This window comes from Lactuca sativa, chromosome 4 (assembly GCF_002870075.4).
Source record: "Lactuca sativa cultivar Salinas chromosome 4, Lsat_Salinas_v11, whole genome shotgun sequence".
In the NCBI taxonomy this organism is placed as follows: Eukaryota; Viridiplantae; Streptophyta; class Magnoliopsida; order Asterales; family Asteraceae; genus Lactuca; species Lactuca sativa.
The window spans coordinates 347,956,713-348,100,891 of NC_056626.2; the positions used below are offsets into that span (position 1 = coordinate 347,956,713).

At 38.7% G+C, this 144,179-nt stretch overlaps 1 protein-coding gene across 1 annotated transcript; it reads right to left on the reverse strand.

The window, feature by feature from the left end:
• Window positions 1-80,698: 80,698 nt before the first annotated feature.
• LOC111910683 (RING-H2 finger protein ATL8) lies at window positions 80,699-81,547 on the reverse strand. The gene has a single exon (XM_023906515.3). The coding sequence runs from the start codon at window positions 81,450-81,452 to the stop codon at window positions 80,883-80,885; it is 570 nt and encodes a 189-aa protein (XP_023762283.1). The 5' UTR covers window positions 81,453-81,547; the 3' UTR covers window positions 80,699-80,882.
• Window positions 81,548-144,179: the final 62,632 nt, after the last annotated feature.

Here is a 144,179-nt window from a genome sequence, read left to right on the forward strand (position 1 = left end):
CGATGTGGCACCGGTTCGGTTCTCGGGCCTCGGACGTGTCAAACCTGCATGATATGTGTCCTTCGTCCGTAGTACGATGGGCGTATGTACGAAGTACGCTGGCCGTACTTCTCCGGTCCAGCCTCGTAATTGTGCCATAAACTTCAAAATCTCATAAATTTCGCATACGAACTCTGGTTTTGACATTATTTATATCCACGCATAGGTGAAATTATGTTCTACAACTTTTGATTAGACTCCGTCAACTAATTTTCACTTTATTTTTAACAAGCCGGGACAGGAAAAGTCCGTTAAAAATTAATAACATCTTCATCTAACGTCCGTTTTCGTTTGTCTTTGTACCGTTGTACTACTATTGATGTGATCTTTGATTCTCGTTTAGGTTGTGTCGGCTAAAAATCAGTCGATCTTTATTTTGAGTTTCGGGCTGTGTACTGCTATGCCGAATCTTAGAAAAATCATAACTTCCTCATACGAAGTTAGATTTAAACGTTCTTTTTATGAAAGTTCTCAGTTTAATGAATACCACCACTTTCATTTAGATCAAAAAGGCTAAAAAGTAGTTTATCGTAAACTCACTTTTTACGTCATATGGCGTCGTGTCGGTTCTGTCGCGAAACTTCAATAAGTCATAACTTCTTCGTTATAACTCGGATTTCAGTGAGGTTTTCGCCTAAACTTTTCTAATGAGATAATTTAGAACTTTCAACAACATTATTTTTTTACTTATTTCCAACTTAAATTTTACATTTTCGTTAATTTCAATATTTGACTGACTTTTGATTGGAATCTCATAAGACTTCCAATACTTCCTGAATGACTCTAAACATAGTTTTACTTCATTCTCATAAAACTATCTTGTTAGAACTCAACGCTCAAATTCACATATTATTTAATACTCTCTCCGTCTCATATTAATAGTCCATGTTTCGTTTTTGATTTATCCCAAAATAATTGCATACTTCTAAAAATAAATATGTTTTTTTTTACCATAATACCCCTCATTATTAGTTAAATTACCATAAAATTAAATGCAACTACCATAGAATTAAATGCAACAGAAGGGTAAGACTGTCATTTCATTTAATAAAGTTAATGGTAATTAATGTTTTCTTAAACGATGTGTTTTTTGTTTGTGGACTATTATTTTAGGACGGAGGGAGTAATATTTACTTTTAAGATATCAAGCTTACAAAACACGATAATTATACAAAGTTATTAACGTGTATGTTACACGACTATTTATCAAAGTCTCGTTGGGGCTTTACAATACTTGACCTACACGCGTCCTGATATCGTTTATGCAGTTCAACATGTTTGCCTGTTTATGCATGATCACGTGAACCCCACTTACTCACTCTCAAACGTGTTCCCTGTTATTTAAAGGGTACTGTTAACCATGGTATTCATATTCGTCCGTCTTCTGTCGATCGTTTGGTCTCTTACATTGCTGCCGATTGGGTTGGCTGTCTTGATACTCGATGGTCCACATATGGGTTTTGTATTTATCCTGGTGATAATCTTGTCTCATGGTTATCAAAACGTCAACTTGTTGTGTCTAGATCTAGTACCGAAGCCGAGTATCGGGGGGTTCTTAATGTCGTAGCCGAAGCTGCTTGGCTTCGTAATCTTCTTCTTGAACTATCCTGTCCGTTAACTTGTATTACTGTTGTGTTATATGACAATATGAGTGTCATGTATTTAGCTTTTAACCTAGTTCAACATCAACAAACCAAACATGTGGAAATAGACTTATACTTTATTAGGGAACGCATTACCATTGGTCAGGTTCGCGTGTTGCATTCCATCAGTCATCAGTTTGCAAATATTTTCACAAAATGACTACCTGCATAGTTATTTCTTGATTTTTAAAACAATTTATGCATTCATGAACCTCCCACTCAAACTGATGGGGTGTATTGATCGATTTTGGTGATATAGTGTAGGTTATTATTTACATATTGTATAGTATATGGTTCTTTGTATAATTAACTGTATTATTTATAATATTGGAATACAACACAAACCCTAATGAGTATTTTCACAAAGGAACAAAAAGCATGTTCCTTAGTCTATATAAGCACATCGAGGTCATCATAAAACATGCCAACATGTAGAATAAAAAACCCATAATAGTCGCTTCAATTGATACAACTCCAAACTCAACTTATTTACCATAGATGTTAGTGACAATTCGCCGATTCTCCACTGGAATGAATATCGTATGGACAAAGAATTTTTTTTTTTTTTTTTTTGTCATATTTATAATTATTGAAATTTTGTATGCGTTTGTTATTATTTGCATACACAGTTTGCAAATTTCTAATAATTAATATAAATAATATATTTTTGGACAGTTTATAGTTTTTAATTAAAGGAAACTGTTGGCTTAAAATTTATAATTTAAATACTCAACTCTTTTTTACAATATTTTTTATAATTTTATCTAATTTTGTAACTATAGTATTTTGATATATATTGTAACAATTAATAAATATGAACTTTACTTATAAACTTTTTTACTATTTTCATTTTTGTTATTCCACTTGTTTTTAATTTATAATCTTAATCCTTTAACTGATTTGTTTGTTACTTTTTTTGTATGATACATTATAGCATATTGACATGGTTTATCTAAAAAATAATAACAAAACTACCGATCATGTCCCCTTTTTTTGTCTTTTCAGGACTTTGGCCTTATTATGTAACCTCGTCTCCATGACTGACTACATGCTATTGGATGTGCTCATGTGCTACTTGCTCACTGATGGGCCGGGCCTTTTCCGAGTTTTATGAAAGCATTTCTAGAGTTGTGTTGAAGTCCAACATGGGAACAATTATATTTGCACTTTACACACTTAATAAAAATATATTTGAGAGATCTCGTAATATGTTTTGTGGCTTTGAGTGCCGACTACAATTTGTATGATATTTGTAACTTGGTATACGCTTGGTTTAAGGTAGATGCACACTACTTGTCAAATTGGCTAGAGCTAAGGCTGGAGGGTGTGGTGACACCGAAACCGCATTCCCTCCCCCGCCACATCAGTAGGGCCGGTCCTCAAAAATGAAATATTTTTAAAGACCCATGACGAACAAGAATAAAAAGAGCCCTTATCTTTATTATAATTTTGTACTTTTAAATAAAAATATATAATGAAAAAAATTGGGCCCTGTGCAGCTGCCCACTTTGCCCACCCTTTAAGCCCCCCGTGCACATTAACGCCATGTCATTTTTTACCACACAAGTGTGGTTTCTTGCCACACCAAGGGAGTGGTGCCACACTTTCAAAAGGCAAAAAAGAATAAAAATAAAAATAAATAAATCAATTCATTTATGCCCCCAACGGTCACACCCACCAACAACCAATCACAAACCACGGTCTTCAAGGACCGCACTGTGGTCTTGGCCGCACCTAACCGCACCCTGGGACGGTGTTCCCTGACCACGTGTCACCATTATGGTTCCAAACCGCATCCCACTCCGTGAAAATACATAAGAATATTATAATAAAACAAAAAACATAGAACCCTATAATCCCATTCAAATGGGATAAAGGAGGTAAATGTCAACAGTCTTATTGAAAAATAACTACTTTACATATATGAACTTTAACATATAAACTACATCAAACACTAAACATCAAAAAGTTAGGTTTTTCTCTTAAGTTTTGGTCTTTCTTATTTCAATTTAATATTTAGATTTAATAACACAAAATATAAACTTTTTCAAGTAGCTGAAGTATTTATACCTAATAATCTATAAGATTAGTGTCAAGTTATGATTTAAAATTGGACTTAAAAAGAAATACGATTTTTGTATATTTTTCAATTTATTCTTAAAAATAAAATTTTAGCAAGTTCTTATCCGCTTCTTGAAATTGGTTATTTTAGTGTTAAAAATGAGTATATTATGTTTCTTCATACCTTATAAAATGGATTATTACCCTATAGCAAAAATACCTTGTAGTATTTAGAAGCAATAAAGCAATATACATATTAAAAATATATATATAATTTTTTAGCAAGCTCTTAGTTGGAAGCAAACAAATTAACAAACATTTATCGCAAAGCCCAACATAGACCCTCAGTATAAATATTTTAATTATACAGTGCTATTTTATGGAGACATGTGTCCAAAGTATCATTGTGTAATGTGTGGTATGTGGGAACGACGAACAAGAATTTTGACGAGTGCACTAAAACCACTACAGCTTACCTATAAGTGGCTATATATTATTAATTCACGTTTTTAAACGTTATTTATTCTTATGTTAAAAATTGCAACACTCAAATTAATATATCTAGTAACATGCTATTTGATTTTTTATCTTAGTTATATGTTTTATAGTTTTAAATAAATAAATATTATTATCTATGGATTATTTTTAATTTAGTTATCATTTTTAAACATAATTAAAATTATATTATTTAATTATTTTTATATTTTTAACATATTAATTATTTCTATATATACTGTTAAAAAATAAAGTAGCTTTTATGAATTGTAGAGTTTTATCACTTTAGAATTTGGCCACAACATTTTCTGGAGCTAACCAATTTTGGTCCATACTTTTCCTTCGCATGCTTTCATCGACCCCTGCTTCCATTCAGATGTTTACAAAGAGGTTCTCCACTGCCTTCTACATTGTCACTTTTAAACAAGAGAATATGAATTCTGAAAAAGCTGAAAACATTTTATGTTTTCTATTTTACTTCCGAAGTAAGATCTCTGAACCAATCCTTTCAGATGCAAATTCGAGATACATTTTAGCCACATTATGTTATATGTTTTGTATATCATAAAGTTCAATATTGTTACAAACACTTGAATGAATCAAAAATTTGCATAAAATGGTGAAGCTGATGTTTGACCCAGGGCCGGTCCAGACGGTGGGCAACCCGGACGACTGTCCAGAGCCTACGACTCCAGGGGGCCCAAAATTTATGGGATATATATATATATATATATATATATATATATATATATATATATATATATATATATATATATATATATATATATATATATATATATATATATATATATATATATATATATATATATATATGAGTTTTAGGGCCTAAAGTTGGTTGAAACTCAAATTAACTCAAAATATAAACAATTTAGTTTGCTTGTTATTGCTAATTGAACATGTCTATATTGAAGAGTAAATGATATTTTTTGAATCTTTTTTACATTTGTCTTTGAGGGACATTTTTTCTTTTCGTCCCGGGACCCATATATGTTTGGACCGGCTTTGGTTTGACCTCTAAGATTGGATTTCAACTTAGCTAAAAGTATAGGAAAAGAAAAAGGAAACTCAAGATTTTATTTTAAGATGTGAATATGTGGCATTTTGTGTTATTGATCAATAGGATCATAAGTTCAATTTCCGACCTCAATGTAAATACTAAATTTTGGCAAAAAGACTTTTCCCTCATGCAGACATGTTCAAATGGATGTCATACATAAATGCTATTCTATGAAAAGAAGTTTTAGTAGATAGCAATTGTTATATGTTTTTTATTTTTGTTCATTGTTTTTCAATTGAGCATGTTTTTTAGACCCATATATATATATATATATATATATATATATATATATATATATATATATATATATATATATATATATATATATATATATATATATATATATATATATATATATATATATATATATATATATATATATATATATATAATAGTTGTGGTATTTCATGAAGTTAATTATGCTTATTCAGGATCTTAATTAATCGATACTAATATTTTGTGTTGGGAGGAAAACATAATGAACAAGCAACATGTATGTTCTATTCACCTAAATGATCTACAAACAATATTCAACAACATATTTTCTGTAAATGATGTTTTGCATTGCCTTAGTTCCTTCCAGATTATGAAACAACAAGATGTTCCCCATAGAAATAAAGATCCTAAATCAACACCCTAGCTGGACAGAGTGAGGTACGCATCAACTACTATCAATGTTATAAATTTCCATTATAATGTTTATTTTTATTTCTACGTTATAGAAAAAAGGAACTTTGAATAACTTTGTTTATTCTAATATTCTTCTAAACCTTACCTCCAAATAAGCAGTTTTTAGCATTTTAATCATTTAATGACTATTTACATGAGTAGTTGCGCATTTTTGGGTATTTCTTCATTTACTAAGATATCATATGTAACATACTCTTCATTTTTTTCTTCTTGAGTAGTCAAGCAATGGGAATACTATTTTATTTGATATGAAATGGATTAATGGAGCATGTTCATAGTTCCCAACTTGGTAAGTATATGGTATAATACCTTTTTGATGCATGGTTTTTGGTGCTACTATTTCACGTCAATATTGCTAGGAAGATAATCTCCTCATTGTTTGTTTTTTAAGGTTTTCTACTATATTATATTCTTTGTTGTTGTAGTGTTTCTTTGGAATACAAGGCTATTTAAATCTACAGTGCTACCTCAAGTTTGTCCCATGCCTTCATAGCATTCCTGCTTCTTTTTTTTTCCATTGCTTTCCATTGAAAGAAGGAAATATATAGGTATATATCCATTAATTACATAATGCATAAGTTCAGTTGCAATTAATGGATCCATATGTATATCTATATCATTGCCATGTAGTGCATATTCAAAATAGCAATATAATTTCTTTGAAAGATCTATCAAATTTTACAATATCATCCAAACACAACAATGTCTTCAATATTTTCTGATTTTTTTCAAGTATAATGCCCTATAAGAAAAATATCAAAAATACCATGTTATAATTAGGTATATCATTAAAATGTTGTAGTAGAAAAAAATGTAAGCATGATGCTATACCACACAAATAAACTAAAGTGAGTTGCTATTTCTAGCATACACTTTTTTTTGATGTACTAATTTTTACCCATTTCAGTTTTACAACATCATCAGCCTGGGTCTCGGCCAGCTGGAAACGTCAAGAAACTGACATTCGGTAAGAAATACCATCTACTTCCATACGTTAACCCTGTACTTCAAAAAATCCAAACACTTATAGCATTATACTTTGAATATATATATATATATATATATATATATATATATATATATATATATATATATATATATATATATATATATATATATATATATATATAACACTGAGAATTATCAATAGGTGGATTTTTAAAAGTACAGTTCTATAATAGAAGGAATTAAATGTATGCCACTATATAAAATAAATAAATGAAAGTTAAAATGTATGTTGCTATAATAAAAAAATAAATGAAGTTATGTTGAGCCATTTCCTTCTTCTACTTTGTTAATCATTTCTAAATTAATATTTGGTTCCTTTTATCCATCATGAAGCGCAGGAACCCTCTAGTTTTTAATTAAAATATGAAATCATTTTTTAGAGAAAAAAAATGCATTAGATAGACAGAATATAAATAAATAAAAAATTTAGCTCTATTGTTTTTTGTTAATAATAAATCGATGGACAAAACTCATTTCTAGAACAAATATTTAATTTTAATTTTATAAGGTTTTATATGCTTATAGACAGTCTTATAGAATATATAATAGTGTTGTATTTTTATGATTTATTATTAGAAGTTACATATGTTTCGATTTGTTTTATTATGTAAAAATGATTAAATTGATGTCTTGTTGTAAGTGATAATAAGATGGTGGATGATTGTTTGAGAGTGACAGAACAAGGTTTTTTTTGGCACAGTTGTAACATCCAACTTCAGAATGTTTCTAATTTAGAGATATCTGTAATTTGATCTATTAAAGGTTTGGGCTTCAAGTGGAAATATGTTTAGACCTTATTAGATGTTGATAATGTTGGTCGAGTGATTTAAGCCTTTGAATTGTGCTTTGGAGCCGAAAAGGGTAAAATGAGGAAAAGTGATATTTTGGGCTCTTTACATGAATTAATGATAGTTTGGTATGTTTTAAGTCGAAAACAATTGGATGGGATTGTGATGTTTGTTAATAGCTTCGCGTATATATAAAGATCATTGAAAACAAATTTGAACCGAAGAAGTTATGATTGTTTAAAGCTGGAATGAAATTTGGGAAAGCCCATAACTATGATGTGGTAAGACTGATACCACGGTGTGGTGAGCTACACAACCCAAGCCCATAAAATTAGGGCTTCCCCCGTATTTAAAGACTCTAACCCATGTTTTAGGTAATTTTGCAGCCCGAATCACATCAAGAGCTCCTTGGGAGCAAACCCTAGCCTCCATTTTCATAATTGAGCTCCTCCTCTCTTCTTTCATCCATTATGATGCTCATTTGGTGACCTTTTGTGCTTTAAATTGATGGTATCAAGAAAGTTTGATGTTTGAAGTGTTGCAACTGAAGTATTCATCTCTTAAACTATTTTTGGACCCTTGTGAGTATTAAAGTTCCATGCTTTATTTTGTTTCTTCATTAGATCTATGAGTATTTAGTGTTATGGACCATTTTAGTGAGTTTTGGTCCTTTTGAGGCTTGTTTCATAGAGTTTAGAGAACTCTTGAGCTTTTAATTAATGTTTGAGTTCATATATGGTCATTTGTTGGAGTAGAGAGTACATGCAAGAGCTCTCTTTACTCCATGCATGAAGAAAAGTGAGTTTTAGGACATCTTATGATCTAGGGCTTTAGATTGTGCTTGTTTGGAGATTTTAATGGATAATGTTGGAAACTTTATCCATTTAGACATTATAAGAAATTAGATCTGAAAGTTGGAAGCTTGGACATAATGTATTAAGTTTTCTTAGAGCTATTGGAACAGAGCAACCGCAACATGGTTGTTTAGGGGGCACAATGTGGTTTTTGAATTTCTGATGTGAGTTTGTTTGGAGTTGATTCTCGACTTATTTGTCCTTTATTGACCACAAAGTAGTCAAAAGGTTTGGCTGAGACGTGGTGCTTAGTGTTGTTTGACCGTCGACTTAGATCATTGACCGTTAACTTCTGACCAATTTGAGTTTTGGTCAAATTTTAGTAGAATTGAGTATTTAACTAAGGACTGATATCAGTTTCACATTAAGTAGATTGTGTTATGTGTTTCGTTGAGGTTTTTCTTGGTTATCTTAGGTGAGTATTCTCACTATATTACTTATATCATGTATCATACTTGAGTTGTTAATAACTTGGGGCTGTTGATAGCCTACAGGGTTGCAAATGACCAACATAGTTGTTGATAACCCATAAATATTAGAGTTAATGATAGCTTAGGGAAAAGAATATGTGACATGTATATTCATCCGAAGCTCAAGTAAGTGATTGTCAAAGTATCCGTACATGTTTGATATGTTATTGATGTTATAGTATGAACTGCATGCTAGAAGTAGGCTAAGGATCTTCTCAGGTTTTCTTGCTTGAATGCATGCTTAGGAGAGATGTCTCTTGTGCTGTAACACCCATAGATCAGGGCTAGTCAATTTAGAGACGATAGGCGTCAAAAATGAATTTTTGATGAAATATTATTTAGAATGAATAATCTTAACTAATTTGTAGTATATGTTACAAGGATTCTGTACATATAAAGAACGCCGAAATCCGAGTTATAACGAAGAAGTTATGACCTGTCGAAGTTTCGCGACAAAATCGGCACGACACAGCGCGACGTAAAAAGTGAATTTATGTTAGAGTGATATTTAGCCTTAGCAATCTAAATGAAAGTCGTATAATACGTTAAACCATGAGCGTGCATAAAAAGAACGCCCAAATCTGACTTTGTATGAGGAAGTTATGATTTTTCTAAGTTTCGACTTAGCGGTATGCAGCCCGAAATACTCGATTTGAGATCGAGCGGTTTTTAGCCGAAACAATCTAAACGAGAATCGAAGATCTCGTTGTTGGTATTGAAGCGATGAAAAGTTAGGCGAGAACGTACGTCAAACGAAGAAGTTATGAATTTATAACGAAGTTTTCCTGTCCAGGCCTACTAAAAATAAATAATAAAAATAAAGTCAAAATTAGCCGACGTTGTCTAAACGAAAGTTGTAGAGCGTAGTCTCACCTACGTGTGGATATAAAGAACGTCGAAAACGGAGTTCGTATGAAGAAGATATGAATTTCCGAAGTTTATTAAATAATTAATATTTAAATTTAATTATAAAACCCGGTATTATCCGAAGGGGGAGTCACCGGGCATATCCGAAGTACGCCCAGCGTACTGCTGTACGCCCCGCGTATAGCGAAACATGACGACCTTCGCACTCGAGTTCTTCGGATGACGAACGCAATGACGATTTCGGACCAGTACGCCCCGCGTACAGGCGTACGCCCCGCGTACTCCGAGGCTCCAGCCTCCTATAAATAGGATGTGAGGGTTCCGGGCTTATTTGCTCATTTCTCCTCGTTTTTGTGCCGAAGCTTTGCGTGTAAACCCCCGAAGCCATCCCGACACCCCGGATCTCATATCCAAGTTAACAAGGAAGTTTTACGCTCCCGAGATCCCGTGAAGTGCGATTCCCGAGCCGAAGCTCTGCCCGCGAGAAGTCCGGTTTTTGTGGAGATCTTCCAGATCTACCGAAGAATACTACTTCTGAAAGTCGTAGTGCTGTCCGATCATCTTCTGATCAAGTGAGTGTATACTACCTTTCATAAACACAATAATAATACAAGTATGGTTTGAGTGTATTAAGTATATTGTGGTTTATACGTGTGAGTATGTAGTTATTTTCTTCTAACACATAAATATGAAGTATTTGTTATAAAATACGTGCTATGTGTTTATATATTGTTGTTTATTTGAGATGAGTATGGAATGAATGTTTTATATAGTTTTTAAATGAGTTAAACTGTATATGTATTTTATATCTACAAATATGTTGGGTAGAACATGGGTAGATGAGATAGTTGGTAGGTGATAAAATGATGAGGTATGAAAGATGATTAAGAATGATATTGGTAGATGCACCAATTAAAGAATGTCATAAAACTAGCAGATGCGCTTGAGAATAATATCGGTAGATGCACCTAGTAGTGAATGTCGTGATCTTGGCAGATGCGCCAAATAGAGATTGTCATAACAATAGTAGACGCGCTTATAAGATAATGTCGGCAGATGCGCCTAAAAGAGAACGTCATAAACCTGGCAGTCGCGCCTCATAGTGTATGACGTAATCCTGGCAGAGGCGCTTAAAGGATAATGTTGGCAGATGCGCCTTATGTAGCAATGGAAGTTTGTGTAAATTCCTTAGGTCAATCCTTAGGAATGAATGAATGACAAGTAGTTGAATTCCTAGGGTAAAATCCTAAGAAAGATAATAGGGATGAGTAATTGAGTTGATTGTTTAATGGTTGAATATAATAATTATATTATTGTGGGTTGAAAACCCTATATGCTCACCAGGCTCCCAAGCCTGACCCACTCAGTTTTCTTTGCATTACAGGTAATGGCACAAGAGTATAAGTTGGTGGACTTGACGAGAGATTTTGGATTATAGGCCAGTAGTTATGAATAACTGTTGTAAGGTCTATTTTATATTGTTTATGCTTTTGGTCTGTATCGGAACATGACATCCCGAGGTTTTATTATTTAATGAAAATACATTCTCTTTGAGAAATGTTTTGATAAATGGTTATCATATTTTATTTTGGGAACAAATTCCGCAATCGTTTTCTTTAAACGATCACTCTGATTTATAAAACAAAGCATAAACAAATCGGTCTTTTCTGGCCGTGAAAATGGGGATGTCACAGTTGGTATCAGAGCATTAGTTTAAGCGAACTAGGAATTTGTAGGATTTCTAGACTTAAACTTAGAATGCTAAGTGGAATTTTGAGATGAGTGTCTGTTATGTTTTAGACACGAGTACTAGTTTATTTTTAGGAAAGTTGCCTAAAATGCTTTATGTGCTAAATGTTATATGTTGCCATATATGATATTATTTGTTCGGATCTATGGTCTGTTGCCGACCGGATCTAGAAACCTTATGTGTGTAGGATTCTAAGCGTACGTCTACGATATTAGAACTAGCATGTAAACGTTTCGGAGTGATAAGGATGATTTGAATATCTATCGTGAATGAGGATCTAATTTCACCTTATTCGGTGTGTAGATCAAAAATGGTGAGAACAAGAAGTGGAGTTGGAAATGCTGATGAAAACAGGAATCAACCACCAGTGATTGAGCAAATACCTGTCGTAGCAGCAGCACCTGAGCCAATAACCATGGCTGGTGTGCAAATGATGATTCAAACAATGTTGGATCGTCAAATGGAGGAGACTAGGTCGTTGCTTCAACTGAATCGTGAAGAACTGTCAATTCGTGTGGAAGAGCCCGAATTAAATGAAGGGCACTCGGAAGGTGGAAACTTCAGTGGGTCTATTGGTCAAGCCAACCCACCGATAGTTAGGCAAAACAACCAGAATGGAAGGAATGATGGAATGGGATGCAAGTATAAGGATTTTCTGACTTGCAAACCATCTACCTTCACTGGAAAGGAGGATCCGATCGGAGTTATGGATTGGATATCGGAAATGGAGCTAGCCTTCATGACGTGTGGTTGCAGAGGCAAGTTGCAGACCACTTTCGCAGTACGTCAGTTCAGGGGTGGGGCTGTTCGTTGGTGGAACACTTTGGGGAAGATCCTAAGTCCTAATGAGCCACTGCAACTGACCTGGGCAGAGTTCTTGGTGCAATTCAAGCGTAAGTTCTGCTCGGCCCAAAACCTGCTAGAGTTGGAGAACAAATTTCTGATATTGAAGAAAGGCAGCATGTCGGTGGATGAATACACTAATGCCTTCACAGACAAGATGGAGTTTGCTTTGCGCATCGTCCCAGACGAATTGACAAAAGTCGACCGGTACGCAAAGGGACTCCCTTGGGAGTATGCGGTGCCAGTGCGTCAGGCACCTACTCTAGAGGCAGCTATTTGGACTGCCAAGTTTGTTGAAAATATGATCAAGGGGAGGACTGACAGTAAGGTTGAAGTTGGCGAGAAGAGAAAGTTAGAAGGAACTTCAGGTTCTAATGAGAAAAGAAAATTCTCGAAGTCTAGAGGAGGAGGAAGGGATGAGGCAAGGTGGTGCGATAAGTGCAAGAAGAAGCACTCAGGAAAATGTGGTGTGGAGGTGACATGTTTCAAGTGTGGAAAGCATGGGCATTACGCCGATGAGTGTATTTTCAACAAAAAGGTGTGTTACGCATGTAAAGAAGAGGGGCACTTCAAGCAAGATTGCCCAAGGAAAAATCAAGCAGCAAGGCTAGAGGCGCCGCCAAAGCTAAAGGCAAGAGCATTTCAAATGATCCTTGATGAAGCAGATGGCAATGCAAGGAATCAGGAATAAGGATCTTATATCTAAAGATCAAGTTATAAAGTAGCGATATGAAAAGTAACATGTGGTGTAGCCTATTAGAGGCATAGTATAGGGTGAACTTGAACTTTTGTGTAATCGTTTCAAGGAATTAATATAAACCCTAGTTTTGCTAACTGATGTGTTGAATGATTGTCTGATTTTCTTGTATGGTGACTTGGTCGACTACGGGACAATACTTAGGACGAGTATGAGTAGGTGTGAAAGGTAGTAGATGCATATACTACCGGAAGCACATGACTCACACTTGGATCAGGGAAAGTCACAAGGTTACCAAGAAGCTAGTGATTGATTCCATTTTGTTTAAGTGTGTCATTACCTTTGTTTCGTTAGTGACTAGTAAGATGTTTCTTGTTCCGACCCTAGTGGTCATATTTAAATTTGAGTTCGACTACGAGGAGTATGTTACGTGGTCTAGAGGACCAAGTTAGATGTAACATCTGACTTAAGTCAGAAGGTTGAAGTTAATGTGATTGATAGTGTCGCGCTCGTTGTTAAATGAAGTTTGTAGGTAGAAATGCTACATGCTGAAATGTGATTATATCACATTAGAATATGAAGGAAGGTATATTCCATTTTGGAATTTAACTCTAAGAGGCCTGAGTCTAAGCATTGCATCATTCGATGAGAGGTCAGTAGAGCACGACCCATCGGTTTGTTACAATAGATAAAGGAAAGTATTTATCCTGAGAAGAAGAAGGAGTCCATAATAACGACTTATTTGGTAACTCGAGGGTTACGATTGAAAGTACAACATAGTACGATAAGCAGATGCAAGATTGGGCATCGTCTACGGTCAAGAAAGCCATAGAGTTAAATACTCTTTCGAGGAAACATAGAACTTACGGTTATTACCTAGGATGCAGAGATAGCGTATCGAATCATTTAACAAGTTTTATTTTCGTTGATGATTCTGGGACGTAATCATCCTAAGGGGGAGATAATTGTAACGCCCGTAGATCAGGGCTAGTCAATTTAGAGACGATAGGCGTCAAAAATGAATTTTTGATGAAAGATTATTTAGAATGAATAATCTTAACTAAGTTGTAGTATATGTTACAAGGATTCCGTACATATAAAGAACGCCGAAATCCGAGTTATAACGAAGAAGTTATGACCTGTCGAAGTTTCGCGACAGAATCGGCACGACACAGCGCGACGTAAAAAGTGAATTTACGTTAGACTGATATTTAGCCTTAGCAATCTAAATGAAAGCCGTATAATACGTTAAACCATGAGCGTGCATAAAAAGAACGCCCAAATCTGACTTCGTATGAGGAAGTTATGATTTTTTTAAGTTTCGACTTAGCGGTATGCAACCCGAAATACTTGATTTGAGATCGAGCGGTTTTTAGCCAAAACAATCTAAACGAGAATCGAAGATCTCGTTGTTGGTATCGAAGCAATGAAAAGTTAGGCGAGAACGGACGTCAAACGAAGAAGTTATGAATTTATAACGAAGTTTTCCTGTCCGGGCCTACTAAAAATAAATAATAAAAATAAAGTCAAAATTAGCCGACGATGTCTAAACGAAAGTTGTAGAGCGTACTCTCACCTACGCATGGATATAAAGAACGTCAAAAACGGAGTTCGTATGAAGAAGATATGAATTTCCGAAGTTTATTAAATAATTAATATTTAAATTTAATTATAAAACCCGGTATTATCCGAAGGGGGAGTCACCGGGCATATCCGAAGTACGCCCAGCGTACTGTTATACACTCCGCGTACAGCGAAGCATGACTACCTTTGCACTCGAGTTCTTCGGATGACGAACGCAATGACGATTTCGGATCAGTACGCTTCGCATACAGGCGTACACCTCGCGTACTCCGAGACTCCAGCCTCCTATAAATAGGATGCGAGGGTTTCGGGCTTATTTGCTCATTTCTCCTCGTTTTTGTGCCGAAGCTTTGCGTGTAAACCCCCGAAGCCATCCCGACACCCCGGATCTCATATCCAAGTTAACAAGGAAGTTTTACGCTCCCGAGATCCCGTGAAGTGCGATTCCCGAGCCGAAGCTCTGCCCGCGAGAAGTCCGGTTTTTGTGGAGATCTTCCAGATCTACCGAAGAATACTACTTCTACAAGTCATAGTGCTGTCCGATCATCTTCTGATCAAGTGAGTGTATACTACCTTTCATAAACACGATAATAATACAAGTATGGTTTGAGTGTATTAAGTATATTGTGGTTTATACGTATGAGTGTGTAGTTATTTTCTTCTAACACATAAATATGAAGTATTTGTTATAAAATACGTGCTATGTGTTTATATATTGTTGTTTATTTGAGATGAGTATGGAATGAATGTTTTATATAGTTTTTAAATGAGTTAAACTGTATATGTATTTTATATCTACAAATATGTTGGGTAGAACATGGGTAGATGAGATAGTTGGTAGGTGATAAAACGATGAGGTATGAAAGATGATTAAGAATGATATTGGTAGATGCACCAATTAAAGAATGTCATAAAACTACCAGATGCGCTTGAGAATAATATCGGTAGATGCACCAAGTAGTGAATGTCGTGATCTTGGCAGATGCGCCAAATAGAGATTGTCATAACAATAGTAGATGCGCTTATAAGATAATGTCGGCAGATGCGCCTAAAAGAGAATGTCATAAACCTGGCAGTCGCGCCTCATAGTGTATGACGTAATCCTGGCAGAGGCGCTTAAAGGATAATGTTGGCAGATGCGCCTTATGTTGCAATGGAAGTTTGTGTAAATTACTTAGGTCAATCCTTAGGAATGAATGAATGACGAGTAGTTGAATTCCTAGGGTAAAATCCTAAGAAAGATAATAGGGATGAGTAATTGAGTTGATTGTTTGATGGTTGAATATAATAATTATATTATTGTGGGATGAAAACCCTATATGCTCACCAGGCTCCCAAGCCTGACCCACTCAGTTTTCTTTGTATTACAGGTAATGGCATAAGAGTATAAGTTGGTGGACTTGACGAGAGATTTTGGATTATAGGCCAGTAGGTATGAATAACTGTTGTAAGGTCTATTTTATATTGTTTATGCTTTTGGTCTGTATCGGAACATGACATCCCGAGGCTTTATTATTTAATGAAAATACATTCTCTTTGAGAAACGTTTTGATAAATGGTTATCATATTTTATTTTGGGAACAAATTCCGCAACCGTCTTCTTTAAACGATCACTCTGATTTATAAAACAAAGGATAAACAAATCGGTCATTTCTGGCCGTGAAAATGGGGATGTCACATGTGCCTGTAATGTGAACTGTGGAAAAGTATGCTAGTGTATATCCTAAGGATCTTACAGGAATTGCATGTTAGAATGGCCTGATCTTTTGGATGCCTTATTGCCTGATAGATTTATTGCTCGAATGCTGCTTGTTTGTATTATGTGAAACCTATATTAATATTAATTAAGTATTAAGTGATTGTGGTTTGATGAACTGCATAAGGTTGAACTTGGGGAATATGAACTTGAGAATTTGGATGAGTGGTAAAGCTTGAGAAAGCGGTGTTGTTGTTTTGAATTCCAAGATTAGCTGTAGAGTACGAGTTAACATGGTTAATTTCTCTTTGTTTAACATCAAGATCGCAAGCTTTGATGATTGCCATTGATTCAGATAAGCTCAAACGGTTCAGGTCTTTTGTATTTTTAATCACTAAGACATTCATGTCCCATGATTTTGGAAGAGAATTTAGCAGCTTCTTGTTAATTTCGGACCTAGTAACCATCACGCCTACAGAGCTCATTTCAGTTGTTAGTCTGATGAATCTTTGCAGTTGATTTTCCAGTGTTTCTCCCAATACGTAATTGAACATGTTGAATTTTTTTCAAAGCATGTCTTGTTGGCTTTGCTTCATGTCTTCATTTCCTTCATAAACTTCTATGAGTGGTTCCCACAATGCTTTTGCTGACGTGTATTCATGAAATCCCTGTGCTATCTCAGGAGACAATGCCATGGTAAGTGTAGCGAGTGCCTTTTCTTGTTCTTCAACTCTTTCAAAGTCATCATCAGTGTAGTTTTAAATTTGTTTGTCAATTACTGTGCCATCATCTAGAGTGGATGTAATCCGAATTGGTCCTCTTAAAATACTTCTCCAAATTTTGAAATCTTTCATTTTGATGTATTTTTCAATTCGATATTTCCATTCAGGAAATCCTTCAGCTGATAGCAATCTGGGAATACGAGTAGTGGTTCCCATAATTGAATCCAAATCTTGATGAGTAGTCATACTTTGAGATTCCATTTTGACACACACAGGTTAATCACACACTTGACTTCAACCGTACACCCAACAACAGAATAGTACTTAACCGCACACACTAACAACAAACAAGTCTCAAGCGCACACACTAACAACAAATAAATCTCAACCGCACACACTAACAGCAAACAAATGTCAACCGCACACACTAACAGCAAACAAATCTCAACCGCACACACTAGTAGCAAACAAATCTCAACCGCACACACTAAATCTCAACCGCACACCAAATCCAGCCGTACACAATGTAACCGCACACTCAGCCTTACACTTTTCAATCAGTAAAAACCAACCGCACATACTTTAAGCATACACTCCACCACACACACTTCAAGAATACGCTCCACCGCACACACTATGGCAGCAAACCTTCAACAGTTGACAGCAAACCCGATTTTCTCAGATTTTTGATGAAACTTGATTTCGAGCTTTTTCAAACTATTAAAGACAATAATCAAACAACAGTTCTTCGATCAAAAATACTTCAAAAACAGTGAAATTTTTGCACCCTCACACTAAAAAAAACTTCAATTGATACCAAATTGGCTCTGATACCAATTATAAGTCCCAAAAATTGCTTGTGTATCAATCAGATCCAATTGATGGTGCAGAATCCCAATCAATTGGATGATGTCAGATCAAATATAGAAGAGAAGGAGAAGAAGAATAACTTGAATCTGATGTATTGATGATATGATTGATGCTCCTTACAATAGATTCTCTCTCACACACACTTCTTCTCTCCAACTTTCTCTCTCTTCTCTAGCTTTCTCTCTTCTTAACCGTACACTCCCACATGCACTCCTCTATTTATATGGACCTCCATTCATACACATGTGTACAGCCGCACACCCTGTGTACGGCCGTACACAGGGTGTGCGGCCGTACACACGTGTACGACCGTACACACAAACCGCAAACACATACAATATTACATAAAAATATATTTTCCTAGAAAATCAAAGTATAAACCATATTTTTGACCCAACACAGATCCAGGGTCCTTAAGAGACTACAAGGCAGAAAGAGACTAATTTTATGGACAAAGAGAACCCCATGCATCTTAAGAGCCTCTTTTTGGCAATTTGAGCTTATTCTCCCATGCTTGCACGTAAAGTTTGTAACTTTACCTGCTAGATCGATCTTAGAAGCCTAGATCTATCTTTTGGCTAAGTGTTGTACATCAGAAATCGAGAAATGAGACTTGGACAATCTCGACTCAACGATTTGTTCTTGGGACTCGACGAGTCCGAGGCTTGACACCCCTTTTCTGTTAGGGTTCAAAGGAACACAGTGAGTGTTAGAATGGTTTTAGATAGGTCCGGGGAAGTGACCCAACGCATTGGACTTAGCCATAGATCTGGAAATCATAGGACTCGGCGAGTCCAAGGCAATCTCAAAACATTTGAAGATGAACTCGACGAGTTGTTCATACAACTCGGCGAGTCAAGGACAGGACTTGTTTGTAGGACGAGGATGAACCCGATGAGTTGTTCATACAACTCGGTGAGTCGGATGAAGGTTCATTCGGGGTTGTTTTAGAAGTAGAACTCGTCAAGTCGTTGCTAAACTCGACGAGTAGAGGTGTGAAGAAGGACAGATGAAAGGATAGGGACTCGACGAGTTGGCGGCCCAACTCGGAGAGTCAGGTCAACTGGAAGTTGACTTTGACTTTGACTTGGTAAGGGGGAACATAGTCATTTTACCCTAAGAGTAGTTATCAGTGTCTGACTATGTGTTTTATGGGAATTATAGCTGGAGGATCATCGAAGCAGTAGTTAGACATTTGTTGATCAGCTTTTCAGCAGTTAACCTTACGAGGTGAGTTACCTTCCAGTAGGGGTGGGTCTAAGGCACCAATGCCGGCCCACCAGTAGGTGATTATGGTTGAGATGGTTATCTTTGTGATAATTTTTTGGTTATATTTGTGCTGAGTTATGTACTAGTAGTAGTAGGACGCACTAGCCCCTGGTTACCAGTTGAAAGATATCGAAGACGGTTACCAGTTGAAAGATACCGAAGGGGTGGACAAAACCCACGTATGCATAGTAGTATGATTGTGATATTTCATTATGTGACTCAGTATGCTTATGTTATGTTATCATGAAACCAATATGTTTATGACATGTAATATGTGATAGAGATAGGGGTGAAATAGTCCCCAGATACCGGGTGAAAGATATCGAAGGTGAGGTTAGTTCTCGGATACTGGTTGAAAGATACCGAAGGGGAGAGTAGCTCCTGGTTACCTGTTGAAAGATACCGAAGGGGAGGATAGTTCATGGTTACCGGTTGAAAGATACTGAAGGGGAGGATAGTTCCCAATTACCGGTTGAAGGATACTGAAGGGGAGAGTAGCTCCCGGTTACGGGTTGAAAGATACCGCTAATTATGTGCTATGGGTATGATGGGGGAACTCACTAAGCTTTGTGCTTACAGTTTCAATTTTGGTTTCAGGTACCTCTTCGTCTAAGGGGATGGAGTCGGTGGTGTAGCAGCGCATCACACACACAAATGTTTCCGCATGGAGTTTCCTGGGAATATACTATGATTTATTTTACTTTTGACAATATGGTTAACAGACATTGTTATGTTCTTTTACAAATGATATGACATGGGAAATGTTTAATTAAACTTTGATGTGATTTACTTAATTAAAAATGAAATTTGTGGCCTCAAAAATTGGGATGTTACAAATCCTAGAAGGAGAGTCTAAGAAATTAGTGATATGTGCTCCATGGAGCACACACATATGTCATTAGAACGTTCAATAGTGGTTGTATCCAACGACTAGCGAACTTTGAGATAATTCTTGGTCGAGTATGAATAGGTGTGGAAGATTGTATGGGCCCATACTACTGGAAGCACATTGTGACATCCCCAATTTTCATGTTAAATAAAACTTTTTCGTTATGCATATTTAAAACAAATTATTCTTTAAAAGAATATATTAGCACAGAATTATCCCAAAATAGTTTTTTTTTTTGTAAGATGAAATCAAAAACATTTTCAAAGAAACATTTTTCTATTAATATTAAAAACTTCGAATGTCAAAACTGATACAAAAATATAAGCATAAGCTAGTCATTACAGGCCTTACAACTCTTTATTATATTAATAACCACAATCTCCTTAAATCTCTTGTCATATAACAATCACTGTCCACTTGCCTTCATATCGCTTCTTGTGATAGAAATAAACTAAGTGCGTCCGGCTTGAGAGCCTGGTGAGAACATAGGGTTTTTTCAACCCACAATATAATTAAGTCTTTTTAAATATATTTCACACCAAGAATTAACCAGATTACCCATTCTCATTATTCTCACTCCTCGATCCTAAAATGATGCTCTCAAGGGACCTATCCTAATGGATCCGTAACGTCCCAAAAATATGACCCAAAAATTTCATTTTAAAATTAATAAAACGGGAATCCAAAACATTGTCATACAACCAAGAAACACCAAAGTGTATCACTACCTGACAAAATATCAGAGTAATTCTCAAAATGAGAAATAAAGTGGTGTGTGCTCTGTAGTCATCCCGAGCTCTTCCCTTTTGAACCAGAAGTACCTGAAACATAAACTGAAAATTGTAGGCACAAAGCTTAGTGAGTTCCCCAAAAATACCACATAACATACATAATATACACACATACCGGCCCCCCGCCCGGCATTGAGTCTCACATGGGCTCGGGCCCCACCCAACATTGAGTCCCACTCAGTTTAAAAATCTGTCAATCACTAGGCCCCTCCTGACATTGGGCCCCACCCGATACACATCTAAGCATATAAACATATAATCATACTAACAAATGAGATAATCACAAAGATAACAACACATAGTGCAGTCATCGGGCCTTGCCCGAAATCGATCCTCGCTCAACATACAAACCAATGCATACTAATGCAAGAGTCACGCATACATCTAGCATCCTACATAATAAACCATGGGCCAACATTGGTGCCTTCAACCCACTAAACATAGTGAGGAAACTCACCTCACACTGTTGAATCTCACAGATAAATCTCTAGTTGTTGGTCCGATAAAATCCCTACGTTATCAACATAAATAACTTCCAATTAATAATTAGATCCCAAATCACACTAAGAGTCCAAAATAGGGTAAAAGACCTTTTTACCCTTTAACTAACTTGGCCCAAGGCCAAGGCCCAAGCCAACTATCCTAAAGGCCCAAATTCCAAAATGATCACCCAAATATGGCCCAATCTTCCAAATTGGGCCCAAATCCCTTTGTGGGCTTTAAACCAAAAGAATACAACAAAATAGGATCATCCCAAAAATAGAATTCTGATGGGCCAACAAGGCCCTAGACATGTAAGTTTCAACATGGGATCGAGATTGAAAATCCTAAAATTCTGAAACCCACTGTTGAGTACGTGGGGCGTACTCAGCTTGTACACTTAGTGTACACGCATTGGGGCTAGTACGTGCAGTGTACCAGCTTGTACACCCAACATACTCCCCAGTTGGCCATCCCACATCATTAAGCACTTAATCCGCTCAGCCCTTACTCCATACTCTCATATCTGACTTCCTTAAGGTGACTAATCACGTAAAGTTGGCAATTTTACATGCATGCATGGCTTAATGGGGCTCTAGAGCTCAGAAGAGCTTAACAAAGCGTCTTAACACATGCATTATGTCATAAATACCACAAAGCGTGCATTTTAATGGACAAAGGGACCAAAAGAAACTTATATCTACGATCAATTACTTATAGAGTGAATCAAGAAGCTCATCAATCACTCCAAGGTCTCAAAAAGCATAAAATAGCAACATAACTAGATCTAGCTTCAAATATAAGGCAAAAAGTGAATTTTAGATAGATTGCTTATTAGCATAAGTAGTCTAAATAAAATTCATAGTAATCATAAAAATGAGAGTGTGAATATAGAGAACGTCCAAATTTGACTTTAGGAGAGGAAGTTATGATTTTTCAAAGTTTTAGCTTAGCAATATATGGCTTATAAACCGAAATTGAAATCGGTCGAATGTTAGGAAAAAGAATCAAAATGAGAATTGGAGATCTCATTAACAGGAGTCCGTCAAAATAAAAAATAAGAAAAACAGTCAAGAATAGACATCGAACGAGAGAGTTATGAATTTTTAATGAGCTTTAACAGTCTAAGCCTGTTAAAAATATAACTTTAAATAAATTCAAAATTAGATGATGAAGTCTAAATGAAAGTTGTAGATCTCGTCGATAGCTACGTGTACATATAAAATGCGGTAAAGTGGAACTTGTATGAAAAAGATACAAAATTTTGAAGCTTTATAAAAAATTCTCGTGCATGCAAGTGTGCCGACAAGGTGTGTGGCGCACCTCTAACACACCACAAGATTGCGACACATGTTGCCACCCAGTGGATGCCACGTCACCACCCCTGATCAAGTGTGCGGTGCACAGCCGACCAGGTGCGCGTCACGCATCCCAAATTTACCTATAAAATGTTGTGTATTCTCATCATTTCTTCACACCATTCTTCCAGATTCTCTCTAAAACACTTTCCAACCTTAATCCCTTTTACTCTCTAGTTTCTAACCAATTTTTTGAAGCCCAAAAATGTCAATTTTCCAGTGAATAGAAGCTACCAGATCTAAGTTATGCCTGCATGATTCCCGGTTTTCATCGGTATACTCGATAAGTTGATCTACACTTATTTTGATTTAAGTGTAACTTTATAGTCATAGTCGTTATTATGAACCTATAAATAAGATTTACCAATCATTCCAAGTAATTATATTGATTGATCTACTTACGGGGATGATGTCTATGTTGGATTTAGTGAGGTGTTTAAAGTGGGATTTCCAAACAATATATTGTGTATTCCAAACAAACCCAACCTCCGATATGATCTTACCATGTTGTTCCTTACTTGATAGATCTTCATGTAGATATTGGGATTAGTGAGGAATCTAGGCTATCATTAGTCGCCAGGAATATAAGACTAAGACTTAGTAATATAAATCTAGGTCATGTCAGAGTAAAAGATAAAGTACCAAGGCGAAGTTCTGTCTAAATTCCGAATCATCCACTTTTAACAAGTGAGTGCATAATTACTTTCATCTTACACATAGACATGATATATTTATATAATTGAATGTTATATGTGCTTATGTTCAAAGATGTTATGTGTTAGATGAAATGTTATAAAGATAATTTTATATGATTTATACTTTATATGTATGTTTATGAATATAATACATTGGGTAATGAAGGGTAACAAAAGGTAGAAATGATAAGATACCATAGTACGATGAAAAAGGAAAAGAAAATAGGATGTCACGACTTTAATAATACTAATGTACTAACGATGTATGAAGTAGTACTATTGTACTAACGATGTAAGAACTAGTACTATTATATTAACTATGTAGGAACTAGTATTATTGTACTAACGATGTAAGAATTAGTACTATTGTACTAACGATGTAAGAACTAGTACTACTATAGTAACGATGTTGGAACTAGTACTATTGTATTAACGATGTAGTCATCTAATAGAATATAGATGGCAACCACGATAATTACAATGATGATCCTTAAGATAGGAGATAATAGAAATGGGTAACCAATGAAAGGTCTTATATTTGTGGTTTGGGCTAGGCAATCATATGTATAGGTCTTAGTAAGCTCATGGTCATGTTTTTCGTATCTTGTATCTATTTACGGTTGTGTTTGTGTGTACGGCCGTAAACGGGTTTACGGCCGTAAACCCGTTTACGGTCAATTACCCTATATATAAGGATTGTCAGAGTCTGTCAGAGGTTGTTGACGAATCTCAGTGTCTCATAGTTTACGGCCCAAGTGTAACCAAGGTGTTTTAGACGTTTATCTGATATAAAATGTGTGCATGCTTGGATTAATCTTTCTTCTACTCCATTCTCTATTTGTTCGATTGATATCTGTTTGATCACTGTTCGGATTCTCAGTCTTAGGGACCTTACAATTGGTATCAAAGCAGTCCGGTGCCGAAACAAATTTTTATTCGTATTCACGGTTAAAAGAGTTTCAGGTTTGTCATCGTTCAAGGCTTGATTCTACAAATTCACAGCTAAAGGGATCAAAACTGCTAGAAAGATTCGTATTTTCATCACATATGGACATTTACGGTTGAGATTGTTGAAGAGAGTACCACCGTAAACTCCTCTTCACGGCCATAAACCTTGACCGTGTACTACACATCTTCAAAAGCCGTAAACCTTGACCGTAAAGTTGTATACGGCCGTAAACGAGCTTTCGGCCGTAAACACCTTAAATTGTAAATTGATTACGGCTGTAAACCTTGGCCGTAAACAGTCTCTTTGATATAATTTCTTTCAAGTTAATAAAATTTAATAAAAAATGGATTCACAAAACTCTCATCATGAAATGGACTCAGTTATGGGCACTACCACTCGCATACCCCGTTTGTTATCAGCTGAGGGGCTTCCAAAATGGAAGTATCGTATGAAAAAAATACATCAAACTGAAAGATTTCAAAATTTGGAGATGTATTTTGAAAGGACCCATCAGAATCACCATGACACTTCCAGATAAAACAATTGTTGATAAAGCTATTGAGGAATACACTAATGAAGAATTCGATAAGATTGAACGGTAGGAAAGAGCACTTGCTACCCTTATTATGGCTCTTTCTCCTAAAATTGCCCACGGTTTTCGTGAATACAAATCTGCAAAAGCTCTGTGGGAAGCCATGATAGAGGTTTATGAAGGAAATGAGGACATGAAATAGAGCCGTCAAGACACGCTGAGACAAAAATTAAACATGTTAAATCATGTTCTTGGAGAAACTTTGGAAGTCCAACTTCAACGCTTCATCACACTCACCACTGAGATGAGTTCAGCTAGTGTCTCAGTGCCAAGGTCAAATGTGAACAAGAAATTACTCAACTATCTTCCAAAAACTTGGGATATGAATGTTGCTGTCATCAAGAAAACAAAAGATCTTAATTGACTTAGTTTGGCTAAAATTATTGCCATAATTAAAGCCTGTGATCTGGATGACAAACAGAGAGAGAGATCAATCACATTAATTCCTATTCTTCTTCCAACCTTGGAATTCGGTCAAACAATGCCTTCTCATCATTTACCATTACTCAAGTTCCACTTGTTGCTGCTCCTCAGCCATCCTTTGCTGCTCAATCTTCTTTTGTTGCCCCCAACCTTATCCCCTAGTTGCTTCTTCTTTAAAGAAAAATGTTCCAGTTCCTGCTCAAATTCCTGTTTCTAAAGAGAATGAAGAGAACTTGGCTCTTACAACTGGTCTGGTTAATTGCTATAATGCTTTTATGGTCGGTGAACTGCCTCCCCGGTTGTCATTTGTTGATTTGGATCAAATCCATCTTGAATATGTGGAGGAAATGGATATAACTTGGCAAATTGATATGGCTATATTCCGTGCAAAACAATTCTCCAAGAAGACTGGCAGGAATAACTAGGGAATGAATGCAGAGAAGAAAGTGGGATTCAGCAAAACTAAGCTCCGTTGCTTTAACTGTCATGAACCTGGCCATTTTGCCAGAGAATGTCCAAAGCATGATAGAAGAGAAAATCATGAGAGAACGATGGTGTCAGCTGGCAACAACATGGGAGCTACAACAATCAAACTGCGAATCTTGTTGTGGTGGCACAGTCATTTGATTGGGATGACCAAATTCAAGCCCTGAACATCTCAGGCCCTGAAAATGTGCATCTTGCTCAAATCAATATAGTGCCCAAGGAGAAGCTGAGATAGATCCAGAAGAGGAGATGATGAATCTTCAGTTTGCATTCATGGTTCAGAATTCAGCAGAGTCTGAAAATTCTGAGGTCAGTGACGTCTCTTGTTCTCCTTCTTGCATTAAAACTATAAATTTTTTGTGTGAACAGGTTGATTTAATGCGAAGAGAAATTGAGGAACTTAAGTATGAGGGATATCAACTAAGAAAAGTCCAAAAACCATTAAAAGACCAATTAGAGGCCAAAACAAATGACTATAAGAAATTACAATCCGATTATAGTGACAAATGTGCTCATTATAGATATCTCAAAATAGACTGTGATGTTGTAACTGCTGAACTTGACACATTGAAGACTCGTTTTGCAAACGCTGAATTTAACTTCAAAAAATTCGATGTGTCGAGTGAAAGAGTTGCAACTATAATTGAACATCAAATGATATGGAAGGACCATAAAAAGTACGAATAGGTTATGTGACAACCCAAAATTTTTTGCCTTGTAAGACCAACCAATCAAACGAGAGTCAGACTTGTTTCTACTATATTTTAGCTTTGTTAAGGATCCATTCTAGCGTTCTAAGCCTAATACATTCAAGGAAGGAGTATTAGGATGTATTTGCTAAAGTTCGTGGAGTTGTTGTTGGGTTTTGAGCATTCTAACACTTCCTAAGTGTACATGCAACCCTAATAAACCTTGGATCTATGTTTGTCTAAATACATGCAAAATTTGTTTTCCAAGGTTTATAACTTATCTAGCATGGCATGGGGAACTTTTAAACATAAAAGGAACTAGATGAATTACATACCTTTGATGAGTGTTGATTCCTTGGAGTTTGAGAGCCAAGAACCAATAATGTGAATGCCTCAAATGGAAATCACAAATCACCACAAACTTGGAAAACTTTATGAGAGAGTATACACACTCTTAGAAATCGGCCACACCTTACACACACACGCTAGGGTGCTATTTCATGCAACATAAGCTTATTTATATAGTGTGCATGGTTAGGGTGAAACCTTAATAACCCATGTCTTTTCCTTTCCAAGGATCCATGGTTGAAAAGCTCCATGGATCATCGATGGACTTCCATATAAGCTTAGCCCATTAACAAATGAGTATTAGCCCACACCATATAAATATAATAGCCCAGGATTTAATTATTCTTCCTTTTAATCACTAAATTAATTCAAGATTAAAACTAATTAAATAACATGACTTTATATTAATATATTATAACTTATAATATATTAATAAATCGTAAGTATACAATTCTTATAAAATTATCCATAAATAGTTTGGGTGAAGTACAACCCAAATGGACCATGCCGGGTCGGGTCAAGTATATACCAGATAAGTTATGGACTTAGACACCTTATCCAACAGTTGTATTCAAGCCGGAAACTCCATCACAAGGAGTTCACGACCACAAAATAGAGTTTACGGCCGTAAACTCTATGTGGGCCGTAAACTCCTTCCCATAAGTATCATTACCCTCCATTTTTCTTCATTTCTCCCACTTTCAAGACAAGAACTTATATTATCTCTCAAGTATCATCAAGCCTTTCACCTTGATCTTCATATATGTAAGTAATTTGTTCCATTGTTTAGTTGATTCACTCATTTATCTAGTATCACTCTATGATTTCATCCATGAAATCATCTCTTTTGGTTAGATCTTCAAATCTTCAACTTTCACCAAGAACACACACTTGTTCTTAGTGGCTGAGAACACCTTTTAAGGCTTTTAAATCATGAGTATTGCTTCCATACACTTGCTATCTAGTAGAATTATTAGCCTAAATACCTGGAACAAACAATTTGTGGATGATCACCAGGAGTTTACGACCGTAAACTCCCTTGGCCGTAAACCCCTTGGCAGTAAACTTACTAGGCTATAAACATCATGGCCATAAACACCCTTGTGTGGCCGTAAACTCCCTTTAGTCAATCACATGTGATTGTAACACTTCCTAGCAAGTGTTTCCTAGTCCCTTAGGGTGTTTCCTTGCATGTTAGTTGTTTAAAACACTAATTACATGACTATATATGCCATTATATGTCATTTAGGACTTGTTGTGTCTCGGGAATTCGCTCGTGGAACTTCTCATCCTTACACGAATCTGCAGTTGAATCACCCACATAAGGTGAGTTCATACCCCTACAATCAATCTTTTAACTATTTTTTAAATGCTTTTAAGAGGGAATAAGTTGAGCACAATTAAGTTGGACACAATGTTAATTGTGTAAATATTACTTGTGATAACTATCATTTCAAAGGATTGCTTATGCTTTTAATAAGTGATCAAATCATTTCAAAAACACTTTTAAAGTTACGTTACTTTATTGTTTATAAAACACCGTTTTTAAGGTACAATCATAATTAAGTAGATAAATGAGTCTTTCATTTAAGTCGGTAACAGTTCAAACAAACATACTAGTAAACTATAATATGTATAGTTTAGGGGTTCAGAACATACTATAAAGAGAAACAACGAGGAACATACAATAACAAGAGCAAAAGGAAAACACGATAACAAGAACACAATAACATTTATGTGAGACTACTTCACGGCTTAGCAATATAATTGTTAGGTCGCGTTTTGTAACCAGAGTCTCCTGGAGGGAGAGCATATTTTGTGTATAGATTTATACGGGATTGACACCCCGCACCTTGTCGCTAGCTACAGTGGGACTCCACGTCCAAGGGTGACAAATATCACATTCGCGTTGACGCCTTTAGGTCGTCAAGTTGATCACGTGTTATATTAGTATGGTTACAATCACATCACATCTATACCTTAATTAACTAGTTATTAAGGTCATTAGTGAACAGTTGTTGCTCCTTTCAACATTATTGTACATTTTCATCTTTCCCATTACATTCATTTAGAAAAGGGGCCTATAATTCTAACTTTATGATTCCTTAGTTTATACATCAGGGATATATATATTAACCTAATCTGGTAGATAGTAGAATGTGTGCTTTCCGCTTCATTTTCTGTTCCTTGTTTGGTTGTGGGCTTAGAGCAGATGCACCCAGTCTACTATCTATTCGATCTTAGTTATATATATATATATATATATATATATATATATATATATATATATATGTGTGTGTATATATATTCCGTATACACCAAGTAATCATAAGGAGTACCAGGTATGGGTCAGGTCATAGTATAGTAATTCAATCTACCGTCTCCAAGTATCAGAATACACCTTTCAGATAGAACATTTAGTAGGTTAAACTAGAAACTTGTCAACCAAAGGGTTTAATCCATTTTATTAAACCAGTATAACTTAAAGGGCCTTTAGTGGTTAATTCTATAATAACTTAGTTTATACATAAGAGTTATATGTAATTAATGTTCGATAGGCAGTTAGATGCGTGCTTTCCGCCTTACTTCCTGTTCCTTGTTTGGTTGTGGGCTTAGGACAGATTCACACAATTAACTATCCATTCGATATTAGATTATATATAGCTTTTATAAACTAAGTGATTATAGAAGGAACTATTGTGGTTACTATTTTTACTATAAGAAATAAGGGTTTTCTTAAAGAATGTTTTCATCAAATATAAAGGAATGTTTTCATCACATATAAAGGAACTATTACAGTTAATTCCGTGAGTACTAAATGAATACACCATAGTTATATACAATGAAGATTTAACAAACAATGGGATGTGTAATTTCTGCCTCATTTCCCGTTCCTTGTTTGGTTGTGGGCTTAAGGTAGATTTACATAATCAATTATTTGTTTGATGTGGATTCTATATAACTTGTATCCATTTAGCATTCATAGTATGGATTGTAGAGTCATTTTCGCTTTCTTTCATCATATTAGAAGATATAGGATCTTCTGGAGGAACTGGAAAACTTTTAAAAAAAGAACTTTTAACTTAACTAACATCACTGAATCTTATGAACTCACCAGCTTAAATGTTGATCAACTCTTTCAAAATAACTTGTATTCTCAGGAAACTAGTAGATAGGTACGCGCTCTAGGATTCAGAAGATGGAGCATATTAGCTTCATATCTTGATTTGTTATTTACTTTTGGAGTCTAACTTTTGTGAATCACCTACTTTGTAAACACTTTCACATTAATGCAATGGTTCTTTTACTACTTTGATTACTATGAGGCATGTGTTGTGATACTAAACATAACGTCCTCCGCTCCCGAACGTTTCTGCCATTCCGGTTTGGGGGTGTGACAGGTTATGAGAATGTCCCTCCCCCATTCAATCATAATTATACTGCTTCTCCATTAACTCAAGCTAAGATTGATCGTGAACCATTTATGGTTTATGGTAAATCAGCTTCTGAACAGGAAACAGACTGTAGTGCTAGGAATTTACATACTAACGTTTCTACTTCCGATGCATATTCATCAGTAAGCCAGGAAAAGCAGGAGAATGGAGAAATTGTATCTGATAATAATTTTGTGTCAAAATTCGGTGTTCCTATCTCAAAAGATGTTGAACTTGTTTTTGATGTTAAAACTGATGTTTTGTTTTGTGATGATGTGGTGTCAAATATTAAAACTTCTAATAATTGTGGTGTTATTTTTGTGAATTATACTAAATCTGAATCTATCACTAGCACTTCCACCTCATCCACGCCTGTCACACAACCTGAATCATGCACCTGCACTTGTGAAAATAGTATGAAGGTCAATAAGAGCGTAAAAATTGTTAAAGATAGTACCAAGTCTTCTGAGAAGAAACAAATTTGTTTTAACTGTGGTACTGTCGGTCATATTGCTCGAAATTGTTCCAACCGAATGTTTGTGCATTTTTCAACCATCGAGGAAAGAAAATGAGTCTCGAGGTAGGTCTTTAACTAGAGAGTCCTCGAGATCTCGTCTTCGTGAAGATGATTGGAAAATTCATAATAATGAGAAACGGGCAAATCCTAAACCGAACAAAAAGGTTTTATATAAATCTGCTACAGGTGCTTTTCCGAAATCGACTATGGCTGCGCCAAGGTCAATTTCGTCAAAGGGTGTGTCTGGATCTTCAACTATTCATAGCCGAAGATCTAAGCGCTCAAAGAAGAAGAAAATTGTTCCTAATTCACCTATAAATATTTCAAAACCTAACTACAAATGGGTGCCCAAATCTATAATTGTGCAATCATCGTCGTCCTCTGAAAGTGTATCTAATGTAAATTTAGAATGTCAAAAAGAAAATTATGTCAACATCAAGGATAGACCCAGGACTATAATGGCCTGGGTTCCCAAAACTAAATAATCTCGTTGATTGTGTAGGAACAACTGTGGAGGAATGTCGCCAGACCTTGGTATGTCGACAACGGTTGTTCCAGGCACTTGACAGAAGACATCTCCCAACTGCACAACATTCAAAATTTTAATGGGGGGTTTGTTTCCTTTGAGGGAGGAGATGGTGGAAAAATCACTTAGAAAGGAACCGTTTCAAAGGGAGTGCTGAGTTTCGAGAATGTCAATTATGCGCCCGGGTTAAAGCATAGTTTGCTAAGCGTCTCTCAGATCTGTGCCAAGGGATACTCAACACATTTCACTGATAAGGAATGTCATGTTTTGAAGCCAGGCTTTGTCATCCCAGATGAATGGATTCTAGTTAAATCAAAACAAGATGGAAATGCATATATAATTGACATGAACAACAATCTTCCTGAAAAAGTCACGTGCCTCTTCTCAAAAGTTTCTGAGCACAATGCTATGTTGTGGCATCGAAGACTCGGACATGCTAATGCAAAGAACTTGAATCGACTTGCTAAAAATGATATAGTGCGTGGGCTTCCTGTCAAAGATTTCATCACATTTGAAAAGTGTGTGGCATGCGCTCAAGGAAAATATCACAGAAAGCCACACCTTCCCAAACAGGTCAATTCAATCAGCCAAGTGCTCCAATTGTTACATATGGACTTATTTGGTCCTATCAACGTCCTCAACATCAGCAAAAATTCATATTGTCTGTTTGTGATCGACGAATTCTCGCAATTCACGTGGGTTTTCTTTCTATCCAACAAAGTAAGGGTTGCTGATATGATTAAGAAGTTTATTGTGATGATAGAGAACGAAACCAACTAACGGGTGAAGGCGCTCAGAACAGACAACATAATGGAATTCAAGAATGCTTTCCTTGATCATTTTTGTGCGAAAAAAGGGACCATGCGTCAATTTAGTGTTGCTCACACACCGCAGCAAAATGGCGTTGCTGAGCGATGAAATAGAATGTTAAAAGATGTTGCAAGGACAATGTTATGTGACTCCAAACTTTCGTTTTTCTTTTGGGCCGAGGCGATTAATACGGTGTGTTATGTCTAAAATCATGTATTGATCAACAAATCTCAGATGAAGACCCCGTATGAAATTCTCTATGGCTACAAACCATCTGTTAGTCATTTCCGTATCTTTGGCTGACCTTAAACCCTCCTTCATCTGGATTCCAACCCAAAATTTAATGCCAAAGCCAATGACTGTTACTTTGTTGGGTATGCTGCTCCCACGACGTATAGGGTCTATAATAAGAAGACAAAGCAAATTGTGGAATCATACAACGTGCGCTGGTTGGAGGAGAATGAGGCGGATGCTAGAGTCAGTCTAGATTGGTTGTTTGACTATACATATTTGTTCAAATCACTCAATGTGTGTTCAGATGATCTATATGGTTCCTGTTCCAGCTCAAAAACTATAATTGAAGATGAGGACGAAGAAGTTATTTGCAGACCACCGGTGGTGTCTTTTAAGACTCCTTCAGTCAATACATCGGTGCCAAGAAATTTGTCTGATTCTCAAAGTAAAGAAAACAATCCAGATGTTGATGCCACTCCTCTTACTCCTGATGAAAGAGAGTTTATGTCCACAGATGTTTCCGCTGCTACTCAAATGTTTATTAAACTTCTCTTTCCAGATCCAATTACTAATGAGTTCATGGCAGGCCCCTCTCACGATTCTAGAACGCCTAAGGTGGATTAATCGGCATATGATGGATTTGTCAATATTCACAATCTTCCTGTATCCCTTAATGACATCAGCCAGGAGCTACCATCTAGAATTCAACGCGATCACACAATTGAAAATGTCATTGGCCAGCTGGGCAATGGGGTTCGAACGCGAAGTTGGAGTGGGGATATTAATACATGTCTCTATTATTGCTTCATATCTCAAATAGAGCCAAAGAATATTCAAATAGCTTTCAATGAGCCCAGCTGAGTAGATGCTATGCATGACGAATTAAATCAATTTGAGAAGCTTGGGGTTTGGAAGTTGGTTGAATTACCAAAGGGCAAGAAGTCACTCGACACGCGTTGGGTATATCGTAACAAGCAAGATGATTCAGGGGTTATTGTGCGGAATAAGGCTCGACTGGTTGTATGTGGATTTCGTCAGATTGAGGGTTTTGATTACACCGAAGTTTTTGCTGTGGTAGCTCGCTTGGAGGCTTTTCGCATCTTCCTTGCGTGTGCTTCTTACATGAACTTCACAGTTTACCAGATAGATGTCAAGACTGCCTTCTTGTACGACGCTTTGAAGGAAGAGATCTATGTTGATCAACCTCTTGGTTTTGTCAATTCAAAATTTCCGAATCACATCTACAAGTTGGACAAAGCTTTATATTAGGGATGGCAAAAAAACTCGAACCCGACGGGGAAACCCGGAACCCGATCATTTCGGGTCGGGTAACGGGTCGTTATCGGGTTTTTTATCGGGTTCGGGGCAGGGAGTGGGTTATCCTCGCCCCGACCCGCCCCGCCCCGATTTTATATATATATGTTCAAAAAATTTTGCTGTTAATTGTACACGTTCAAATATAAAATACTTATCGTGGACAATTTTTTTAGTTATTAACAATCTGGTGTTAATGATCATTTTTATGTGTTTTGACGTATTAAACAAAACTTAAATCAAATAATTTTTTATATAACGTCCAGTTTATTTTATTAAAGTGATGCATCATGTTTTTAATTTAAAAGAGTTGCTAGAACATGTATATTTTATAAGACATCAGGGTACCCTAAAAGAGAATAAAGATTTCGTTATCAGTTGTTGTAAACCCGATAAGATACCCGAAACCCGACGGGGAAACCCGAAACCCAATGGGGCGCCCCGATAAGATACCCGAAAGTTATCGGGGCGGGTTTGGGAATCCATGCCCCGCCCCGAACCCGCCCCATTGCCATTCCTACTTTATATGGGTTAGACCAAGCTCCAAGGGCATGGTATGCTACTCTTACGAAGCATTTTCTCAAGCATGGCTATTCGCAGGGGACAATTGATCAAACCTTATTCATTAAGCATGTTGGTTCCAATCAAATTCTAGTTCAAATCTATGTCGATGAAATCATTTTTGGGTCGACGAGTTCAAAATTGTGCAAAGAGTTAGAAAACGTTATGAACAAGAGGTTCGAGATGAGCTCCTTGGGGGAGATGACCATGTTTTTGGGGCTTCAGGTCAAACTAGAATCAACCGAAATCCTGCTACATAAAGCCAAGTATGTTGAAGATATGCTAGAGAAGTTCAGGTTTCGAGATGCAAAATGTAACGACCATAAAATTCCAACCAATTTTAACTTTTCAAAAACAACCCGATTTCATAAAATTATTACAAAAAGGTTTTCAATACAATTATTTCAGAGTCTTCCCAGAATCACATCACAAAACATAATCATGAGGAGCGGTACGATCACGCCTTTGCCTTGCCACGGTCTCCTGAAGAACCTGAAACATTAAACCACAACTGTAAGCCCGAAATCTTAGTGAGATATCCCCAAAATACCAACCACATATACCATACACGCATAACATGCCATATCATAACATAACACAGAACAGCCATGCACTTCGGGTCTACTGTGTGACTGGTCCGCCGCACCGGCCTTCAGTCCACCTGGTCCACCCTCCGAGTCTAACCACATACATCGAGTCTACAGTGCGATTGGTCCGCCCGCACTGGGCCTTCAATCCACCTGGTCCACTCTCTGAGTCTACAATATGACTGGTCTGCCGCACTAGGCCTTCAGTCGGCCTGGTCCACTCTCCGAGCCTCGACACGTCTGGTCCGCCCTCTTGGGGCCTACAGCCCATCCGGAGCGCTCGTTGGGCCTTCGGGTAACCGGTCCGCCCTGGGTATGTTGGCCTACAGCACAAAGCAGGTCCCGCCTCAACCCAACCCCAGTCCAACAACCATATGCACATAAACATTCAATCATATAACATATCACATCCAATCAAACCGATCTAACAGATCACATAGCATAACATCATCCTAACCAGGATACCGACCTAACCGGTCACTAGCATAGCATCATCCTATATACCAGGATTCTAACCTTAACCAGGTCTCTAACATATACCATCCTAACTACGAGGATGCAACATAGCAAAGCAATAACATAACAACGATACCCAGATCATAATCCGATAAAGGGCCGACCTTGGTGCCGTAGACCCTGTTGATATAATGAGGATAACTCACCTCGCAACTACCAACTAAACAGATAAGCCCAAACTGCTCTGACCACTGACACGATCTCCGCCACTAGCCAACACAAACACTGAACTCAAAACAATATCCAACAATTACCAAAATGCCCCTGGAAGTCAACTGGTCAACCCTTGGTCAAAGTCAAAGTCAAAGTCAACCCTTGACTGACTCTACTCGCCGAGTCATCCCGATGACTCGTCGAGTCCCCATGCTCAGAACTTTCCCCAATTTGCGACTCAACTCGCCGAGTCACCCCGAGACTCGCCGAGTCCAACAACTCTGAGTCCTTTCACACTCGACTCACCGAGTCATCCCTTGACTCACTGATTCACAGTTCAACCAGAAGAAAGGTTAGGACCTCACGACCAGACTCGCCGAGTCCAAGGCTATCTGCAACCAACTCGCCGAGTTGTTCTTCCAACTCGCCGAGTTCCTGCCCATCTTCAACCAACTCGCCGAGTTGTTCTTCCAACTCGTCGAGTTTCAGCCCTTCAACTCTACTCTTGATATTCCGGGATGTTACAATTCTCCCCCACTTAAATTAGGCTTCGTCCTCGAAGTCTGCGGCAACACAACTCCAGAACTACTCTCGCAATGCACCACCTGGCATTGACCAGATCAGGTTCCTCAAAGCACAACCGACGAAACCCAAACCCAATTTTCCTTCCCACGGTGTTCTGACCACCGCTTCAAGCCGGCCATCGGCCTCATCCTCTGATAACCACACTTATAAACTGAGTACCACCCCATGATGCATCACTCGCTCCAAATCACAACAATCACTCGACTCATACGAGCAAGAAATAACCATGAACCACCGGAATTCCCGGTCTGAGCCCAACTTTATCCATTCCATGCTGACAAGATGACACATCCTTCAGCCTCAGAGCAACTCCCATGAGTTTCTCCAACGCAATCTCATACCCATGCTGAACTGGCTCTAGCATCTTCGGGTTGGGAAAACCCGATACACTGACGACACCTCCAAAGATCCCCCAGGATGAATTTCCACCACATACATAAATCCTTGATCAAAATCAAACTGGAAATCCAAGATTCCATCCCTGCATTCCTTCCGAGCATTTTGGCTCTACCCTCGGAAATTCCTTCCGTGACCTCAACAAACATCCAACCCGGATGTGATCCCATACCACAGTCGCAAACACACTGTTCATCAACCATGATTGGGACACCCCAATCATAACTTTGCACTACTGCTTTCACTTCCATGAACTTACACTCCATCTCGGAGCTACATTCCTTTCCCTTTCCTTACCAAGGAAATCCACTTGGCCGTCTTGTCACTACAACAAGTGCCATGGTGCTCACCCAATACTACACCATTCTCTTATAGCATAACCGTTATCCCATGCACCACACATGCTCTGGATCCGCTCGCAAGGACTCTCAAGTCCATGCTCTACCTTCCACTCACCATGATCAATACCTGGGGCCAGACCTTCTGACGCTAACACATCGCGACATACTCAATTCATTTCCTCTTACCGATCTATCAACACATGCAGAGTCTTCAGCATGACTGGACCGCCTTTCCAGGCCTTCAACCCATCTGGACCACTCTCGGAACCTTCAGCAGGTCTGGACCGCCCTCCAGGGCCTTCAGCCTGTCTGGACCGTTCTCCGAGCCTTCGGCCTGACTGGTACGTCCACCGGCCTTCAGTCTATCCGGACCGCTCAACCAGCATCCAACATCCCGAATTATCCCTCCAGGAAAACTCTCCCATGCATATTATTCTAGCCCTCTAGGGGTTCCGAACTCTATCTCCACCCTTCATACTCAATTCCCGGCCCGATCCCAGTGGTCTGTATCCCGCCCCGCATGCCTGCCACTTACTCATACCTGCCTACACTCTTGGCTGACAGAACCACTGCTAAACCTCAAGCAGCTAAACAACCTCTCATGCCCATTGATCTTCCGAAGAATTTTCCAATTCTCCCCCACTTAAAGCACTGACTATAAAGCACCGGTCGCCATCACCGACCTCCCTTATCAAACCTACACAACACAATCCCTTACACACGAACTAGTTCCCATTAGAACGAGCAACCTTCACAAAATCACATATTATCACGGATCATCACGGCTCGAAAGAAACCCGACCTTCAGCCAACCACTCCTCAGACTGCAGATGTTGCCCAACATTCAGACCAAACGCCAGATTCCCACTAATACCCCTCATGAAAGATAACCAACAAAATTCCCAACACCAAACCCTTAACCATACCATCACCCTCAAGGAACAACGAATACAATACCAGAAACCACACAATGAGACTAGCAATTATACAATATTCCAAAATTATCACAAGATAACAAGACATCAAGAAAGAAACATACCCGCAGCTACATCCGGCATCACCCTGACCTCCTCTGCTGTAAGTTGAAAAGCACGACCCTGAGCCCTTGGGGGCTCCGCTCCACCCTGACCTCCACCCGTAATCCTCAAAGTGGCCGGTGTTGGAGCCTGCACCGGTCCTGCAGCAAGTTGTGGACAGTTGACGCTCAAGTGTCCAACCTGATGACAATGATAACAAATCCTCAAATCCCGACCCGGGGCTGCTTGCCGACAATCCCTTGCATAGTGCCCCTCATTTCCGTACTTGCGGCATGCACCACCAGACCTACAAACTACGGTGTAACCCTTCCCACAATTCCCACAAGCATGGCTGCTTTGATCTCATAATCTAGAATCAACGGCCTTGGACCGTTTCAGCGCCGGCTGCGACTGCACCGGAGCCTGCCTCTGCTCTCGCAACTGCAACTCAATCTCCAACTCATGCCGCCTGGCGGCCTCCTGCAACTCCAACAAGGTCTCGCACCTCTACGTAGACACAAACTGCCTGATATCCCTCTTGAGCATACTCAGAGATCGGGACATCTGAGCCTGCTCTGAAGCGAACTCCGGGCAAAAAATTGCCCTCTCAGTGAACATCCTGGTGATCTCCGTCACCGAATCTGAATCCTGCTTCAGCTCCAGGAACTCCTGAGCCAGTTCTCCCTCTCGGCCCGCGGAACATAACGAGTGTTGAACATCTCCCGGAACTGATCCCATGAAATCGCAGCCCTCTGCGCATCCGAATATAACCCCGTGGTCAATCTCCACCAATCCTTCGCCCCGAGCCTCAACAGGTTCAGAGCACACCTCACCCTTTGATCAACAGGGCACGAACACATGAAGAAACACCCCTCCACGTCCAACAACCATCTCATAGCAACAATCGAGTCCTGAACTCCATCGAAGGTAGGAGGCTTCGTATTATCGAAGTTCCGATACTGAAAACCCCGACCAGCTCCTCCCCCTGCTGCTGCTACAGCCGATGTAGCCGCCGCGGCAGCCGTCTCTGTGAGAGCTACATAGCGCTCATCAAAATACTCAACCATGGCGGTCTTGATCGACCCAAACAGTTCCGGTAACTCAGCCCGAAACAACGCAGCAACCTCATCATGCAGGATCTCACGAATCTTAGCATCCAACTCACATGTGCTAATCTGACCAATAACCTCGGGCGGTACTGACCCGTCCTGACCTCCCTCTCCTGCTCCTGATCCTGACCCGGATCTGCTCCCAGCATGCCTCGTAACCACCATATTGAAAAACACCACAAGATCTCAGATACTTCCCACAAACCCGGGAACCAACTCCCAACCCAACCCTAGAGGTCATGGTTTCTTTTATACGCATATGGGTCCTGTGCTTTCAGTAGTACGGGACCATACTACCTTCCACACCTACCCATATTTGTATCAATTATACCACAACACCCTAGTGAAGAACATACATAACAAGCACTCAACCCTCACTCCTAGAGGAACACTGGAAATCTTCCACAAAGGAAATCCTAGGCTAACAGGCATCATAAATCAGGCAACATTATCATGAAATCCTAAAGATCCCTAGCCTAGTACTAGCATGCTGTTCTATCAAAGCTCAAAACAAATATCATGTATGGTATTTTGGGGTTACTTACTGGCTCCGGCTGATCGTACCTCCGCGTCCTCCTTTACGCATTTTGAAAACCATTTTAAATTCTCTTTTGAAAACCCTCCTTGATTTGAGACTGGATTCACACGAATGTTCCTCCAATTCACTCAAACCAAGGCCCTGATACCAACTTGTAACGACCATAAAATTCCAACCAATTTTAACTTTTCAAAAACAACCCAATTTCATAAAATTATTACAAAAAGCTTTTTAATACAATTATTTCAGAGTCTTCCCAGAAGCACATCACAAAACATAATCATGAGGAGCGGTACGATCACGCCTTTGCCTTGCCACGGTCTCCTGAAGAACCTGAAACATTAAACCACAACTGTAAGCCCGAAAGGTTAGTGAGATATCCCCAAAATACCAACCACATATACCATACACGCATAACATGCCATATCATAACAGAACACAGAACAGCCATGCACTTCGGGTCTACTATGTGACTGGTCTGCCGCACCGGCCTTCAGTCCACCTGGTCCACCCTCTGAGTCTAACCACATACATCGAGTCTACAGTGTGATTGGTCCGCCCGCACCGGGCCTTCAATCCACCTGGTCCACTCTCTGATTCTACAGTATGACTGGTCCGCCGCACTGGGCCTTCAGTCGGCCTGGTCCACTCTCCGAGCCTCGGCACGTCTGGTCCGCCCTCTTGGGGCCTACAGCCTATCCGGACCGCTCGTTGGGCCTTCGGGATAACCGGTCCGCCCTGGGTATGTTGGCCTACAACACAAAGCAGGTCCCGCCTCAACCCAACCCCAGTCCAACAACCATATGCACATAAACATTCAATCATATAACATATCACATCCAATCAAACCGATCTAACAGATCACATAGCATAACATAATCCTAACCAGGATACCGACCTAACCGGTCACTAGCATAGCATCATCCTATATACCAGGATTTCGACCTTAACCAAAATGCCCCTGGAAGTCAACCGGTCAACCCTTGGTCAAAGTCAAAGTCAAAGTCAACCCCTGACTGACTCTACTCGCCGAGTCAACCCGATGACTCGCCGAGTCCCCATGCTCATAACTTTCCCCAATTCGCGACTCAACTCGCCGAGTCACCCCGAGACTCGTCGAGTCCAACAACTCTGAGTCCTTTCACACTCGACTCACCGAGTCATCCCTTGACTCACTGATTCACAGTTCAACTAGAAGAAAGGTTATGACCTCACGACTAGACTTGCCGAGTCCAAGAACAGACTCGCCGAGTCCAAGGCTATATGCAACCAACTCGCCGAGTTCCTACCCATCTTCAATCAACTCGTCGAGTTTCAGCCTATCTTCAAGCAACTCGTCGAGTACACCCTTGTGACTCGCCGAGTACCCCTAGATCTGAAACCATACAGAGGCTTTCCAAGCCATGCTGAAGCTCTAAACCACAGATCTACCCTTCTACAAGCCATCCATCACGTAAAGTGGAAAACTTTACGTGAATCCAAAGAGATCTAGACATTTTACACTCTAGGTCTAGGGTTTAGGACAAAAGGACTTCACCAACAACTCTTGAGCATAGACTTTATGGCTTTCTAGATCATTAACAACCTAGATCTGAGGTAGCAACCTCATATCTTACACCAAACTTGAGATGGACCTCATTTATGCCCCAAAACCCCCACAAATGATATATCTAGATGCACAAAATCTCAAACAGAAGATTATTACCTCAAATGAAGGCTCCCACTGATGAATGAACCAATTCTCTGCAAAGCCCCTTGCTCCACTCAGCACCAACTCGCCGAGTCCATCTATGCTACTCGCCGAGTCGGTCACTTAACACGCGACTAGAGTCGCGACCCTACTCGCCGAGTCCACTCGTGGACTCGCCGAGTTGCGCTCTCACACTTACACTTTTAGCTCTTCAACTCTACTCTTGATATTCCGGGATGTTACACAAAACCTGCACTGACGCCAATGACTGAGAGACCACTGCTGACTCCAGATATTGAAGGTGAATCTGTAGACCAGACTGACTACATATCAATGATCGGATCATTGATGTATTTAACCGCAAGAAGGCCAGACATCATGTTCGCGGTCTGTGAATGCACACAATATCAGGCCAATCCTATTGTTGTCAAAAGAATTTTTCGGCATCTCAAAGGCACCCCAAAATTGGGTCTTTGGTATCCGAAAAATTCTGAATTTGATTTGTATGCTTTTGCTGGCAGTAATTATGGAGGTTGTGAGCTTAACAGAAAATAAACGTCTGGAGGATGTCAATTTCTTGGTGATTGGCTGGTGTCATGGCAGTGCAAAAACCAGCATACCGTCTCTACCTTAACAGAAGAGGTAGAATATGTAGCCACTTCTGCTTGTTGTTCTCAAGTTATTTGGATACAACATCAGCTCATGGATTACGGTTTAAATTTTCTAGAAACCCCTGTTTTTTGTGATAATGAGGTTGCAATTCAAATTGCCAAAAATCCTGTCCAACACCCGAAAACCAAGCACATCGATATCAAGATGCATTTTATTAGAGATTGTTATGAGCGTTCGCTCATTCGGTTGGAACAAGTTCCCACCGCTGATAATGTGGTGGATTTATTCACAAACCGTTTAAGAAAGCACGATTCGATGTGCTTGTTGGATTTTTGAAAATGATACGCTTTGAGGACAAATTTTTAGTTTTTAGGTTATTTTAAATTTGCGCATTTACTTTTCATTCTCTCCCATGCATAAATTTAGGGGGAGAAATAAACATAAAACCAAAACAAAAATAGAAAATTAAAAAAAATACAAAAATATTCTTTTCTGTGTTGTTTTATTTTTGTTTTTAGAAAATTTGAACAACTCAAAAATATTGTGTTATCTCTGTCCTATAGATCTTGTGTTGGGAAGTGATATAAACTTGGTGATAACATGTAATTTGAATTTGTATAAAGTATCAAAGTTAAATTGTCTAGGCTCTGTGTTCAATGCCCTGGTAGGCACGAAAGGTATAAATTGGACTTGACTAGGCATAGATGAACTTATGGATTTTAATGACTTGACAAATCCTGACCTAGACAGATCCATTTATCTTGACAATATGACGTTTGGGTAGGTTGAGCAGGGAGATATACATGGGAATCAACGGAATACACTAAATAATCTGTATCTAGAACCGTGGCTTAACTTTTCCTTGATGTATGGACTCCGTCCTTAATTCCGATATTGATGGGACGGTCGGGAAATTCCGATAAAATAGGTCTGCAGAAGGTTATTTTCTTGCTTTCTTTTTGTTAGTCATATGTTGCCTCCTTTGCGTGATCAGAAGATCCGACATGGACTGCAACATATGCAACTCTGACTCTCTGCATATCTTTCTATGCTATTCTTTCTACCTGTTAGCCATATGTTGTCTCCTCTGCGTGACTGATAATCCGGCCTGGTACACAGCATATGTACCATTCTATTTCTTAATCCCTCTGAATCTGGTTAGACATATGTTTCACCCTCTGTGTAATCGAAAGATCCGACCTGGGTGTGCAGCATATGCACTCTAAATCTGTCTTCTTCCATAATAATTGTCTACTCACCTAAAATAAGGAGTATCTATTGTCGGGGTATATCAGGAAACGGGAAACATGTTCTAGTACATCTTAAATCAATCAATAAATAGGTTGTCTGTAGATCTAGCTGCTTAATTTAAGTGGACAACAATATCCTTGGTCGTCATCAGATGAATGGTCATTAGAAATTTTGTTGAAATTGCATTGTCACAATTCTTGTCACTTGCAGTATATCCTAATCTTGTCATAATTTTCGTATTTAAGTGGACCACAAGACCAGCAATCGACCAGCTCTTTTCATGAAATAGAAGGTACTGATAAACAGATTCAGACTGTCTAAGAACTTTGATCCTAAACTCAATATACTATCGGCTATGGTGAAAGAAAATTAGTGTTAATTCATTGTTATTTTTTATTTTTATTTTATTTTATTCTGCTAAAAATTAAAAAAAAAATTAAAATTAAATTTTTTTTTGGATTTTATTTTAGTTTAAAATTTTTTAGATTTTATTTTATTTTATTTTTAAAATTCCTCAAAATGTATTTTTTTTAAAATAGTTTGTGGTATTGGACTTGAAATAAAAGTGGTGCAGCCCATGGGTCCGGTATATATAACATAGTTTCCGGCTGTAAACACTTTTATGCCTTCTTTTGAATTTACGGTCGTAAAGTACACTTTCTCTCTCAATTCACTGTTCACCGACACACCAAAATTCGTGCTTAATCTCAAAATTAACAGTTCGAACTTGTATGTATGTGCATTCCGACCATCACAAAGGTGTTCTAACAAAAAAACCGACGTTGGATTGAAGCTAAAATCAAAAAAAATAGGATTATCGGTGTTTACGGCCAATGAAGGGCTTATGGCCGTAAACCCATTTACGGTCGTAAACCCTCTTCCAGCCAAAAACTCATTTTTTTAATTAAAAAAAATTAATTAAATCCTTTTACACAAAACATATGTCTTATTGTTCAAATACTATGTCTCCTCCAAGGCCTTCACATGATGTTGCCTCTGAGAGGCTTGTAATGCACTTGGCACAAGAACAAAGTTCAGTGCCTTCCTCTAGAGCCAAAGGAATCTCTATTGAGGAAGGCCATTCAAAGGATGATGATTCTTTAGTATCCATGCTTAGAAAAGAAATTAGTGTTCTTAATTAGCAAAACATAGAGAATGACATCTTAATCAGTAAGCATGATGATCGAATCGCTGAGTTAGAAGCAGATAAAGTTTCAATGCTTACGTAGATTTCAGACCTACAGACACATTTTGGATTTCTAACGGCCTACTACTATGATTTGAAAAACAAATTGGCAGAGGAACTTGGAGACAAGTTCAAATCATCTGTTGAAGAATTTAGAACTGGCTAGTCCTCTCAAAAACCCCCTGTTGTCCCACTGACTGTGAGAACATCTCGAATCGTTAATCGATTTGAAAAGGAACCAGTTCAAGCTCCTCATGTTGCTTCATTAAAACGTGCCAAATTGGCAGCATCTTCTAAGAAACCGCAGTTGCTATTCAAGAAGAGTTCAGATCAAAATGTTCCAGGAGATTGAAAAGAAACGATTTGGTAACAAATATGGTGATAGATCAGGAATTGTGTCATGGGGTTTTCATGATAAATTAAATATGTGGCTCGTGAGACGCAAGAGTGGAAATGTGGAGTATTACGAAGACTTTCACGATTTCAGCTCATGGACAACAGTTGATCTTTCTGAACTTTCTAATGCTCCATTTGATAATCCATCCAATGATCCTCGAGCAACTCACTTCAAGCTTTACCTGGAGAATCAAGTAAGAAAAGGATTTCCCGAGATGAAGACTGATGAATCGATCATCAAAACATTCCCTAACATACTGGATCCAAAGACTAACGAGCCTTTCCAGATGGTGACGTGGCCACCTACTAAGCAAGTGAGACAGATTTCCATTGTGCAGAATTTTTGTGATGGCTCTCTCAGAAATATGCTCTACTGGGTTTATGATGAATCCACAACTTCTACTGTCATCAAATTCTAGATGGTTGCTTTCGCTTACTTGACAAGAGAGATCTCTTTCAGTTTGGAAGGTGGGATATACACCAGCTGGCTCAACATCAAATCAACATAACTGAAGAAATTTTTGAGGATGCAGCTAAAGAGTACACTGCTATGGTCGCGGAGATCATCAAGAAGGAGATGTGGCTTGGTGCCATGGGGGGTTCAGATGTCCTCATCATTGAAAAGGACTGATTCAATGCTAGCCTCAAACCAAGGGGGAGATTGAAAGGTCTTATATTTGTGGTTTGGGCTAGGAAATCATATGTATAGGTCTTAATAAGCTCATGGTCATGTTTTGTGTATCTTATATCTGTTTACGGTTGTGTTTGTGTGTACGGCCGTAAACGGGTTTACGGTCGTAAACCCGTTTACGGTCAATTACCCTATATATAGGGATTGTCAGAGTCTGTTAGAGCTTGTTGACGAATCTCAGTGTCTTATAGTTTACGGCCCAAGTGTAACCAAGGTGTATTAGACGTTTATCTGATATAAAACGTGTGCATGCTTGGATTAATCTGTCTTCTACTCCATTCTCTAATTGTTCGATTGATATTTGTTTGATCACTGTTCGGATTCTCAGTCTTAGGGACCTTACAGTCAGGTTAATTGTTTGATATGAAATAAATAAATTAAACAAATTAACTATATTACTGTGGGTTGAAAACCCTACGTACTCACTAGGTTTCCCAACCTGACCCACTCAGCTTCCTTGTATCGCAGGTAGTGGTACAAAGGTACATGAATGATGAGAGATTCAAGGAGATATAGATTGTTAGTCTAAGATATTGTAAGGCCTGTTCATGCTTATGTTTTGTATCAGTTATGACATCCCAAACTTTTATAAATCAATGAAAAACATTTATTCGGAAATACTTTTATAGGACCAAATTCCGCATTTATAAATAAAGTTTGTTTTAAATAAGAATAAATAAAAAGTTTTAAAATCACCATGAAAATAGGGATGTCACATCTCAAATGCCCGAAAATTCGAGCCATTTTAAGAATTGAAGACTATTGTTTTCTATTAAGACTTATTTAAATATGTATTAATAGCTTAAAAGTAACTAATTATCAAATGTATACTAGCATATTTTGTATGTTCAAATCTTTCTTAGTGGATACATTATAGAGAACTTCTACTTGAAGTTTTAAAGCCATCTTCATCAACTTCCTAATTGCCAAAAGGAACTAAAGTCTTCAAAGGTTGTTATACTTTCTTCTTCTTTGATTATGTTTAATATTTCTAAGCCTTTACAAAATGATCCTTGGCAAGTTAAAATGATTCTATTTTTTTACTATTTACTTTGGACTAGTTATGAATAAAAACCCAACAATTGGTATCCATTTTTGCAAGCTTGGTTAGCTTATTTGTCAAGTTGACGAAATCTTTGTTTTTGGAAAATATGGATGGTTTTCTCTTTGAAAGAAAAATTCATACATATTTTCTTCAACAACTTTATAATTGTTATTTTTGGTGACCAAAGTTTACATGCATTTTATCACAAAAGTCATTTTATATAATTTTGAGTATATATAAGTATGATGTGCATAAACTAGCCATGAACCCTTGTTTTGTTTGTGTTGATTTGTTTAAAGTGGTTGGAATAATTTATTTATTCATATGGTATGTAATAATTAAATAGATTAGTTTTCATTTTGTTTATTTTTGTAAGTAATAGATTACTTTTTAGATATAATTTATTTTGTATAAAAATGTAACAAGAAAAGATTATGAAGCAAATTTCGAAGCTCAAAAGAGGTTATTTTTACTATTTTTAATTGTGTGTGCAAATGAAACCTTTTTCTGAAAGTGTTGTTGTTAGAAAGCGTTGCATCAGAATCCCATGGGTGCAAGTCCAAAGGCAACATTTTCTAAAAGTATTGCATGTTGCTGAAATATTACCCTTCAAGAAGTATTCAACTTTTTGCAAGCATTGGATGGTTTCTCCAGTGGGCGCTTCAACAACAACATCACTACAAGATTTTTTGTCCTTTAAATGTCCCTTAAGAAATTGACATGACTTTTTTGTGATGGCTCACAAAAATGTCACTAGATTTGGTTGTTTTATGCACATATGTTTTTGCATGTTTGTATTGTTTAATTAATGTTGTTATTAATATGTTATGGTTGATAACTTAGTTTTCTAATGAGAAATAATATTTGAACATAAATAACATAACAAATGAGTTTGGTTTTAATGAAATTTACCTTTTAACATAAGTTGGTAAAAGTAGTTATAAAATAAAACAAACTTTATCGTTAAAACTAACAAACAACAAATTTCATCGATTGAAATTGTATAAGTTTAAAATTGAGATTTTATAAACTAATCAAAATTCAAATCTTATATTGTAAAAGGAAGTTTTATTAAAAGGTTTACAAATGTTCTAAAGCACTCAAATGGTAAAACTTAATACTAGTTATTAATTTAAAATTTGATCGCATCAATTTATAAAATCGGAGTTTATAAAAGAACATTGTTAAAATGTGATTTTACATCAAATGAGATTGTTAAAAAGTATAACATGGCTTATTGGATGCATGCGATAACCATGATATAATATGTTTTTTTAAAAAACACTACAATTATAGAAACATCAAAGACAGTTTATAAAACCTCAAATCTATGCAATCTATTTTGAAAAACACTCGTACATCTCTTGTATGCACTAGTGAGATAAATGTTACCTAATCGCTTAGTGCTATCTTTTGATGTTCGGAGTGTTTTAGCAATTTCCATAACCCAGGTTATAGGCAAATTATATAAGTTTTTCAAATCGGATGATTTGATCGAAAAATATTTTGTGATAAAGGATACATAAGCAAGAGATTTTCGAGCCATAGATGGGATGAAACATATTTATTAAGCTTTGTTATTAGCTATCCAATAAAACTAGGATTATATAGTAGAAAATAATCAATACCCGACCTCTACCTAGTTGGATTCAAATGAATGTGATAAATGTCATGTAACCATTTATTTGTTTTCCACACGATGTTGTCTTACACCATTACAATAATCTACACCAGAGTCTAATCGACAATGTATTCTCTTTTACTAAAATTCATGTTTTGAATCGGGTAGACTATATGACTACTCTAATTCATTTTGTAATTCCTTTTACTTAATATATATATATATATATATATATATATATATATATATATATATATATATATATATATATATATATATATATATATATTTGAATCGGGTAGACTATATGACAACTCTAATTCATTTTATAATTCCTTTTACTTAATATATATATATATATATATATATATATATATATATATATATATATATATATATATATATATATATATATATATATATATATATAACTTTTAATTTGTGTGGGTGGCCAAGACATATTGTTGCACCTATATGGTTATGCCCATGTGTGTAGGTCAATATGGTATGTTACAAACAAAGGTTAAAATTGGGTTACATTTTGACAACGTTTTCTGTTTAACCAAATTTTTAAAACACTTTAACTAATTCATTATTGACATTAACCATTAAACTTTTTATAAAGCGTTGAAATTATGTCTAAATCATAAATATTAATTTGCCAATATATAAATAAGCAACTCGGTCACTCCAAGAAAAGAGGATTAATGGAATATTGTGAGTGCCATATATTAGTATATTCAACGGCTCCTATTAGTTGGGAATAAAGTATTAGTCATTTACGATATATATATATATATATATATATATATATATATATATATATATATATATATATATATATATATATATATATATATATATATATATATATATATATATGTTCAAGTATTCTAACTAATTATTGTATATTTATCTTATGCTATGATAATGATAAAGACAATATATTGTTTGATAATATAAATACGTTCAATCTTACATAATTATTGTCATTAACACACATTTTCACTAATTAAATCGTTTATAAGGTTATTATACACTTATTATTATTATTCACATTTCTGTCAGAGTGTTGTCAGAATGTTTTATTGGGTCGTATTCTATCAGAATGAAAATGAGTGAAAAACGATATGTAGGAACAAAAAAATAATAATTACGAGAATGCATGAAAATGACGATATTCTTGTAAGGTTGAACGTATTCGCATTGCTAAACAACTTATTTCTCTTAGTAATTCTCATAACATATGTATAATAATTAGTTCGAATAGAATAACCTAAGTTTATATATATATATATATATATATATATATATATATATATATATATATATATATATATATATATATTAACAATAAGGTGGAGTATCATTATCTTTAAAAAGTTTGGTGAGTGTCACTTAAATAGAGCATAGTTAATATTATCATCTCTCCACTTATTTTAATCTAATTTTGTCTCACTATAAAGTTTGTACATCACGCATTTTAGCTGTATTAAAAGACCGATTTTTTATTAATTAATGTGTAATAAAAAAATGGAATTTTTTATATTGAGCTATATGTGTTTGTTTTTGTCATTTAATATGTTTTGGAAAGATAAATGAGTTGGTGATTCAGTTCTAAAACTCAGATTTCCTCAACTTTATCTAGTTGAATCGGATAAAAATTGTATGGTTTTTGATACGACAATCAAACTACGGCCTGGGTTTTGAATTGGAAAGAAACATTTAGGAGAGGGGTAGAACAGTAGCATATGACTCGCAATGATTCTTAAAAACTTAATAGTTAACCGTGTTGTCACGCTACACCTCATATAATAACTTGTAAAAGATTAAAACTTAACGATAGTGCCACATTACGCCTCATGTAATTGTAAAACTTGAAAAAAAAATCAATTTTCGACTAAATAAGTATTGAAACTTAACACTTTTTTAAGCTGGTTTTTTATTTTTTTAATATATTAGGTGTGAGACCCGTGTATTACAAAGATTTATTAAAAAAAGTTTACTACAAAATTATAAGCATTACGCCTCATGTAGCATATGACTCGCAATGATTCTTAAAAACTTAATAGTTAACCGTATTGTCACGCTACACCTCATAAAATAACTTGTAAAAGATTAAGACTTAACGATAGTGTCACATTACGCCTCATGTAATTGTAAAACTTGAAAAAAAAAATCAACTTTCGACTAAATAAGTATTGAAACTTAACACTCTTTTAAGCAAGTTTTTTATTTTTTTTTAATATATTAAGTATGAGATCCGTGTATTACAAAGATTTATTAAAAAAAGTTTAGTACAAAATTATAAGCATTACATATTTTTTAAAATAATAATTTTACATAAATTAAAAATATATAATAAATAAAGTAAATAATTGAATATATAATGTAAGATATTTGAAAAGTTGTAGATCATTTATTATGAAATTTAATAGAATGATCTATTATATATATATATATATATATATATATATATATATATATATATATATATATATATATATATATATATATATATATATATATATATATATATATATCATTAAAATGTGGATTTTAAATTTAAGAAAGTAAAAAACTACAAAAAAAATAAAAAGTGGGAAAATAATAATTCAAAAACTTTTAGAAAATAATATGTGTTAAATTCAATGATATGACATTTGGCAAAATTGATTTTCATTTATTAGGTTAGATAGATATATATAGTTCAAACGAGATAAATCAACTTGTTATGACTTATAGTAACAGATGGAGAAAATGAAGGTTTAAGAACATTTATATTTATATTTTTTCCTCACATCTCTAAAGATTTAATGTCTTATTCATGTTATTTTGCAAGAATCCTTCAATTTTTTTTGTAGCATTTGTTTATTGTTATAATAACTTTCATCTATGCTATATAAGTACAAATTTCATTGTAGACTATTAATTCAATGTTATTTTTCTAGTATATGTACTAGTTGTGAGACCCGTGTATTACACGGGTTTAATAAAAATAAAAATTTAATATCAATATTTAAACATTAAATATTTTATAAAATAATATTTTTACATATCATAATGTAATCTTTTCAAACATTTATAAAAAAAATCAAATCTTCTTTAGAGCATTTATGAGAATTTATTATCAAATTAATAGAATGATTCTCTTTCCTTATTTGAAATTTTATTTTAAAAAATGGAAATTCTCAAAAAATGACAAGTGGAAAATAATAATTCTAAAACTCTCACAAAATTACATGTGGCAAAACTCTTGAGAATTTGACAAGTGGCAAAAAAAACATTTATTTATTAGAGAGGATGTTTCTTAGAATACGACAAATATTTATAACATATTTTTTAAAATATTTTTAATTGCATTGTTTATATAGTAAATCTCTATAATAGTCATAATATTTTGGTTCATTTTATGAAAAAAAATTTAATTTTATTTTGTTATCGTAAAAGTCTCAATTATTGGATAAAAAATTCAAATCAATCATTTTTTACCGGTAAACTATGTTTTACCCCGTTAACTCTAGAAAAGTTTCATTTTTTTGCACAAATTAGGAAAAAAAAAATCCCAAATTTTTTATTTTGCTAAGATATTTTACTCTTTCAAAAAATTTTTGAAAATTTCTTTGTTCTAAAAAATTGCATGTTCCTAAACATTTGTTACACTTTCAGAACTATTTTCTATAATGTAAATGGAAAAAGACATTATTGTCTTTCGTACAAACTCGGTCGAGAACAAGTCCATCATTACATCATTTGACATAGTATAAAATCACAATTTTATATATTAGTTTGTCATCTAAAACATAGCTTCATTTTAAATATGCATGTGTCAAACCAAAAGTGATCATAGAAGTGAATCCAGAGAAGAACAAACATTGTGTTTCTTATTGACATGCGAAGTAATTGATCCATGGAGTAATTGTTCGTATATGCTTAAAATTTAAGGATAAAATTCATGCTTTTCTTTAGAACTTGTACAACCTCACCTAACATACTATTGTTTTATTAACGGTTGGATGCATTAAAAAACCACACTCTAACAAAGACCTAGATAAAAGGAACCAATTACATCAAATTTAGAAGAGGATTTTGAAGCCTATCATTCCATTTAACTTGAAACTTATACATCCTATGAACTACCCAGCTAAAAGCAATTGAAACTATGTCATCAAACATTCTGTTCTTTCTCGATTTATTTGTGTCATAGACAAATCTGTTTCTAAAATTCAAAACTGTCCACCATTCAGTGATTATGATCACCTCGAGAGCTGCTTTATGAGCCACATACATATGCAACATATCCACAAAACCAGGTAAATCACCAATAAGAATAAGATTAGATAAATCTATATCACACCAATGACTATAATTGAGAATAATTTAGGATGCCACTTCACACTCGATGAGCACATGTTGAATATCTTCTATTCTATTGATCGGTTTGTCATCAATAAATGGTTTCTTATATGAACATAATAGTTGTTTTTCCTTTAATCTACTTTTAGGTAGATTATAATAAGGTGTTTAATACATAATTTTAATATTTTATAATACTTGTGACATAATTCTATGTAAGAAATGGATTATATTGAAGATGATGAGTTCAAAATGATGTTAACGTCAATGTTTTCTGGCAACTAGTTGATTATTTATTAGATAATATGATTATTGATAAATAGTGAAAAGATAGATCCAATTTAGGTTGCATGCAAACTTAAGGGTTTTAAGTTTTTTTTTTTAAAAAAAAAACCTAAATCCCATCAGTAGTATCAAAGCGTTTTCGTTTGTTTTCAACTGAATTTGCTATAATTGTTGAATTTGATCAAATTAGGGTTTATAGATATTAAACCCTAAAAGGCTATAATTTCGACTAGGGTTAGGGTTTTTCGAAACCCTAGCCTTCTTCCCTTGGATTTCGAAATTAGGGTTTGAGTTTTGAAACCCTAGCCTTCCTCACCAAGTTTGCGAAAATATGGCTTGTTGTTAGGGTGACCTATTTTAGATAATTATTAGTTTAATCTAAACTAAATGGGATAATTATAAAATTGGATATATCCAACACCCTAATTTTCGAAAATTAGAGGGTTAGGATTAGAATTAAATTATTTGATGAATTTAATTAGTTAATCCTCATCTAATTTAATATTTTAGTTAATTTTTAAGTTAATAGATAAGTATTGAACTATTTGGTTTATTTTAATTGTAAATTAATAGTCTATTAATTTTTGATATTTAAATTATAAACGTAGTATTTTGAAATGTTTTAAAATACACCTTATACCATGTGTAAAGGCGTGAATGCGAGATGCCAGCGGAATGATCGGCCGGACAGAGGCTAGGGCTCCTTCCTTCCCACCGCGTCCTTCCTTGTGTGTCGGAGATATAAAGCAAGTGCACCAAAAAAGAACGGGAACTGGGTCAATCTATTCTATGTCGAAGCATCCGAAGCATAACTGCATACTCACACGATCTTTGCCGACAGATAGGAGCATTCGGTGGAACTGGTGAACTACACTTGCTTCTGGATAGATGTGTGGGACAGAGGGCTCGTGGTACCTGCTGCCCACCCTTCCTCCTCTGCTTTGAGAATCGTGTGAACGGAGAGTGGCTAAAAGGGATGGAGTAAATTAAATGTTTAATTATTACTATATGTATAAGACTATGTTAGTCAAATCGTTAGTACGCCTCATTCACGAAGCTAGTCTATAAGGGGGTATAAAAAAACTACCTATAAAATGATAGTTGAATGAGTGTCCACTCTCACCCACCACTTCCTTGATTAGTGGAGGGTCGTTAGCCGAACGGATTTGATAGGAAAACTAATTCTCATTAAAAGTATAATGATATTAAAAGTACTAGAACCTTATTTTATTAAAATCTCAAATCTAGTTACTTTATGAAAATTGTGAATTATTATGCTAACCCATGAAATTGCACATTACACTTTATATGTCATTAGCGGAGCATGTGTGGTTAAACAACACATTAATAGGGACTAATAAAGAGTTGTAATGGGTATCTCATAAATTATCATTGTTGATGGAGTGTATGTGGTTTACCAACACATCAATTGGGATGATAAATGGCAATGAGGTTACCAAGCACATTTGCATGGTTATTCACATCTTGTTTGTGATCCTTGGTATTAGGGGTGTTCACGGCCCGGTTTTTTCGGTTTTTAGGTCAAATCGAAGCCAAACCGTTAGTAACGGTTTTTGTCAAGCAAAAACCGAAGCCGAACCGTTGAAAATTTAAAACCAAACCAAACCAAACCAAACCAAACCGTTACTAACGGTTTGGCTTCGGTTTGGTTTCATGGTTTGGGGTTTTCAAGCCCATTTTAGTCGAGTCCATTAAACTAATTTGGTTAAAAAAATATGCATTATTAAAGCTATTAAAACAACTAAAATTCTATCAAATATTGTTAAAAAATTGCAATATTAAACGAGTTTCATCACAACTGTTCCAAATCTCTGTCAATCAATTAAAAACGAATTTGATCAGAGTGGAAGAACGAGATGTTAAGCAACCAGTTAACCTAAATACAAACAACCAGTCAATCGAAGATCAAAACTTGCAAATGATATCGAAGATCAGAACAACGATGTAAACATTATACATCTTCTAATTTACAGTTTCCTATAACTATTACCAACTGATCTTAACACTAACATTCTGCTATTATTATACAACCCTGCTAGTAAAAATAAATGATACCAAACAAAAATTTGACGATTCTACCCCCATAACACACATTATTGTGGTGGTCATTACCTTACCATTCAACCATTTGTAATCTGTACACACAAAAAAAATGTTCATTAATCGCATTAAATAATTAAATCAAACTCTAAAAAATGGGACATGTTTCATGATCATTACCTTGCCATTCATTTCTTTAAGAGTTGTACTTGCAGTTTCCTCAGTAGTGTACTTAATAAATGCAAAACCTTTTGACCTTTTTGAGATCTTGTCTATTATAATCTTAACTGTAACATGAATTAACCAATTATATTGTTATGGTTTGAGAATAACTATGTTTTTTCATGTTCAGAGTAAAATGACATAATTACCCTCAACAAGCTCTCCAAAACCTTCACATTCCACACATAAATTTTTCTCAGATGTATAGAACGACAGACCTGTCAATTGTCAAACCATATTTCATCATTTCCTAGCAGTTTCTCTCTTTAACTGCAATTTTCCTTTAAAAATAAGTACATATAATAACAACAGGAAATATTAATAACATATTTGCATTTCTATAAAATAGTGCTTAAAATATGCAACGTACTCATTACAAAAAGCTTCTTTGTTTCTTGCTCTAACAGATATAACACCAGGAACACTATAACGCCCCATTTCTGGTATGTGATTTAGATATAGTATTTTCCTTCCTTAAGAGGAACTCGACGAGTCAGTAGCCCGACTCGTCGATTAGAGACGAGATTTGCACGCATTTTAGTTGGCGACTCGGCGAGTCCGCTTGTCTGGAAGAAACCCTAAATCCTAGGGTTTGTACCCTATTTAAATGTCATTATAGCCTCCTACCCCAGCCTGCAGCACCTTTAGAGCATTCCTCTGTAAAACCCTAGTCCCCATTGTTGAGCTTGAGTGTTTTTTGATAGCTTGGGAGTTGTAGAAGAGAAGGAAGGAAAGAAGATCAATATAAGAGAAAGGGGATCTAAGAGCTAGCTTCCATCTGCTTCATATTCTGGTAATAAAGTTATTACCTTGTTTATTCTTCCATTAAACCCTCTTTTATGCTTGTTTATGTCTCTTTTGGAGCTTTATATGATTCAAACTCGAGATTTCAGCTCTCCTTAGGATGGAGACCATAGATCTGGATGTTATTGAGCTCTAGGAACTCTATGTAGCTACCTTTATGCAAATATAGCCTTGTTCCAAACCCTAGGTGCTTAGTGTTGGATGATTTTGGTGTTTTACCCCCATTCTCGTGTGCATGCACGTAAAGTTGGAAACTTTACGTGCAAAACCAGCCCTAGAAGTGCAGATCTATGAATTGGATGCACTGAAGTTGACTAGAATCGACTGTATAGTAATGACATGCAGGAGACTCAGCGAGTCCATATTCCGAACTCGGCGAGTCCAAGGCAATCTTCTTGTCTCAAGAACAGAGTCGACGAATTGTTCATACAACTCGGCGGGTCATAGACTGGACGTGTTCATATGATGAAGGAGAAATCGATAAGTTGTTCCTAAACTCGACGAGTTGAAGCGAGTAGAGGATTAGAAAAGGTGTTAGGGACTCAGCGAGTTGGCGGCCCAACTCGGCGAGTCCGGTCAACTGAAAGTTGACTTTGACCAGGAAGTTGACTTTGACTAGGGGTAAAATAGTCATTTTACCCTGAGAACAGTTATCAATATCTGATTTAGTGTTTATGGGATTGTAGCCGGGGAGTTCCGGAGCAGCAGTCACCCAGTTTCAGATTTATCATCTCAGCAGCCAGCGTTACGAGGTGAGTTTCCTTCCAGTAGAAACGGGTCTACAGCCACAATGTCGGCCCATTTAGTTAGCAGTAGTTCCGGACTTCGGTCTGATGCAGTAGTTCAGTGTGCTTGATGTCTTTGTGATTCAAGCATGTCTTTGTGTTATGTGTGCCGGACTTCGGTCTGATGCAGTATGCAGTATATGTGTTATGTTAGTAGTTATGATTATGTTATGCTATGTTCAGTCAGTTTCCGGACTTCGGTCCGATGTAGAGCGTAAGGACCTGGTTAGTTCCGGACTTCGGTCCGATGCAGTTTCTGGACTTCGGTCTGATGTAGAGGGTAAGGCCCTGGTTAGTTCCGGACTTCGGTCTGATGCACTTTTCGGACTTCGGTCCGATTCAGAGGGCAAGGCCCTAGTTAGTTTCTGGACATCGGTCCGATGCAGTGGGCAAGGCCCAATATGTTCTCCATGTGTTATTGTTTGGTATGTGGTACTTTGGGGGAGCTCACTAAGCTTCGTGCTTATAGTTTCAGTTTTGCTTTCAGGTACTTCCGCTAGCAAAGGGAAGAGCTCGGGTTGATGGCATGGCACACACCACAGTTACAGCTTTGATCCTGGGAGTTTTACTCAGATATTTTAATATGTTTGATACAGTTTTGATTTGATCCATTTGATATGAAATTTTGAGATACATGCTTCATGGGCTATTATATGACATTTATATATTATGGTTTTAGTTATGTTTTAAAACAAAAAATTTTGGGTTGTATTTTTGGGATGTTACAAGTTGGTATCAGAGCCTTGGCTTTAGGGATTCAGGCACACTTTCGGGTATGAGTAGACTCAAACTAAGGAAATGGTAAAAGGTTTTCAAACAAAAAATGTTTTCGAAAGAAACCTAAAAAGAAAAAAGAGTTTTTGGGAAAGAGAAAAGGGTGTGGTGCATGCGATCAGCCGAGCTCAAGTAAGAACTCCTAAATTACCCATACAAGTTTATGTTTTGATTATCAGTTTCAGTTTCAGTAGAACAACATGCTAGAATAGGACTAAGGATCTAGGAGGATGTCTTATGTGCCTGCTATATGTGTTTCAGCTTTATAAGAATTGCATGCTAGTATTGAGTAGACAGTAGTAGGATAGCCTATTTAGGTTATGTCTGATAGTATGAGCTTAGCATTGAATGCTAGTACAGTTTATCGTTATGAGGATAGATTTGCTTGAGTAGTTTCCTGTGCCTAAATGCTACTTGCTTTGTGATTTGTGGGAGTCTGAGTGATGGGAGTTAGTCATTAGGTGAATACGTCACGTCACATGTGATCAGAGTCAAATAATCTTAGAGTGCTGGATTTGGCCCTATTGCGTAGCTCTTGTTTGAGTCTAACCGTTGTAGGAACGAGTCTTTTACTCGAAGGATTATTTGAGCCTCGTCATATGTGATGGTATTCAGGTGATGGCTAATTGGAATTACAAGGAGGCCTTCAGCAACTAAGGACTGGTTTTGGTTGAGTCAAAAATTTCCCTAGGGCAAGCCTAGGATGATAGTAGCAGAGATCAGTAGCAATAGAAGTGACTTGGTGGAGTCAAGGCAGTTCTTGAGGAAGGTACAGATAGATGTGGAATGTAGTATGGGCCCGTACTACTGAAAGCAGAGGATCCGTACTTAAATCAAGGAAGGCTGAGACGAGATCAGGGAGCTTGTAGTAGTAATGGTCCCTCGAGATATATTAGTGTTTCTGACATTTATCGTGATGTGTTTTCAGAATGGTGGTTTTACGCCCTAGGACAGCAGACATCAGTTCTGGTGCCAGTGAGGATCAGGATCAGGCTCGGGGGCCGGGTATTTGGATGAGCAGACTAGGGACTTTCTCTCTTCTGAGATTACTCGCATCATACTTGAGCAGATTCTTGTGATCTTCGGTTCGATCAAGGAGGGTATTCTAGAGCTGATGGACGAGAGGTTGAGCACATTCCGTGCGGAGGTGGCGGCCATGATGGGGTCGCGCACACTCACTTTTAGGGAGTTCGGGGCTTGTGGAGCTCCAGACTACGATGGGGCGCGGGGCCCCATAGCGAGTACTAGGTGGTTGGTAGATGTCGCCAACACTTTCCACACCAGCAGATGTCCCGAGGGGACAAGGTTAGACTAGCATCCTATCTTCTGAAGGACAGGGCACGAGATTGGTGGGAGGAGATCGGGCATGTCATCGGGGATGACGTAGCACTTGATGTGATGACTTGGTCTGATTTTACTACCAGGTTTAGAGCCGAGTTTGCACCGGTTATTGAGGTGCAGCAGTTAGCTAAGGAGTTTCAGGATCTCACTCGGACTACAGAGATAGTAGCGGAGTTACCGCCAAGTTTAGGGAGAGGGCTCTTCTCGTTCCTCAGTACGCAACTAATGAGGAAATGAAGAAGGCCCGTTATCATGAGATGTTGCGGTGTGATATCCTCCAGTTTCTGAGCCGGTCCAGCTGTAAAACGTTGCATGATATGATTGTGAGGGCTCGCGCGCGCGCGCGCGCGCGCGCGAGAGAGAGAGAGAGAGAGAGAGAGAGAGAGAGAGAGAGATTTGGAGATGGAAAAGAAGAGGAAGCCAGAGGCGGCATCTGGCATAGGGACTTTGGGCACAAAGCCCAAGGTATCAGATCACAGATCTAGAGGACAGCAGAGCCACAATTGGTATGACAAGTGTGGGAGGTTGCACGATGGGGCGTGCAAGACAGGTAGTACTGGTTGCTACAAGTGCGGCCGGACCGGGCATATGAGCAGAGATTGTACAGCTACTATCACCACCACAGCATCTGATCGAATTTGCTTCCATTGCAATCAGAGGGGACATAAAATGTCCTAGTGTCCGAGTTTGACAGCAGCAGGGAAGGTTGTAGCACCTGCCCCTGCAACATTGAAGATTACAGACGGCCGCCATGGCCGGAGTGAGGCGCCAGTGGCGAAGAGTAGAGCTTTTCAGATGATAGCAGAGGAGGCGCGAGCGACTCCTGATGTGGTGATGGGTATGTATCTTTCTCTTATCTCTTTATTGATATTGATTATTTCTCAAGGGTATATGTCTTTATATAGGATCGTTCTTAGTGAACGGCATTTCAGCTACAGTATTGTTTGATTCGGGGGCTACCCGATCATTTGTTTCGCTTGCGCTTAGCAAGAGGTTTAGCAAAGCTCCGGGGGAGCTAGATTGTCCACTTGAGGTTGAGATAGCTGATAACAGGACCTTCAGGGTCGCGAGAGTACATAGGGCGTGTTCACTGCAGTTATTTGATGAGCAGTTTTCAGTGAACTTGGTTCCCATTCCCCTGCGAGGGAATAAGGTTATAGTGGGTATGGATTGGCTGAGCCGCAATGAGTTAGTGATTGATTGTGAGCTATATTTAGTGAGGGTCCGCACTCCTAGTGGGGGAGAGTTAGTGATTCAGGGAGAGAGGCCACAACGCAAACTGATTCTTTGTTCAGCAGCGAGAGCAAGGCGCTACTTCCAGCAGGGTTACGCGGGGTACGTCGCCTATGTTTTAGATGCCCGGGAGTAGGGAAAGGTGACTGTTGAAGATGTACCGGTAGTACGAGAGTACCCAGACGTATTTCCAGAGGATTTTCCTGGGGTACCTACTGAGAGACAGGTCGAGTTCAGGATTGACCTGGTTCCTGGTGCGACTCTGATAGGCAAGGCACCATATTGGTTGGCTCCTCCAGAGATGCATGAGTTGTCTACGCAGCTGCAGGAGCTGTTAGAAAAGGGTTTTATCAGACCGAGTAGTTCACCATGGGGAGCCCCGATCCTATTTGTGAAGAAAAAGGACGGGTCGCACCGTATGTGCATAGATTATCGAGAGCTGAATAATGTAACGGTGAAGAACCGTTACCCACTCCCGAGGATAGATGACTTGTTTGACTAGCTTCAGGGAGCATCTTGGTTCTTCAAGATTGATCTGCGCTCCGGTTATCATCAGATGTGGGTCAGAGGTGAAGATGTTCAGAAGATCGCTTTTAGGACCTGCTATGGTCATTATGAGTTTGTGGTGATGCCGTTTGGGCTCACCAACGCGCCAGCCACATTCATGAATCTCATGAACCGCATATGCAGACCGATGTTGGATCGGTATGTGATAGTGTTCATTGACGACATCTTGGTTTATTCCAAGACTCAGGAGCAGCAAGAGGAGCACCTGAGAGAGGTGCTAGAGACGCTGAGGAGGGAGACACTTTTCGCAAAGTTCTCCAAGTGCGAGTTCTAGTTGCGTAAGGTGCAGTTCCTTGGACACCTCGTCAACTAGAAGGGTATACTAGTAGATCCAGTCAAGATAGAGGCCGTGATGCAGTGGGAGGTCCCGAAGTCTCCATCTGAGATTCGGAGCTTCCTAGGACTGGCAGGGTACTACAGGAGATTCATCCAGGATTTCTCCAAGATAGCAGTTCCACTCACCCAACTGACCAAGAAGTCGGTGGTGTTTCGTTGGGGGCCTGAGCAGCAGGCAACATTTGAGACCCTCAGACAGAGATTGTGTGAGGCGCCGATTCTTACCCTGCCAGAGGGTGTAGAGGATTTTGTAGTCTACTGTGATGCTTCGATCACATGTATGGGAGCAGTGTTGATGCAGCGGGGGCATGTGATAGCTTATGACTCTAGACAGTTGAAGCCTCACAAGGCTAACTATCCGACGCACGATTTAGAGCTGGGGGCAGTGGTGTTCTCCCTCAAGATTTGGAGGCATTACCTCTATAGGGTCCGTTGTACCATTTACACGGATCACAAAAGTTTAAGGTACCTCATGGATCAGCCGAATCTGAACATGAGGCAGCGCCGATGGTTAGACGTAGTAAATGATTATGATTGTGAGATCCTTTATCATCCGGGTAAGGCCAACGTAGTGGCCGATGCCCTGAGCCGCAAGACGGTAGCAGCCCCAATCAGGGATATTTGTTTGAGGATGATAGTGATTACTCCCTTGTTGGAGCAGATTAGATAGGCACAGGTTAAGGGCCTGAAGGAAGAGAGACAGAAGTGTGAGAGGATTGTGGGCCGAGTAGCTTCCTTTGATTATGATAGTCGAGGATTGTTGACCCTTCATGGGAGAGTATGGGTACTGTACTGGGGCGGAGTACGACAGGTGTTGATGGACGAGGCTCATAAGTCTCGTTTCTCCATCCACCTAGGGGCGACGAAGATGTACATAGATCTTCGATTTAACGCCCGGGTTTCAAGGCTAAGAGTATTTGTCAATTTAATAGTCTAGCTCAACTATTGTAACTCTTTTTGAAGTAATAAAGATGAAGTATTTAAGTATTATGTGAATTATGTGTATTTATGTGCTTACAATTTAATTATAAATAAAGAATAAAAATAAGCGTCAAAATTAAAGTGTGAGATAAGCCCGATATCTCTACATAAAGTTGTATAATATGTCTCAAGGTTTCCGTACATATAAAGAACGCCGAAATCCGAGTTATAACGAAGAAGTTATGGCCCGTCGAAGTTTTACGGCAAAACCGACACGGCACCGGGAAGCGTAAATAGTGAATTTATGATAGAGTGAGATTTAGACTTAGCAATCTAAACGAAAGTTGTAGAATATGTTAAACTAAGAGCGTCGATAAAAAGAACGCCCAAATCTGACTTCGTATGAGGAAGTTATGATTTTTCTAAGATTCGGCTTAGCAGTGCACGACCCGAAACTCGAATTTTAGTTCCAGCGGTTTTTGGTTTACGCGACCTAAATGAGAGTTGAAGATCTCATTAATAGGAACTCAACGGTAAAAAGATGGATGAAAACGGAGTTCGTATGAAGGAGTTACGAATTCTTCGTGGTCATTTAACAGTCTAAACGCCTCCTACTGTTAAATTTGAGATCGGTCGAGAATTAGCCGACGGAGTCTAAATGAAAGTTGTAGATCTTGATTTTACCTACGCGTGGATATAAAGAACGTCGAAAACGGAGCTCGTATGCGAGAGTTATGATTTGTCTAAGTTCGAAGGCTGATACGCGAAAGGGAGAATTGGACACGTGGCACCACCAGAAGGCCACCACATGGACCAACTCGGCGAGTAGGTCCCCCCTACTCGGCGAGTCCATCAGATTTTTGCACTATAAATAGAGGTGTCGGGTCTAGCCTTCTCTTCACACCTCCCAAACTCACTTTCTCTCTCTAGTTTCTCTCTCTAGCCTCCCTAACCCCCCTAAAAGCCTAGGTAAACCCCCTAGCACCCGAAGGAAGCCCCGCGGCTCCCGGAGTCCCGAGAAAAGAGCCTTTCAGCTCGGGAACGCTGCTCCAGCGAAGCCCGGTTTTCGAGAAAACCCGCTGTAAGTGAGCTACGCCTAACCTACCTTTAGTTTAGCTTATGTTTTAATATAGTAATGTTATTAGGACCTTATAATAAGTACTTGGGCTATTATTATGGGTTATATAAGTATCGTTTAACGCTTATATAATAGTAATAATAGCTAGACTACTAATTAGTCGCGGTGAATATTAGACTAAACCCTAGTGGCAATGATACTAGGTTTTGCCGAAGGAAAAGTGTGTTAAGAGTAACAAAGTGTTGTCCAAGCGCCGAGTCACCACCTACTCAGGTGAGTGCATAGTTACTTTCAGCTTACACATAGATATGAAGTATTTTATATAAATTACGTGCTATGTGTGCATATTACCTGAATACTTGCTATCTATGCTGGATGAACATTTTTATATATGTTTTCAATGATTTAAATTGTATATTTATTTTATATCTACGAAAATGTTGGGGTAAAACATGGGTAGATGTATTAGCTGCTGTGTGATAAAATGAAATAATGAGAGGCCTCGTTATAGATGTTATTGATGATCCAGTCATCTAGCGGAGTATACATGACGACCACGGACTATTCTAGACAGTCCAGTGGAACACTAGCAGGCTCGCAACCTGTAGGTGTTTATTCGAACTGTGTGTTTATTTGAACTGTGTGCTCACCAGATGTACTCCATCCCCCACATGGTTGCCTTAAGGACATTTATTGCTGAGGAATCCCCTTAGCAGTAGTGTCCGTCCCGATGATAATCCTTAGGATAGGTCCCTTATGATAGATGCTTAGGGACGTAATGTGAGGATAACGGGAACGGGTAATCGGTTTATTGTTGATTGATGAAATTAATAAACTTATTTATTGTGGGTTGAAAACCCTATGTGCTCACCAGGCTCCCAAGCCTGACCTACTCAGTTTTATGTATGACAGGTAGTGGCGCTTGAGCATAGATATGATGTTGGACGAGGGATTACGGATATAGGCCTGTAGATATGAAATAATATAGTAAGGCTTATATTGTACTGTTTATGCTTTTGATCTGTACGAACATGACATCCCAAGTCTTTTAATGAAATACATTTCTATGGAAATGCTTTTGATAAATCTTTATCATATTTTGTTTTGGGACAAATTCCGCAACACTTTCATTTAAAATGTTACTCTGATTTTTAAACAAAGCATAAACAAACCGGTCTTTTCTGGCCGTGATTTTGGGGATGTCACAGTTGGTATCAGAGCATTAGTTTAAGCGAACTAGGAATATGGATTTATTTCTAGACTTAAACTTAGAATGCTAAGCGATGATTGTGAGGTGTGAGCACTAGATTATTTTAGGAATTATGCCTAAAATGCTTTATGTGCTAAATGCTTTGTGCCTGATATACTATTATTTGTTCGGATCTATGGTCTGTTGCCGACCGGATCTGGAAACCTTATGTGTTTAGGATTCTAAACGTGCGACTATGATATTAGAACTAGCATGTAAACGTTTCGGGGTGATAAGGACGATTTGAACATCAGTCCTAAATAAAGATCTAAATTCACCTTATTCGGTGTATAGATCAAGATGGCAAGGACCCGTAGCGGAAACGTGAATGCAAATGGAAACAGAAACCAACCCCCAGTGATTGAGCAAATACTGGTGATGGAAGCCGCTGCTGAGCCAGTCACAATGGCCGGAGTGCAAGCGATGATCCAAGCGATGTTGGATCGTCAAATGGAGGAAACTAGACGTTTGCTCCAGCAAAATCGGGAGGAAGCCACTATTCAGATCGAACAGCCCGAGTTGAACGAAGGGCAAACTGAGGAAGGAGACTACAGTGGAACTGTTGGTCAAGTCAACCCACCATTAGTTCGACAAAACAACCAAGACGACGAAGTCGAGAGGAATGGATGCAAGTACAAGGATTTTCTTACCTGCAAGCCATCGACTTTCAATGGAAAGGAAGACCCGATCGGGGTCATGGATTGGATCTCGGAGATGGAGTTAGCTTTCATGACATGCGGTTGCAGAGGGAAGCTACAGACCACGTTTGCATTACGTCAGTTTCGAGGAGGCGTTGTATGTTGGTGGAATACCTTGGGGAAGACTTTAAGCCCCAACAAGCCCCTGCAAACTGACATGGGCAGAATTTCTGGTGCAATTCAAACGAAAGTACTGCTCATCTCAAAACCTGCTCGAGCTAGAGAACCAGTTTCTAACCCTGAAGAAGGGAAGCATGTCAATCGATGAATACACGAACAACTTCACAAAAAAGATGGAGTTTGCCTTGCGTCTTGTTCCAGATGAGCTGACGAAAATTGATAAGTACGCAAAGGGATTACCATGGGAGTACGCGGTGCCAGTGCGTCAGGAACCTACTTTGGAGGCAGCTATCTGGGCTGCCAAGTCTGTGGAGGATATGATTAAGGGAAGGGCTGCCAGAAAAGTCGAGGTTGGCGAGAAGAGGAAATTTGAAGGGTCTGCTAAACCCAACAAAAAGAGCAAGGTCGGTTCAAAGAAGTTCGGGGGAGGAAATGAATTTAAATGGTGCGAGAAGTGCAAGAAGAAGCACTCGGGAAAATGTGGTGAGGAAGTAACATGCTACAAGTATGGGAAAACGGGGAACTATGCCAATGAGTGCACCACCAACAAGAGGGTGTGCTATGAGTGTCGTGAAGAAGGGCATATTGCTAAGGATTGCCCAAAGAAGAAAGATGCGGGAAGGCCCAACATTCCACCGAAGCCGAAGGCGAGAGCCTTCCAGATGACGCTCGAGGCTACGAAGGAGGCAGCAGACGTCGCTTCAGGTACCTTTCTTGTAAATGGTTTGCCTGCAAATATACTATTTGATTCCGGAGCCAACTACTCTTTTGTGTCGCATAAATTTGGTGGGAAATTAGCATTGCCTGTAGAAAAACTTGATAATGCCCTGATTGTAGAAGTTGCCAGTGGGAAATTCGTACCTGTTAGTAATCGTATTAGGAACATCGTCATCGACCTAAACGGAAACGAATTCCACGAAGAGCTATTACCCATAGAATTAAACTGTTTCGACATCGTTTTGGGTATGGATTGGCTTAGCGCCAACGATGCTGAGATTCAATGCCGAAAGAAGATAGTAAGGATAAACCCACTCGGAAAGGAATCATTTATGGTGTACGGGGACAAACGCAGAGTGAATTCTGGAATCATCTCCCTGATGAAAGCCAGGAAATGTTTGTCAAAGGGATGTGCATCATACTTGGCATTCGTAATCAATGCCAAGAAGGAGAAGAAAGAGGTGCATAATATACCGGTTGTGTGTGATTATCCGGAAGTCTTTCCCGAAGATCTTCCTGGATTACCACCTGATAGGCAAGTGGAGTTTCGTATAGACTTGTTACCGGGTACAACACCGATAGCAAAGGCACCTTACCGATTAGCATTGACGGAGATGAAGGAGCTTATGACGCAACTTCAGGAGCTGTTGGACAACGGTTTCATTCGACCTAGTTCATCACCCTGGGGAGCTCCGGTGTTATTCGTGAAGAAGAAGGACGGAAGCATGAGAATGTGTATAGACTACCGAGAGCTGAACAAGGCAACGGTGAAGAACAAGTATCCATTGCCAAGGATTGACGACCTATTCGATCAGCTGCAAGGTTCGAGCTACTTCTCAAAGATCGATCTTAGGTCGGGATATCATCAGCTGAAAGTGAGAGATCAGGATATCGAGAAGACTGCGTTCAGAACGAGATATGGACACTACGAGTTCTTGGTTATGTCGTTTGGACTAACCAATGCTCCAGCAACATTCATGGATTTGATGAATAGGGTTTGTAAACCATTCCTCGATAAATCTGTGATAGTGTTCATCGATGACATTCTGATCTACTCGAAAAGCCAAGAGGAGCATGGCAAGCATCTACGGGAAGTGTTGGAAGTGTTAAAGAAAGAGAAGCTTTATGCCAAGTTCTCTAAGTGTGATTTTTGGATCCGAGAAGTCCAATTTTTGGGTCATGTGGTTACCCAAGAAGGGATAATGGTTGACCCAGCAAAAATCGAAGCTGTAATGAAGTGGGAACGTCCGAAAAGTCCCACGCAGATTCGGAGCTTTCTAGGATTAGCTGGATATTACCGACGATTTATCCAAGGCTTTTCTTCGATAGCTGCTCCGTTAACAGCTTTGACCCATAAAGGAGCTACATATACGTGGAGTGAGAAACATGATGAGGCACTTGAGAAGCTAAAGAAGAAGTTATGTGAAGCACCGATACTTTCTCTACCCGATGGAGTCGAAGATTTCGCGGTTTATAGTGACGCTTCTGGAGTCAGGTTGGGTTGTGTTCTGACCCAAAGAGAAAAGGTGATAGCATATGCATCTCAACAATTGAAAGAGCACGAAAAGAACTACCCCACTCATGATCTGGAGTTGGCAGCGGTAGTTTTCGCTCTAAAGATATGGAGGCATTACCTCTATGGCACGAAGTGCAAGCTCTTCACTGATCATAAGAGTCTCTAGTATCTCTTTAATCAGAAAGAGTTGAACATGAGGCAACGACGCTGGCTAGAACTACTCAAGGACTACGACTGTGAGATACTTTACCACCCAGGTAAAGCAAATATTGTTGCTGATGCTCTCAGTCGGAAAGTCTATCTTGAAAGGAAAAGGCCAAGAGCGTTAAGAATTGAAGTCGTCTCGACGATTGTGGAAAGTATCAGAAAAGCTCAAGAAGAAGCTTTAGAGAAGAATGATCGAAAGGAAGAACGTTTGGGTAAAACGTTAGTGTTCGACACAAACAACTGAGGACTAAAGGTTTTCCAAGATCGAATTTGGGTACCTAAGACGGGAGGAATAAGAGACCTTCTGATGGAAGAAGCACACAAGACCATGTACTCAATTCATCCCGATAGCACTAAAATGTATAGGGACCTAAAACCCTACTACTGGTGGCCGACGATGAAGCTCGATGTTGCGAAGTATGTGGCCGAGTGCGTGACGTGTGCAAGAGTTAAGGCACAACATCAGAAACCGTATGGGAGTTTAGAGCCTTTACCTGTACCCATGGGTAAATGGGAAGACATCACCATGGATTTTGTGACTAAACTGCCCAGGACGAAGAACGGACACGACATGATTTGGGTAGTCGTGGATCGTTTCACCAAGAGTGCACACTTCATAGCAGCCAACGAGAAGTGGTCTATGGATAAGCTCGTAAATGCTTACGTGAAGGAAATTGTAAAACTTCACGGTGTCCCTCTTACGATTGTATCAGATCGTGATAGTCGTTTCACGTCAAGGTTTTGGAGGAGTCTGCAAGAGGAATTGGGTACGAAATTAAGTTTAAGTACGGCTTACCATCCGTAAACCGATGGTCAGAGCGAAAGAACGATTCAGAAACTAGAAGATATGCTGAGAGCATGTACCCTCGAATTCCAAGGGAATTGGGACGAGCACTTACCTCTGGTAGAATTTTCCTACAATAATAGTTTCCACTCGAGCATCAAGATGGCACCTTACCAAGCCTTGTATGGACAAAAGTGCCGTACGCCGTCTTGTTGGCTTGAAGCCGGAGAGAAGCAGTTTATGGGCCCCGAGATAGTCCATGAGACTGCTGAGAAGTTGAAAGTGATTAGGGAAAGGATGTTAGCAGCTCAGGATCGTCAGAAGAGCTATGCTGACAAGAAAAGACGACCGATAACCTTCGAAGTTGGGGATTCCGTTTTGCTTAAAGTCTCTCCGTGGAAGGGACTTATACAATTCGGGAAACGGGGAAAGTTGAGTCCAAGGTTCATTGGACCGTTCATAGTTCTTCAGAGGATTGGGAACCAAGCTTACAAGCTGGAATTGCCCAAAGAACTCAATGGTATTCATAACACCTTCCATGTGTGTTATCTGAGGAAATTCACGGGAGATGTTCCCGACATAATTCCAATCTCAGAATTAAGGATGGATGAGAATAAAAGGCTGATCGAAGAGCCCGAGGCAATTGTTGACCGTAAGACTAAGAAGTTACGACGCATGATGGTCGACTTAGTGCTAGTATGATGGAAACATTCGAATGGGCCGAATCTCACTTGGGAAACAGAGGATGACATGATGAGTCGCTATCCACATCTGTTTGCTGATGCATGATTCCGGGACGGAATCATCCTAAGGGGGAGAGAATTGTAACGCCCGGGTTTCAGGGCTAAGCGTATTTGTCAATTTAATAGTCTAGGTCAACTATTGTAACTCTTTTTGAAGTAATAAAGATGAAATATTTGAGTATTATGTGAATTATGTGTATTTATGTGCTTACAATTTAATTATAAATAAAGAATAAAAATAAGCGTCAAAATTAAAGTGTGAGATAAGCCCGATATCTCTACATAAAGTTGTATAATATGTCTCAAGGTTTCCGTACATATAAAGAACGCCGAAATCCGAGTTATAACGAAGAAGTTATGGCCCGTCGAAGTTTTACGGCAAAACCGACACGGCACCGGGAAGCGTAAATAGTGAATTTATGATAGAGTGAGATTTAGACTTAGCAATCTAAACGAAAGTTGTAGAATATGTTAAACTAAGAGCGTCGATAAAAAGAACGCCCAAATCTGACTTCGTATGAGGAAGTTATGATTTTTCTAAGATTCGGCTTAGCAGTGCACGACCCGAAACTCGAATTTTAGTTCCAGCGGTTTTTGGCTTACGCGACCTAAATGAGAGTTGAAGATCTCATTAATAGGAACTCAACGGTAAAAAGATGGACGAAAACGGAGTTCGTATGAAGGAGTTACGAATTCTTCGTGGTCATTTAACAGTCTAAACGCCTCCTACTGTTAAATTTGAGATCGGTCGAGAATTAGCCGACAGAGTCTAAATGAAAGTTGTAGATCTTGATTTTACCTACGCGTGGATATAAAGAACGTCGAAAACGGAGCTTGTATGCGAGAGTTATGATTTTTCTAAGTTCGAAGGCTGATACACGATAGGGGGTGACGTGGCACCACCAGAAGGCCACCACATGGACCAAATCGGCAAGTAGGTCCCCCCTACTCGGCGAGTCCATCAGATTTTTGCACTATAAATAGAGGTGTCGGGTCTAGCCTTCTCTTCACACCTCCCAAACTCACTTTCTCTCTCTAGCCTCCCTAACCCCCCTAAAAGCCTTGGTAAACCCCCTAGCACCCGAAGGAAGCCCCGAGGCTCCCGGAGTCCCGAGAAAAGAGCCTTTCGGCTCGGGAACGCTGCTCCAGCGAAGCCCGGTTTTCGAGAAAACCCGCTGTAAGTGAGCTACGCCTAACCTACCTTTAGTTTAGCTTATGTTTTAATATAGTAATGTTATTAGGACCTTATAATAAGTACTTGGGCTATTATTATGGGTTATATAAGTATCGTTTAACGCTTATATAATAGTAATAATAGCTAGACTACTAATTAGTCGCGGTGAATATTAGACTAAACCCTAGTGGCAATGATACTAGGTTTTGCCGAAGGAAAAGTGTGTTAAGAGTAACAAAGTGCTGTCCAAGCGCCGAGTCACCACCTACTCAGGTGAGTGCATAGTTACTTTCAGCTTACACATAGATATGAAGTATTTTATATAAATTACGTGCTATGTGTGCATATTACCTGAATACTTGCTATCTATGCTGGATGAACATTTTTATATATGTTTTCAATGATTTAAATTGTATATTTATTTTATATCTACGAAAATGTTGGGGTAAAACATGGGTAGATGTATTAGTTGCTGTGTGATAAAATGAAATAATGAGAGGCCTCGTTATAGATGTTATTGATGATCCAGTCATCTAGCGGAGTATACATGACGACCACGGACTATTCTAGACAGTCCAGTGGAACACTAGCAGGCTCGCAACCTGTAGGTGTTTATTCGAACTGTGTGTTTATTTGAACTGTGTGCTCACCAGATGTACTCCATCCCCCACATGGTTGCCTTAAGGACATTTATTGCTGAGGAATCCCCTTAGCAGTAGTGTCCGTCCCGATGATAATCCTTAGGATAGGTCCCTTATGATAGATGCTTAGGGACGTAATGTGAGGATAACGGGAACGGGTAATCGGTTTATTGTTGATTGATGAAATTAATAAACTTATTTATTGTGGGTTGAAAACCCTATGTGCTCACCAGGCTCCCAAGCCTGACCTACTCAGTTTTATGTATTACAGGTAGTGGCGCTTGAGCATAGATGATGTTGGACGAGGGATTACGGATATAGGCCTGTAGATATGAAATAATGTAGTAAGGCTTATATTGTACTGTTTATGCTTTTGATCTGTACGAACATGACATCCCAAGTCTTTTAATGAAATACATTTCTATGGAAATGCTTTTGATAAATCTTTATCATATTTTGTTTTGGGACAAATTCCGCAACACTTTCATTTAAAATGTTACTCTGATTTTTAAACAAAGCATAAACAAACCGGTCTTTTCTGGCCGTGATTTTGGGGATGTCACATTCGACCCGACTATTGGTGGCCCTGCATGAAGCGGGATGTAACCTGGTATGTGGAGAGATGCCTGACCTGCAAGAAGGTCAAGGCAGAACATCAGAGACCCCACGACAAGATGCAGCCGTTAGACATTCCCGTGTGGAAATGGGAGGATATCACTATGGATCTCATCACTAAGCTTCCCAGGACCCTACGTGGAGCTGATTCGATTTGGGTCATAGTGGATTGGCTGACCAAGAGCACGCATTTCATACCGATTTAGGAGATCATTTCGGCCTAGAAGCTAGCCGATATTTATGTGCGCGAGGTAGTGGCACGGCATGGAGTGCCTGTATCAGTAGTATCAGATCGATACGTTCGGTTGACTTCCAGGTTTTTAAAGCGGTTTCATGATGAGATGGGGACTCGTCTTCATTTCAGCACCACTTTCCACCCTCAGACGGGCGGGCAGAGTGAGAGGATGATTCAGACTCTCAAGGACATGATGCGGGCATGTGTTATAGATTTTGGTGGCAGTTGGGATACATATCTTCCATTAGCGGAATTTTCATATAACAACAATTACCACGCCAACATTGACTGCCCTCCCTTCGAGATGCTCTACAGGAGGAAGTGTAGGACCCCAATTTGTTGGAGTGAGGTCGGTCAGAGAGTCATTGGGAGTACGGAGGTGGTACTCAAGACCACAAAGTTGATCCAACAGGTCCGTAGAAGGCTGCAGACTGCGCAGAGTCGGCAGAAGAGTTATGCTGACAGGAGGTGTTCGGACTTGGAGTTTCAGGTGGGCGATATGGTCCTCCTGAAAGTATTGCCCTGGAAGGGTGTTATCAGGTTCCGGAAGCGGGGCAAGCTGGAACCCAGATTCATTGGTCCGTTTAGGGTTTTGGCCCAGGTGGGCCGGGTTGCTTACCGTTTGGATCTTCCAGCCGAGTTTAGCCAGATCCACAACACTTTCCACGTTTCTCAGTTACAGAAGTGTTTGGTGGATGAATTAGCAGTAGTACCACTGGAGGATATTTAGGTTGATAGCAGCTTAAATTATATTGAGAGACCCGTGGCAGTCTTGGATTGGAAGACGAAGACCTTGAGGAACAAGGTAGTCCAGCTAGTGAAGGTGCAGTGGCAGCACCAGAAGGGTTTAGAGTGGACATGGGAGACCGAAGAGGAGATGAGGGAGCATTATCCAGAGTTATTTTTAGATTCAGCAGCAGCAGACTTCGAGGACAAAGTCTAATATAAGTGGGGAAGAATTATAATGCCCCATTTTTGGTATGTGATTTAAATATAGTATTTTCCTTCCTTAAGAGGAACTCGACGAGTAACTAGCCCGACTAGTCGAGTAGAGACGGGATTTGCATGCATTTTAGTTGACGACTCGACGGGTCCATATTCCGGACTTGGCAAGTCCCCTTGTCTGGAAGAAACCCTAAATCCTAGGGTTTGTACCCTATTTAAATGTCATTATAGCCTCCCACCCCAGCCTCCAGCACCTTTAGAGCATTCCTCTGTAAAACCCTAGTCCCCATTGTTGAGCTTGAGTGTTTTGTGATAGCTTGGGAGTTGTAGAAGAGAATGAAGGAAAGAAGATCAATAGAAGAGAAAGGGGATCTAAGAGCTAGCTTCCATCTGCTTCATATTCTGGTAATAAAGTTATTACCTTGTTTATTCTTCCATTAAACCTTCTTTTATGCTTGTTTATGTCTCTTTTGGAGCTTTATATGATTCAAACTCGAGATTTCAGCTCTCCTTAGGATGGAGACCATAGATCTGGATGTTATTGAGCTCTAGGAACTCTATGTAGCTACCTTTATGCAAATATAGCCTTGTTCCAAACCCTAGGTGCTTAGTGTTGGATGATTTTGGTGTTTTAGCCCCATTCTCGTGTGCATGCACGTAAAGTTGGAAATTTTACGTGCAAAACCAGCCCTAGAAGCGCAGATCTATGAATTGGATGCACTGAAGTTGAGTAGAATCGACTGTATAGTAATGACATGCAAGAGACTCAACGAGTCCATATTCCGAACTCGGCGAGTCCAAGGCAATGTTCTTGTCTCAAGAACAGAGTCGACGAATTGTTCATACAACTCGGCGGGTCATAGACTGGACGTGTTCATATGATGAAAGGGAACTCGATGAGTTGATCATACAACTCGGCGAGTCAGATGAAGTTACATTAGACGTTAGTATGGAAGAAGAACTCATCGAGTTGTTCCCAAAATCGACGAGTTGAAGCGAGTAGAGGATTAGAAAAGGTGTTAGGGACTCGGCGAGTTGGCGGCCCAACTCGGCGAATCCGGTCAACTGAAAGTTGACTTTGACTAGGAAGTTGACTTTGACTAGGGGTAAAATAGTCATTTTACCCTGAGAACAATTATCAGTATCTGATTTAGTGTTTATGGGATTGTAGTCGGGGAGTTCTAGAGCAGCAGTCAGCCAGCTTCAGATTTAGCATCTCAGCAACTAGTATTACGAGGTGAGTTTCCTTCCAGTAGGAACGGGTGTACGGCCACAATGTCGGCCCGTTAAGTTAGCAGTAGTTCCGGACTTCGGTCCGATGCAATAGTTCAGTGTGCTTGATGTCTTTGTGAATCAAGCATGTCTTTGTGTTATGTGTTCTGGACTTCGGTCTGATGCAGTATGTAGTATATGTGTTATGTTAGTAGTTATGATTATTTTATGCTATGTTCAGTCAGTTTCCGGACTTCGGTCTGATGCATTTTCAGGACTTCGGTCCAATGCAGAGGGCAAGGCCTTTGTTAGTTTTCGGACTTCGGTCCAATGCAGTGGGCAAGGCCTAGTATGTGCTTTATGTTTTAATGTTTGGTATGTGGTACTTTGGGGGAGCTCACTAAGTTTCGTGGTTATAGTTTCAGTTTTGGTTTCAGGTACTTCCGCTAGCAAGAGGAAGAGCTCGGGTTGATGGCATGACACACACCATTGTTACAACTTTTATTCTGGGAATTTTACTCAGATATTTTGATATGTTTGATACAGTTTTGATTTGATCCATTTGATATGACATTTTGAGATACATGCTTCATGGGCTATTATATGACATATATATATATATATACATATATATATATATATATATATATATATATATATATATATATATATATATATATATATATATATATATTATGGTTTTAGTTATGTTTTAAAATAAAAAAATTTGGGTTGTATTTTTGGGACGTTACAAACACTTGCTACACACTCATAATTTACAAAAAGATAGAAACAAATAGTGTAACATGAATTTACAGTATAACTTACTGGATAATTCCTTTGCATACTCATCATTGAGTTCAAAATAGAATCTATAGTCAGAGTGTAAGGAAATATGATATATACACATATGTGCACTCTTCTCACTGTTATATTAAAATCAAATTGAAGATTAGAATGCCAAAGAAAGCAAAAAAAATGTTTCATTTTTACAAGGAAAACATAAATACATACTTTCCCAAAACTTTGGTTAGTATCCGAGTATAATAATCAACCAAGTATGCCCCTAGTGATGACTCCTGATGTTGGCATCTCTACACGAACAAGCCAGTGCTTTGAGCTTTGGGAAGGAAATAATAGAGATAACGTTTTACTAAATGAATTTGATTCAGTATTTTCATTGCTATAACCCTTTTGTACAGAGTTAAAATCTGGATCGGCTTTGATTGATAATACCTCTGGAAAGCCTATGATTAAACACAAATGATGTGTTCAGAATGGAAGAACAAGAAACGGACCTGCTTGCGTCTTTGGAGAAAGGAAACGACTTTGACTCTTGCTGCTAGCGGAGCAGATTCTGACGAAAAAGTGAAGAAGAAGAAGAACAACGAATTCGACTCTTGCTGCAGGCGGAGCTGCTTGCGTATTTTTTGATTAGGGTAATAGAAACTGAGGGGGAGTTTGTTTTATCTTTTAAAACATCTTTTAGCTTTTAGGAAAAGATAAAAGGCTAAAAGATGTTTGGTAAAAGCAACAGATCTTGTAAAAGCTACTTTTGGATATAAGGAAAATGAACTTTTTGGAAATGTCAAGTAAACCTGACTTTTTGCAACTTTTCCTAAAATGACTTTTGCCCTCTCAAAAGCTAAGCCAAACACCCCCTGAGGCAGCATATTTTTCAATTAGGGTAAAGATAAACTGAGATAGAAACCTGCTCCGGACTGGACTCTATTGAGTGTTGCCTGTTTGGGATAGTTGGATTGGGATAGACAGATAGTTCTCAATTTTTAATTGGATTTCACAAAAGAAAGGATTGGGTTGTAGGAGTGTGGGCCGCGGACGTATGGGTTTTAAATTTTTATATATAAAAATTAATATATAATACAAAAAAATACAATTACATATAAAAATTTAAATTAAATTATATATATATATATATATATATATATATATATATATATATATATATATATATATATATATATATATATATAAATCGTATGGTCCGGTCCAGTTTTTAAACGATTTGAAATCTTAAAAACCGTAAGCCAAACCGTTCACTACGGTATGAAAAGTTCTAAACCGCAAGCTAAACCGTAATGAAAAATACAAACCGTAAAACCAAACCGATGACCGGTTTGGCTGGTTTCACGGTTTCAAACAGTACCATGAACACCCCTACTTGGTATCCCAGTCACAAATAGAAGAGCATAATCAGATATTAAACATGTCATTGAATAGTTCAATGCATCTCAAAAGACCTAGGAATTTCACGTAACTTAATTTCTTTTAAATTTCATTTTCTATTGGTGGAATTGGTAAATCGAAATTTACCTACCTTCATAAAATTTACAATTAGATTATGGCGTCCATTTTCTAAGTTGTGAATTATATAGTTGGATCCTAACCTTAATATTTTCTTTTGGGTTTCTATATTAAGGATTATTATTATCTAACTAAAACTACCTTCCTTTTACAAATGTCTACTCGAAATGATGCTTCTGGTTCCTCCTCCAACCACCATAACTCTCCTTGCTCTCTAGCTACTCCAAAGTCATATTGGATGGTTCCAGTTAGATTGATTGGATGCGGAATATAAAAATGGCCCTTCATTTTGAGAACAAAGAGTATGTTCTAAAAAATGAACAAAATGAAATCGACGAAGAAAAGACCACTACTGAAGAATTATCCTCCTACAAGAAGCACAACAATGATACAATAAAAGATGCTTTCATCATGGTAGCCACCTTGACCCCTGAGTTGCAGAGATTATATGAAGACTACTGGTTGTATGAGATGAACAAGGACCTTGTGGAAAAGTTCCACAAGCCTGCTCGTCAAGAAAAAATCAAGGTGATTAAAGCCCTCATAGCTTGCAAGCTCAAAGAGGGAGACTCTATCTGTGCCCACGTGCAAAGGATGCAATGATACATGGAGCACCTTGTTAGGCTTAATGTGCACTTTGATTAGGAGTTGGCTATTGACATAGTTCTAAACTCCTTACAAAATTGTTATGATCGGTTCATCCTGACCTGTCATCTGAACAACACTGAAACCACCTTGGCTCAATTGCACAACCTTTTGTAGACAACTAAAGTAGGAGTGAAGGGAAAACATATAACCTCCACTCCTTCTAGCGCTCTCGTCCTAGCCATTGGACAAGGAAAGGGTAAAAAGAGGAAAGGTCCTCCCAAGAAGAACTGGAAGGGAAAGTATCATGCAGGGTCGTCCAGTAGTGGCCCTAAAGGAAAGTCCGGTTCTGATCATCCACCCTCTTCTGATCCCAAAGATGCAATTTGCTTTACTGCAACGACAAGGGGGATTGGAAAAGAAGTTGCTCGAAGTATTTGCAAGATATCAAAGATGGAAAAGTGAAGCCAACTTATACAGGTATATACACTATTTCATTATAACTCATCATCTTCTCATTCTTGGGTCCTTGATACATGATGTGGATTTCACATTTGTTCTGATTTGTAGGGGCTAAAAAAAAGTGAGGAGGTGGAGCACAGTAGAATGAACTTGATCATGGGGAATATGCGTTCTTCTCATGTTACCAAGATTGGATTTTATAGTCTAGGGCGTAGTAATGGTGTTAGTTTAGATTTAATAAATTTTTGCTACTCGTCAGAAATGACAAGAAACGTTATCTCTTTTCATGCATTGTTCAGATAAGGGTTTAGATATTCATTTAATGATTTGAATGGTTCTATTTCTGCTTATAAAAATGGCGTTTTTTTATTTTTAAGCTTTACCTTGGGATGGTGTGTATAAAACTGTGACGTGTGTTGATAATTTAGGCAATGATGTGTCTCATATTGATTCGTCTAATGGGGTAGACAAAGCGTGCTTATGGCATTGTCTTCTTCGACACATTAACAAGAAACATATCACCCAACTCTAAAAGGATCGAATGTTGGAATCATTTGACCTAAGGTCAGATGATACATGAGAATCTTGTCTTTTAGGAAAGATGACAAAATCTCCTTTTACTGGACCTTGTTAAAGAGGTGAAGGTTTATTGGGTCTCATACACACAGATGTGTGTGGACCCTTCAGATCATCTACAAGGGATGCTAATCGATTCTATGTGAATTTCACTGATGATTATAACATATATGGTTATATATACTTAATCAAACATAAGTCAGAAACCTTTGAAAGGTTCAAAGAGTTTAAACAAGAATCCGAGAATCAATTGGGCAGGAGGATAAAGATGCTTAGATCCGATACAGGCAGAGAGTATCTTAGTATCGAGTTCAACGACTATCTAAAGGAATGTGGAATAGTTTCATAATTGACTCCTCCTAGGACACCACAATTGAATGGTGTGGCTGAGAGGCATAATCCGACCTTGTTGGACATCGTTCGTTCCATGATGAGTCGTGCTTCTCTTCCTATTCACTTCTAGGGGTATGCCTTAGAGACATCCGCCTACATCCTCAATCATGTCCCTACAAAGAAGGTTGTGAAAACTCCTCACGAGACGTGGACATGGAAAGTTCCCTCATAATTGACGGGTTTTGAACAAAAGAACATCTTATGTGCACATGAAAAACCCTAAAACTTTGGATCTAGGTTTCTTTATTGATTCGATTGAGTTGAAGGACCGAAAAAAGAAGGGACGGTGAAGATGTTGATATCACTAAAGATGGAAAATAAATAGAAGTTGAGGATGATGAGAGATGAGATTGTAAGGAGATACAAATATGTGGGGTCTATTAATTTTTTTTTAAATATATAAAATATACATACATAATTAAAAAATAATAATAATAAAGGCACAATAGTCTTTTTAGGTAAGACACGGACCAAACTCGTAACAAAATTAAACAGTAGGGATCCTCCGAGTTAAAAAATAAATTAATTAAAAAATTAACAGTAAAGATCATCCGATACAAATATGTGGGGTCTATTAATTTTTTTTAATATGTAAAAAATAAATACATAAATAAGAAAATTAATTAAAAAATAAATTAATAATGACACAATAGTCTTTTTAGATAAAACAGGGACCAAACACGCAATAAAAATAAAAACTAGGGGCCATCCAAGTTAAAAAAATAAATTAGAGACAAAAAACACAAATTCCCCCAAACCATAGGGACCATTCATGTAATTTACTTTTACTTTTCGTTTTGTTCATATTTGGGTAACTATTTTTTTGTACATGTCTAGGTCACGAACTTGTTAAAAGTGTTCACGTGTAGGATTTAACCTGCTATAGCAGGTCATAGTGGTCATATGTGAACACTTCCAACAAGTTTGTTACCTAGATATATATAAAAAAAAAATAATTACCTATATGTGAACATACCGAAAAGTTAATTACCATGGTAAGTCATTTTCCCAATTTAGATTTGTTGACATACATGATAATCATTTTTACAAAATGCAAATAAATTCACCATTTCCGTTCTTTTATTCTTTCATAACGGTCATTTTTCTCAACGTCCTAATTTGTTTTTGAAATTTTTGCTTGTAATTTATCCAAAAAAACATCCTACTACAAACCATTTTCCAAACACTTAGGGTATGTTTGATTTATTAGCTTTTAGCTGAAAAACTATCTGATAGCTGATAAAAAAAAAACGATGTTTGGTAAAACTAGATGAAAAGCTAGCTGAAAAATACAAAATGATATAAAAGAAAATTTAAATGAATGTGTTTCTATAATTAATTAAAATATATATTTTTTAAAATTAAAAAAAAAATCTCTAAAAGCTATCTAAGCAACTTTTTAAAAATCTAGCTTATAAACTACTTTTTGATTTGTAAACAACTTAAAAAAGCTAGAAAAATCAGATAACTTATCAGCTAGCTACAACACACTAAACACAGCTTTTGCTAATCAATATTTCTTCCATCCAAGAAAAAGCAAAAGCGGTACCCTTTATTCCAAGTTGTTACACAAAACAACCTTTTCTTTCGAAATTTAGTCGTTTAGTTACATTAACATGTTGGCAACTTTATTTTAATGTTCCATGAAATTTACATGAACGCCAAAAGAGGTTGTGTGATTTAATACACGTTTGTTGTAAAATCATCCTAAGAATTATTTTCAGATTCATAAACATAGAGAGCAAATAGATTTTTCAATTACACAATCTTACAACTATCGAAGCAAATTAATCAACATATTTGGGGTAATTTCACTAGCTTTTCATTTACCACTTGTGCTTGTTGCATCGGTTTTTTTTTTTTTTTTTTTTTTCATCTTACTTGTGTCCCTTTATTGATTTTGTTGTATCCATTATATAATTTTCTAATTACCGACATTATATAATAACATTAATTATTAATAATGTAAACTCATGCACCTTATTATTAAATTACATAACAAGTCAAACATTATATTTCTCTAAAAAAAATAATAACAGATTAGGTCTTTCCACTAGTATTTGTCTTATTGATGAAGTGGTGTAAAAGAATACACTTATATACACATGCAATATGAATGAGTGATTTTTATCAATCTTTTGCGTGTGGAGTGTGTCAATTTCACACATATACAAGATTCATCATTTTTGTGGATAAACAATTACCCTAAAATTATGCATCCATGAAGATTTCATTTCCCAAATTTGAACTGATTCGAGTTCTTGGTGAGCATTTTTCGATTTTAAAAGTATGTTTGATGCACATGCACTCAGCCACTCACTACAGTTTCATTGATCATTGGATCCCAATTTAATGGGATCAATCTTGTAATTGAAGCTCAATAATTTGTTGTTTTACAAAAAGGACAAAGAAAAGGAACAAACAGGAATGTCTGTCGAGTATAAACCAGAGAGAATATATCTTTACAGCATACAAACAAGTTGAATTGATTAAAATCATGAAGCTAATAAAATATCTCCTGTTTTTACAGTTTAAATTCACACATATTCAGATAAACTGTAGTTATATAGGATAATCATGTTTGTTTGAAGATGATTTCACCTAATTAATTACTGTACAATTCTAAACCTAACTACAAATTGAAATGAATCAAATCGGTAATTTTCAAGCTAGGGCAAAAACCTGTCGATTGAAGCAGTTGTTGATATATGATTCGCAGTCTGAGCTGCAGTGGATTCACCGCCGGGAACTTCACCGCATTTCTTACATCTCGGCGGAGCTACTAAGATCTGGCGACAAGACGGACACGAGGAATGAGATCCGAACCAAGTGTCAATGCACATGACATGAAAACCATGTCCGCACCTCGGCAACACTCTGATCTCGTCACCGGAGACAAATTCTGTCAAGCAGATAGCGCAGTCGGGGAATTTCTCCGCCATTGTTTCTGTGGAGTAGGTGAGCTTCGGGAGAGCTTTGAGGACTTTTTTCTTTAGACCTTTGTTTGCTGCCGCTGGTGGAGAGTGATCTGTACGACCGATAATGACTATGCCGGAGATCCGACGGATCCAGGTGCAGCGAGCGACTGCGACGAGACCGAGGACGCAGATTAGGGCACATAAAAGGGCGGCGAGGATGACGACAAAGTCGGAGTCGACATTGGTGGGGTCCTGCTGTTGCTCGGCGACGGCGGTGGTGGATGAATTTTGACCTCCGAGCATCCTGAAATGACGAGACATCTGTGTGTGTGTGTGTGTTTTTGTGTGTGTGTGTGTGTGTTGGTGGGTTGCTTTGGAGGAGTGGAAAGTATCTGAACACAGGGGAGGAGGGGAGCAAAGAGGTTTTATAGGGGATCAGTTGGCAACCGTTAAAACGTTATACGGATCATAAGTAATATACGTACACAAATTATAATTGGATAATGCAAAATATAAATAAACCAGTAATATAATTCTTTAATGTTTTTATTTTTTCAAATATTAAATAAAAATCAAAATAATCATTAATTTTGGCAGATCCTATGAAATAGCAACCTCATTTGGCATCCTATCTGCGAAATGGCTGCTATTAAAAGGCAATTTTTTTTATTTTATTGTTTTTTAGTAGATATATATACTAAAGTTTCAATGTTTTTATCGATTTAATAGTCTTAAATTAATTTTTTTTGACACTCAATTCTTAATTGTTGACATTTATTGACAAGATTGCCTCTTTTTTTGCAGGTACAGTCGGTTTACTTGGTGATGTGGCAACAAAAGCTTACGTTGACAACTGATTCATTAAATAAAAGGCTTATGCGGAGTTTTCGACCTTAGATAAGCACCAAACTTTCAATCCTTCATGAACCCTAGTCTCGTATTTCACAAATGAAAAGATGAGAATGCCGTCTTCTTTATCTGTTGGAAGCAGGGCTGTGACAAGGTTCAATCACCATCAAAGGACACATTGTAATTGTGGTGACCCCGTTGGAAGGTGGACTTCATGCAAAATATGAAATCCTAGAAGAAGATTCATTGGATGCCTAAATTATAGGGTTAGTTGTTAAATGTTGAAATTTTTCATCTTTTAGTTTCTTTTCTTTCTTTAATCTCGGGTTATCCATGATTCGAGTAAGGATTGCAAATTCTTTTGATTGGGTGGATCTTGTACTCCCTAATCAGTGGTACAAGGAATTTGCTCTTACAATTGCACAATGGATAGAACAGAGACGTAGAACAAATGGAAGAAGTAGTATTAGAAGTTGTTCCAGCTCAAGTATAAGGAGCAATAGGTTTTATTGTGATGCAAGGTGCAAGAGGTGGTGTTGTTGCAGTGCAAGGTGTATGAGGTGGTGTTTTTCTAGGGTGGCCCATGATGTGTTTTTTTTTGTTTGTATTTTAAGCTAATGTAAAGGCAATGTGGTCACTATGTACGATGATGTTGTTTCTTTTGCAATGAAATCACCATTTTGCTTATATTGTAATGCATTAGGATGAAATCAAAGTACAACCTACTATGAAACAAATATGAACAATAAAAGTGCCATTGACCAACGCTGATAGCACAACCAAATTTGAACTAAATATGACATTGACCAATTCTGACCATTGCTTAGTTACCAGTAAATGTCTACAAAATATGAACCAAAAGATGATATGCAACCATGTTTCCATAATATTAACCAAAAGATGATATGCACTGAATTGCTATACCCCTATCCTTAATATAAAGTAAATGCCTTATCTTGAGATCTTGATCCTCCATGAAGTTGCTTGGATGAGAGGACCCAAACCAGAATCCCTCTAATGGTATCACACCTAATGACACCAAAGAGTGGAATAAAAATAACTAGGAGAAACGTCAATTTCACAAACCCAAAGAGGGTTATAAATCATCCCTAAGAGGGGGATAAAGAAGGGTTGGTAAAAGTCCAAGCCTAGATGCAAGGAAGAATGAAACCCCTAAGGCCCTATTTATAGCCTTGGATCCCTTGCTAGGTTTTGTACTCCTTCCTACATGGGATAGGAGACAACCACAAAATTCACTCATTTTCCCATGTGAGATGGAGTGATTTTCATCCAACCCTAATTTCATAAGGGCTCTGGAACATTCCTGATTAACCAGCTATCGATTAATTAATATTCTACCATTTGATTAATTAAACTATTAATTAATTGCAAAAATATATTTTCAATTATTTTCTAATTAATTATTAACCATAATAAATAATAAACCAATATCTTCTTAATTTATTCTACTCAATTTAGGTCTTGAGGGCAACCTAAAAGGACCATGTTATTGTGAGAAATATTACCAATAGTTAATGACCTTGGACACTCCTTCCAACAATATGATTGTATGATTCTTTTATTTTGCTCGTTTGCTTACATAAATTTGGAATCACATATTGTTAAAATTAACAAAAGAAAACAAAGCTTTAATTAATTATAAAATTTGCTATGAATTTGAATGGTTTTCAAAAGAACTAGTTAAATTGTTTTAAAAAAACAAGAAAACAAAATCCCATTTTTACAAAAACATAAATCACATGTTACCCATAAAAAACACACATTTCTTTACAATCAGTTGACATGGGGTAGTGCATAGAGCCAACACTTAGTTCTTTATAGTTGAGGCCATGTGATACTCACGATTCTCGAGCATTAGTTGAGTCGAGGATCACATGGGTTTTGTATGGTTGATTTACCATCTAAATTCATGATACTTAACAAATTCAATCATGAATGTTAGATAAACATGGACTAGATTATACATGTTATTTCCATAAGTCTATATCTTGACAAATCTAGGAGTTTCGTAGAGATTGGAATTGGAAAACAGTTTGCCTGCATAAATAGCTTCTTGATGTGATTACAACTAATCATATCCATATATTTTGTAGTGAAATATGACTCCTAACCTTATTTAAATAATTTTAATATAATTGGGTAATTGTTTTTCTAAGGATTATATAAAACAAACTAGAATGTAACTTTATATTGAATAATGTCCACAAATGCAAAATTGCCCACTACAATTTTTACTAATACAAAAACCACCAGAATGGATAAGCTAATTAGAGCAACTCGAACTTAACTGAATTCGTGACTTGGAGTAGTATGTACAAAAAGAATGAATTTTCCCTGGATTAAGATCTTCCTTATGTTCCTCCAGCTATTACTGTTGGGTCTAAAATTATGGTTTATACTTTGCTTTTCTAAGCAATTAGGTTTTCAGTCCATGTGGTGTGTATGGTTAAACGTGTTCATGGCCCAATGGGTGTTTACGGCTGTGAACAGGTTCACAGTCATGAACCTATTCTATGCCCATGTGCAATATATAAATAGATGTAAAGGGTGAGGAGTGTATGTTGGATTCGGTACGACTAGAAGAGAGAGAGAGAGAGAGAGAGAGAGAGAGAGAGAGAGTGGTGCTAAGTGTGTGTGAATCTTGTAAGGAACATCATTCTAATCATCAAATCCTTCAAGATTCATCTTATTCTTCTTCTCCTTCTCCTTCTCTATTTTAATCTTGCATCATCCGATTGATTGGGATTCCGCACCATCAATCGGATCTGATTGATACATCGAGCGAATTTAGGACTTACAATTAGTATAAGAGTTTGGATTGTATCAATCAATTTGGCCAGATCTGGACCGTTTTTGATCTTTTTCTTGAAGGCTTTTTGCGTTTTTGGATAGTTCTTGGCAAAATCTTGGGGATGTATTCTTTGCATTTTTCCTAAAAATGAGTTTTGGAGCAAAAAGGGTGAAAACCGTCGTTTTTTTTTTTCATAAATGTTGAAGGGTTATCGGCCACTGTTGAAGGGTTCTCGGACTCGGAAGAAACGTTCTCGGCCCTGAGTCTAAAGAAGATTTCACGACCCAACTGTTCACGACCCAATCGTTTGCGGCCCTCGGAGAGTTCATGGTACAGCAGGTTCAGGACCCACTTTCTTGTTCAGTGGCCCACTTACTCGTTCAGTACGAGCCTCTTTCTCGTTCACTATTTTTATTCAAAAATAATTGGGGTGGAGGAGGATCGAACCCGGGTCCCCTGCATCTAAGTCCACCGCCTTACCTGTTGGACTAGCAAGCCATACGCTACTCTCCTTCCCAATTTAATTCAAAAGGACTCCCTGTTTCGGTTCCATTTTCGCAATATTAACACTTTTAATCCAAAAATCAATTTCGTTTTATTTTTAAATTTCATTTTCAACCAAAAATTTTAGTTTCTAAATTTTAACTTTTATTATTGACTTTTGACCTTAAAAATTGACTTTGACTTTCAAGGTTGACCTTTGACTTTAACTTTCAAAATTTAAAATTTAGCTTTTTGGTTTGACTTTTAAGTTTGACTTTTAGGTTTGATTTTTTAAATTTGACTTTTAAGGTTGACTTTTGAGTTTTTAGTCAAAGGGCATTTTTGGTAGAAATGAGTTCCTCAAGCATCCCGATCAATGAAGTTTCATGTACTCCATCATGTGAAGCTACAATTAAATTTCTTCGTAAACAAATCGATTTGCTAAAAAGGGAAAATGAGGACCTTAAATATGAAGGATATACTCTTAGGAAAGGTCAAAAACCCTTAAAAGAACAATTAGAGGCCAAAACAAAGGACTTCCAAAAACTTCAAGAAAAATATAGCAACAAATGTGTGAATTATAAATACTAATGAGAATAAATCTCTAGCTCGTTTAGATCTTTCACATGTATATTGATAAAGAACAAACAATTCAATCACAATGCGATTAAGAACACAATATGGAATCAATATGAAGCTTATGATTCAAATATAGTCACGCCTCAGCAGAGCTCGATAAATAACTTCCACTGTAGAGGCGAGCTAGGGTTTACAATACTTTTGATAAGAAAATTATGAAAGCGTTACAAACTAAGGATGCATGCATGCACCTTAAATACCAAAACCCTAGAGTAAAATAATGCACAATTGGACAGGCCCAAATCGGCTACAAAACTAGGCTAAGGACCGAGCCCATGACACAAAACTATACGCACCAACAATCTCCCCCTTTGCGTCAAATGAGGCGATAGATTACTTATGTTGAGTAGCCTACACTATCTTCACAACTTTGAACAGCTGAGGAATGATAGCAAGAAAAGTCTGCCAAAATTGAATATACCATCTCAGCATGTCAGTAAACAAATTCTTGTCGGTTGCAGAATTCTGATTACACCTTTGAATGATCTCCAAAATATGCTCCGAGCAAGTAGTTGAGAACAGGTGCTTATCACAAAGAGCAAAAAGACATTTTTGATTTTCACCCCTAACGAACATCACTGTATGAAATTGGGGGTCGATTTTACCCTTGACCATCACATTCACATTGCCAGTTTTCCCAATTGGTTTGATCATTGGTCTTGTGAAAGGCAGATGCGATCTCTTGATCCATTTTCGCTACTTCATGGATGTAGCAAACAAGCATTCGCTTGATATGGTCTATAATCGGCTGATACTCCTAAGGATTCGACAGCAGAATGTTGTTGAGGAGTATCCAGTCGTGTGGGTTATGGTTCGGTAGATCAGCCAGGGAGAAATTATGAACCGAGCCTTCAGAGCCTCGGGTCACTTTAAATTTGACGTTGAAAAATTTCCCGGCTAAATAAGGCTTCAGTACCTTGACAGTTGTAATCTTCTGTGAGCTCCATGTCAAGTACTGTGGCTGAGCGAATTCCAGATAAAACTCCAATAAATCCTGATCCACCTTCGGGTCTGGAAAGGGAATGCCAACGGTTAAGTTGAAGCAATGAAAAATAAATGTATTTCAAGTGATTTGCATATCAAATTGCACATCCTTCAAGTTTTCAAGGTCGAAAGCCCTTTGAATAGTAGAGTGAAGAGGCCATTCCATTGAGGAGGAAGGCAGGACTTCTTGAACCTTGTCACAGTGGTGAGGGTTTCAGTATACCCCATGTTGTAGAACATTGAGAAGAGCCGACCAGTGGCAATGGAATCAGGATTAACCATGGAGTCTTCATATACAAGCCCTAGAAGAGATCAAAAACGATTCTTGGAGATTGAAGCTTTTTGGTTAAGAATCTCGAAGAAAATTTTATCTGCCCCTTTGTCATACGTTGCAGTGGAGTAGATTTGAGAGAGACAGGACATTGGAACAACTTTGACTGTGGTTAGGGCTTTGACGAGTGTGGAATATTTCAGACATTCCACCAGTTGATACATGTATGTATCATAGAGAAAAGGTGAGAGATCGATCAACAGGTTCTGATTGGGCTTGATTGCAAGAAGAGTTGAGCGAGAAGTTGTTTCTTGAACTGAAGACGATTCTGCCACTGATGAAGCTTGTCGAGGAAGAAGATGAACAGTGAGAAATTGATCGCCTGCTTTTTCTCTAGAGAATTGAAGTGTGGTAAGGAATAGTCGCACATAAATTAGCCCTTATATACGATCCAGGAGAGAGAAAAATCGTAAGTGATGATTACTGAAATCTTGGAAACGACTCCTGAAAAGGCGTGATTTGACAACTTGCAACCCCGATAAAGTAGAGATGACGCATGATGACCGATTCAAATTGTGGCGCCTTCCAGACTTATCCATAAAATAAATCGTCAATCGTTTAAACTTCCTACTGAGTCATCAAATGAAACTTCAATAAAATTGCGATTTCCATAATAACTTAAACACGTTACACCAACCCATCGCTTTTTAATTTTGAAACAGTTTGCATGAACGCACAAAGAACTGAACAAAACCTTTTTGAGAATTTAGAAAGTGTGTGCATAAGTGTAAATAATAAAGAAATAAAGCAAACTATTTGTGGGAACTTGTGATGTCTGTTAAGACGTAAAGCGATTGATCCCGGGCACGAATCTCTTCCTTCAAAGTCAAGAGAGACTTCGAGGTGCTTGTGTGGCTTCCCGTTAAATAATGATCAAGTACTTGTTAAGAAGCATTGAAAGGCATCTTTTTAATTAAAGTTATAAAGTGTGTCTTTCACTTCACTTCATGATTTTGGTACTTGATATAAGACCGAAATAGAACGAAGTAATTGTGAGACCAATGTGACCTGTTAAACAAGTAGGTAGGAAACATATTTAGTGACTTGTTGACAATTGAGAAATCTCAAAGAAAAATATAACTGGATCCTTAGGGAAGAAAGGTCTTGGTTATAGACATTTTCAGAAGGATCGCTCAAAAGAAGAAGAGATTTCATTTATGAGAGCTAGACCATGGTAATGGTGCACCGTCAATTCATTAAGGGTTTTGAATTGTGGGTTTCACTTAGTACGTAGTGACACGAGACTAAGATCATTAAAACATATTTTTGTGTTACCATAAACCTCAGTGGTAAGTGCTGAGAGTCTCAAGGGTTACATTAGTGAGATGAAGTGTAATGAAGAAAAATGATATAGGTGGTGTAAGAAGCGAATGTACCTCTGCTATAAAAGAAGGACCAAACAGAAAACTCTAAACTCAATATGAGAAGAGTAAGGTAGCTCACGATTAGAGTGAATGTAATAGCCTAGTTTGGGAAAACATGATTTGTGTATGTCACATTATTAAGGCTTCACTCAAAATTTGTAGAGGCTTTGGTCAACATGCAGCAAAATGCATCTAGGGACACTTCACTAATTCATAGAAAAGAATTTATACTTGCTTGAGCTTCACCATTGAGAGTAGCATTTATACAAAGAAAAGCATGAGAAAAATGAAATAAAAGGAAAAATATTTTTATATTTTGTGAACATTTTTAATAAAACAAAAAAGAAAAATATTTTTGGATTTTATGAAAAGAATAAAAAAAATGAAAAAAAAACATAAAAAAGAGTATGGAAAAGAGTATACAAAAGAATATAATCAAAATCCCTATTAATGAAAACGAAGCGAATGAGTTCAGAAGGACCGAACCCGAAATAGACCGAGCGTTCGGTTCATTTCGGTTCCCGGGTGAACCGAACCCGAAATAGACCGAGCGTTCGCTCTATTTCGCTTCTTACCTTCGGTGAAGCGAAGGCAATTTTGGTACTGATTCTGCTTCCATCATTCCTAGGCCTTGTAAGATCTTGTTGAAATTTGCTTCAGGTAAAGCCTTAGTGAATATATCTGCTAGTTGATCAGTGGTTCTAACGAAATGAATTTCTATGTTACCATCTTCCACATGATCTTTGATGAAGTGATACTGCAGTGCTATGTGTTTTGTCTTAGAGTGTTGCACTGGGTTATGAAAAATCCTAATTGCACTTTTAGAGTCGCAATATAGTGGGATTTTCTTCATGTTCAGCCCATAGTCCCTAAGCTGACTCTGTATCCAAACAACCTAAGATGTGTATGAGGCGGCGGCTATATATCTAGCTTCAGCCTTGGAGAGAGAAACACATGTTTGTTTCTTTGATTGCCAGCTAACCAATTTACCATCAAGAAAATGGCATCCTCCAGTAGTGCTTTTACAATCCAATCCACAACCGCCTAAGTCAGCATTTGAGAACGCTTGGACAAAGAAACCTGAGTTGGTTGGATACCATAGACCGAGAGAGGAAGTTTGCTTCAGATAGCGAAAGATGTTTTTCATGGCTAGCATGTGAGGTTCGCGTGGGTTAGCTTGGAATCGGGCAGAATAGCAGACTGAGAACATGATGTCTGGCCTGCTGGCTGTGAGATGCATCAGTGACCCAATCATCTGACGATACAACGTTATGTCAGCGGCTGGCTTTTCCAAAGATGGTGTAAGCTTAGTCCTAAAAGGCATAGGAACTTTCACTTTGGAGTCTCCCATCATGCCAAACTTGGCAATCAATGTCTTTGTATATGCCTCCTGATTGATAAAAATGCCTTCGAGTCCCTGTCTAATATTTAAGCCAAGGAAAAAGTTAATTGGACCTATTGAGCTCATCTCAAATTTAGTTTCCATCAACTTTATGAATTCAGCTGTTAAGCTAGGATTTGTGGAGCTGAAGATGATGTCATAGACATAAATTTGGACTATCATAAAGTGGTTACCCTCTCTCTTACGAAAGAAGGTTGGATCAACCGAACCTTGTTTAAATTTGGACATTTTTAAGAATCGAGTAAGAGTTTCATACCATGCTCTGGGAGCCTGCTTCAGGCCATATACCGCTTTGTCTAGAACGTAGTAGTGATCTGGATACTTCTCCTTCACGAAGCCTGGTGGTTGCTCAATGTACACAGTTTCTTCAAGTTCTCCGTTAAGAAAGGCACACTTTACGTCCATTTGATAGACTTCAAAGTTTTTGTGTGCAACATAAGCAAGAAAGATTCGAACTAACTCTAATATTGCAACTGGAGCGAAGGTCTCTTCAAAATATATACCTTCCTCTTGGTAGTATCCTTTTACAACCAACCGGGCCTTATTACAAATCACATACCCCTCCTTATCCATCTTATTTCTGAATACCCATTTGAGACCGACAACCGAAGCATCCTTTGGAGTTGGAATTAAATGTCATACTTTGTTTCTTTCAAACTCATTCAGCTCGTCTTGCATGGCTTGAACCCAATCAGAATGGTCAAGAGTTGAATTCACGGTCTTCGGTTCAACTTTGGAGACAAAATAGTTGAACATGCAAAATTCTACTTGAGAGAATAGTGCAACTTGTTTCGCTTTAATCTATGATTGAGTTAATACCTTTTCTGAAGATTCCCCAATGATTTGACTTTGAGGATGGTCTTTGGTCCATTTAATGAGAGGAGGGTAATTTGGATCACAAGATGGATCTAGTTCTACATTGACTTGTTCTTCCAATTCTGATTGTGTATCATCATCATTGACATTTGTATTCTCCCCCTCGAATGATGACACTTTTTCAATTTCTGGATCAGAACGTTCCCCTTCGTTTGGACTTTCGGTTAAGCTAGATGATTGTGACGATGAATTCTCCCCCTGAATTGATTAATCATGATCATTTGGTAGAGAGGAACCCTCCCCTTGTATAGAAGAATAGTCACCAAAAGGTTCGCTTGAGTCAGGCCTTTTGCTTGCCTTTGGTTGTTGAGCTGCCATCTTCTGTGCAGCATCATCAATGATTTGCTTCAAACTGTCGACTTTGTTATCTTCAACCTTGGATTCAGAATCGATAGCTTTTTCAAGTTCATCAAAGAGAAGCATATATTGCTCGAAAAGATTTGAGATAGGCACAGTGACTTGACTAGACTTTGGAAAAATTTCCTGCATTGCACCTTCAGGTGTCTTCAACTTCTTGACATAAGTGTCATCGAAAGTGACATAGTCTGTCTCTTCAATCTTCTTTAAGCGTTTATTCAGAACTCTATATGCCTTAGAGTGCAAAGAGTAGCCCAAAAGATCCCTTCATCGGCCTTAGCATCAAACTTGTTTTGATTCTCCTTTGAGTTGAAGACGAAGCATCTTGAACCGAACACGTGAAAGAACTTCACATTAGGGTTGCGGTTGTTCAAGATCTCGTAAGGAGTGATAGATAATCACTTGTTTAGATATGTTCTGTTCTAAGTGTAACATGCAGCAGCAATAACATTGGCCCAGAAATATAGAGGCAAGGAAGCGAAGCTTAGCATAGTTCGAGCCGCTTCGCATAGAGATCGGTTTCGCCTTTCGACGATTCCATTATGCTGTGGAGTATATGGAGCAGAGAAATTGTGATTAGTTCCCTTCTCAGCCAGAAAGTCTTCGAAATCCTTGTTCTTGAATTCCAAGCCGTTGTCGCTTCTTACGTTACGAACCACTTTTCGCAGTTGAACCTCTATCCGCTTTATGAAGAGCTTGAGCTTAGGAGTTGCCTTTGATTTTTTCTTCAAGAAAAATACCCATGTGAAGCGAGAGAAGTCATCTTCTATGACAAGAATGTACTTGTTCCCACGAATGCTTTCGATAGAGGATGGACCACATAGATCGATATGTAACAAATCCAATGGTTCTATCACCTTTGTGTTGATAATAGAAGGATGACTTAGTCGACTTTGCTTTCCCATTTCACAAGCTGCACATAGATGTTCTTTGTCGAATTTGAGAACTGGAAGACCTCTAACATGATCTCCTAATACCAACTTGTTGATATCCTTGAAATTGAGATGAGAGAGCCTTCTATGCCATAAGTAGCTTTCGTCTGAGTGAGCCTTTGTTAGCAGGCTACCAGTTTCCCTCAAATTGGATTGAGATTCAAAGGGTACATTTCTCACTTTCGCTTCGACTTCAACAGTATGTTATTTGACTTCTTTTCGACTATCTCTGAGCCTTCATCATCAAACGAGACCTTCAATCCGGTTCCAACGACTAGCTGTGATACACTTATGAGGTTATGCTGCAATCCTTCAACGTATGCGACATTTCTTATTGAGAAATCACCATTCATAATCATTCCATAGCCTTTGATAGTTCCAAATGAATTGTTGCCATACCTCACTGTTCCACCATCCTTGAGAGACCGAAACTCCCTCAGTTCTTCCTTTCGTCCTGTCATGTGACTCGAGCAGCCACTATCAATGTACCATTCTTCGTCAAACTGCTCGTCACGTATAACCTGCAAAATATCAAGCAGATTTAGGAACCCAAAGTTTCTTGGGTCCTTGTGAGCCTTTTACAGGACAGGGAATAGTAAGTGAAACATCAACTGTCACACCCCAAAACCAAGGATGGTGGAAACGTCCGGGGGTGGAGGACTTCATGTATAGCATCATAACAACAATTGCAATAGTGATTTAAGCTAACACAACCAACATATATATAATTGAAAGAGTTACATCATTGTATGAATTACATGTTTCCAAATCAATTACAATATGTTGACAAAATGTGAAATGTTTGACGCCTTAACGTCCCATCCTCAAAAGCACTTGGTTACCTGTTTAGTGATTTCCTGAGAATACAAGCTGTTTGAAAAAGTGTCAACACAAAGGTTGGTGAGTTCATAAGTTTTTGTTTTGAACTGATAAAAGCCTCGTTCCTTGTAAAAGTATTGTTTGTTCCAGAAAAATCCAATATTTTCCTTAAAATGTGAAATGTAGTCTTACATCCAAAGACCGAAATGTATAAGTAACTTTCCTTACATATAGTAAATAATGCAAGTTTAAATCGACATAAACTCGGTTGATTTCTAGGAAATCCCCGTAAATCCTATGTTTGTTAATACTTCATGTGAGTTATTATAACCATGCTATGACCTAGATGGCCTGAAACGACGTTCTTCAGGCGTCTGAAATGTTATGACATTTGTCACCCCATACCTGCCGGTCTAGCTGTTGCATGCAGCTAAGGTGTGGGTTTGTCAAACCCAATATAGATCTATATACAACTATCATGCTCTCCCTCCAGGAGACTCTGGTTACAATGCAGGACTTATTGGTAAAGTGAAGCGAATGTCTCACAAAAGTCATTAACGAATTTACGTGTAATGTAATGAAAATCCCGTTTTGTATAAATGTACCCTTTTTGTAATGAGTGGGTTACGTAATGTATCATAAACTATACCTATTATAGTTTTTCAAAACATGGGTAGTAGTAATAATGTACATAAACTATACTTAACATAGTTTATCCAAATGTTTGTATGTAATGGATGTACTTTGATTATAACAATTTGTTATTTTCTATGATTTATATAGTAAAGATCCATTTGTTAACTGATGTATGTCTATATACTAAGACAAATGTCATATTTTGCAATAACAATTAATCACATAAAGGTATACACCTTGCTCAACATGTTACAAGGTGAAATGAAATTGATAGCATTTTTCTGTTGTTAACATTTTCTATTACTGTTCTTAGAAAATTTGTAGAAAAATCATCAAAAGTCTAAATCAGAATCCGTAAATACTGAGAGTTTGGAAAAGGAGTCTAGTTTTTTCAAAAATTTTCTCATGATTTATAGTGACCTCCAACTTAGGTGAAAAGTCCATGTTCACAGACTGGTCCGGATTGGCCCTTGAAATGATAGGCAGTTTTGTAAAAATCACCATAAATTGTAAAAAAATAGTATGGTGATGTGCAAGTAGCCATTTTAAATCTAAGAACTTTAACTTCATGAACTTAATATAGTTTTGAAAACTAAAATGTTTAGGTTGACCAAAACAGTCCGTGAATGGAGTTAAACTTTTCTGATGAAAGCTGTTGGATAAGTTTAGTTATGTTCTTGGTGTTTTAACTTGTATTCCCCCCCTTAAAACTTAAGAAAAGATGATAATGTAGGGGTATGAACTCACCTTAAATGGTTTCAGTAGATGAGTGTTGGAGATGAGAAGTGTTCAACTCAAGAACACTTGAAGATGCCTAGAAGATTTTCGAGAATCTAACACCAAAGTGATGGAATTTGTGTAAGCAATCTATGATTGGAGTAGAATGAAGTGTAATTATCACAAGGAGGATGAATTATACTTACCAAGAGTTTAAGAAAGCTTGATGATCAGCCTTGGAATCTCGATATTGAGGGAGAAAGATTGAGAGAAAAGTTGAGTTTGATCTTTAGTGAAATGAGAGCAAGTGAGTGAGAATGAGGAGAGAGGATGAGTTGTTCCAGCTCTTAGGACATAGGAGAGGCTTTAAATTGAGTGGGAAAGGACTATGAAGTGACTAGGGATGTTGGGGATGACAATGGTTGGTCATGGAGTGGGTATGGGGGTGGTAGCTTGTGTCAAACCTTATGGAAGAGTCAACACTCCACCACAAAATCTTATTTAATGGATTTTATTCTTAAATAAGGATTTCCTTAAAAATATGCTAAATTTATGAATATTTGGGACCTTATATGTCAAAATATAAGTTTGGGTGAAAATCCCCCGTTAAAATAATTAAAAACGGGCTTAAAACGGAGTCGGGGTCGAAAACCGGGTAGAAAAGAGGTGAATCCGAAGTCTGGTGAGGGTTGGGTCATCAGCAGCCTAAATCCGGAGTGGCATTGGTTGCATGACTGCGGTCCGAGGAGAAGAGAGGGTACGGTCCGAGTTGCTACCGCAGGCGACTTCGTCCGAAGGATGACCGAAGGCGAGGTGGTTGCGGGCTTGACGGTTGCGGCTCTAGGCTTCGGCTCAGTGGCTGCGGCTGGATGTGTGTGGCTACCCAAGGGCCTCGGTTCAGGCTGCTTCTGGTCCAAGAGGGTTCGGCCCTAAGAGGCTTCGATCCTATAAAGGGGGTTTCAGGTCTTTTAGGGTATTTTACTCGTTCTAACCTCGTTTTTAGCGATTTTTGACCCGGTTAAGGGTCGGGATGGCCCATATGATTAAAATAAATCAAAATGGGTTTTGAGAGAGATTTGGGAGAGATTCCACATTCTTGGAGAGATTTGGGAGAGATTTGACATACTTGGAAAGATTTCACATACTTGGAGAGATTTGGGAGAGATTTAAGATACTTGGAGAGATTTCACATACGGAGAGAGATTTGAGAGAGATTCCACATTCTTGGAGAGATTTGGGAGAGATTTGATAATAGAGTGAAAGAGATTAAGAGAGGCTTCCTTTGAGAACTTTTTGAGTGTTTGGCTTCGCAACGCAAGGTCCGCAAGCCCCGTTAAGCCATGTTTAAGAATCTTACACACTCCAGATGAGTATGCAACGTTGTTTTATCGGTTTGGTTCATTGTTTAGCACTATCAAGGCTAAGGAAAATTAAACACAACAATTTTCCAAATGAGGTTCTCTCATTAAAATAGCGAGTTGTACAGTAATTACATAACGTAAACCCTAATATACAAGGGTTAATTGAGTCGACCGGTTTGACTCGTTGACTTTGTTTGACTTTGACTTGACCCGGAATTGACTATTGTCACATAAACCATGTAAGTTCTTTTTATTAGAGTTGTTTCATCTTTTCTCTTTATTGTAAAAACTTTGATTTTGTTTGACTTAGATTCATTTGAATTAGACATAGGATTTGGAATTTTGACGTCTGCATGCTTTTGGATCTCTTTCGGGCATTTGTTATCTTCTGGAAAGAGCTTTCCTTTTCCCTTTGAATCTTTTGAGGAATAAGACTTAGAATGAGAATGAGAAGAATAAGGTTTAGAAGCGTTATTAGAGCGTTGATTATTGCTCTTCCTTGGTTGAGAACAGGGACATTCTTCCCTTCGGTTCTTCTGATTGAGCCTGGTACTGAACCCATCCTTTCGGCTGCTATTATATTGAGGACCGAAACCTTTCTTTCGGTTGCTTACCTGCTATGGACCGAAACCCTCCTTTCGGTTGCTTTCATGCCGTGGACCAAAACCTTCCTTTCGATTGCTTTCATGCCAAGGACTGAAGCTTTCCTTTCGGTTGCTTCCTGGTTCTCCTTGTGACTTATGTGTGTTTTCATACCTTACGTAATGAGGATCCTGAGATCGCCAAAACTGTTTTCTTTCTGAGAGATTCTTCTTGTATCTCAGATTACGTTGGTGTTTTCGTTCTGCCACTTGTTTTGGATTTTTATGAATATTAGCCTTTCTCTTTGGTACTTGAGCATAACTTTCGCTCTTTGACGAACACGTCTCACTGGATGTTATCACTGGTTCGCCCGAAGATGTTTTGGTTCCACTTGTGCTTGGAACATTATATCTTGTAGGTTCATTAAGCAGTTCCGGCACATACCTACCTTTCACTCTCTATGAGGTTTTCTGAGATAGGCCTTTTGTTTCATCAGCGTTATCTATTGGTGCTGACCAGAAGAACTCCTCACATCCATTTGCATTATCTTCTTCTACCATTGTTGTCAGTTCTGCTATTTGTTGAGGAGTGACTCCTTAAACTGTGTAGACTGTATTTGGAGTGGTTTGAACCTTTTGATATACAACAACTCTTGCCTTGAGAATTTTGGTCTTGTCTATTGATGAGCGAGTGAACTCAACGGAGTTTTCAGAGATCAGATTTTTGTTAGGTTTGGGTTCGCTTTTGACAAATTTTGAACAGTCCATCACGTCCTCTACAGAGATTTCACTCATGTCATCATCCTCATTAAGTTCAGATTCATTTTCAACATCAATTTTATTTTCTGAACTTAATTTGGCATTCAAGGAGTCAAATTTCTGTACATTTTCAGTTCTTAATTTAAATTTATCATTTTCATCTAACAGATTTTTAAGCATGTCCTTATGGTCTTTTGACTTTATGTAGGACTCTATTTTGTCAAGACCAATTTTGTAGGCAGGAGAGATTTCTTCAGAAGATACAACATTTTCATAGTTGTAAGCTTCAACATCGACTTCATCCTCCTTTAACTCAAGGAAGGGTAAAATCATGCGATGAATCTTCTTTCCTATTTCACAATCGAGATGCAATTGAGTGATATTAAAATAAAGTCTTTTAGCAATCAAACAAAAAATGTTTCACTGTTTTAAAAGCTTAAGATTGTCTCGTTGCAAATAGATTGACTCATCCCTAGACCTAATTAACTCTTTCTCCTTCTGCTTAATCCACATCCTCCTCTCCCCACTCTTCGACGATATCCTACTAATTAGATCCGTCAGGTTAGAGTTTGTGACACGAGTTTGGGTAATACTACTACTTATACTAGAAAATTTAGATTTTAAGCTATTCAGTTCCTTTTCATAGTTGGTCATAGGTATTTTAAGAGAAGCAAGAAGTGATGTCCCAACCTTGCAGGAGGTCAAGTCCTGGCTTTGGAAATGTTTCACTATGAAGGACCTCAGAGAGGCTGCTTATATTTTGCGAATAAGGATAGTAAGAAACAGGGAAAAGAGACTGATAGGACTTAGTGAGGATACATACTTGGATAAGGTACTAAAGCGTTTTAGTATGAAAATTTTCAAGAAAGGGGAGTTGCCAATCCAAAGCAATACCAAGCTGAGTAAGACTCAAAGCCCGAGTACAGAGGCAGAGATAGTTGATATGAGTCGAGTACCTTACACTTCTGCAGTAGGCTCTATCATGTACGCTATGAATTGTACTCGCCCTGATGTGGCCTTCGCTTTGAGCATGGTCAGCAGATATCAAGGGAATCCTGTTAGAGCTCATTGGATTGCAGTTAAGAATATTCTTAAGTACCTACAAAGGACCAAGGAATGGTTTCTAGTCATCGGTGGGAGTGATGACTTAAGGGTACAAGGGTATAGTGATGCTAGTTTTCAGACGGATCGAGATAGTTACCGATCGCAGTCGGGCTGGGTCTTTACCCTAAAGGGAGGAGCAGTGACTTGGAAAAGTTCCAAGTAGGAGACCGTAGCTGATTCAACATGCGAATCAGAGTACATTGCGGCGAGTGAATCGTCAAAGGAGGCTATATGGTTAAAGAACTTCATTGGATACCTTGGAGTTATACTATCCATAAAGGAGCCGATGGAAATTTTCTGTGATAATGAAGGAGTGGTTGCCTTAACCAAGGAACCGAGAGATCATGGTAGATCTCGACATATCGATAGAAAATACCACTTTATCAGACAGCGGGTAGAAGAAGGACTCCTCGTTGTGAAGAGGATATCGTTAGAAGAAAACTCGGCAGATCCTCTTACGAAGGGACTAAGTAGGGTCAAACACTTGCAGCACGCTAGGAGAATTGGGCTGAAGGATGATATAAGTTTGGATTAGATAGATAAGAAACGTGTAATAGATATTTTGTACTTGACATTTTGATGAATAAATAAAGTTGTGTTATTTATGAGTAAAGCTACTATCTTGTGTTGGTTATTTATCTATTGTTTCAATTTTGCATGTTTTGACTTCCTGAATAATAAGAATTTTCGAACAGTCCACAGTCGTTCATATTTTGGAAGTAGGTGTGAATGAAGACTGTCATGAATTGTTTGTAGATTGTCTAAAAGGTTTTGGGCATAGCAAAGGTTTGCTGCAAAGTTCATGAGTGCTTATGAATATGATTTAAGCATTGGAATAAACCCACGTTTGTTGGTATCAGTTCGTGGTGTTTTACCTAAAGTGATCGCAAAGCGATAATATCATATAGTCTTAAAACTTAGAGATATGGTTATTGTTTACTGATTGGTTATGCATTGATGATGTGTAGATGCATTAGTAACTTGATGTTATAAAACACATTATTGTGCATGATTTAATTGATAAACAATAGTTGCATATGAGTCGAAGTGAATCTGTTCCTTTTATTCTATGAGAATAAAGGTGATAACTTGGCCACTTGATGATTTGGTTTGACTTATATGCCGGGCCCGGTCAGAATGGAGTTGATGTGTTCAACTAAATTCTATGTCGAACAAATCAGAGATCGAGAAACAAGTGTTGGACAATAAGTATTGTCAGCATAATATCTAGAACAGAGGATTATATGATCCCTTATCTGAAGGACGAGTTACTGATCAGAGTTGACAGTAATGTGTAAGAGCTACGATTGGTAATTGGATCCTGAAGTCATATGTGGGATATAGTTACTAGAATAATCCAAGTGGGAGACTGTTAGATTAGTGTTTAAGTCCGTAACTATATTTGGTATGTACTTAACCCGGTCATGCATGGTCCTTTTGGGTTGCCTTCACCAGAGCAACTTGACAAGTTAATTTAAGGAGAAAGAGGATATTATGATTTATTAATATATTATAAGATTAATATATTAAAAGAAATCATATTATTTAATTAATATTGGTCATAAATTAATTAGGAATTAATTTGGTGACTAAAAGAAATTAATTAAATAAAAGGGTATAAAGTGTCAAATATATGATAGTTAGGTTTTGGGCTAAGGAAACCTAATAGACTAAGGGGGAACGAAATTATGATGAAGGGTCATCATATTTTCGTCCAAGGGCCTTATTCCAGAAGGTTCCTTGGGCTGCTTGATGGCTAAGTTATCCATTAGGGTTTTGACTGAAACCATAGCATCCAGCAGTATAAATAGAGACCCCTAGCTCCCGAATTCGGCCACATGCTTCCAAGGAAACCCTAGGGCCGAATTTAGCATCCTCCCACCTCTCTCATATAGTTGCCTTCTTGCTTGTGGTGTTTGTAAGCCATTAGAGGAGTTACAATTGTGACTCTAAGCTCCAAGAAAGAAGAATCAAGCTTCCATTAAAGAGGGCCCTCCTTGTCCTACAATATGAGGCGGACATGGAGATGAAAAAGGCCCGATATCATGAGATGTTGTGGAGTGACATCTTCCAGTTTGTGATCCGATCCATCTTCAAGACACTGGAAGATATGATAGCAAGGTCTCTAGAGAGGGAGTTAGATTTAGAGATGGAGAGGAAGAGGAAGCCAGAGGGAGTTCAGACAGGGTGTTCAGGAAAGAAGCCCAAGGTATCAGATCAAAGATCTCGGAGCCAAGAGAGCCACGGTCGTTGCGGCAAATGTGGCAGGATGCACGAGGGAGCGTGCAAGGCAGGGAGTTCGGGTTGTTATAAGTGTGGTCGAACGGGTCACATGAGCCGAGATTGTACAGCTTCTACCACCACTACACCAACATCAGATCTTATTTGCTTTCAGTGCAATCAGATGGGACACAAGTGGTCCCAGTGCCCGAGCTTAGCAGCAGCAAGGAAGGTGGTAGCACCTTCTCCTGAATCATTGAGGATTACAGATAGCCGTCAGGGTCGGGCTGAGGTGCCTACGACACAGAGCAGGGCTTTTCAGCTTACTGCAGAGGAGGCACGAGCAGCTCTTGACGTGGTGACGGGTATGTATTTTCCTCTTATCTCTGTATTTTGATATTGTTTATTTCTCATTGTTTATGTATTTGTGTATATGGTCATTCTTAGTGAACGACATTTCAGCTATGGTATTATTTGATTCGGGGGCTACCCGATATTTTCTGTCGCTCGCACTTAGCAAGCGATTTAGTAGAGTTCCAAGGGAGCTGGATTGCCCACTCGACGTTGAGATAGATGATGACAGGACCGTCAGGGACACGAGAGTTCATAGAGGATGTACTTTGTGGTTATTTGATGAGCGGTTCTTAGTGGATTTGGTTCCTATTCCCCTTCGAGGGAATAAAGTTATAGTAGGTATAGACTGGTTGAGCCCCAATGGGGCAGTCATAGATTGTGAGCAGCATCTGGTAAGAGTTTGCACTCCTAGTGGGGGACAGTTAGTGATTCAGTGCGAGAGGCCACAACGCGGACCAGTTTTCTGTTATACAATGAGAGCGAAACATCACATTCAGCATGGCTGTGTGGGATATGTTGCGTATGTCATGGATACCTGGGATAAGGGTAAGGTGACAGTCGGTGATGTACCGGTAGCATGAGAGTATCCAGGCGTGTTCTCGGAGGATTTTCCTGGGATACCTCCGGAGAGACAGGTTGAGTTCTAGATTGACCTGGTCCCTGGTGCGGCTCCGATAGCCAAGGCACCATATCAGTTGGCTCCTCCTGATATGCAGCAGTAGTCTACACAACTGTTAGAGGTATTAGACAAGGGTTTTATTAGGCCAAGCAGTTCGCCATGGAGAGACCCGATCCTGTTTGTGAAGAAGAAGAACGGATCACACCATATGTGCATAGATTACCGGGAGCTGAATAAGGTAACGGTGAAAATCCGTTACCCAAATGATTTGTTAGACCAGCTTCAGGGAGCATCTTGGTTTTCCAAGATTGATTTACGGTCCGAATATCACCAGATGCGGGTCAGAGATGATGATGTGCAGAAGACCGCTTTTAGAACCCGCTATGGTCATTATGAGTTTGTGGTGATGCTGTTTGGTCTCACAAATGCTTTAGCCGCATTCATGGATCTCATGAATCGTGTTTGCATACCGATGCTGAATCTGTCTGTAGTAGTATTTATTGACGACATCTTGGTTTATTCCAAGACTGAGGAGCAACACAAGGAACACCTGAGGGAGGTTCTAGAGACCTTGAGGAGGGAGAGAATTTTTGCAAAGTTTTCCAAGTGCGAGTTCTGGTTGCACGAGGTGTAGTTTCTGGTGCACCTTGTCAACCAGAAGGGTATATTAGTCGATCCGGCTAGGATAGAGGCTGTGATGCAGTGGGAGGTCCCGATGTCTCCATCCGAGATTCAGAGCTTCCTAGGTTTGGAAGGGTATTACAGGAGATTCATCCAGGATTTCTCCAAGATAGTAGTTCCGCTGACCCGACTGACCAAAAAGTCGGTGGTGTTCGTTGGGGTCCTGAGCAGCAGGCTACCTTTGAGACGCTCAGGCAGCGACTGTGCTAGGCGCTGATTCTCACCCTGCGAGACGGAGTACATGACTTTGTAGTCTACTATGACACTTCGATCACAAGTATGGGAGCAATATGATGCAGCGAGGGCATGTGATAGCCTATGCTTCGAGACAGTTGAAGCCTCATGAGGCTAACTACCCGACGCATGATTTAGAGCTGGGGGCGGTGGTATTCGCCCTCAAGATTTCACGGCATTACCTCTACGGGGTCCGGTGTAGTATCTACACGGACCACAAGAGTTTGAGATACCTCATGGATCAGCCGAGCTTGAACATGAGACAACATCAGTGGTTAGATGTGGTAAAGGACTACGATTCTGAGATCTTTTACCACACGGGCAAGGCCAACATAGTGGCCGACGCCCTGAGCCGCAAGGCGGTAGTGGCCCTAATCCAGGATATATGTCTGAGGATGACAGTGATTACTCCACCGCTGGAGCAGATTAGAGAGGTGCAGGTCGAGGTCCTGAAGGAGGAGCGCCAGAAGTGTGAAAGGATAATGGGCTGAGTAGCTTCGTTTGATTACGATAGCCAAGGATTGCTGACCCTGCATGGAAGGGTCTTGGTACCGTACTGGGGTGGAGTACGGCAGGTGCTGATGGATGAGGCCCACAAGTCTCGATTCTCCATCCACCCAGGGTCAACAAAGATATACAGAGATCTTCGACCCGATTATTGGTAGCCCTGCATGAAGCGGGACGTAGCTTGGTATGTGGAGAGATGCCTGACCTGCAGGAAGGTCAAGGCAGAGCATTAGATGCCCTATGGAAAGATGCAACCATTAGATATTCCCGTGTGGAAATGGGAGGATATCACTATGGATTTCATTACTTAGATTCCTAGGACCGTGTGTGGGGTTGATTCGATATGGGTCATTATGGATCGGTTGACCAAGAGCGCTCATTTTATACCAATCCAGGAGATCATCTCGGCAGAGAAATTGGCTGAGATTTATGTGCAGGAAGTAGTGGCACGACATGGAGTGCCTGTCTTAGTGGTGTCAGACCGAGATGTCCTGTTTACTTCCAGGTTTTGGAAGCGGTTTCACGAAGAGATGGGTACTCGTCCCAATTTCAGCACCGCTTTCCACCCTCACCTGTCCCTCACTCTCGGAAAACCCTAGTTCGTCCCTTACTCCATTACTTTGTGTGCTTGACCTCTTGAGTTTGTTTTTGGTGAAGAAGGGCTTGGGAGAAGTGAAGCTAGGTTGAAGGAAGAAGCACTTGAGTATCTTGAGCTCAAGGGTCTGGAACAAGCTCACCTTTTGACACTCAAAGGTGGTATAAAGCTCCTATATTTCCTTCTTGAATCATAGATCTAGGGTTTTGAAGATTTGGACTTTTTAGATCCAAAGATTTGATCTTGAGTATGCAACTCCGTTTTTGAGCTTAGGGTTGCCACCCTTGAAGATCGATGTGTTCCTTTAGCTGTAAAGTTGCAAGATTTAAGGCTTTTATGAAGCCATCAAGAGATCTAGCTATTTTCATGGTGGTTCTTTGTTACTTTTTAGTGTAGGGCTCATTTGGTGGCTTGCAATCCACCAAGTGATCGACTTTATAGGCTAGGTCGAAGTATTGGACACAGATCTTTAGTTTGGACGTAGTGTCTTAAGGGATTAAACAGTTTTGGAGATAAGAGCTTAACTGGAGGTTATTCTGGGCGTACACATCAGTACGCGCCGCGTACCAGCCCTTTCAGCTGTACGCGCAGCATATGAAGAGGTACGCTTAGTGTACGCTCAGTCAGTAGACTTGTTTTTATTGGGCTCGGTTTGGGCAAGGTGTTGGACATAATAGCTGTGGGCCATGTTGGGCCTCCATAAGTCAGTTAACAGATTAAAGTTTAGTAAGGTTGGAAAGGAAAGCCCAATTTGAAGAGTTGGTCCCAATTTAGAAAATTGGGCCACTTGGGGATTAATGGGCCTTAATGAGTTTAGAAGGAGTAGAAAGGATTGGGCCTGACTCATGGCCCAAAATGGATCAGAAGGATAAAATAGTTATTTTACCCATAGAAGAATCCTCATTTCTGACTAAGTTTTTGTTTGGTCATGATAGCCGGAGAGCAGCCGGAACAACAATCAGGGATTTCTCACTCGGGTTTTTAGTAGTCAGTCATACGAGGTGAGTTTTCCTTTAGTAGGAACGAGTCTAAGGCACCAATGTTGGCCTGTTTAAGTAGTAGAGTATGCCGGGGTAAGCTCGATGTCAGGGTTAGCCCGATGCAGTTTATATGTTTCCGGACTTCGGTCCGATGCCGGGGGTGGTTCCGAGAAGTAGTTAAGTATGTGTGATGTCTTTGTGAATCATGCGTGTTATATGATATGTGTTATGTGTTTTAGGGAAGCCTGATGTATGCTAGTTCATATGTTATATGTTATATGTTCCGGTCTTTGGTTTGATGTCGGGGAAAGCCCGATGCAGATTATGTATTTATTATATATGTTATACTGTGTATGTGCCGGGGTAAGCTCGATGCCGGGGTGAGCCCGATGCCCGATGTGGTCGGATGTTGGGGTGCGCCCGATGCCGGGTAAGCCGATGTCGAGATTCTTCCCGATGCAGTTGGGAGTAGTCCCTGAGTTATGTTATTTGTGATATGTGTTTGTATGGTATGTGGTAGTTTGGGGGAGCTCACTAAGCTTCATGCTTACAATTTTAGTTTTGTTTCAGGTACTTCAGCTAGTAAAGGAAAGGGCTCAAGCTGATGGCATGCCACACACAACATTGGATTTGCCTCGGAGATTACTCTGATATTTGTTATGAGACTATTATGTTTATCAGATTTTATGAGTTTTCGAGATACATGTTTTATTGTTTTACACTATGGCAATGGGATCTATGTTTGATAAATGATTTTGAAAACGAAATTTTTGGCTTTTATTTTTGGGGTGTTTCATTATAGTTGCCACTTCAGATCTGGATGCTTGTGGCCTCTTTGGGCTTAAAGCTTCAAGCTTTATCATGTTATAGCCCCCCCTCCCCCCTTCATGCTTTAGGCCCTTGTTAGGCCTTCTTTTAGTATTTTAGCCTCCTTGTGTTATGCATGGACATAAAGTTAGCAACTTTACAAGGTTTTCCAGGTCATGGATTCGAAATCTATACTCTTGAGTGTTGGAAGGTATGAAAAAGGGACTGAATGAGTTATGTTGGGAAAACTCGCCGATTTGTCCTAGCAACTCGGCAAGTTGGATTGAGTTTTCTGCTATTCTGGATATTTTAGGGACTCGACAAGTTGTCTTGATAACTTGGTGAGTTGGTTGGGGTTTTTCCCCGTTTCTCTAAGTGATAAAAGAACTCGACGAGTTGGTAGATGCACTTGACGAGTTGGGTCAACATGGATTGTTGACCTTGACCTTGACCATGGTTGACAAAGTTTGACTTTGTGGAAATTTTGGGTATTTGAGGTTTTAATGGGTGGGTCATGCTGGTTGTAGGATTTGGGTCGGGAGCTGGGATTCGGAGTTATATCTTATCGGTTCAGCTGCTTGTGAGGTGAGTTTTCCTCACTGTACATATGGGTCGAAGGCACCAAGGACGACCCTTTTGGATTGTTATCCTGGTTATCTTAGGATGTTATTATGTTGTTACAATCTGTTAGATTGATATCATGGTAGATAGGATGATGCTATGCTTATTGATCTGCTTGATCTGTGCTTTCCTGTTGTTTGATTATGTGTTTATGAGTTATGTATATGTCGACAAGTGTGTGTGTGGTTGGGTTGAGGCGGTCCTGATTTATGTTGAAGGCCAATAGACCCAGGGCAGCCCGGATAGATTGTAGGCCTGCGAGGCAGTCTGTCAGTCTGAAGGCCCGACGAGCGGTCCGGATAGGATCTAGGCCCTGTGAGGTGGTCCAGTCATGCCGAAGGCTCGGGAGCGTTCCAGATAGGCTGAAGGCCCTGTGAGGTGGTTCAGTTAGGCTGAAGGCTCATTTATACTTGTCGTTGTCTGTATGTTATGTTTTGGTATTTTGGGGAAGACTCACTAAGCTTTGGGCTTATAGTTTTTGGTTGTGTTTCAAATACTTTAGATGATCGCAGAAAGGAGAAGGCTTGATCGTGTACCTCCTCGCATTTCATGTTTTGATTTCTAGGAAAACTATGATGTGAAACCTATTTTGAAAACAATATGTAATTAATGATGGCTTTTGGAATTATGTAAAAGTTTTAGATTTTTTGAAATTTTATGTATGTTACAGTCCCGACCCAGAGAGATAAAGTAATCACGTATGCACCTTAACAACTAAAAGGGCATGAAAAGAACTTCCCTACTTATGATATAGAGTTGGTAGAGGTAGTATTTTCATTAAAGATATGGAGGCATTGTCTTTATGACACAAAGTGTAAGATTTACACCGTTCATAAGATTCTTCTGTATCTTTCAATCAAAAGGAATTAAATATGAGACAATGGTGTTGGCTAGAGTTACTCGAATACTATGACTGTTAGATACTTTACCACTCTGGTAAATAATCTTAGTGCGGTACGTGTCCTAATGATCCTACATAATCTCCATGATGCCATCCTTGATCGTACCAAAAATCACAGGAGTCAGCTCCAAGATACCACGGGTGATTTTCAACGAGATGAACTCCCACATCCGTTCATATATCGGCTTAGTAGCAACACTTAAGCCCGAACTAGATCCCGAACCTCCTCTACATATGCCCATCACCATTCTGAAAAGCAGCCACACAATGAGCAGAACATGCTCAAAGAATCCTCATCTGACATGCTTCCTATATTCTCCGTAACTACCCACGAGTCGATTATGGATCCTTTATTGTCAGTAGTACTGGCCCAATACTATCTTCCACACATATATATACTTTCCTCAAGGATCATCATGAATCCTCCAAAGCACCTTCTCAATTGATACTCCAAATACCCGCTAAATAGAACATTTAACCCACTAAAGCGCTTCCTAGGCTCTCCTAGGTTCCTGACCTGACCCTGCTATCAGATGCTGAATAACTCCTATTAATGTCAGCTAACTACTTCATGAATACAATCACATGAAACAAAGCTTTGATAATATATCAGGTAAAAGACTCAAACCTACAACAGTTAGACTCAGACGAGAGCTGTGCAATATGGTCAAATCAATCACTTTGAGATTATTTAACCTATGTAGCATGTGACTTAACATATTCACTTAATAGTTAATTCACATCATCAAGAGTCCCACAAAGCACAGAGCGAGCAACATTTGTGCAGTAACATTCCAAGATACAAACCAATTAGAGGGCATCTTAAGCTTGCATGCTGCAAATAAAGATTTCCAAATTGAATATAATATTTGATTCCTCTTAGGCTATAAGGCATCACATATCAGGACAATTCATCCAATCATTTGAAATTCATACTAGCACTCAATTCTAAAAGATCAAATAATTAAGCATATAAAGGCATCTCTCCTAGCATGAAATCTTGAGCAAATCCTAAGTCCTAATCTGGCATGCATTTCTCATAACATATAACATAACAAACAAGTATGGGTATTCTAAGAACCACTAACTTGAGCTCGGCCGATTCCATGCATCACACTTGTTTTTCTTTATAAATTTATTTTGTAAATTTTTTTTCTTTTAGAAATTTGTTTACTTTTAAAAGATTACAAACTCCTTAGTTTGAGTTCAGTCACACCCGGGAGTGTGCCCGAATCCCTCAAACCAAGGTTCTGATACCAACTTGTAACGAACCAAAAATCATAAGGTAAAATTTTCAGTTTTAATTTAACCATAAACACCATCCACCTTTTTCAATCATTCAAAAGTATATCAGATTAAAAATAGTTATTAGAGTAAAATTTCAAAATCATAAAGTTATGGAAACATGGGCGGATGCACTGCGATCAATCTGACCCTTCCTTTTTCGAATCGGAAGTACCTGAAACCATAAACATAAACCGTAAGTACAAAGCTTAGTAATTTCCCCAAAATAGTACATACCATACATATCATACATATATCGGGCCCCTTCCAAAATCCATCAGGCCCTCGAATGGCATCTGGCCCTACCCATCATTGGGCCTCGTGCAGTATTCATCTGGCCCCGCCCGATACACATATGTCAGTAAAATACGATGGGCCCCGCCAAACATACTACTCAATCATTCCTTGCATCGGGACACGTCAGTATACATACAAACACATACAACACATGAAAGGGTTACGCAGACTACTAGCATACAAATAACAATAATCCATGGGCCGGTACTGGTGCCTTCGACCTGCCATACACTAGGAGGAGACTCACCTCAAACCAAGATAACCAAAATACACGCGCTATTGCTACCAAATTCCTCGTACTGAAGACAACCAAATTATCCTTAATCAATAACTATGGAAATTTCCCGAAATCCAAGTTCCAATTTATTTTCCATCAATCCAATGGGTAAAAGGCCATTTTACCCTTCTCATATCTGTCTGAACAACTCATAGCCCAACTCCGAAAAGACCCAAGGATTAAAAGGCCCAAAAAGGGAACCTTGTGAGTAAGCTCCACGTACTAGACTCGTAAGCCCTGTATACTGCTTGATGATTTCAAATGTACAAGTTGCCATATCATGAATATTGGGAATCTATGCATTACGCTAAGCGTATGCATACGTATGCCTACCGTACTCACTAGAGGACCAAAACTTCACATTAAGCACTTAATGTTTCAGAACAAAAGCTCTAAAATAAGATTTAACCTCTAAATAAGGTCTTAATCCATAAATTTGGCAACTTTACTCCTTTGCATGTCTTAATGGGACCCAATACCCATTTCTACCCATCAAGGTCCATAATATGAACACCAACTCTTGCATGGTTCATCAAACCCCATCAATATTACATTTTTATGCACTAAAAACATCAGAAATGCAACAATGTAACATTATAAGCTCATAGAGTAGCTTATACTCACAAGGATGGGTTAAGGGACTGCAATATGCTCAAAAAAAGCCCTAGACAAGATCTAAGAAATAGATTCATCAATGTAGATGCTTTATACCTTCAGATTCTATAAAAAACGATGAAGACTCTGGATCTAGAAGCTCCAATCCAAAGAATTCTTGAGCACCAAGCTCCTTCTTCTTCAAAATGTACAAACATACCAAAAGTCTACCACCAAAGCTTAAGAACACTCAAGAACAAGCTAGGGTTTCGAATTTAGGGTTAAACGGGATGGATGATGAAGATAAAGAGGGTTGAAAATGAGTTAAGGTCTTTAAATAGGGTCCAAGACCCTAAATTAGGGTGTGCATCTGAATGGAGTATGCCCATCGTACTCCACGTATGCCCAACATCCTAGACTACACGTACACCATCTTCTCAACCTTGTATGCCCAACGTACTCCTTGTGTCTCCAGTGTACTTGGCTAAGCCCAAAACCCTCATAATTTCAAATGATTATAACTTTTACGTTCCAACTCCATTTTCTAGGATCCTTATATCCACGGAAAGGTATTGATGAGCTCTACAACCCTATATAGTTACTTTTGACTTTAAACACATCGAACTAAAATCCGTAATTGATTAAAAGTCCTGAAGCATCACTTTTACCATTATGCCCTTAGGCTCCAAAAACCAAACTCTTGGATCACATAATCTACATTACCAACATCGAAATGGGTCTAAACCTCTCTTTACGTAAGGACCGTAGACCTATGATACTTGATCTTCCGATCATGACCCCGAATCATGAAGCTGTTGGGTTTTAAGTATTATAGCACTCCTATGGTGCACATACAACCCTAATTCTTTGGATCTAAGTTTTCTCTAATTATACATGTAATAAAAACTTCCAAAGCATGAAGCTACAACTTGCATACAATTTGATATTTGAATCATAAAATATATTAGATGGTTACCTCTTTGCTGTAGCTTGATGTATTTGGCCTTTAAGAACTTAACACCCCAGGTGTGATGCCTCAAACGGTTCACAACACACCATGAACAAATGGAGGACTTGAGAGAGAGCTTACTAGGCACAAAATTGGCTATATGAACTCCACGAACAGTCGTATCCGATTTAGGCTATGGAATAACATATATATAGTGTAGGATTCCAAGGTTCATGGGTAAAACCTAATCCATACACATACTTAGTCCATATGGATCAATAGCCCAATCCATATGTTTCCCTAATTCAAACAATTAGCCCAATCAATTTAATTAGTCTCTTTTGATCACTAAATTAATTCCAAATTAATTCTTGATCAATACTAATTATATAATGATTTCTCAATTAATGTATTATACTTATAATATATTAGTAAATAAAAACTAACCTCTTACTCAAATATTCATCCTATCAAATTGTCCTAGTGATATGCAACCCGAAATAGACCATGCTACTCTCCGGTCAAGTACATACCGATTATAGTTATGGGCTTAGACACATAATCCAATAGAAACGACTTGAAATAGGGTCTTACACAACATGATGCTCTGATACTGGTGATGGGGATTTACATGTAATAATACCAAAAAGTCCTTATACTCTTGAGGATACATGCAACCTACTTTGATCTATGTCATAACACTATTGAAGCAACATACTATTGAACAACAAAATTTCTATACCTTACTTGAAATCGAAATTCACAAAATTACATGCCTCTAATTTGTTATTGTAAACAAATCTTTCATTCCAATCAAGTTAACCAAAGTGTTCTTGTCTCCTTGGAAATCCTAGCTCCATCCAAGAAACCTTAGGATTGAAGGAGAGAGGGGAGAGGGGAGGAGAATTTTGTTCTCCCCTTTTAGGTATGAGAAAGCCAAAAAATTAGTTGCCTAAGGGTTCTATTTATAGTCTAGGTAACTTAGGGACAAAACAATATTTGAAAGATTAAATAATAGATTTAGTATCAATCCAAATCCTTTCCTTATATATCATCAGGAGGTTTCTGGAAACCCTAAGAAAGGCTCCAAACTCGTGCATGCCATGGACTATTCTTGAATTGCCTTTTTTTTCATATATTAAACAATTAGAATTCACACCTTGCACCTTTAATTTGTTCCAATTAATCCTGAATTAATTCCAAATTAATTATGATTATATTAATCATTTATCACCTATTCCTAATTAATTTGTTATTCATAGAGTAAATTGACAAATCATTAATTAACAATATCTAATTAATATATTAATCACATAATATATTAACAAACCATTTTATCTCTCTCTCTCTCTCTCTCTCTCATTTGATCAATCCAAGTCATATCCGGGTTATAAGGCAAACCCAAAAAGGACTTTACTTATATTCATCAATATTATACCAATTTAGTTAGGACCTTAGACACTTAATCCAACGAGTCTAACCTTAGTCAACTGTAACACTCTGCTTCGAATCGTTTTATAATTTAGGGTTGTGACTTAAAGCCAAGTTATCCTAAGGCTTAGGTCCTTTGGAAAAGAGACTTATTCCTCTTTTAGTGTGGGTAATGTAGATTAGGTTATCCAAGAGTTCGGTTGGTGCTTTGGAGCCCAAGCGTATAACCGTAAAGTGCTAGTTCGAACCTTTTATGAACTTTGGATTTGAGTTTAGTATGTTTTAAGGAAAAGGAGAGTTGATAGGGTTGTACAGCTTCTGAACACCATTCTGTGGAAATAAGTATCTCGAAATCAGAGTTGAAATGAAGAAGTTATGACAGTTTGAAGTTACGGAGATTTTTGGGCCAGCCGCGTACGATAGGTGTAAATTGAGTACATCTGGCATACTGAGTATGCCTGACTAAGCTGGGCGTAAATTAAGTACGATGGGCATACGCGATCAGTGCCTAAACCGTATTATTTTGATTCAGGTCTGAAGATTGGAACCTAGACTTAATGGATTAAATTGAAAAAGATGCACTTTGGGACCCTTTGAGACTTAAAGACTAGATCTTGTTTGTTAGGACCATTCTAATGGAAAAAGTTTGAAACTTTATCCATTATAGAGCTATTATGAGCCATAAAAATGAGATCTTGGCCCTTCTATCCCTTCCATACAAGAGTTGATATGTCTTATTAGCTTAAGAGCTTAGGGTTTTGGAAATTAAGCACTTTAATGCCATTCAAAGTCATAAAGTAAGAAACTTTATGACTTAGGACATCATTTTGGGCTTGAATCAGAGTTTTGGACGTAAAGGATTAAAGGAGTAAGTTCTTAATGTAGCTTTTAGGACTAGGTTGCGTATGTTGGGTGTACCTAGTGGTGCGTTGCACGTACGCAGTCATCGCCCCACTTTTGGTCAACATTAGAGTTCGTTGGGCATACTCTCTTGGTACTCAGGGTATACTCTACTGGGAAGAAATATTGAGTTTTGGACCTTGACTGTTGGCTTTGACTTTGACTAAGGTTGACCTAAGGGCATTTTGGGTCATTTGATTTATAGTTGGAGATTTTCGTTCTTGTTAATTGTATAGGTGACAGGTAGAGATTGCTTTTAGAGCAGTGATTGGTGCAGCTATTCCTTCAGGCTATGAGGTAAGTTTCTTTTACGGTATTCACGGGTCGAAATCACCAATGTTGTCCCACCAGTTTACGTTATAGTATGATGGTTGACATCGTGACAACCGTCAGTTATGCTTGTTGTTGCTTGATGAGTGTGTGATTGTTCGTTATGATATTATATGGTAGTACTAGGGGTGAAATAGATCCGTAATTTGGTTGAAATAGACCGAAGAGGATTGCAAGCACCCAAATATGATTGACAGTATCCAGATGGAATAGATCGAAGGGGATTACAAGCACCCAAATATGATTGACAGTATCCAAATGGAATAGACCGAAGGGGATTGCAAGCACCCAAATATGTTTGACAGTATTCGGTTGAAATAGACCAACGACGATTGCAATCTCCCAGATATGATTAACAATATTTGGTTGAATTAGACTGCAGGGGATTTCAAGCACACATATATGCTTGGATGTATGTTTGTATGATTTGTGTTATTTTGGGGAACGCACTAAGCTTTGTGCTTATGTTTTTTAGTTTATGTTTCAGGTACTCTTGGTTTAAAGGGGAAGACCCTGAGATGATTGCAGTGCACACACCACATCGTTCCTCATTTTATATTACTCTGATATATTTGGAAGTTATTGATTCACTTTGATTAACTATGGGTTTGATGATGTTGTCTTGGATAATGGTTTTATTAATTTAAAAATCGAAATTTTTAGTTTTAATTTTTGAGATGTTAGAAGTCGGTATTAGAGCCTTAGTTTAAGGGATTTGGGCATACTCTCGGGTGTGTCAGAACTCAAATTGAGGGTTCGGTAGATTTTTCAAAAATAAATGTTTTTAAAAAATGGTTTTCTAATAAAAGAAAAAGGGTGTGGTGCATGCAATCGATCGAGCTCAAGTAAGTTTTCCTAAAATACTCATGCATGTTTTATGATATGGTTTGATTTGTGAATATGTGAATCACAGCTAGTTAGGGTTGCGTGATAGAATGCTAGGAGAGATTCCTTTATATGCCTACTATATGAGCTTGTAGAGTTGCATGCTAGTACTGATTAGTTAGTGATAGGATGGCTTGTGTAGGTTATGCTTGTTTCGATTACTCGATGCTTGTATGTTGCTTGCTTTGTGCTTTTAGGAGTTTCCATTAACCCCAACTAAATAGTAAGCGAGTATATTAAGTTACATATTCTTGAGACTAGATAATTTTAGAAGGTTAGATTTTAACTCTATTGCACAACTCTTGTTTGAATGCATTCATTGTAGTGTGAGACCTTTTATTTGAAGAATTATCTGATGTCGGCATTATGTAATTGTATTCGTGAGCTAGTTAGAGGATGTTAGGGGGAGTTCCTTATGCAGATGGCAGTGGGGAGTAGTGTGGTGGTTACCCCATGTACATTGGACCCTTTTAGGGTTTTGGCCTAGGTAGGTCGGGTTGCTTATCGCCAGAATCTTCCCGAGTTATTTAGTTAGATCCATAGCGTGTTTCACGTCTCTCAGTTGCGGAAATGTTTGGTGGATAGAATGGGCTGATGTGTGATGCCTTGTAGCCTAAGAGGAATTGGATGCTATGCTAGATTTGAAATCTTTCTTGGTAGGAAGTGAGATTTATATTTCATCGGTTTGGCTGTGAATTGTAGTGTTACTGCATGAATGTTGCTTGCTTTTTTCATTATGGGACTCATGATGATGTGAGTTAACTATTTAGTAAATATGTTAAGTTAGTTGTGGCAAAGGTTAAATAATCTCAGAGTGACTAATTTAATCCTACTGCACAGCTCTCGTTTGAGTCTAACCGGTTTAGGGATGAGTCTTTCACTCGAATTATTATCTAAGCTTTGATGCATGTGATTGTATTCATGAAGTAGTTAACTGGCACTATTGGGAGTTCTTTAGCAACTGATGGCAGGGTGAGGTCCGGAACCTAGGGGAGCCTTGGATGTGTTGTAGTGGGTTAGCCTATGCTGTTAAATGATGGATATTTATTTGAGAACGGGTGTATAGGAATGGATAGGATAGATGAAAACATGAATAGATACTTAGAGGACCCAAGGTGATTCTTGAGGAATGTATGGATAGGTGTGGAAGGTAGTATTGGGACCATACTACTAAAAGCACATGATCCATACTCGAATCAAGGACAATTTGGGGAATTCTAAGGAACTGGTTAAGGAAGGTGGCACGGTTTGGCACCATGATTCATTGTGGTGTATTTCTACATATATCGGTTTATCGGGTATGATCGTACAAGTTGAGGATGGTTCAGATAATTGTCCGAGCCTCAGTGGCCATGTATGTTGGGTTTCATTGGTGCGGAAACGTGGAAGGTAGTTGATTCCAAGGTCTGCAGGGCCTTACTCTTTTAGTGACAGTTGAATCGTAGGACTCAAGAAGGAAGCGAGTGTGATAAATGACTCGAGGATTGCAAACGAAGATTAAATGATTGGCAAATGGATTAGGATGTCACTATCATCGACAGGGGTTATGTACTTCCAGCCTTCCGCAATATAGAGGAAAGAGAGAGTGGTCATGTGATTTTCACGGATGGGATGTAGTCCCAACATAATTCTAGAAGATTGTAGTTTTCTTGTCGACAGGTATGGAAGCGTAAGAATGCACAATATGGTTTTTGCAGTGCGGTTGTTTTGAGATGAAATAAGGGGTATTCTTTCTTGAAATTAGTTAGGTCAAGTGCTAGTTGATTGTTTCAGGAACCAAGGGAAGTGAATAAGCAAGAGCAATTTTTTTGTCTTTCATGTATCCTGAGTAAGAGAATGATGATTCTTATAATTAAGAATAACGCTCATGATAAATTGGTTGTTGGGGATAGGCGAGACAGGCAGTAGTTCAGTTGTGCATTGAGATGAGATTCTAATATTAGAAGGTGGTTATGATTAAGGGTTTTTCAGAGTTTCAATCTAAGATCCGAGATAACTTTGTGTTCGTTTGGTCCTTATCTAGAGTACCGGTTTGACATGTGGGAGGTCTGTATCGTCACTGTGTGATAGTTCGAACCTTAAGTGGGGGAGAACCGTCTATTTTGATTGAATGATCATTATGATATTTGAGTTTATGATTTCAGAATAATGGGTCTTAGGGATTTGCAGTTCGGGTATACGAAACTCCATTTTAGGATTTGGTCAGGACGAAGGTGTATAGCAAGTTATTATTAGATGTTTGTGTTCAGAAATGTAAGAGTAGTCTCTGCGGAAAGAAGACGTTGGATAAGGAGCTTGTTGTAGCCAGTGGTTCCTTTCAGAATGTCGCTGAATAGATCAATAGGTGTTTGGGATGCTCAGGTTGAGCATTGAGTGTTGGGGGAATTTCTCAACTGGTTGTATAGATTGCTATCCCTATTCTAGGGTGGGCTTTACTGATCGATAAATCAGCTTCAGAGTTTGATATGTTTAGTCTCATGTGGGTTTTGTGCAAGAATTTTATTGGGAGTTTGAGTTAGTTGTCAATGCTTTCGCGATTGATGGTCTTCTCGTTCATCATCAAAGTGGGGATTTCTCGAAAGTTTCAAGTTGTGTCAGTTGAAGGTCAATGGATACGTCAACTTATCATCAAGTTTTGTATGTTTTATATTTTCTTTGGTTTCTTGGTATGTTTACCGTCAATTGTGGTATGGAATTTCGGTTCATAGAAGGCTCAAGTTTGGTAGTTATCCTTGATTATTGGAAGTCTGGATGTTGGGGCAGCGTTGTTTAACTTTCTTGATTTTGGCAGCATTTCTAGATTACCTTGTAAGTTTCTCGAGATATTGCAAATTGGTGGAATCTGTTCGGTTACAATCAAGGTGTGGGATCTTGTATCGATCGTTCATGAGGATGTTTCTGTTAATGGTTAAGGTTCGATATTTTGTTAAATCTGTTAGTACATCACCCTTTGGGTAAGGATGTGAGGACTAGAGGATGCAATAGATCCAGGGTTGAGTATGTGTCTCCCATTGGAGTAGTACATTGTAGTAGTTCCTTGATTATGGACATCAGGGGTACAAGTGGACTGAGTAAGATAACTTAAGACCTCTTGATTAGTATTGTTTGCATGGTGATCATTTGGGTGATAAACTTGGAATCGAGACAAGACTATGGCTGTCTATATCCTCATATGGTTGTGTGTGACTATGTTTCGTCTAGTTTTTCGTTGGTATGAGTCTGTGTTGTGTAAGGGACTATGTATGATAAGGGAGTATAGCCCTTGTTGTGTTCGGATTGCATTGGGAAGGATGTTGTTTGGATTCCTACAAGTCGTTGGACTGCCGGTTAGGTATCTTTAGGTACCTGTAGGGTTGGTCACAATGTATCATGAACTAGTGGTTGTATGATTTATATGAGTATGACCCAATGGTCTTTTGATTAAGACTCTTGGTCTCGTATCGTTAGCTTTCATGGCATATTTGGGTGTTAGTGCATTGTGAGAGTCGGGAGATTCGGTGACAAGCTGGTTTGGATCATATAGGCAATTAAAGGTTGTAAGGAACGATAGTAGTGCACTAGTAGCCTCTTGCAGAGTGTTTGCATTACAAAATTTGGTTGATTGAGGGCTGTCTATTAGGATTTTGGTTACCATTGTTAGGCATCTGTTATAGAATCTCGAGCCAGAACTGACATGGGATTTGGTCGCAAAGTGAGAATTTTTGGATTGACCATCCTCATTCTAGTGAAGTCAGCAGGTTGGTGATGACTTATCAGGAAGCCGAGTGTGTATTTGAGGTTGTTAAGCGCAACCTTCGAATTAGGGATTTGGTGTAACTAGATTCAATATATTTTGAGCTTTCCTTCTGCAAAGTATAATCGTATTCCTAGTCAACGACTAGCGGTGGGTGCGATGAACGAATGATTAGTAATCTTAGGGAATAATATGTTGGGGTTCATGTTGATGGGTTCTTGTTTTTGGAAAGTTCTTGCTTTGAGTGGTTATCGTAGTGTCATGAGGTCTTCCAGTTGGCAAGAGTAAGGTAGTTGTTTTAGTTCTCGGGTAGGGTTGTTGGGATTCCTTCTTTCAGGCTGAGGGTAGAGTGCTAAGGTTCATCATTTCGAAGTTATAAGAAATTTCTGCCATGAAGGGGTTTGGATGGAAGGTTTGGGAGACGGCCATCGGTATGGGATGATTCTTCGGTCTTATTAGGAATTCAGGAAGTTTAGGCAGGATCGTCTATCGGTGAAGGAAGTAGTAATGAATGATTTCGAGGACGAAATCTAATTTAAGTGGGGGACAGTTGTAACACCCTATTTTGAATCATTTCAGTACTCAAGGCCGTGAACCCAAGACGTGTTATAATAAGGCTTAGGTCCTTTGGGAAAATACTTAGTTCCCTTTTAGTGTGGGTAGAGTAGATTAGGTGATTCGAGACTTTGGTTGGTGCTTTGGAGCCCAAGGGTGTAACTGTAAAGTGATAGTTTTAGCCTTTTAAGAATTTTGGATTTAAGTTAGCTACATTTTAGGGCAAAGGAGAGTTGATAGGGTTGTATAGCTTCTATACACCTTTCCATGGATATAAAGATCGTCGAAATCGGAGTTGAAATGAAGAAGTTATGACCGCTTCAAGTTAGGGCATTTTTTGGGTCAGCCGCGTACGCTTTGCGTAAATTGAGTACGTTGGGCGTACTGAGTATGCATTAGTATGTTGGACGTAAATTGAGTTTGCTGGTCATACGCGATCAGCGCCGAAACCCTATTTTCGTAGTTTGATCCCTATTTAAGCTCCTTAACTTCCCCAAACCCACTCCATTCTCATCCTCCACCTCTCCAACATCCTCTCTTGAAACCCTAAGCCTAGATTGAGCCTTGTGAGCAAAAATAAGGTTTTTTTAAGTGATTGGGAGTGTTCTTGGTGCTCCTTGGAGAAAAGGGAACTCATTGAAGAAGTGTTGGTTGCATTGGAGCTTGTAGATTCATACTTTGTTCAACTTGATCATTCATCAAGAGGTATAAAGTTTGAATCTTAATGATGAAATTGTTAGATCTGGCTAGTTTTGGGTGTTATGAGCTTTTGGTCACTTTAAGTTCATAAAGTGTAGATCTTGAAAGTGTGTGGCCATGTTATGGATAATGTTGGAAACTTTATCCATCTAAACATTATTTTGATTCATATATGAAGGTTGGAACTTGGACTTAATGGATTAAGTTGAAGAAGATGCACTTTTAGGTCCTTTTGAGACTTAAGGTCAAGGTCTTGTTTGTTGGGACCATTCTAATGGATAAAGTTGGAAATATTATCCATTAGAGAAATTATGAACCATAAAAATCAGATCATGGGCCTTTTATCCCTTCCATACAAGAGTTGATATGTCTTATTGGGTTACGAACTCAGGGTTTTGGACATTAAGCACTTTATTGCCATGCAAAATTATAAAGTCGGGAGCTTTATGACTTAGGACATCATTTTGGGCTTGGATCTGAGTTTTGGACGAAAGGGCTTAAAGAAATAAGCTCTCGTTAGGAAGTAAAGCGGATAACTTGCAAAACCAAAAGCACTAAAGACACAATATTTACGTGGTTCGGTCAAGGAGACCTATGTAGACAGGCGGGAGGGGAGTATTCTTTATTTCAGAGCTCTCAACACAGAGGTTACAAGTCGAATTACACAGAGATTCACCTATCGCTCTAGAATTTAAGAAACGAAATTACCTAGCTTGCATCCCTATTTATACTTGAGGGATCAAACCTAAACCCTAATGGGCCAAGCCTATTGGCCCATAGGCCCATGAAGGGTTTCAACCAATCAAATCCGCCATGCATCATCTTCTGGAACATTCCTGAGCATTATCATCTTCTAGGCATACTTGGATCAACATGGCACATCAACCCTAGTTAGCGCAACAGGGATCTAAATGGTGCAAGAGCATCAAGTATGGCGCAGAACATCAATCTTGGAGCAATAGCATCACCATGAGCAACAGGAACATGCATGGCTCAATAGGAAAACAAGACGTCGCAAAAGCATCCCTCTTCACCCATCTCTTCATCATGTGGCGCAACAAGGACCCCTTGTTGCTCCATATCCTTTCCTAGTGATCTAAACCTCTTCCAAGTGCTCCAAACTCCTTCCAGGTGCTCCAAACCCCCTTAAACATGATCCATTTTTTCAGCACTTGAGCAATTCCTTTGTCTGATGATCCATTCCTCTCTCAGAAGATCTGTTCCTTTGTCACATGCTCCATGAATGCAAGTGCTCCATTGAGATCCAAGTGCTCCAAATGCTCCATGAACATGATCCAAATGCTCTAGTCATATTTAATAGCTCTTAATGTAGTATTTGGGACTAGGCTGTGTACGCTGGGTGTACGTGGTGGTAGGTTGTGCGTACACGGTCAACGCTTCGCTTTTGGTCAACATTAGAGTATGTTGGGCGTACTCCCTTGAAAAGCAGAGCGTACTCTGCTAGGAAGAAATATTGACAATTGGACCTTGATTTTTGACTTTGAATTTGACTTTCAGATTGACCAAATTTGACCGAAGGGCATTTTGGGTAATTTGATTTATAGTTTGAGATTTGGGTTCCTGTTAATTGTATAGGTTATCGGTAGAGATAGCTTTTAGAGCAGTGATTGTGCAGTCATTTCTTCAGGCTGTGAGGTGAGTTTCCTTCACGGTATCGATGGGTCGAAGGTCCCAATGTCGGCCCACTAGTTTAAGTTGTAGTATGATGGCTGACTTCATGACAATTGTCGGTTATGCTTGTGGTTGCTTGATGAGTATGTGATTTTTTGTTATGATATTATATGGTAGCGGTAGGGGTAGGGGTGAAATATGTAACATCCCAAAATTCAAGGCCAAAAATTTCATTTTTAATTAAGTAAGTATAAAACCAGTACTCTGACACCCATATTGTTAACTCATTTCAAAATCAAAAACCAGTATTTCAAGTAACTAAAACATGTCATAGAACAGTATTATCAGAGAACAACTCCTAAAGATATCATAATGCGGAAATCATAGTGTGATGCGCTGCAATCCTGTCAGCTCCGTTCCTTTTAAAAAGAAGTACTTGAAACCAAAATTGTAAAATGTAAGCATGAAGCTTAGTGAGTTCCCCCATCGTACCACATACCATAAGAATATCATGTTGTCAAGCATATATGGGTGCCCGACCTACCCCTTTAGTCTCTTTCAACCTGTAACCGCCTAGCATATCTGGGTGCTAGCCTACCCCTTCGGTCTCTTTGAACTAGTAAATGCCTAGTATATTTAGCTACTGGCCTATCCCTTCAGTCTCTTTCAATCGGTAACTGCCTAACATATCTTGGTGCTGGCCTACCCTTTCGGTCTCTTTCAATCGGTAACCGGGGACTGCTTCACCCCCTACCACTACCACATAATACCCTAGCGTATACTCATAAATCACATACAGCCTAGCATATCTGGGTGCTGGCCTACCCATTCGGTCCTTTCAAGTGGTAACCGGGGACTATTTCACCGTTACCTCTACCACATAATAACATAGCATAACATACTGTCAGGCATACCTGGGTATCCAACTTACCCTCTGATTTATCTCAACCGGCTACGGGGTCTAACGTGCCCCTCCTACCACTATCATATAATATCATAGAATACTAGCACATAAATTATAATAGATAGAGGCATACCCAAGGTTCTAAATGGCGTGAGGTGTGGCGTGGCGGCAAGGTCAAGCCTCAAGCTTAACGAGCCATGGCGTTTTTCAAGGCGTGATGTAAGGCAGCGATTTTGTATTAATTTAAAATTATATTACCACATAAATATAAATTTATATTAAATATAACTACTTTTTATAAGTGTTAGATCAATAACTAGTAACAAAAATTTAACGAAAACCATAATACCTGTATCTCCGATTAGAAAAGACATAACAAAGAGCAAAAACCATGCCTCAAATGAAAAAACACACGCCATAACACGCCATAACACGCCATAACACGCCATAACGCGCCATTGCGTGCCATATCACGCCTTGCTACCCGCCACGCCTAACCGCAACGTTATGAGGCTTTTCGTAACGGCGGAGCCACGACTCATGCCATGGCGCGCCTTTTAGAAAACTGGGCATACCAGACAACTATCACAAAGACAATCATCTCAACTACAATCCACTTCTAGTGGGTCGGCATTGGTTCCTTCGACCCACTTCTACTGGAAGCTAACTCACCTTGAATGCTAAAGTTGTTACCTGAACTCCCAAGCTGCTACCCTGATGACTTCCCAAACTAACAATTTCCAACACAATAACCAATTAGCAACTAAAATCTAAACCATGAACCGTAATCCAATCTTGGGGTAAAATGACCATTTTACCCCTTGCCCAACAAGAACCCTAAACGAAGGCCCAAGCCCAAAACCATTAAGGTCTAAAATCATAATATCCATAAAAGCCCAATGTATGGCCCAATTTCCAATTGGGCCCCATTCCTCCGCATGGGCCTCAACCTAGAGACCAATAATGTTTTTCTAGTCTAAAAGGTCCTAGTCAAAGTCGAAGTCAACGCTCCGAGTTGACTCAACTTAGCGAGTTTGCTCTTCAACCCGTCGGGTTCTCATGAATATCAAAATCGTGACTTTTCGTATCAACTCGTCAAGTACTCGCTCAACTCGTCGAGTTTTTCCTTTTCAAAATCGGGACATTTCAAGAACTACTCGTCGATTTCTCTCATGAACTCGCTGAGTTCTTTAGTCTGTTAAGCCCTTCTTAATGGATTAAGCTCCTACTCTTGCAATATGAGCTTCATACTTCACATATACTCTGAAAATGTCCTTTTAAGGGTAAAGTTTCCAACTTTATATGTTAATACCCTTAATTAATGGGTTTAACTCAAACCCTAACTCTTTAGGACCTAGATCATGGTCCACAAGCCATCAATACTCCAAACTAAAGCATACAAACTGAGATCTGGACTTTAGACACTTCATGAACACGTAAAGCTTCCACCTTTATGTCCATGCATGGCCTTTTGGAGCTTAAAAGGCCAAAATGACATCCTATAGCTTTCATGGGGCTTCAATGGCCATAAAGTTTGCACCTTTATGCCATGAAAGCCCTCCATGGTTCCAGATCTGATGATATACTCACTTGGGACATCCATTTCCCAAAGGTCATGCTTCTTGAACCAAATATCCCATAAAAGTGAAGATAAAGAGATCTAAGCATATTATAGACAAGATATGAGCTTTATACCTCCAATGAACTATAAATGAAGCTAAATTTTTTGATCTACTCTTCTCCAACAATTCCTTGCTCCTTTTTCAAGAATCATCAAGACTGCACAAAATGGCTCAAAAACTCTCACAAGTGGATTAGGGTTTCGTGGCCAGGGTTTGGGACTTGTAAGCTAGAAATGAGACTAGCCTATGGAGGTTAAAATGTTTAAATAGGGTGCAAAACCGTTAAAATTAGGTTTTCATCTTTCAGTGCCAACTCTTCGTGTTGGACCTCCCCAACTTGTCGAGTTGGTCTTCCAAAACACGCATGTCGCATATTTCAAAGTCGTCAAGTATTTTCCATAAACTCGGTGAGTTGACTTTTAGAATTGATATTTTATTTCCATAATTACCTCTCTAAATTCCTGGTGTTAAAACTCTCCCCCACTTAATATAGATTGTGTCCTCGAAATCGCTCTTTATTAACACTTATGCCAATACAATCATCTTGATTATCATGACCAAAAGTTCTGTGCAGAAAATAACCATCTCCAGGAAACCGAAACTCCTATCCTGGGATACCCAAACGCCCTTGCAGCCACTTCTGCCTTCTGAGACCCAACATCCAAAATGACATGTCTTCCCGACAACCAACTTGGTGAAGAAGAATCCTCAATCTCTTCATATAAAACCTACCCTACTTCACCTGAAATTTGAAGCCAAACTGTCAATGACCTGACTCCCTATCAGATCTGCCACCAAACTATCCTCATATACTGTCGCACCACACAAATTGCTTCCAATCCCTACTCCCCCCTGCTATCCCAAACGGAGCAAAATCACGGACCATATACGCTACAAAACACTCATACATGACAGAAGGCTCAGATAATCCTTCGAGTAGAAGATTCATCCTTGCAACGGTTAGACTCATACGAGAGCCGCGCAACAGAGCCAAATCAACTACTCTGAGATTATTTAATCGCACTACGAGTGACTTATCTCTTCCCAAATCAATCAGTTACTCTATCCGTACATGAAATCCTAAAACACCAATACTGCTTGATACATTGGAACTGCCCGAAACACTGATTTGCCTGAAACACTGAACTGTGTGAAATAGTATGCTGCCTCCTGGCTGCTTTCAAAATTCACCAAGACCTTCCTGGTCTTAATTTTTTTTTCCAATCATCTGAAATATCGGGTTCCTACCTGGTTACTGAGCTAAAGGCTCCCAAACAGTCGCCCCTCGCGACTTCCAAACAAAATCCTCATCTATCTATAGTTGCCACTAGTTATCTTGCCAGTGAGGCTCTAACAACCTTATGATCTAACTGATCGGCTCCATACGTCGAGTCCTGATGTCACCCAATCCAAGGCTAAGGGTGATTGTTGCATGTCTAAGGGTAGCATTATATCAGAAACGACCTTATGCGGTCCATCGTTTCCTTGACCCCATGACTACCATGGTGTTCCCACGGTCTTATCACTTGCTTAACCAGGTGTAATTCATCTGGGTACAACCCTCTAACACTATCTGCCAACCTTGTGAATGCTACGGCTACACCCACAGACTTACAACACTCTAGCACTATTTGCCAACCTCGTGAATGCTACAACTACATCCGCAAACTTACAACAATCTAGCAGTATCTGCCAATCCTGTGAATGCTACGGCTATACCCGCAGACTTACAACACTCTAGCACTATCTGCCAACCCTGTAAAATGTATGGCTAGACCCGCAGACTCACAACACTCTAGTACTATCTACCAACCTCGTGAATGCTACAGCTACACCCGTAGACTTACAACACTCTAGCACTATTTGCCAACCCTGTGAACGATACGGCTACACCTGCACACTTACAACACTCTGGCACTATCAACCAACCTTGGTCCTACCACGAATCCATCTATACTCATCCTAAGTCGAACACATACTCGACCTAACACTCAAATGAACTCGAGTCCTAACTGGACCCCTAACCTTTTTCCCGATGTGTGCTATCTGATGCTAAGGGAAAGTGTGGACCAAATGTTGGAATGTGTTCCAAACTCCCAACTCACCCAATCCTCAACCTAGACGATCACTCGATCGCCTTCCTCTCTGACGGCGATGCAAAACCCATCCTACTTTCATACATATTTCTGCTCCTAAATACCTAATCAATTCTCCCCCACTTAGATCCGACTAAGTCTTCACGACACGTGAGAATTGAAGGATTCCCAATACTTGTTACCTTCTAACTTCCAATGGTTGACAACCAGTGCTTACCAGTGCTAACGATCGATTACCAGTCAACCCCAAGATTGGCCATCCTCGGATATCTTGAAGAGTACTCATGAAGTCTGGTCCAGTCCGATACCTCAATCCTCATTCCATAATATTATACCAACTCCTTGTGTTTCCATGCTGCCGAATAGAATCCTTAACCTTTACTATGGCTGACGAATCCTTGCAGAACCACTGGACTCTAATCAAGCATGAACCATGCGAAAAATACAATTTCCTTGGAACATCCAATGGTTAAACAACCCATGTGAAAAATACAATTTCCTTGAGGGTGAATACCATCGCCCCCAACTCCAAATCATGGGTGGGATATCTCGTCTTGTGAGGCTTCAACTCCCTCAACGCATATGATATCACGTGCCCCCTCTTCATTAACACAATACCCAATCCCACTATGGATGCATTACAGTAGACTATGAAGTCCTCCAATCCTTTCGGGAGGGCTAGTATTGGAGCATCGCACAACCTCTGGCGAAGAGTATCGACTGATGCCTACTGCTCAGACCTCCAAGCAAAAACAACTCCCTTCTTGGTGAATTTGGTGAGAGGGACAACAATCTTGGAGAAAACCCTGATAAATCTCTGATAATAACCTGCCAGGCCAAGAAAACTTTTGATCTCGGATGGGGATCTTGGTACCTCCCACTGTATAACTGCCTCGGTCGACCAAATTCCTATTATGATTAACAAGGTGTCCCAAGAACTGGACCTCTCGTAACCAAAAATCACACTTGAAGAATTTCACTACAAGAAAAATACCCTTTAATGACGCGCAAACAATGACACGCACAGATTTATGATAAATATTTTTGTGTGTCCTTAAAAATAATGTCAGCCTTCCAAAATTTGAAAGATAGAGGACACACATTTTTGCTCGCCCTAAAATTAATGTCCAAAGAAAACACAGAGGGAACCTATCATAAAAAGCGTGTCCTCTACAAATGTCACTTTATAATTTTTACTAAACGCGCTTTTCTGGGACTCCTTGATAGGTAAGGGGGGAAATGAAATCCACTAAAATTTTGAACACCCGCCAGATCGACTTCATTCTCTCCCTTCCTTCTCTCTGCAAATCCCTTCCTCTACGATCGACTTTCACTCCTTCTCCGTGCAAACCCTAATAAAACATAACGCATTTGCAATGGTAATATCTTCTTTCACAAAATAGACGATTGACCGAAGAACTAGGGCTTTTAATGAATCGGACATCACCAACAACGATAGCTACCCATCACAGTTTGTGTTTTCTCTCGGACTCCACCGTTCGAACATCACACCACAACAGCGATTACAACCACGAATCAATAGTTTTGAGTTTTTTGGCTTCAATTTTGAAGGTAATTAGACACGAGTTTAAAGTTCTGAACTTTTTTCTTTCCTATGCTACCACTTCCCCCCTTTCCTTTTTACTTCACTATCTTTGTAATTACCAATAGATTGAGATACAGAGTCGGTCTATCGATTAATCAACCACGGTAGATGATTTGGTGTAACTATCACCCATCATAGCGTTTTGATTCTTTTTGTTCTAACAACACATGCCGACTGTTCGTTGAATTGCTCAAATGGAACTTCTATCACAAAAAATGAACCGATGGTATACTTTTTTGTCCAGATTGCCCAGAGAATGACATATTAGTTGGGCTTGATGATGCAGTAGCTAATGGAGGTTATGTGATATCAATTTCTATTGGAGAAGAAAACGTGCTTTTTTTCAAGACAACATTGCAATAGCCTCATTTGCAGCTATCCAAAAAGGAATCTTTGTGAGCTGTGCAATAGAGAACTCCGGTCCGTTCAATGGCACTGCAACAAATATAGCTCCATGGGTTCTAACAGCTGGTGCTAGCATAACTGACAGAAAAATCAAAGCCACAACAAAACTAGGAAGAATGAGGAATTTGATGGTGAATCTTTATTTCAGCCAAAAGGATCCCCTTCTTCTACACTTTTACCACTCGTGTATGCTGGTTCTAATGAGAAACAAGATTCCAAGTTATCTGTCAACGGATCACTTGAAGGTATCAATGTAAAGGGAAAAGTGGTGCTCTGTGAGAGAGGTGTGAGATCTAGAATAGAGAAAGGACAAGTGGTGAAGGATGCACATGTCCTCCCTACAACACATGTGAGTTTTGTAGCTGGACTAGAGATTAAATCTTAAATCAACTCAACAGTTACACCAATGGCAACTTTATTGTCAAAGGAACAGTAATTGGAGACCCTTTAGCTCCATCTATTGCTTCATTCTCTTCTCGAGGTTCGAATACAGTGAGCCTAGGAATTCTAAAACTGGACATTATTGGACCAGGTGTCAACATTCTAGCAGCATAGACAACCCTACTTCCTGGAAGCACCAACGCAAAATCTCCATTTAACATGATGGATGGAACATCAATGACATATCCACATCTCAGGGTATTGCAACACTTTTGAAAGCTACTCATCCTAATTGGACACCAGCAGCTATAAAGTCTATTGTAATTGATTCCGTGAAGGGTTCTCACATGTGGCACATTGGTCAGAATGAGTATATCGATTACGTTGGTTGGTGGGGAATCCATCCCTTTGTGCTACTTTAAAGTGAAATAACGATCTTGACCTCTATTTTTATGGTTTTCCCCTTGCAGGGAAGCTAAGAGTGGTGAGCTTTTGCATATAAGAGACCATGATACATGCATAAGTAAGTACACCATCTCTTTTGGTAAATCCTTATTCTGTAATGAGCTGCTTGAAATGTTAGCTAAAGCTGGTCCTTATATTTCTATTGACCTCAGGTAATTGTAATTCGATGTTCTAGCTTGAAATGTTTCGGTGACTTCTGTTCAATGCTGGTTAGGATACCTTTTCATGTTCAGCCAAGTCTACTACTATCACAAGAATTATATATATATATATATATATATATATATATATATATATATATATATATATATATATATATATGTGTGTGTGTGAGTGTGTGTGTGTGTGTATCGTTACATGATGGTGCATCAATAGCTTAATTCAGAAAGAACAACTTAATATAGAAAGTCAAGGAAAGGAGGCTTTCCTAACTTTTTTACAAATTTGTGTTGTGTAGTGTTATCTACCCTTTCTTAGAGAGGATCTATCTGGATGGGAGTTGTGCTCAGGCCAAGGTTGTTGTTTCTGCAATCAGTGGATTGATGGTTACTTCTAAGCACGCCAGTCTCTCAGATATGTGCAAGGTCTATCTAACTCATTTTCTCTTCATCTCATAATCTACACTAAATAGGATTAGTTGTTTAATATGGGTATCAATGAGTTTTGGATTTGTTTATTTGCTGCAATATCTCATTTTAACATTGTTATACATACTGATACTATAAGATACTTGCTTCTTTTTATTTGAAGGGTAATGAATTGATGTACCAAAAAAAACTGATCAACAAACCTTTGGAGTTTGGAAGCAAGTCGTTCATTGTTGCTGTAACATTGTTTTCACACGATAAACAAACTTAAAATGGTGAAAACTAGTTTTAATATAGTGTAAATTTAATCACAACAAAACTTGTTAAGTAACACCATACATACACTCTGCATGATATGTTATATGTTGTTTCTTCTCTAAATAAACACCAAATTTAAACATGCTGACGTTGCTGCTTATCTTATGACAAACTTGTGGATGCTCTTAAGAATGGGCCACCTACTCCTACAGTTTTGAAATCGTTGGGTTGCATGGCTCAACATCCTATTGTTGCATTTGAACCCCATGCTGAAGAGATGACTTGGTATATCGTTCAAAATATCTTACTAGTAAACGAGGTGATCTTTTATTTCATATTGATACTGCCTTTTCTGCCTTGTCATTTATATCTTAACATATGCTATAAATTCCTCACCCTAATTCTTTTCTTAGGTCGATATGTCAGTCGATATAGTTTCATATGAATGCAGTAGTACTTCATGCAATTTGAAGGTGATCATAATTAACTTCCTGCCTTTTTGGCATTGCCTGGCTTATATAAAATACAAATGTATCATTAGTTCCATGCCAGTTTCGTTAACATTCGTTTTTTCTTCGTTATTCAGACTGAATTTGAATTCACACTCACACCATTTTATTTAGTTATGTTGGAATTCACAAAACCCTACCTACCCTACTAATGATGGAACTATGCTTTCCTTCCTCCCAAATTTCTTCTATAAGTGACTGACATCCCCCTTTTAAACCATATTATTAACATTGCAGTGTATTAGTTTCTTCTTTATACACACACACACAATTTATTTTTACTTAAAAGTATTTAAAAAAAGTTCCATGAGAAAGAAGTTAGCAGAAGGGAAAGTTGTTAAATATTTTTCAAGTATTTAAATAGCTTCATGGACAAGAGCTTTCATTTTCCATTTTTTAAGTTCTAAATCTTTTCATTGATTTATGAACGAAAATGAACCAAATAGAAATATACAAAGTAATGGAATTGAGGTGTTGAGTTCTTGGCCTATATTACCCTTCTTACGCTAATTGATTTTGCGACTTATTTTCTTCTTTAGAAGTGGTGCTGATTTGCATTTTCTGCCTGGATTCACCCCTACACGCAGTGTAGATGAGTTCCTCTACTCCTCCATGTTTTCCTTTACTGCAACTTGTGGATAGGTAATGTTTGCAACTTCCTAACAAAAACAAGACCTATCTGTATTAGGAAACTGATATATCTATTATTATTATTATTATTATTATTATTATTATTATTATTATTATTATTATTATTATTATTATTATTATTATTATTATTATTATTATTATTATTTTAATCAGTGGTATTTGTAGGGGACATCAAATTCAAAGATGATATCCGGGAGCTTACTCAAGATGTCAATTGTTAAATGGAAGGATCTTGATAAGTGCAACGTCTGTCACATGGATAATGGGAATGTTTTTCTTTTTTCTTTTGAACTTGCTGAATTAACAAAATAATGCAGTTCCCCCTAAACCCTAACACAGATGATTGTTTTTTTTATTCAGGAATATGCCTACAATTTGTTTCTGCAGTGTGATAAACGTAGAATGATGGTGAGAATATTAGTATACAACTCAAATTCTTATTGTTTATTCAGATATAAAGATATATATCTATTTCCATGAAAGGTTCATGCAAGGTTTTATGGGGAACTGGAACCTGTTGATCGAGTCCTTTGGTTATGCAACTTATGTCACCCAGGGGCACCTGAATGTTCTCCACCCTGTTGCCTTTGTCCAGTTATAGGTACTTGTTTAATAGTTTATAATAATGATAATGATAATAACACTAATAATATATGATATGTCAACTCATTGTTTTTAGGAGATGCTATGAAGCCTACAACATATGGAAGGTGGGCTCATGTAGCATGTGCCATGTGGATACCAGGTTCACTTGCTATTTGTTTTTATATGATAATTTTCATTGCTAAAATTGGTGGATGTTTCTTAGTATGTCAAAAAAGAAAAGTAGAAGTTTGTAAACTGATTGATAACTACAGCATCATACTTAGTTGTGTAGCTCCTCATTGTATAATCCATAACCACATTTTATTCTACTCCAAATAATAATAATAACTTAGGTGTCGGTTTTAGAGTAAACTGATTGATAACTACAGCATCATACTAATGTTTATTTTTGAATCTAATGAGTATTCTTCTATTTTGTTTTAGAGTTTTGAAAGGTGAATTACAAAAGGATGGGTGACACCAATGAAATCAAAGCATCCTTCTACACTTGCATGTCCTTTTTCCTTTTTACAATTGTTATCTTTCTAATACTCTGTTCGCTTCATGACAATTACCATGTAAAAACTATGATAAATAGTATGTTTACCCCTGGAAAGGACTCCATTCAACAAGGATCACATATTGACATCAAGGGTTCAAACTGTTCTCTTTAGTAAGGTAATTATAGGTTGAAATGAAATAGTCCATTTACTTGAGATTTTTTTGTGATTTTTACAGAAATAATCGATATTTTAATTTTCAAAATTGAAATCCAAAATGAAGTAATTATTTATTTATATGGAATATGATCTATTTTATTTGCTAAATCTGGTGTTTATTAAAATGGTGAATACATGTTCAAGTATGTATACCAATACCTTTTTTGATAAAGCGATATATTAATTTATCTATTCCACGAGTTTGTTTGCAAATATTTATCTAGAAACTTGATTAATATGTTTTATATTTATCTTTATCTTTCGAGTAGGAAGAAGATCCAGAATGGTATTCATGGGCACCCAACTTTATCTCAGAGCCTGTTATAGACTACACTGCAATTTATCTATTCATGTTATTCTTTTAGAAAGGAAATTCTCAAAGGAGAATTTAGTCATGTGTTTCTTTTGATGTTGTACATGTTTTGTTTTCTATAATTAATATTATGCAATATTAGCAATGTCTTAGATTTACTTACTATTGGAATGATTATTTGTATTTGACATATTAGTGCAATGAATTATTTTTATTTTTTAAGGTATTTTATTTTGTATTATTATACTTTTAATGTGTTATTTGATTTGAAAATTAGTAAATCTATATAAAAATATATAAGTTAAAAAACATTTAAAATTATGACACGCAAAAATGCGTGTCGTCTTTCTTTATGACAGGGGCTTTCTTGATACACATTATTTGTCCTAAACACGCGCGTCGTAAGGTTATGACATGCAAATGCATGTCATGTTCCTTTATGACAGGACCTTCCTTGATACGCATTGCGTGTTATAACTGCGCATCGTAAATGTGTGTCATAAATGCGCGTCGTAAATGAGCGTCGTAAATAGACGACGCGCAAAAGCGTGTCGTCTCTCGTTATGACAGGGTCTTCCTTGACACACATTTGCGCATTGTCTGAGTGTTTTATGACATGCATTGTGCGTCGTAAAAGGCTGTTTTTCTAGTAGTGGTTGGCGTAAAGCTTCTCCCTCATCAACACTCCAAGAATCTCCCGAAGATGCTCCTCATGTTGTTCCCAAGACTTCAAGCATACCAAAATATTGTCAATGAACATGATCACCAACTGATCCAACTTGAGCCTACACATCCCGTTCCTGAGGTCCATGAACGATGCCGGTGCTTTGATGATCCCGAAAGGCATCACCACAAACTCTTAATGCCCATAATGAGTTTGAAAGGTCGTTTTTTGGATATCCTCCTCCTAGAGCCTCATCTGATGATATCAAGATCTCAAATAAATCTTAGAAAACCAAGGCACTCGCTGTAACTGATCAATGCACATCTGGTGTGAACCATCCTTCTTCTTGACAAAAAGGATAGGTGCTCCTTACGGCGAAATACTCGGCCGAATGAAACCCTTCCCTAATAGATCCTGAAGCTACAAGGATAACCCCTGCATCTCGGGCTGTACAAGACGATACAGTACCTTAGCAATAGGCACCGCCCCTTGAACCAAATGGATCTGGAACTACACCTGCCTCTCATGAGGCACAACCAGTAGATCCTCGTGAAAAATATCTGGGAAATCACATACCACTGGAACATAGGAAATATAAATCAATCTCTCCTTGACAACTCGAGTATCCACTACATAAGCTATGAAGCCCATACATCCCAGCTGCAAACTCTGTCTTGCCCTGGCTGCAGAGTAGAAAGTTGATCCCGATATTGTTCCCTCTCCATATATAGTAAGTACTACCCCACTAGGGTCTCGAATCGTCACCATATGACACTCACAATCAATCATAGCTCCAAACGGCTCAACCAATCCATGCCCACTATGACGCATAAATCTCCCATCGCTGTTGACACTAGATATATCGGAAACTCAACACAAAATCTCCAAAACACAACCCCAGAATACATCAGTGGCAAAAACTGCATGCTCGGCGGCTATAGAAACCCTCAATGGTCGACTCAAAGCCTCGCGTCTAACACTAATGTGACGACTCAAGGATAAACACACGAAGGATCGACTCGCACCTGAGTCAAATAGCACCAAGGCATGCACATAATTCACAAGAAAAGTATCTATATTAAACACAATATAAACATAAACAAGTTACAATAACAACATGAATCATGAGATACGTACCAGTAACAATGTCAGGTGCCACGCGGACCTCCACCACAGTGAACTGGAAAGCTCTCCCACGAGCTCTCGGGACCTCGACCTTCCCAGTACAACCATCAGTGGCACACAAGGTAGCATGAGCAGGGACCTGGGTTGAGCCTTGTGTAAGCTGCGGACATCCTTCCGATGACCTGTCTAGTTGCAACGAAAGAAAATCCAAAATCCCTTGGGGCAATCATTTGCCATATGTCCCTCCTTCCTCCCTCGTCAGAGTCTCCAAATTGATATCCCTCCTCCTAACATTGGTCTATAGCTCAACCAATGTTCGATATGATGAGTTCGCCACGAACTCCCGCATATCCCTCTTCAAAATGCTCAAGTACCGACTCACATGTGCCTGCTTAGTCGACATGTGCTCAGGGAAAAATAGTGCCCGATCATGAAATACCCTTGTGATCTATGTCAATGTCTTTGTCTTCTGTATGAGAGATATAAACTCATGGGCCAATCATTCCCTCTCTACCCGGGGAACGAACTTATATCGAAATAGCTGGGTAAATCACAAATTTCCACCAGTCCTTCACCCCCAAGCGAAGCTAGTTCAGCGCAAATCAAACCTTCAGGTTCTCAGGGCAGATACAAGTATAAAAGCATCCCTCGATATCGGAGATCAATCACATCGCATCAATCGGGTCCTGGGTCCTGTCAAACTTTGGTGGCTTCGTGTTGATGAAATCTTGTAACATCAATGAGTCACCCTCCTGTGACCTCACTGCTGCAAGTGTTGCGGTGGCTGCGGCAGCGGCAACCTCGGTGACGACAACATATCACTCGTCAAAAGTCTCGATCAATGGGGTCTTAATAGACCGGAACATCTCCGGAATGTCCTCTATGATAACTACGACCACCTCATCCGCACTAATCCTATGGATCTCCTCGTCATTGATACTCGCCCTCTCAGGGTTGCTGCAGCATGAACCTCAGGTAACCACCATAGTCTCTATCTGGAACACAAACACATAAATCATCAGGAACATGCTAAAGCACACACACACATTTACACATTCCTACATGCTCATTAGTATTCCGAGATTCTTACTTGATCCGCATACGGATCTAGTGCTTTTAGTAGTACGGGCCCAATACTACCTTCCACACCAACCCGCATTTGCCTCAAGTCCTCCTCTTAGGATCCTAACTCACAGGTACTCTATCCCTCATGGATATCTAACTACTCTCTCAGTAGACTTCCCAACTGAACATCTAGATACTCCTCCTAGATTACTCCTCAACTCTAATCTGTCTAGTAAAGATATGTGCCATGTACAACTAAATAGCACACATAGAGTAAAAGGCAAGAGTAATGTCGTTCAAGAACGACCTCCTAGGCTAAGGCATCATGAATCAGGCAACTCTAGCTAAAAATTCTGAAAATACCTAGCCTATCATCTAGCCTGCATTACTAATAGCTCAAAAGTAACTCATCTCATAATATAATCAAGTAAGGGTATTTTGGGAAATCACCGCTTGGACTCTGGCTAATTGTACACACTACTTCGTCTCGCTTTAGAAAATCATTTCTGTGTGAAAATTCCTCAAATCCTCAGTTTGAGTCCGGACATACCCGAGGGTACATCTGAATCCCTCAAACCAAGGCTCTGATACCAACTTGTAACACTCAAAAATTTCAAACAAAATTTTCACTTTTAAAAGTTCACACAAAACATAGTTTAACAATTCTCATGCCAAATGTATTATTTTCCCAATCACAAAACATCAGAATTTGTTGTAAAATATCCCAGAATCCACATAAACAAAAATCAAAAGCTGGTGTGTACAATCATGCTGATGCCTTCTCGCGATCCTAGGATGTACCCGAAACACATTTTACACAAACAAAGTTAGAACGAAGCTTATTGATTTCCCCAAAATACCACACACACAAATAGTTAGCCTCTCATTGCTATATGTCGATAAGGACCCTCTAGTCTCACCGCTCGGTATGGACCCTCCGGTCTCACTGCTTGGTATGGACCCTCCGGTAATAGCTCGATAAATACACAGAGTAATATACAACAATAATCACAAAGATAGAATACATAATATCACATATCTCAGTATAAGCAAATAAGACCATTGGGTCAATAACACAAATAAGACCCTCCAGTTGCACATTAATTACGACTCAGGTAAGTATAGTGAGAAGACTCACCTCGTAAGGTAAAGCAAGTATATCCTGCACCTGAACTACCGATCTAGACTCCGCCAAACATATATCACATATACCTCCAATTAATAATTGATATTAACAACCCCCAAAAGCTGTTAGGTTAAGTTTCTCTACTAAACCTCAGAAGGATAAAAGACCATTTTACCCCTCCATGGCCTCCAATGTCAACAACTTGACCAAAACCCTAAAAGTCAACGGGATTCAAAACCCAGTGCGTTCGCTGGGCGTATGTCTATCTACGTTGGGCGTACAGCTGGCCATGCATGTATCAGGGTGGAATCAGTACTATGTTGCACGTAACTGGGGTACATTTGGCGTACGCCCCAAATTTCCTCTTTTCAATCTTTTGGTCTTAATCTGTTAATACAATGGCTACTACTACAGATTTAGGTTGAATAAGGTCCATTACTCCATAAAGTTAGTGACTTTAAGCCTTAGCATGGCTAGACAAGTCTAAAACTCATAAACTCTAATCCTTTACTCATAAAGGTCCTCATATATCATGCATGGAGAGATCTTTACAACCAAGATCTCATTTTTAAGACTCCAATTGACTAGAAACACCTAAATTGACATGTATTATGCTCTGGAGTTCATCATTCATAAAGCATCAAGCATGGGATATAAAACCCTAAAAATGGACAAAAACATGAACTAATTAAAACAATGAGAAATCTTTGAGCATGATACCTCTGAATAATGCACCAACCACAGGGAAACTCAGATCCAAAAGCTTGGACACCAACTCTTCTTCCTTCAAAGCTCCCTCTTCACAAAATAATCCCACAAGATCACTCAATAAGCCTCAAATGCTCACACATGCTATGAAAATGGGATTTAGGGTTTGAGGGGAGTTGAAGGCTGGGAATTGTGGTTGGAAATGAGGCCATCATGTTCCTTAAATAGGTCCACACAACACAATTAGGGTCTACACTCTGAGCCTAGTACGCCCAGCGTAATAGGTGGCCTCTACTTCCATAATACACACATGAGTATGCTGAGCATACACATGTGTACACCCCACATACTCATTTGCCACCTTTTTTCAATTAAGGGCTAGTTTTAAAAATTCAATAAAAGTAGGGGCATTGATACATACCTTATCTCATGATGTTATGTGGAGGCTGATAACGAACCTTTGATTCAAGATAATGGTTCTTAAATATAAAGGAAACCTTAAAATATCATGACACTAGGATGCAACGTTCCTTACGTTGTGACCATCTATATGTCACGTCGTGAGCACTGTCCCGATACGCGTTTTCAATTTATCTTGTCATGTCTTGACCACCTTATGGTCATGTCGTGACACCTCCAAAAAACCAAGCTTTTAACTCCTTAAGGCCCTAAACAGACCATTCTGGAACACATATATTACAACTCACCCCTCTTAAATTGGATTTTGTCCTCAAAATCATTCCTTAAAACTTACACTACCACACCAGACGACCCTGACATAACTTCTTGAATCCTGAATACGACTGATAAGGCGACTCATATCGTCGACCGCCTACCAACATTGCTATTAAAGCCCCGACCTAGCAAAAATCACATATCCTGATGAAGAAAAAACGTTAAAACTCTGCCCTCAGACCAAAAAAGAGAAAGATAACTGCTCTGCCCGAAAAGTGTAAACCATAAACCATGTCTGACTTCCAGACATACATGACCTTTCCAAACCACAACCATAATAACTTCACACTGCAACCCGAACCAAAACAAACCTCTCTGACCCTGAATTATCCCACTAATATTGGAATATAGTATCCTTGACCATTTGCCAATGCTGACAACTTCGCACTTGAACACAAAAGAGTATTCTCAACACAAGTCTTAACTATTGATGCCATACCATCATATAAATCATATTCTGCTAACCAAAAATTTGCATCTTTGATCTAACTCCGATCTCTTTTATTCTGTGATGACCTACCAATTGACTAACGTACCGAATCCCCGACCGATTGTTGAAGCTGATAACCTTACACCCGGCCACACCACGACACTCCAACCAAGAGTCTAACTGGCAAAGACTATCATGGCTAGTTCACCAAGACGGCTCCAACATCCCTCCTATTTGAACAAAGGATGACATAGCCAACAAACACACGAACACACAGACCTTGCCATCATTCAATTACGGGCCTGAGGACTCCCAACCAATACTTCATGCCTTGGTTATAACCTCAAACTTCTAAATGACCCATTCACTAGAGATAACATAACCAAATCAGACATGCCCTCAACCTAGGGCTATACTAGTCTAACCACTGATATGGCTCTGACCTCCCTAGTGAATGCTATAAGCCAATTCATTGACTTACAGTTCCTCCACATGCGACTACCAACCTAGGGAATTCTACGGCTACCATGCAGTGTTACAACACTTCTACAATTGACTACCCGCATAGTGAATGCTACGACTACCCCCACAAACTTTCAACACTTCATTATGGATACTTAACCAAAAACAATGCGAGCTGCATCCTCAACCTGTTGGACCCAAAAAGGCATTTCTAGTGTGCTTTGAATCCTAAATCCTTTATCAGGAAAGAACAGACAGTGAGGTTCTAGCAAAACCCTCATCGTGAACCTAGGCATCAACCCATAAAGAACCACTACTGATGCTTTGTGAATTCAAACGAGATAACTTGGATTCTCAGCATTTGCCTCGATCATGACCATCGAAAAAAGAATATTATTATTGACATAAATCCAGAATCATACCACAACCAGAACTGGCTCCCCTCTTGACATCAGATATAGAATTCCACATTGATTCATACTTGAAAATATACCCACTAATCCAAACGATTCTCCCCCACTTGGATTCAACTATACTCTGCCAACCTCATGACAAATGGTTTTCCAAACCATCTAACAACCTTACAACTCCACTGTTATCATCCAAAGCTTACAAGAAATCAAATAATCTAAACAACTGAACAAATCCATGCGAAAATCCATGACCCACACCCAGAGGTTGATAGGTCACAACCATTCTTACCCTACTAATGAGAGTGATCAGTTCAACGAGTTAGCTGGTCCCTACAACTGACATACCACCTGAGTAACACAAGCACCTCTAGACTGTAACTCTATTGTCTCAAAGGGGATAACCGACTGTAATGAGATCTTTTCCTAAAAGCTTTTGATGCAAGAGCAAAACACAACCCTGAAATCCTGAACCTGGCAGCAATTAACCCTGCACTTACATTCTAATTAATCCCTTACCCCTGTAAATCATGAAAGATCTCAACCCTCTGGAATTCCAATAATTCAATGAAGTTACGCTGCAACTACCTCTAACCAATTGTGCAGTTGTGATTGGTTTTGTTGCGAATGTTTTTGATTTTCGGTCATCCTACGTTCGTCAACTCCCTCCAACTTCTTCTGTTGCAAAAATCAAAACCAATCGCAACTATAGCAGTACTCGTGACAGAGCTGGTCCGAATTGCGTCGGGGAAATTTTCATCATCACGTCGTGACCACCAGAATCGTGACGAATGTAGGATGGCCATCTTAATGGATTGCGCCATAATCCTTTTACTTATGAATCCCAACATTCCAAAAGGACTTATAACTCTAAAATGATCCTAAAAATCTATGTTTTATGGGCATCCATGTCCAATGCATGTCCAAATCTCATTTTGGGTCAAAATGAAGAAAATTACCAAAGCTTCCCATGGAAGGGTCCAAAAAACAAACACTTTCCAGATCTGAATCATAGGAGAAATATAGGACCTCAAGGATCCATAAAGTTTCCAACCTTATGGAATCCCATCACTTCAACTTGATCAAACTTAAACATAAGGGACAAGGACTTAGATCTAGCAACCTTCAAGATTAAACATTGAATCTTAGACACCTAGAAAGGTCCAGAATGTGCACAAGATGATGATGATGATGCTTCTTTGTTGGATCAACACTCTAGAACTCTTATTCTTCTTCTTCTTCTTCAAGCCACCAAAACACCAAATATTGTCAAGAACAATCAAGACGGATTAAGTATAGATTTTTTATGAGGTTTAATGGTGATAGAGGATGATAATGAACCCTAGATTTGAGATAATGGGGTTTAAATACGAAGGAAATCCTAAAAGATAATGGGCTTGGGCTGCAATCTTCCTCATGTCGTGACGATCTATTTGTCAGTTGTGTTCACTGCCCTGATACACATTTTCAATTTTGTTTGTCATGTCGTGACTACCCAATGGTCACATCGTGACACCATGTTTTCTCCAAAGACCAAGCTTTTGACTCCTTATGGCCCTAAAATGAACCATTCTAGAATACGAGTGTCACAACTATGCACTTTACTAAAGGATAATACCTTAAGAAGATTCATGTATTTGATCTTCTTAAATATGACTATAATCAATGGTTAGATATTTAGGGGATAGTAAAAATCACAAGAGTATTCATTCCTAGGACCTCATGCTTTCCATAATCCTTATGATCAATAAAGTCAAAAACCTCAATTTGGTTCCACTTCGAGATGTTGCTCTCTCCTCATCTATTCCAGGACTTTTAGGGGTTAGAAGAAGGACCAAGCACTGAAAGTTCTTATTACCTTACGAGACGATGTATATAAACAACTCTCTTCAATCAGGAGCTGTTTGTGTTCAACATCTTTTCATTCAAAAAACTAAACATGAAATTTTCTATGCTGATGACCATGATCATATTGATGGGTTTAGAACATAACAATAATCCTATGGTGCATACATAAACCCTAAAACTTTGGATATAGTTTTTCTAATTGTACATGCAATAATCATCAAAAGCTTATAAACCCTATGTTAAGAATAAAAAAATTCGAAAATCATAACTAAAACAAAGTTAGGATGTTACCTTTAAATTGTAGCTTGATCTTTAACGTTTGAGAGCTTTAGTATCACAAGTGTAATCCCTCTAATCGATCTCAAACACCAAGAAGCCGGGAGGAGAATATGAGAGAGAAGAGGAGGAGGAGGAGGAGGAGGAAGAGGAGGAGGCCCAAAATCAGCTCCAAGATCCTTCTAGGGTTTCTGGTAGCCATTTTTAGATACCCAAGAGGTTCTTTATATAGCTGAAGAATTAGGGTTCCAGTCAAATACCTAAGCTGGTTGCTTAAGCGCTAAGCAGCCCATAGGATCCTTCCAGAACTGTATCGTTGGATGAAATCCTTATGGGCTACCCATAAGATTTCGTCCATCTCTTATCTAAGAGTGTAACGACGTAAATTTTCAAAACAATTTTTCAGTTTTAAATCATATTTTCAATCATCAAAAACAATTTCAACAAAATGTATCCAATGTCACCATAACAAACAAATCCCAGAATCTCAAAACATAATCTCTATGAGTGTGTACAGATCATGCAGGCGCCTTCCTGCGATCCTCGCTAGTACCTGAAACACATAACACAACAACTGTAAGCATAAATTCTTAATGAGTTCCCTAAAAGACCACATGCAACACATACGTCTTTCCAGGCCATAACTCTGTAGGATCTTCCAATCCATGTGCCCAGAGGACTTCTGTCATGAATCCCGGTAGACCTTCCGGTCCTACCAATATCGACCTTTTGGTCCGTAACCTCTTGACCTTCCGGTCCTTATCGTCAAGAACTTTTGGTCCTTATCATAAATAACATACATCACGCATACATATCACATAACAACTTACAACTCATACTTCTCATAGCATATAAGACCTTTCGGTCACACATAGGTATTCTTCCACGTACAGTATAGTGAGAAGACTCACCTCAATGAAGTCGGATAACTCTCGTGCTTAACGTCCCAACCTAGCCTCCTCCTATTATTCAAATAACATTCCCGATCAATATTCTCTCATAGCCTCATGTCTATAGTTTGGCTAGAAGGCCATTCTACCCTTCCCTGAACTCTCTTGAATCAGTCTTGACCAGAACCCTAAGGTCAACGAAAGTCAATGGTCAAACCTTGACCGACTCGTCGAGTGCACATGGGCGACTCGGCGAGTCCATGCGAGTTCTCTGAATCCTTCTAGACTCTCTTGGCTCATTAAGTCATCGTCCCATTCGGCGGGTTGCACCTGTCACAAATCGTGGGGCAACCCCGACTCGACTCGTCGAGTCCCATTATGGAGTCGGCGAGTTGCATCCATTGAAACACTGAAATGCAGCCTCGTGCCCAACTCCTCGTGGAACTCAGCCAATGGCAGATACGTGTCCCAACTTGCTCCGAAGTCCAACACACATGCTCGGAGCATCTCCTCAAGCATCTGAATCATCCGCTCACTCTGTCCATCCGTCTAGGGGTGGTAAGCAGTACTGAAATGCAGCCTCGTGCCCAACTCCTCGTGGAACTTCTTCCAGAACCTGGAAGTGAAACGTACATCTCGATCTGACACAATCGAGATCGGCACCCCATGTCGCGATACCACCTCCCTCACATACAACTCTTCCAGCCTCTTAGCAGAAGAGCTCTCACTAATAGCAAGAAAATGTGTGCTCTTCGTTAGCTGGTCGACGATCACCCAAATTGCATCGACACCCCTCGCGGTCCTCGGTAATTTGGTGATCAAATCCATGGAAATTTGTTCCCACTTCCACTGGGGAACCTCAAGCGGCTGCAACTTGCCATGTGGACGCTGGTGCTCGGCCTTAACCCTGCGACAGGTCAAGCACCTCTCAATGAACCATGCTACATCCCTCTTCATACAGGGCCACCAATAATCTTTCTTCATGTCCAAATACATCTTAGTGGCCCCGGGATGGATCGAGAATCTCGATCTATGCGCCTCCTCCATCAAAATGGTACGTGCCCCGCCTGCATACGTCACCCAAATCCGACCTTGAAAGGTCATTAGCCCTCGACTATTGGTAACAAACTCAGACACTTGAACGATCACCCGCTCCCTCTTACGGTTCTCCGGTATCACGACCTCTGCCTAGGGCTCCCGAATGGTGTTCAACACCGGAGTCATTACTGTCAGTCGCATACAAATGTCTCGAATCAAGGCACTCTCCACCCTACGGCTCAGGGCATCAACTACAACATTAGCTTTGCCCGGGTGGTACAGGATCTCACAATCGTAATCCTTTACCACGTCTAGCCATCTCTTCTGGCGCATATTCAGATTGGGCTAATCCATCAAATACTTCAAACTCTTGTGGTCTGTGTATACGGTACACCGAACCCCATATAAATAGTGACACCATATCTTGAGGGTGAACACCACTGCCCCCAACTCCAGATCGTGGGTGGGATACCTCATCTCATGAGGCTTTATCTGCCTCGATGCATACGCTATCACATGCCCCTCTGCATAAGTACTGCACCCAACCCTGATATCGATGCGTCACAATACACCAGCAAATCCTCCATCCTTTCCGGTAGGACTAACACCAGGGCTTCACATAATTTCTGGTGAAGTGTCTCAAACGAGGTCTGCTGCTCTGGACCCCATGAAAAAGCAACACCCTTCCGGGTCATCCTGGTGAGAGGCACGACGATCTTGGAGAAATCCTTGATAAATCTCCGATAGTAGCCGGCCAATCCTAGAAAGCTCCTGTTCTCGGTGGGTGATCTCGGCACCTCCCACCTCATAACCGCCTCAATTTTGTCCGGATCGACCAAAATCCCATTCTGGTTGACGAGATGCCCCAAGAACTAGACCTCCCGTAACCAGAACCTCTCCGTCCTCAATACCCCGAGGATCTATCTCAGATGCTCCTTGTGCTGCTCTCTAGATCTCGAATATACCAGTATATCGTCGATGAACACGATCACCGAACAATCCAACATCATTCTGCACACCCTATTCATGAGATCCATGAACACTGTTGATGCATTGGTGAGCCCGAAAGGCATCACCACGAACTCAGAATGCCCATAACGAGTCCTAAATGCCGTCTTCTGGATATCCTCGTCACGCACTCTCATCTGATGATATCCAGACCTCAGATCAATCTTGGAAAGCCAAGACGCTCCCTGCAATTGATTGAACAAATCGTCGATCCTCGGTAATGGGTAACTATTCTAGACCGACAACTTGTTCAGCTCCCAATAATCAATGCGCATCCGGTGTGAACCATCATTTTTCTTGACAAAAAGGATCGATGCTCCCCAAGGGGAACTACTCGGTCTAATAAACCCCTTCCCCAGCAGCTTCTGAAGCTGGGAGGATAACTCCTACATCTATGGCGATGCAAGGCGATTAGGCGCCTTGGCGATAGGCGCTGCCTCTGGAACCAAATCGATGCGGAACTCTACCTGCCTCTCGGGAGGCACACCCGACAACTCCTCAGGAAAAACATCTGGGAACTCACGCGCTATCGTAATGTCATCCATCGAACTTGGCCTCCCAGCGGCCTCTCGTGTGTCCATCACAAAGGCTACAAACCCGTTGTAGACCTTGTCTCGCTTTGGTATCCGAACAAAACGCTGACCCGCATCGGGTACCCTCACCGTACACCATAAGTACTCCCCCACTGGGGTCTTGTATCATCACCAACTTTCGCTCGCAGTCTATAACAGCCCCAAATCGGCTCAACCAATCCATGCCCACTATGACACATATGTCCCCCGTTGCAATCGGGACTAGATCTATCGGGAACTCAACACCGAAGATCTCGAGTACACATCCTCGAATTACATTCATAGCATACACCGCTCGCTCGTCAGCTATGGAAACTCGTAGAGGTTGACTCAATGCCTATCGTCGGCTACTGATGTGCCGACTAAACGCTATCGACACAAATGATCGACTCGCACCCGAGTCAAATAACACTAAAGCAGGTACATAACTCACAAGAAAAGTACCTACGCATATCATAATATAAGCACAATATCTCAACTCAACATAAATAAACAAAGA

Coding starts and splice junctions, on each gene's coding strand:
- LOC111910683 (XM_023906515.3), bottom strand. CDS start 81,452: ATGTCTCGTCATTTCAGGATGCTCGGAGGTCAAAATTCATCCACCACC.